Source organism: Chiloscyllium plagiosum, unplaced genomic scaffold (assembly GCF_037043375.1).
Source record: "Chiloscyllium plagiosum isolate Xiang-an unplaced genomic scaffold, Cpla_swu_hap1 HiC_scaffold_14, whole genome shotgun sequence".
NCBI classification, from domain to species: Eukaryota; Metazoa; Chordata; class Chondrichthyes; order Orectolobiformes; family Hemiscylliidae; genus Chiloscyllium; species Chiloscyllium plagiosum.
Window position 1 is genome coordinate 28,121,019 of NW_028270152.1, and position 133,906 is coordinate 28,254,924.

At 42.7% G+C, this 133,906-nt stretch overlaps 1 protein-coding gene across 2 annotated transcripts; it reads right to left on the reverse strand.

Moving 5' to 3' along the window:
- Nucleotides 1–32,705: 32,705 nt before the first annotated feature.
- On the reverse strand, nucleotides 32,706–111,346 carry shisa10.1 (shisa family member 10, tandem duplicate 1). 2 transcript variants are annotated; one of them, XM_043707920.2, is made up of 5 exons: nucleotides 111,102–111,346; nucleotides 91,008–91,062; nucleotides 47,616–47,734; nucleotides 37,574–37,792; nucleotides 32,706–34,490 (listed from the first exon to the last, which is right to left on the reverse strand). In XM_043707920.2, exons 1-5 carry the CDS (start codon nucleotides 111,163–111,165, stop codon nucleotides 34,345–34,347), a joined length of 603 nt encoding a protein of 200 aa, XP_043563855.1. In that variant the 5' UTR covers nucleotides 111,166–111,346; the 3' UTR covers nucleotides 32,706–34,344. The 2 variants fall into 2 exon arrangements, with proteins under 2 accessions (XP_043563855.1, XP_043563857.1); XM_043707922.2 differs by lacking the exons at nucleotides 91,008–91,062; nucleotides 111,102–111,346 and adding an exon at nucleotides 78,255–78,504.
- Between the last annotated feature and the right edge of the window lie 22,560 nt (nucleotides 111,347–133,906).

Consider the following 133,906-nt stretch of genomic DNA (forward strand, 5'->3'; position numbering starts at 1 on the left):
CAGCAATATGCCAGCTGCTTACACAGCAAACGCATTGCATGTGCTTTAACCATGTCTCAAAATCTAACTGGAGTGTAACCTAATCCTTGGTCAAATCAAGAAAGGTAACCTTCAGTCAGGAGGCACCAACAGAATCAGTAAAAGGCAGTATCTGATATTCAAGGGACTTGGACTTGGACATGTTTGGGATGGTCAGGGTCAGCAGATCCATATCACTACAAACTGGGGAATGAGCCACAGTCATTTCTGCAGATCTATTGCAATCTGTCTGGGGTTTCATGGTCAGTCAGTCAGGGAGCTGCACAGAAACAGGTCAGCCATCAGTCTGGGCTATCTGACCAAATTGTTCAGGGATATGGGCTGTGGTCCTTGGAGTCAGCTCAATGAAAGTCAAGGGGGTGTTACCAAGAGCCGCTGCTGTGCTGGGCCAGTGAGGAGAGCCAATTCTGGGCATTAGAGGCAACGTGCTAGGATGTAGAGGGGACAATAGTTGTGAAGGAGGTTACTGAACAAAATGGAGGGGTAACAATAGTCCATTAGAGGATATGAGCTATTGCAGGAGGGAGGTCATTGACAGTCACAACCATCCTGCCTTTGGCAAGGAACAGTGCAGCATGATGGGTGGCATTGCTAAGCTGTAGGGCTGGAGCACAGAGAGGTGAAGATGTAAATTACATGCGTGGATGCTCATTACTGGTGGGGTTGACATAGAGTACAATGAAGGAAGGAATATAGAGCTTTGGTTGGGGGGGTGGGGAGGGGGTTTGGGGGGTTAGTTGCTGGGTCTTCACTTGATGACCAGCCTTCACCTGAGACTCTCAGTGCCAAGCACAACTTTCAGCGGCTTCCCTTCTTAGGCAAAATGTAAACCTTCAATTGAAATGGAAAATAGTTCTGACCAGATCCAGAGTGGGCATAATGAGTGGTTTTATTCTGTCTGAATAGTCAGGCTATACTTGAGTGGTGTGAAGCTATTCAAAGGGCAAACACAGATTGAAGAAACCTGTGACCATAGTGTCCTGCAAGTGAACTACATGCAGTGTCTAACTGTGTGGGATACAAATCCTGATTACAAGCAATCTTCACCATTGCCATTGGTCATTGCTGATTGAAGAGTCATCTCCATGAAGCAGAAACAAGCACAGATGGCATTCACAGTGTCACTTAGGTTCACATTTCACAAGGAAAATCCAAGATCTTGTAAGTTGCTCAAGGGTCTGGAGCTGATTTCCTCTCACCTTGAAGCGCAAGTATTTGACAACTATCAGTTCTATGTAATTTCTTGGGTGATGTGGAGGGTGAGGGGCAAGGTATCAGTAATCATACAGCACTTACAATCTCTGACTGTTTGCTCGACATGGCATGTGCTACATTCACTGGAATAAAGGACACCACATCAAAGCTGCTGGTCAGAGTTTTCCATGTACCAATGTACGGTGGACTATTCCAAACCGGTATTTGTGAATGATGTGAATGTGACAGTTCACATTACTGAGGACCTGTTCTGTTTCTGATATTCCCAACAGAGATTCATTGCTAGAATGGTCGACTGCTCTAGCCACAGCTAGGGTCATGGTCACAGCAGCTGAGGCACAGTGAAACTGCAGAAGAAGTTGAGGAGGAACAGATGGGCCAGTAAGCTCAGGATCAGCAACAGCTCTCCACATGAGGAAGTCACAGCTGAAAGTCCCCTCAGAAGGTACCAGCGGCCCAGAGTCCATCTTCCTCAATGCCATTTTCTCCTGAATGTCACCACTGTTCTTGTTTTAACAATGTGAGAAACAGAGTGATAAAACAAGATCTTAATCAGAATATTGCTCACTATCTATTGAAGTTACTTGGAAAAGATAGCATTATAGAGCAATGTAAATTTTAAAACAACTCTTTTCTCTTTGTCAGTAACAATGAATATGGCTTTTATTATGCACATCTAATCTAATTAGGCAAATGAAGTATATGGCCATAAATAACTTAATCTGGTGAACATTAATGCAATTGTCTCAGAGTTTCCTTTACAGATTTGGGCCCGATTTTAACTCAGTCAAAACCAATTCCTTTACACAGTGATAAGAAAGGGAACTTAGTGAGGCACTGATGCAGAAAGTAACATGCAGAGAGATCTGCAAAAGCTGTCTCAGCATCTGGGTTGGTACAGTTGACTCCACAGCCCTGTAGAGTTGTACATTTTTTAAAATCAACATCTTGGAGGTTACCATTACATAGATCATAGAACATTACAGCGCAGTACTGGGCCTTCGGCCCTCGATGTTGTGCCGACCTGTCATACCAATCTGAAGCCCATCTAACCTACACTATTCCATGTACGTCCATATGCTTGTCCAATGACGACTTAAATGTACTCAAAGTTGGTGAATCTACTACTGTTGCAGGCAAAGCATTCCATACCCTTACTACTCTGAGTAAAGAATCTACCTCTGACATCTGTCCTATATCTATCACCCCTCAACTTAAAGCTATGCCCCCTCGTGCTCGCCGTCACCATTCTTGGAAAAAGGCTCTCCCTGTCCACCCTATCTAACCCTCTGATTATTTTATATGTCTCTATTAAGTCACCTCTCAACCTTCTTCTCTCTAACGAAAACAACCTCAAGTCCCTCAGCCTTTCCTTGTAAGACCTTCCCTCCATACCAGGCAACATCCTAGTAAATCTCCTCTGCACCCTTTCCAAAGCTTCCACATCCTTCTTGTAATGCGGTGGCCAGAACTGTACACAATACTCCAAGTGCGGCCGCACTAGAGTTTTGTACAGAAACAAAATTAGATCAGTCATATAAATACAGTGGCTTCAAGCGAAGGTCAAAGGCTAAGAATCCTGCGATAAGTAATCTACTTTCTGACAACCCAAAGGCTGTCCATCATCTACAAAGCACACAAGTGTGATGGGATATTTCCCACTTCGCTGGATGCTTCAACAACACTCAAAAATATTGACACCATCCAGGACAAAGCAACCCCCTTGACCCACATTCATAAACATTTACTCCAGTCACCACCAATGCTCACTAATAGCAGGGTGTATCATCTTCAAGATACACTATGGGGAAATCACCAAAGCTTTGTACACAGCACTTTCCATAATCACTACCATCTAGAAGGACAAGGTCAGCAGATACATGGCAACACCACAACCTGCAAGTGCCCCTCCAAGCCACTCACCATTCTGACTTGGAAATATATTGTCATTTCCTTTAATGCCATTGGGTCAAAATCCTAGAAATCCCTCCCCAACAGTATTGTAGATCAATCACCATGGACTGCAGCATCTCAAGAAAACAGCTCACCCCCATCTGCTCAAGGGCAACGAAGAACGGACAATAAATGCTAAGCAGGCAGCGACACCCCCCACATCCCATAAATAATTTTTTTTTAAAGCAAATTGCACACAGAGCCAAATTTTCCATTCCTTTAACAGCATGATCAGTGGCTAGAAAGTTGGAAAAATAATTCAAAAATGAAAAATAAATTCTCTATGTCAAGAAAAGAGTTTTCCCACATTCCCCTTAAAATTTAAACAGTGAGTTCAGAATCTTACTAATGATGGTGACTACCTCATTTCCATGGACTCACCTCTGATTATTGGCTAAATTTGCCTCCCTTCCCTGAAGCTCCCAACTGTCTGGATGAAACTCCATCTGCCATTTCTCTGCCTAACTTTCCAACTGATCTATATCTTGTTGCATCCTTTGATATTCTTCCTCACTATCCATTACTCCATCAAATTTTGTGTCATCTGCAAACTTACTTATCAGACCACCAACATTTTCATCCAAATAATTTATCTATATTACATACAACAGATGTCCCAGCATGGATCCTTGTGGAACGCCACTGGTCACAGACCTTCAGTTAGAAAACATTCCTCCACAACTACACTCTGTCTTCTACGGCCAAGCCAATATTGTGTTCAACGTGCCAACTCACCATGGATCCCATGTTGTTTGATCCCTGGACCAGCTCACCATGAGGGACAAAAACAGAAGCTGCTGGAAAAGCTCAGGAGGTCTGGCATCATCTGTGAAGAGAAATCAGAGTTAACATTTTGGGTCCAGTGACCGTTCATCAGAACTGGGGAATGACAGATCTTGTCAAATGCTTCAGGAAGATACATGTAGGCAACATCCATTGCCTTATCCTCATCAGGCACCATTCCTCAAAAATCTCCAATTTGAGAGACAAGACCGCCCCCAACACAAAGCCCAGCTGACTATCCCTGGTAAATCCATTCTTCAAATGCAAATATGTCCTGTCCCTAATAATATTCTCCAATAATTTCTCTACCATTGAAGTAAGGCTCACCAGCCTATAGTTTTCTGGATTATCCCTTTCACCGTCTTGAACAAAGGAACAACATTGTCTATTCTTCAGTCTTCTGGGACATCGTCTGCAGCTAAAGAGGATATCACGCTTACTCAAATGTTGGGTGTAAGTGTGGATACATTGTGCAGAGCAGGTCCCAGCACAATCCCTGTACATTGCTCGTAGATTCGGTGATGTCCACATATACATCCATGTACGTCTTGGTTGTAGTCATCGTCATCGCAATTCAAGCATCCCGAAAGTCAATGATATCTGCAGTCAAGGAGTTGGTTTATCCATGAGAAATCAGCAACACTTGGTCATTACAACTTCTTTCTTCCTCGGGCTATCTGTCGAGGCTGCTAAATGGGTGCGACTTCACTCGGATTAATACTAACAAAGACATAAGAGCCAACATTTGTAAATACAAATATGCTTATAAGAAGTACATGAAACATTATAACGATGTATCACTCATGCCACCCACCTATGTACTCTCAGTACATGTTTTTCATGCTTTCTCGCCCAATACATCAAACATCCACATCTGGGGTACATAGACCCTAATCTGTCATTGCCTCTCGTGGCTTGGAAGACTTGGCTAGTTGGCCCTAAAGGATCTGGGCCTGTTGAGAGTTTCCTGCCCAGGCGCAGGCTCCCCCCTTCTTTGCTTGGAACCTATTCAAGCTTTGGCATCACAAGTGGATGAGGTGGAGAAGCTGGGCATCTCTGGAGAGTCCTGAGAGAAAACTTCCAGAGGTCCCCGTGGATGGTTCCTCCTCCCCTCTGGGATCCTGTAGCAATACCCTGTCTCCCTGAGAGGCATCATGAGTGAGGTCATGGTTGTTTGTCCCCCTCTTGACTTGCCATTAATACTAAGCATCTATAGTTAGAGCCATGGAGGGCAGGTTCTGGTGCATTACTTATACTCTGCCAGCCCTGGAGATGCGTCAGTGATGAGTTCACCAGATTTTGCTCCCGAATATAGATAGAAAATCCGCTGAGCTGAAAGTCTCAGAACTGGTAGAGGACGGCTGGGTGCAGGTGAAAGCCTTGATGGTGCATTCTTTGGAGAATTCAGTAGCTTCCTCCTCAGAGGTAGAGGTAGAACTGATGGTCTATGCCATTGGTCACTTTAGACATAGGTTCTCTGGGTGAACTAGTGCCTGCATGAGAGAGGGAATTAATTATTAAAACATATAAGGGTTTACAGATAAAGAATGGGTTGGTATTTGGTGGTAATGGGAGACGGTGCAGCACAGCACAATGAAGATGAATGGGTTGGTTGCCTTTGTAATTCTCCACATCCCCACATGAGCAGTTTAACTCTCCTCCAGCCCATTGCAACACTTTTCTTCTCATGAGGCGAGAATCTTTGTATGTGCACACCAACGCGCCTGCTTCTTCAGAAGCCTAAGGAAATTTGCCATGTCCACGAGAACTCTTAGTAATTTTTATGGATACACCATCGAAAGCATCCTATCTGGATGCATCACAGTTAGGTATGACAACTACTCTGCCCAAGACTGCAAGAAATTATGGAGAGTTGTGAACGTAGCCCAGTCCATCATGAAAACCAGCCTTTCTTCCACTGACTTCGTCTACACCTCCCACTGCCACAGGAAAGTAACCAACGTCATCAATGACCCCTCCCACCCCAGTTATACCCTCTTCCATCAAGCTGATGATTCAACATTTGAAAACATGTACCAACAGAGTCAAGAACAGCTTCTTCCCCACTGTTATCAGACTTATGAATGGACCTCTCATATATTAGAGTTGATGTTTCACTGCACCTTCTCTGTAGCTATAATATTATACTCTACATTCTGTTCTATTAGCCTGATGTACTTATGCAAAGTACAATGTGTCTGGATAGCACACAAAACAATATTTTTGTTTTGGTATTTCAGTACATGTGACAATAATAAATCAAATCATCCTCAATACTAAGAGGAGTAGCCCATGAGCCTTGGTGACAGGTGGGTGCAGGGATAAAGTTAGAGTGTGTGGGATAGCTCTTACATTTAGTAGAGTGAAGATAATCATTCATATTCTTCCTGCATGATTGGGTGTTCCTTTTAATCCAGGACATAGCACTGACCTGGACTGCTACCTTTGTCCAAGCAGGCCCTGTCTGCTGGTGTAGTCTCCTTTGCTGGTCAGCAGGAGAAAGCAGTGTTCCCATATCAACCACCCCTGGTTTCTGTCAGTGAAGCAGAGTGATGGCTCTGCTTTCTAGGCCATGTACCCAATGAAGACAGTGGAGCACTGCAGTATGAAGGGCACTGTTCCCACTAATTATAGCTTTCTCCAAGATGCATGCAAAGCAACAGGTCCCAGAAACGGAACCCAATTTGTCAGCTTACCAATCAGCATACACGGAATCTCCCAGTGGCCACAGCTTAGGGGCAATTTTGGTGCCAGACAGTTCCTGAAGCTGAGGTCTAGATATGGCAAAGGATCCTGCAGATTCCCAGCAGAGTTAAACAGGGCTGCCTCTCCTACTGCATGGTCCCATGAGACCAGGCACCAGAGGCTAGTTTGCATAATTAATGGGATGAAGAGCAGAAGATTGCATGAGAAAAGTTGACATGGGCCATAGTGGACTGAACACCATGAATTTTATTTAAAGGACCATTTTGCCAAAAGAAATGGGTAAATTCAACTCATGATGTTCATTGTAGCTGCCCTACAGAACACCAGTAGATGGAGCAGTAAGACGCAGGATAAACCATGGAGTGATTGTTTGATGAAGGATCTATATTACTTTCTCATGCATTTAGAATCCCAGTTGCTTTTTTCCATTTATACATTCCAAGAAGCTGACAGATGGCCAGCAACTTGAGGTTCAAAGGGTGATACAAATATGAAGCTTAAGGGATTCTGGGGTTGTTTCTTTAATTTTGGTTAAAATGAAGAAATTAATGTGAGCTGAATTCTACTGACAACAAATGTGGGCAACATTGCTGATAAAGGTTAAAATAAAGTCCAAGGTATGGAGATTCAGCATACTGACACATGTAAACAATAACCAGACAGCTATGCTGACAGTTAGTCACTGCATCCCAGAGAGATGTTAGGAATGTCAAGTTTTAGGAACAGTGACACTTTACATATTATACTTAATTCAATGATATAATGGAGTTGGGAGTCTGTAGCATGGCTGCTTTGCATACCTGCCTGGATACGAAGTCCATATGATTGGCATTGCTGTAGAAATGGCCTTTGAGAGACAAAGCATCCATTGGAAGCCTTTATAAGATTAAGTTACATGTTTTACTAAAAACATCACTGGAACTCACACACGAAGTCAGCCTGCAAATAACTGAAAGGAAGAGAGAGAGGCAGTAAAGAAATAGAGGTAGCAAGTCTCAATAGTTCATCAAACTTGAATACAAACATGACAAAAGTCACTGCAGCTCTGGCTGAAGCACCAATGCAAGGCAAGGGATGGATGCTGCAAACATGCAGGTAGGTATTACATGACTGAGAGTTTAGAGAGTTTAAGGTATTCTGGGATTGTTTCTTTAATTTAGGTTAAAATGAAGAAATTAATGTGAGTTAACAGACCTGAGATGCAATGCTGGGAGCACTTACCTGAATACAAAGTGTGCTCTTTGCAGCCTTTTACCTGTGTACTCTGCAATGCAGGTCTGTGCTTCCTAAGTGTCCTGCCAGTAGATGGGAGAGGTGCCATGAGGATTGTGAGGTGTTGGCCAATGTGAGATGCCTGTGAACAAGTTGTGTCAGTGGCTGGTGGCCATGGAGCATGCTGTTTGGTGTTGAGCAACATGGAGACTCCTCCCAGCCAGTGGTGAGATGAACTCACTGAGCTCCGACTTCCATACTGAGATTTCTCAATTTTCAGCGCATTCCACAAGATACGAAGCTGACATTGATGAGGTGGGTTGTGCTGTTAATTAGCAATTTAACAAACAACAATTCTCCTTAATTGGCAACTTGTCACTGCCTAATGAGAAACTCTCCCCTCTCAACTCAACAACTACATCAAAGGTGCAGTGAAATGAGACAGGCCTCACTAGACTTCTCACACTAGTCTGCCACAAATCTCACTCTGACCAGCATTGTTCAGGTCCCTGCTAAGATTCCGTCCCAAGAATCAAAAGGCCTCCTCTACTGAACGATTTGGTAATTTTAAGTATTCCAGGCTCCAGCATTGGAGAGTGTCTTTTCTTATTTCTCGAGAAATGCAGGCACAAAAGCCATAATGTTTACAGGAAGGTTGAAAATGTCTAGGAAATTTGGAAAGACCAGGAAATTTTGCAGGACCTCATGATTATAAAGACTTTTTTTTTAGCCCATTGCCAGCCCAGCTCCCAGTTAGTTTAAGAGGGTGGTCAGCTGCCAGGTAAGAAAACCTAAGGCTCACAGGTCCAATGGAGGGAGAGTCACCATCTGACAAGAAAATCAGAGGAACCCTGATTGCAGTATGGATTCAATGCACAGGATGGAATGGGATTATTGGGAACAAAGTGTGGATCTCAGTGTTGGGAGCAACTGGCCTTTAGCAAGACATGGTAAACTGATTAGTCAGGTTAAATCACATGAAGGTTCCTGCCTGAAACGTTGACACTCCTGCTCTTCTGATGCCATTTGACCTGCTATGCTTTCTCCAGCCCCACATTTTATTGGCTCAGGGAGACCTAGACAAATGTATACAAAATTGGCTTGACAATAGGAGACAAAAGATGTTGGTAGAGGGTTGTTGTTCAAACTGAAGGCCTGTGACCAGCACTGTGCCACAAGGATCTGTGCTGGGTCCACTGTTCTTCATTATTTATATAAATGATTAGATAAGAATAAAGGAGGCATGATTACCAAGATTGTGGATGATACCAAAATTGGTGGTATAGTGGACAATGAGGAAGTTTATCTAAAGAACAACAGGATCTTGATCAACTGGGCTAGTGAATTTAGGAACAGTAGACTGAGTTTAATTTAGATAAATGCAGAGTGTTGCATTTTGATAACACAAACCAGGGCAGGGCTTACACAGTTAATATTAGGATCCAGCGGAGTGTCGTTGAACAGAGAGACCTAAGGGTTCAGGTACATAGCTCCTTGAACTACTCATAGATAGAGTAGTGAAGAAGGCATTTGGCACACCTGCCTTAATCAGTCAGTGCACTGAGTACACACAGGAGATGAGACATCATGTTATGGCTGCACAAGGCCACATTTGGAGTGCTTTACCAACACTCTCTTTGGAGTCATGAGGAGCAGGAGTGCTATTCCCCACAAACCCTGCAGACACCCTCACAACTTCCTTCCCTCCTCTGTGCTCTGAGTCATTAAATCACACAGCATGGAAGCAGACCCCACTTGTCCATGCCAACCAAGTTTCCTAAACTGGCCTAGTCCCATTTGCCCTGCTATTGAACTGTTACTAAACTGGAAATGTCGCAAAACAAAATTTACAAGGATGCTACCGAGACTGGAGGGGTTCAGTTATGAGGAGAGGCTGGATAGGCTGGGACATTTTTCATGGAGTTTAAGAGGTTGGGGAGTAACCTTAGAGAGGTTTATAAAACCATGAGGGCATAGATAAGGTGAATAACCAAGGATTTTTCCCCAGGATAGGGGAGTTCAAAACTAGGCCGCATAAATTTAAGGTGAGAGAGGAAACATTTAAAAGTGATTTTTAAGAGGGTCAACTTTGCCATGTATATGGAATGAACTGCCAGGGGAAGTGGTAATGAGTACAATTACAAGATTTAAAAGACAATTGGACAGGTACATTGATAAGAAAGGTTTAGAGGAATATGGGCCAAACGCAGGCAAATAGGACTTGTCCAGGATAGGAAATCTGGCCAGCATGGACAAGAAGGGTTTGTTTCTGTGCAGTGTGACTATGACTCAGAGCACAGTGGAGAGAAGCGGTCACATGGATGCCTGCCCCCTGTAGGTTTTGTGGGGAATAGTGCTCCTGCTCCTCATGACCCCAAAGAGGGCACTGGAAAAACACTGACCAACTAGATGCAGATGCTCCCAACTCCCTTTAGTTACTGCATTTTTTTTTATTTTGGGGAATCCCAAACCACAATTATTTATTTCAAATTGCTGACACGCAGCCTCATTTAAAAGATATGATTACCAACCCACTTCTGCAAAGTGGGTTACTCAGATGGCATCAAAATCTCCCATGATTAAACCAGAAGTAGGTGCCTTAGTTTTCAAGGAGGGTGTAGATATAGCTCTTCTGGTTAAAAGGATCAAGGGTTATGGGGGAAGGGTGGGATTAGGGACCTTGATGATCAGTAGTGATGATATTGAATGGCGGAGCAGGCTTAAGGGGCCAAGTGATCCCACTTCTTCGACGTTTCTATGGTACAGCAGGCTGGGGTCAAGTTTTCCACTTCTTTAAATGTAACTGCCCTTCCTGATCCAGCCCTCCATCAACCATCATGAAGAGTTCAAAATTACCCTGCAGATATCTCCTGTGCTTCTACTAGAAATGTTTATAACCGAAACTCATCACCTGTGAGGAAGTATAAGAATCCTGTCCATGAGCTGACAGAAAGATGTCTAGGGATTAGCAAAAAGAATGAGAGCCAAATAAATTTATAATAATGTTGAAGAGGGAGCCCTCCAGTGGTTATGCAATGCATTAACAACCAAACTGCAACCCAGAAAAAAGGCAGTGGCAATACATTAAAGAGCTTCACATCCTTCCTTAATAAAGACAGAAAAGGAATTTTCATTTCCTTAGGTTCAGAAGGGGACATAAATGGGTGGCTGAAAAGCAATGTATAACTAACTGCGTAGTTTAGATCTGCTATATTGTGTCTCATTTCTTCGTCTTTGCTATTTCAAGGAACTGTTTTTAGAGTCGTCATTTTATCTTCTTTAAATTGTCCAAAATTTCTACATCTTTGGGGTTGTGGTATAACACAGGATAACAAGACCATGCTTAGCAGAGGTCTTTCACTATTTCACAGACCTCTATTGTAAGTTCACTAACTTCGCAGTGAAGTTGATTTTGATGTTTCTCCATTCATGGCCTATTGCATGAACCTTCCAGCTCAGCGAGCAAACCTACACCCAAAACCTCAACCTGAGCTACAAATCTTCTCAAAACTCACTAACACCTATTGGCGCAAATGCTAAAAATGGCCCAAAATGGGAAACCAATGCCATTCAACAGAGTGCCATCCGCGAACAGCTGTACTTCCTGCACGAATGCCTAAGGAAACAGGTACTACCTAAATGCCTTAAATACAAACTTCCCCTTAACACTCCACTAGCCAAAAGAATAGCAGAGCAAAACGGCCGTAGAATGCTTAGAGAAATGATTACTGATGCCCACAAGAGACTCTGTAAATACAATAAGGAAATTTTGCACCAAAAAACTTGACTCATTCATGCAACAGACCATGAATGGACAGAGACAGTACAACAAGCCATAAATATTAGACAGTGACAAACACAGAAAATGAAAAAAACTAGACCTGCAGAAAAAAACTAGACAAACTTACACAAAGTAACAACACTGACAACACAGAAACATGGATAAAAAACTTATCTGTCCGATCCTTAACAGACGCTGCGGCACGGCAGCACAGTGGTTAGCACTGCTGCTTCACAGCGCCAGAGACCCGGGTTCAATTCCCGCCTCAGGCGACTCTCTGTGTGGAGTTTGCACATTCTCCCCGTGTCTGCATGGGTTTCCTCCGGGTGCTCCGGTTTCCTCCCACAATCCAAAAAAATGTGCAGGGGTTAGGTGAATTGGCCATGCTAAATTGCCCGTAGTGTTAGGTGAAGGGGTAAATGTAGGAGAATGGGTCTGGGTGGGTTACGCTTCGGCGGGTCGGTGTGGACTTGTTGGGCCGAAGGGCCTGTTTCCACACTGTAAGTAATCTAATCTAATCTAAAAAAAAAGCTGCCTTAGTAAGAGATTAAATTACAACTGCCAGGATGCAGACAAGAAAGATTTCTTAGCAGCATTCGAAACAACAGTAAAAGACAACCAACTCACAGAAGAAACCCAGCAAACCATCAGACGTGTAGTTGCACCAACATTAAGCAGAAAAAGGAAGGAAACACACTCAATACACTAGAAAGGAAAGCACTAGAAAGACTAAAAAAAGATAAAAACGTTGTTGTCCTACCTGCAGACAATGGACGCTTGACAGTCATTCTAAATTGAAGAGACTACATTGAAAAAGCGAACGCACAACTCTCAGATACCAACACTTACCAACAAATGGCGATAGACCCGACCCCACCACTAGAGAACCGAATCACAGCCATACTCAAAAAAACCTCAGAAACTTGGAGAAATAAATAAGACTGACTTCCAAAAAATGACACCAGACAGATCCAACACACCACACTTCTACGGATTACCCAAAATTCAAGAACCAGGAGCCCCACCTCAGACCCATAGTCTCGCAACCTGGAACACCAACTTACAGACTGACTAAGGAGCTACACCAAAGACTAAAACACTTAGTAGAAGGCTCACGCCACTCCATCTGCTCCACCCAAGAATTTCTGAAGACCAAAGACACTAAGATAGAAGAGGATGAAATAATGGTCTCCTTTGATGTAACAGCCCTGTTTACATCAATCAACATTAACCTGGCCAAGGAAACACTGACTATTAGTAGACCTAAAGACATATACAGCAAACACTACTAACTTCATCAACAAGGACAGTATTATCAAGCTAGTGGACCTATGCCTTACCACACACTTCACCTTCAATAACAAAACATACAGACAAACCAACGGAACACCCATTGGATCTCCGATATCAGGGTTCTTAGCAGAGGCAGTAATGCAGAGACTTGAACAAACAGCTCGGCCAACCATCCAACTTAAACTTTGGGTCCACTACGTGGATGACACCTTTGTCATCACTAAACAAAACAAATTAGAGGAAACCTTCAAGACCATCAATAATATCTTTACTGGCATAAAATTCACTGAAGAGGAGGAAAACAACAACAAACTGCCATTCCTAGATGTCACAGTAGAGCGATCAGACAATGGTGAACTTCAAACCAGCGTCTACAGAAAAACAACAGATACAGACCAAATATTGAACTACAGAAGCAATCATCCCAACATCCACAAACAAAGCTGCATCAGAACATTATTTTTAAGAGCCAACACACTGCAGCACAGAGGAACTACGCAGTGCAGAGGAAAGTCACCTATACTGTGTACCCAAGGAATGGGTACCCAATGAACACAGTCCACCAATTTCTCAGCAACAAACCCAAACAAGCAGACAAAACACATCCAGAAACACTAGCCCTAAATCAAAGACATCTTGGAAATGACTGCCAGACTACTCAGACCTCTTGGCATCATGGTAGCCCACAAACCCACCAACACACTAAAACAGCAGCTAAAGTACTTGGAAGAGTCCAGAACCAGAGAGCATAGGATTAGTGAGAGGGGAAAGATATAAAGGGACTGAAGGGGCAACATTTTCATGCAGAGGGAGGTGCATATATGGAATGAGCTGCCAGAGGAAGTGGTGGAATCCAGTGCAATTACGGCATTTAAAAAGCATCTGGATGGGTATGTGAATAGAAAAGGTTTAGAGGGATATGTGCTGGGTGCTGGCAAATGGCATTAGATTAGGTTGGGATATCTAGTCGGCATGGACGAGTTGGACCGAAGGGTCTGTTTCTGTGCTGTGCATCTCTATGACTCTTTGACCCTATACAAACAACAAGCAAAACTAATTTACAAAATACCATGCAAGGACTGTAACAAACACTACATTGGACAAACAGGCAGAAAACTAGCCACCAGGATACATGAACACCAATTAGCCACAAAAAGACATGACCCTCTCTCACTAGTATCCTCACATACGGATGAGGAAGGACACCACTTCGACTGGGACAATACATCTATCCTAGGACAAGCCAAACAAACTTACGCACAAGAATCCTAGAAGCATGGCATTCCAACCGGAACTCTATCAACAAGCATATTGAGTTAGACCCCATCCAGCACCCCTTGAGAAAAGAAACAGGAAGTGACTTCACCACAAGAAATAACATCAATACAGGAAATGACATCACCAACCCAAAGAATCCCAAACATATAAATAAAAAGCAGGAATTTTCAGCAGTGCTTTGCCTGAGGCCCACTGAAGATGTTACCCAGTAGGGTGATGAAATGTCTGGCAATGAACCTTCTAGCTCAGTGAGCAAACTTACATCCAGGGTCTTTTCCCAAGAATGGTGGAGTTCAAAACTAAGGGACATATTTTTAAGGGGAGAGGAGAAAGGTCTTGAAAGAAAATGAGGGGCAACAATTTATTCAGAGAGTGGTTTGTTTGTGAAATGAACTGTCAGAAAATTAGAGGTGTAGGGGACAGTGAAGAAGATTACCTTGGATACCAGAGGATCATGATCAGATGAGCCAATGTGCTGAGGAGTGGCAGATGGAGTTTAATTCAGATAAATGTGAGGTGCTGCATTTTGGGAAAGCAAACCCTAGTGTTGCTGAACAAAGATACCTTGGAGTGTAGGTTCATAGCTCCTTGAAAGTAGAGTCATAGGTAGATAGGATAGTGAAGAAGGTGTTTGGTATGCTTTCCTTTATTGGTCAGAGTATTGGGTACAGGAGTTGGGATGTCATGTTGTGGCTGTATAGAACACTGATTAGGCTACTGTTGGAATATTGTATGCAATTCTGGTCGCCTTTCTATTAGAAGGATGTTGTGAAACTTGAAAGGGTTCAGAAAAGATTTACATGTTGCCAGGGTTGGAGGATTTGAGCTATAGGGAGTGGTTGAATAGGCTGGGGCTGTTTTCCCTGGAGTGTTGGAGGTTGAGGGGTGACTTCATATAAAATCATGAGGGGCATGATTATCATGAGGAAAATAGACAAAAGTCTTTTCCCTGGGGTGGGGAAGTCCAGAACTAGAGGGCATAGGTTTAGGGTGAGAGGGGAAAGATATAAAAGAGACCTACGGGGCAACTTTTTCACGCAGAGGGTGTACGTGTATGGAATGAGCTGCTAGAAGGAGTGGTGGAGGTTGGTACAATTGTAACATTTAAAAGGCATTTGGATGGGTATATGAATAAGAAGGGTTTGGAGGGATATGGGCCGGGTGCTGGCAGGTGGGACTGGATTGGGTTGGGATATCTGGTCGGCATGGACGGGTTGGACCAAAGGGTCTGTTTCCATGCTGTACAGCTCTATGACTTGAACAAGTGGTATATGCAGGTACAGTTACAACATTGAAAAGACATTTGGATAAGTACATGAATGGGAAAGGTTTGGAGGGATGTGGGTCAAAGGCAGGCAAATGGGATTAGTTTGGTTTGGGAACATGGTCAGCATGGACTATTTGGACCGAAGCATCTGTTTCCGTGTTCAATGACTCTATGGCTCTCTGACTTTAACCTAATCTGGGCAGCATTCGATGGAAGATAGTTGCAGGTTTTTAAATATTAATCACCTCTGAAAAGCTGCTCTAATGCTAACAGCTTGTAGGCCAATTGGGCATTTCTGGCTGCTTTTGAAGTGAATCTGGAATTTATTTAAAGTTACGAAGTGAGTAACACTACTGCTTGAAATGTTCCATCAATGAATATCTGCAGTATCTGCATATGTTTGAGCACGTCATTTGGTCTTCTTCTGATGAAGCATCATGCAGACAGCAGCCAATAGCACAGCTCGGTTCTGTCATCTGTGTGGTGTCATTCTGAGAGTGGTCAAAGTGCAACAGCCATAGACTAATTATTTGGCTTTTGTAAACGAACATATCTCTGATCACAATGAGTAGAGGTTGCAAGGACAAAACTGCTTCTGCACTCAGTATATTCATTCTGGTTAAGTTAATTCTTTTAGCCACAATATCTGTTCTCCACTTCTCACTTCCTACTTTTCCTATTCCATGAAATGTTGAATATCAAGCCAACATTTCATGGGTAGTCATGGATTTCTGATCCTATGGAGATGTTCCACTTATGATTTCCAAATTCATAGTCTACCAATTCCAAACACTGTGCTTCTGTACTGCCTTCCAAAATCCACAAATAGACCTGTCCTGGTTATCCTATTGTTTCTATCTGTACCTACCCCACTGAATCTGTTTTCTTTCTCCTTGTCTAGCCTGACTTCCTATATCTGCAACTTTTATGATACCTTTCATGGATTCTTGTGTTGTAAACATCATGGTAAGTCCTGGGTACCTTAGGTAGAACACTTCTATCTTCCTTTATTAATCTAGGGGTTTTCCAGTAGTGTGCGATGAAGGATGAACCACAAAGAAATCTCAGCACAAAACGTTGATTTTCCAAACCAACTGATGCTTCAACCAGTAGCTGTGTTGCGTATCTGAATAAGTAGAGTTTCAGGTTTGTTCAAATTAACCCTTTCATTTCCAATATCGTATATCACACTCCTGTCACCTTCTCACCATGGTCATCCAATCTCTCCACATCCTCAATGTCACCAAGATGGTCCAAAGGCTCTTGACCTCTTCGATCACTGGAGATCTCACAAGTGTCCATGACCATCACCGTCACCCATCTCTGCCTGGTTGCAATTGTTCTCAGAGTGGACAATTTCTTCTTTGCCTCTAATCCCTTTTCAAATAGAAGATTTCCTAAGAGAACCCCCTACATGGACTTTTGCTATTTCTGTCTTTTCAGAGGATTGATGGAACATTTTGTTCTAGTCCAGTTTACTCCCCTTGTCTCAGCAATTTTTCTGCTATACTGACAATTGTATTGCTAATAGTCCTGAATTGGAAAATATCACCAACTTTATTTTCAAGTTCCTCCCTTCACATGTTTCATCTTTGGCTCTTCCCTTCCTTTGCTCTGGCGAGCCAATACATTATAAGCCTCTGACTCTCACAGCTGCCTTGATTGTACTTCCTTCCCCTTATTACTTGTAAGGACTATACACCTTTCTCCCAGTTTCTCCATCTCTGTTGCATCTAATCCAATGATGTCACTTTATTCCCAGTGCCTGTGATGTGGCTTTCTTTTTTCCTCAATTAAGGATCTTTATCAAACATGACCCTTTTCCCACAATTCGTCTCTCACCCCCATCCGGACTCTCCCAAAACAATGTTAGGGCTCCTTGATTCTCATCTTCCAGTCTACCAGCTTTCACACATAATGCATCGCTTCCACTATTTCCTTCAGCACAATGTCACTCCCAACATATCCCGTCCTCTTTTAGAATCCCAAAATCTTGATTTCCTTCCTGTGCTACAATCCTCAATCACCCCCAACTCAACTACCTACCTCACCTTTCTATACAAGTGCACACGCCCCCCCCCCCACCTTCACCTCATTCTTTCCCAGTCTTTTATCTTAAATGCTCACCCCTTGTTTTCATTTAATTTCTCCTCTCTCCAATCATTAACCTTTGCTATTTTCCTGTCCCCCTCTCTCCCAGTTTCTTGCCTCAGCACTTACTTAAACTTGTTACGGCTCTAACCCCTGCCAGTTCCAAACAGCCTGAAACATTGATATTGTTTCCCTCTCGACAGTTGCTACCAGACCTGCTAAAGATTTCTGCTTTTATTAACCATATTAATTTGTTGGGTGGGGAAGGGCAGGCATGCATTGGTGTTGCTGGACTGAAACAGGGCTGCAGAACCTTTACTATTGTGGGGTAAAGCTGACTAGTCTGGTTCGATCTCCTTATTGAGTAAAAAGTTACCTTTGGCAGGGCTTGTGCTTTTGGAGTGGCCAGCCACTACTACTGTGTACGTCAGGCTCCCAGAATATGTAGTGTTACTGACAACTCATTCAAAAGGGAACTAGAAAAGGTTAAGGAGTACTCTTCAGAGCTTGCAAAAATGTGAGAGTTTGACAGCCCACTTTCCCCCTCCCAAATCCTAGTTCCTTTTTCACTCCCAGAAGTTTGAAATGATCAAAATGAGAAACATTTTTGTTTAAGATGCGCCATGCTGCATTGTTGAACGGAACGGAACATGTACCGAGGCACAGTGAAAAGCTTTGTCTTGCGAGCAATACAGGCAGATCACCAAGCTAAGTAGGATAGGTAAGTAAATAACAGGTAAACAGTGGTAAAAACAAAAACCCAGGTACAGTTGAATGTTAAGAGTTTGAGTCCATTCAGTATTCTAGCAACAGTAGGGTAGAAACTGTTTCTAAAACCGGCTGGTGCGTGTGTTCAGGCTTCCGTACCTTCTCCCTGATGGTAGAGGTTATAGAAAAACATTGCCAGGGTGAGATGGATCTTTAAGGATGCTAGCGGCCTTTCCTTGACAGCGGGCCTGGTAGATAGATTCTACAGATGGGAGGTTGGCCTTTGTGATTGTCTGGGCCAAGTTCACCGCTCTCTGTAACCGTCTCCGATCTTGAATGGTACAGTTGCCATACCAGGTAGTGATACATCCAGACAGAATGCAAAATCTCCTCACCTGCCTGAGGAAGAACTGATGGTGGGCCTTTGTAACCAGTGAGTCCACATGAAGAGTCCAGGAAAACTTGTTGTGGAGGACCACTCCCAGGAGCTTGACACTCTCCACTCGTTCCATCACTGTGCTGGGGGGTTGGGGGGGCGGCACATAAATAACATCCCACTGAAATTCCTTCGTTTTGCTGGCATTGAGAGCTAGGTTGTTCTTAGTGCACCATTTACTTACATGATACATGCCTGTCAAGTGCAGCCATGAATGTGGTCTCCTGGGCCACCTGCATGTTCTAATTGGTTCCTAGTTGTTTAGTTCCTGACTGTTTACAGACAACACAATATGTAACAACCCAACTCCTAGGCTGGTCTCCAAACCCCTATGTTGGCCTATGATGTTCAATATTGTGCCAACATTGACCAAGCTGCTTTTTGAAGTTGAGGCCCTCATTTGGTGCCTGTTAATGTTTTTTTTTAACTATTCACTCCCAACGCAATAAACTATATGCCATGGATTAACCATTATTCCCTCTCAACTGAAATCTGATCGCTCACATGAAGTAATCCAGGATAGCATGCCCCAAGACAGAAATGAATCCTTTTATTGTCATTGGATAACTTGATGTGTCTCACTTCAGCAGGCAGGTGTTATCAGCCCTGCCAGACACTGTTGTAATGAGCTAAATTACTAAACAGGCTCAGTCCTGAATGGGTTTTCACAGATGTCAGAGTCTATGGGATATTCAAACAGATTAATTACAGCAACCTGGAAGTAGTCCAAAGAATTAAACAGGCAAACCAGTCAGAATTTTCACTTACCACATGCCCCTGCAAGTACCCTCTGTATTCACAACACAGGACTTTTCCTCATAGTGCACTCCCTGTGAGTCATCATTATTCAGTTACTGTGATTTTGCCCTTTGGCATTCTCAACCCAGTTTCCTCTGTACTGACTCCTTTCTTCAGGAAATCTTGCTGTTGCTGGGAATCTGAATACGTCGTGATGAAAGTTCTTGATCTGAAGCATAGGACAGAATTTTATATTCCTCTGTCCTTGAGCCCCATCCCTCCAACCACAACAAGGATAGAATCCTCTGGTCCCCACCTTCCACCCCACTAATCTCCGGATACAGCACATTAACCTCCGCCATTGCCGCCACCTACAGTCAGACCCCACCACCAGTGATATACAACCCCCCCCACTCCCCAGCCCAAATGCATTCCGCAGAGACCATTACCTCCGTGACTCCCTTGTTAGGTCCATGCCTCCGACCAACCTACCCTCCATTCCTGGCACCTTCCCTTGCTACCCTAAGAGGTGTAAAACCTGCACCCACAATACCCCCTTCACCTCCATCTAAGGCCCCAAAGGACCCTTTCACATCCAGCAGCAATTTTCCTGCACCTCCATCGACAGTGTCCGTTGCACCTGGTATGGTCTCCTCTACATTGGGGAGACAAACGCTAACTTTCAAAACATTTCAGGGAACATCTCCGGAACACAAGCACCAAACAACCCCACCACCCTGTGGCCGACAGCTTCAACTCCCTCTCCCACTCTGACAAGAACGTGCAAGTCCTGGGCGGCCTCCACTGCCAAATCCAAGCCACCCAACAACTGGAGAAAGCATGCCTCATCTTCCGCCCAGGGACCCTCCAACCACATGGCATCAACGTCGAATTCACTAGTTTTCTTATCTCCTCTTCTTCTCTCCCCCCACCCCTTCCCAGATCCAACCCTACAACCCAGCCCTCTTGAACTGTCCTACCTGTCCATCACCCTTCCCACCTCTCCTCTCCACTCCCCCCTCCTACCTATCACTATCATCCCCACCTGCATCAATCTATTGCCTTCCCTGCTATCTTCACCCATCCTCACACTCCACCCTCAAGTTTATCTGTCGGCCCCCTTCCTCTACTCCTCGGATGCTGCCTGACCAGCTGTGCTTTTCCATCAACATACTTTTTGACTTGCATTGCAGGGCACATCAGCAACTATTATATAATCACATGAAGTTGCTTCTAGATATTTTTAAATCAACCTGCTCAGAGATGCTGTTACAAATCTCTGGAGTAGCTGGGATTTGAACCTATGCATTCTGACTCAGAGGCAGGGAGACTATCACTGCACCATAACAGTCCCATGAGCTGCTTCTATTCCTTTTTATTCTCAAAAGTGCTATCACATACAACTGAGTGACATTGACACAACCAAAATCATTGACTTTTTTTGTTGTTTTCTTTCTTTAAACACGAATAAACACCAGTAAAACACCCATGTAGCCGATTAGATATTTCAATGCAAAGCCTATTAAGGGCAATTCAAACCATCAAATGTGAGTGGGGAAGGAAGGAGAGAGGGAAGAGACTAGATCAATGCAGTTGGAAGGGGGAAATAAAAACCGTATCCCTTATGCTGCTCTCGCCCTCTCTAAAGGCATCGAGGCATTTATGGACATTGTGTGCTCCTTCTCCAAGGATACCTGGGCACAAATGTAACCATGGAAGAGGGGTAGACTGTCAGCAGAGATGACCCTTTCCACAGCATGCTGCCTGGAGCTTTTTATACCCTGCCGGGACAGGCCCAGGTGCAGACCCACAGTGAGGTCTTCCTTTCTGCCCACTTCCCTTCTCACCAGATGTCCAAAGATTAAGAGCGTGGGGATGAAGGGCAACCAGAAACACACAAGATTCTTCATGTCGCTAAAAAAAAAGCACCATCATTCACAACCAATACACATATGGTTCAGAGACCCACAGAGTAACAAAATAAACAGTTGGGCTGGGAGTTGGTGAACCACTGACTGAGAGATTGTTGTCTTTACATCCACGCCACTAGCACTCAATCTATTTTCTCTTCTCTGTCTCATTGTTGCTTAAGATCTGGCCTACAATGGTGGTTTCATCTACAAACTTGTATATCGAGCTGTGGCAGAAATTGGCCACAGTCGTGAGTGTATAAGTATGGCAGGGGACTAAGTACACAACCTTGTAGGGTACTAGTGTTGAGGATTAAGGTGGAGGGGGTGTCACCCATTAGTACAATGGTGTATTGTTTCACATTCATAAATAATGCTGGTGACATTAAGGGCATTTTAAAGTAAGAAAAGTACAAAATTCAAAATGAGAAATTTGGCTCTTTAAACATGTTGGATTCAGAACCTCTACATGATTGCTTGATTGACAATTCCTATGCTAGGGACAGTACTGGCTTCTTTGATAGCTGTATTTACAGGAATTTGCTGCATTAAATACCCAGTCAGCAATAGACCAGAAAGAGTTGGTGTGGTGCATTGGTAAATGTCCCTCTCTCTGAGCCAGAATGTCTGGGTTCAAGTCTTACTGCTGCAAAAATTTGTCATGCCATGTTCAAAATATAGGGCAGCGCGATGACTCGGTGGTTAGCACTGCTACCTCACAGCACCAGGGACCTACGTTCGAAACCATCCTTGGGCAACTGTCTGTGTGGAGTTTGCACATTCTCCACGCGTCTGCAGTAAGGGTTTCCTCCAGGTGCTCTGGTTTCGTCCCACAGTCTAAAGATGTGCAGCTTAGGTGAATTGGCTATGCTAAGTTGCCCGTAGTGTTCCGGGATGTTTAGTTCAGGTCATCAGTCAGAGGTAAATGTAGAGTAATAAGGTTGGGGAACGGGTCTGGGTGAGTTACTCTTTGGAAGGTCGGTGGACTAGTTGGGCTGAAGGGCCTGTTTCAACACTATAGGGATTCCATTCTATTTACAATATGCCAGGAGATCCTATAGTGCAATAGATCACATGGCCATGTCTGTCCATGTCTGAGGCAGAATCTACTTACCGGGACTTGATGTCAAGAAAAGTGCAGCCAAACAGATTAAGAATCTCCTGGTAAATCCTTCCAATTTATACAGATACCAAATGTGGGGAGATTCCTGCTTGATCTAATTGGCAGAAAGAACATTGGATTCTCTATCATTTCTGACCACAATACACAAAACTGAAAATTACCATAGTAACGGCATATCAATTATTGAGAATTTAATTAACTCCATGACGCTGAACAGAGTGCAGTACACCTTTCGTTTCTATTCTGTAAAGGTGCATCCGAATTATTTGCATGATAAATGTTTGATGATTGTCCAATGACTCATTGAACACAGTGTGACATCACTGCCACCACACAACAGACCAACAGAGGGAGCAACAAACTGATCATTAACAAAATGAGAGGTTTGCACCACCCTTTGTGTTTTTCCATACAGTGCACTCTCCAGCGATTCAGTAAAGGTCAGATACAACACGTAGCGCATACTAAGTAGTTATAGTATGCAAAGTATTTTCCGATCGAGCCTCTGGGTAACATTACAGCTGGAAAAATTAAAACCAGATGCTGTCAATAGCTTCACTGGTGGCAGATAGCTTTTCTGAAGTTTATTGGTCAATAATTAAAGCAATCCAACGCTTCATCATAAAATCTGTCACCTAGGTGCTGCATTTTATTTTGTTTTGAAACTTACAAATATTTATGTTAAAGTTGCAAATTTCCTGATTGTATTCATCATTGTACTGTACATCATTGACACTGGATGCACTTCCTTTACACAAACAATGCTGAAAATTAAGAGTTCCTCAAAGTTAAAGGGTGAACCACCACATCTTCTTTCAGTACCCTGGCTCTGGAAATGGTCCCAGCACCAATTTTATTCCAGTTGTGTGTAATAGTTAACAGCAGCAACCCACATATGCAGTTACGTAGAGAGACAGAAGCTGATTCTCTTCAGAGCAACACATGATTCAATGCAGAGTGATGAAAATTGGTTACTTTTCTGTCAGGGAAGACCGAGCAGTCAGCGAGAAACAAAGGAGAAAGGTTTAAGATAATTGGTAAAAAAAAATGCAGTGATATCACAATCTGGAATGCACCACCGCAATTGGAAACAGATTCAGTGGCAAACTTTCAAAAGTGGTTTGCTATATATGAAGCAACAGGGCTCGAGAGAAAAGCTGCCAGAGGAAGTTGTGGAGGCTGGTACAATTGCAACATTTAAAAGGCATTTGGATAGATATATGAATAGGAAGGGTTTGGAGGTGCTGGCAGGGGGGACTAGATTGGGTTGGGATATCTGGTTGGCATGGATTGGTTGGACCGAAGGGTCTGTTTCTGTGCTGTACATCTCTATGACTCGATGATTCTATGAGTGGGACAATTTAAACATGGGCATGATGGACTGAATGGCATCCTTCTGTATTGTATGGTTCACTGATTAAAAATGCTCATCTGTAGCCTCTTAATGTCTTTTCTTGAGTGCTCATTTACCAATATGCAGTACTGCAACAAGTGTATCACAGTGGCTACATCTTGGGAGGAGGAGGCAGTACATTTCAGGTAACTATATTAAACCCTGAGAATTCAATAAAAAATCCAATCCCTCAAAATACATTCATCAGAATCTTTAGGCTTTGGAGCAGTGAGAGTGGAGGTAGACACATTCGAAATTTCAGTTTATTGCTCCATGCCGGAACATTTTGGACCACCATCCATTAGTAGTGGGTAGCCAATTAACAGCAGTAAAGACCTTTGTTGAAGATGGACTGGAATTACAGCACAGGTATGTGGAGCCAAACTTTCCTTTCCCTTAATTCTGCCTCTTCTTCCAAGTCTAATGGTTTCATAGAACCATAGAATGCCTACAGTGTGGGAGAGACCAATCGACCGATCAAGACCATACTGACCCTTGAAGAACATCCCATCTAGGCTCGCCCCCTTACTCTATCCATGTATCCTTGCATTTCACTTGGCTAATCCACCTGACCTGCATATCCCTGGACACTGGCCAATCCATCTAATCTGCACATCTTTGGACTGTGGGAGGAAACGCACACAGACACAGGAAGAATGCGCAAACTCCATACAGTCACCAAGGATGGATTTGAACCTGGAACCCTGGTGCTGAGACAGCAGTACTAACCACTGAGCCGCTATGCTGCCCTTTTGCTTGAATATTTATTGTATATTATTGATTATTTCAAAACAGGACATACATGGACCCACCAGAAGGACAATAAAAAAGACAGCTGGCCTCACAAATTAGAGAAACAAGAAGAGGGATTGTGGCATCAGTGGAGACAAAAGAGACACATTCACTTCCAAGAAAGTACATGATTTTAGTAAGGCATTTGATAAGATTCCCCATGGTAGGCTTATGCGGAAAGTCAGGAGGCATGGGATAGAGGGAAATTTGGCCAGTTGGATAGAAAACTGGCTAACCGGTCGAAGTCAGAGAGTGGTGGTAGATGGTAAATATTCAGCCTGGAGCCCAGTTACAAGTGGAGTTCCGCAGGGATCAGTTCTGGGTCCTCTGCTGTTTGTAATTTTTATTAATGACTTGGAAGAGGGAGTCGAAGGGTGGGTCAGTAAATTTGCAGACGATACGAAGATTGGTGGAGTTGTGGATAGTGAGAAGGGCTGTTGTCGACTGCAAAGGGACTTAGATATGATGCAGAGCTGGGCTGAGGAGTGGCAGATGGAGTTCAACCCTGCCAAGTGTGAGGTTGTCCGGTTAACGGTAGGGTTCTTAGTAAGGTGGAGGAGCAGAGGGATCTTGGGGTCTATGTTCATAGATCTTTGAAAGTTGCCACTCAGGTGGATAGAGCTTGTAAGAAGGCCCATGATGTATTAGCGTTCATTAGCAGAGGGATTGAATTCAAGAGTCGTGAAGTGATGTTGCAGCTGTACAGGACCTTGGTTAGGCCACATTTGGAGTACTGTGTGCAGTTCTGGTCACCTCACTTTAGGAAAGATGTGGAAGCTTTGGAGAGGGTGCAGAGAAGATTTACCAGGATGTTGCCTGGAATGGAGAATAGGTCGTATGAGAATAGGTTGAGAGTGCTAGGCCTTTTCTCAATAAACGGGGAAGGATGAGGGGTGACTTGATAGAGGTTTATAAGGGATAGCATTACAGCTGTACTGAGGGATGATACTCCTGGAAATACATCCAAGGAAGTTATTTGGTTGGAACTAAGAAATAAGAAAAGGGCAATCACCTTATTGGGATTGTATTATAGACTCCCTAATAGTCAGAGGGAAATTGAGAAACAAATTTGTAAGGAGATCTCAGCTATCTAAGAATAATAGAGTGGCTATGGTAGGGAATTTTAACTTTCCAAACATTGGCTGGGACTGCCATAGTGTTAAAGGTTTAGGTGGAGAGAAATTTAAGAGTGTACAGGAAAATTTTCTGATTCAGTATGTGGATGTACCTATGAGAGAAGGTGCAAAACTTGACCTACTCTTGGGAGATAAGGCAGGTCAGATGACAGAGGTGACAGTGGGGGAGCACTTTGGGGCCAGTGACCATAATTCTATTAGTTTTAAAACAGTGATGGAAAAGGAAGTTATAAATTGGAGAAAGGCCAAATTTGATGGTATTAGGCAAGAACTTTCAAAAGCTGATTGGGGGCAGATGTTCGCAGGTAAAGGTACAGCGGGAAAATGGGAAGCCTTCAGAAAAGAGATAACGAGAATCAAGAGAAAGTATATTCCTCTTAGGGTGAAAGGAAAGGCTGGTAGGTATAGGGAATGCTGGATGACTAAAGAAATTGAGGGTTTGATTAAGAAAAAGATGGAAGCATACGTCAGGTATAGACAGGATAGATCGAGTGAATCCTGAGAGTATAAAAGCAGTAGCAGTATACTTAGGAAGGAAATCAGGAGGGCAAAAAGGGGATAGGAGATAGATTTGGCAAATAGAATTAAGGAGAATCCAAAGGATTTTTACAAATACATTAAGGACAAAAGGGTAACTAGGGAGAGAATAGGGCCCCTTAAAGATCAGCAAGGCGGCCTTTGTGTGGAGCCGCAGAAAATGAGGGAGATACTAAATGAGTATTTCGCATCAGTATTTACTGCGGAAGAGGTCATGGAAGATATAGACTGTAGAGAACTAGATGGTGACACCTTGCAAAATGTCTATATTACAGAGGAAGAAGTGCTGGATGTCTTGAAATGCATAAAAGTGGATAAATCCCCAGGACCTGATCAGGTGTACCCGAGAACTCTGTGGGAAGCTAGAGAAGTGATTGCTGGGCCTCTTGCTGAGATATTTGTATCATTGATAGTCACAGGTGAGGTGCCGGAAGATTGGAGGTTGGCTAACATGGTGCCACTGTTTAAGGGTGGTAAGGACAAGCCAGGGAACTGTAGACTGGTGAGCCTGATGTCGGTGGTGGGCAAGTTGTTGGAGGGAATCCTGAGGGACATGTATTTGGATGTACATGTATTTGGAAAGACAAGGACTGATTAGGGATAGTCAACATGGCTTTGTGCGTGGGAAATCATGTCTCACAAACTTGATTGAGTTGTTTGAAGAAACAAAGAGGATTGATGAGGGCAGAGCGTTAGATGTGATCTATATAGACTTCAGTAAGGCGTTCGAGACCGGTTAGCAAGGTTAGATCTCACTGAATACACGGAGAACTAGCCATTTGGATGAAGAACTGGCTCAAAGGTAGAATACTGAGGGTGGTGGTGGAGGGTTGTTATTCAGACTGGAGGCCTGTGACCAGTGGAGTGCCACAAGAATCGGTGCTGGGTCCTTTACTTTTTATCATTTATATAAATGATTTGGATGCGAGCGTAAGAGGTATGGTTAGTAAGTTTACAGATGACCCCAAAATTGGAGGTGTAGTGGCCAGCAAAGAAGGTGACCTCAGATTACAACAGGATCTGGACCAGATGGACCAATGAGCTGAGGAGTAGCAAATGGAGTTTAATTTAGATAAATGTGAGGTGCTGTATTTTGGGAAAGCAAATCATAGCAGGACTGATACACTTCATGGTAAGGTCTTAGGGAGTGTTGCTGAACAAAGAGACCTTGGAGTGCAGGTTCATAGCTCCTTGAAAGTGGAGTCACGAGTAGATAGGATAGTGAAGGCGGTGTTTGGTACGCTTTCCTTTATTGGTCAGAGTATTGAGTACAAGTGTTGGGAGGTCATGTTGCAGCTGTACAGGACATTGGTTAGACCATTTTTAGAATATTGCATGCAATTCTGGTCTCCTTCCTATCAGAAAGATATTGTGAAACTTGAAAGGGTTCAGAAAAGATTTACAAGGATGTTGCCAGGGTTGGAGGATTTGAGCTATAGGGTGAGGCTGAACAGGCTGGGGCTGTTTTCCCTAGAGCATTGGAGGCTGAAGGGTTTGGAGGGATATGGGCCGGGTGCTGGCAGGTGGGACTAGATTGGGTTGGGATATCTGGTCGGCATGGATGGGTTGGACTGAAGGGTCTGTTTCAGTGCTGTACATCTCTATGACTCTAAACAGAACTGAACCAGGCACCTTAATACTCTCTTCACTGAGCTATTTCAGCTGGCCTGGAAATACTTTCCCAACTAAGTTTTGTGAACTTGGGGACCAAAATAGGTCAAGAAAAGGTGCTATAACAATGTAAATCTTTTCAAATCAGCCACTGAAATATACAAAAGGTCTGGTTAAAGGAAATTTGCAGGTAGATACAACAGATATTCGAATTTTTACTGTTCCTCTAATTATGCCTCTTTCACAACATTTAACTGTTGTCACTTGAGGTTTCTTATGCAAGAACTGAGAACAGTCGGTGCAGCAAAGGCTCAGCTAGGAAAGAACAGAGAAAAGGTCTGTGATGGCATGTTACAGGATTGATTAAACAAGAGAGGGAGAGCTTAGTATGAGGCAATAAGAGGGTTAATATAGAAATCATGGAATTGAAAATAAACGACAGAGATATACAGCACAGAAACGGACCCTTCAGTCCCGTCAGTATAAGTTGACAAGATATCCAATGTAAATCTTGTCGCATTTGCCAGCATTTGGCCCATATCCCTCTAAACTTTCAGTTCAGTACCAAGTCAGTTTTAATCTGGGTAAACATATGTGTATAATACCAGTATGTGGAGTAAAATGAGTGAAGCATAGTATGCTACAAAACTCAATGGACAGGATGTGACCAGAATTTCCAACAATCCTCCATAACTGCTGCCATGTCCGTACCTTATGGTTTAGCAATCTCCTGGGTCGATAATCTAATACAAGGCATGGTGGCTCAGTGGTTAGCACTGCTGCCTCAGAGCACCAGGGTCCCAGATTCGATTCCAGCCTCTGGTCTGTGTGGAGTTTGCACATTCTCCCAGTGTCTGCGTGGGATTCTCCCAGTGTCTGTGTGGGTTTCCCCCAGGTATTCCAGTTCCCTCCCACAGTCCAAAGATGTGCAGGTCAGGTGAATTGGCCATGCGAAATTGCCTATAGTGTTAGGTGCATTAGTCAGATGGAAATGGGTCTGGGTGGGTTATTCTTCGGGGGGTCGGTATGGACTGGTTGGGCTGAAGAGCCTGTTTCCACACTGTACATAATTTAATCTAAAAACTTAATCCAATCTAATCTACCGGAAAAAAATACTCTAAAATTCTCTTCAACCACTTCATGTAATTGAAATCAGTCCAAATACTATTCCTGCCCATCGAGAACCACTGCATACTCCTCTTATAGTGAAACAGGGTCAACATCTTCTATGGCAGTCAGTAACACATACCAGAACCCCTCTGATCTCTAAGCCACTTCCCAGTTTATTTCTATTTCATCTCCTCAATTTGGAATAAGCAATTGCTAAAAATAATGAATGCTACAATGTTAAAAGGAAGAGAATTCTTATTATCCAACTCGCAATTCCTATCTTATATCAAACATTATTCACTGTGGGCAGCACTGAAGCTGTATCAGCAGAGATGTGTTTCTGGGATCAGCTCTGCTCATCGAAAGGATACAGAGTCTAGCAAAAGAGATGCAGCATAGTGTCAGTCAGTTATGTTATAGATTGCTTTCTATTCTCAACAATTAAGGTCCAAGAACAGATAGATTCCTTCAACTGTATAAAGTAACGTTTTTACTCTGCTTGGGAGCAGAGTAATATATTTTGCCATGGTATAAACTCTGTCAACATCAGCTCAGAAGTAGCACACAGTATGTGCACTGCAAAGCTCTTCATTCCAAAAGCGCATTTTTACCACATTAGTTCTCTATTCTACCACTGTGACATTTAATATAAGCAAGTTATTGAGGGCAAAGCTATGGGGAGTTTAAAAGATCCATTATGTCTGCTGACAATGCACCAATTAGTGAATCAAATTACATCCAGACCAGGTGAACAGCACAAAGGTAAAATAAATGCTATGACTGATTACAATATTCCATTAAAAATCAGCAATTTACTGAACACACTTACCACCTTTTAATAATATCTTCACAATATTAATTATAATTAAGTTGGAGACAGTTACACCAATATTAATTTTCCTTTGGTTTCAATTAATTTGTTCGAGTTTAGTGATCAAGCAGGTACTAAATAAACAAATTAAAATCTATATTTCCCACAGTTCTGTTGGAGTAACATTAGTCTCAATGGATTTTTGCCAGGCTAAGGAAAGTAGGAAAGCATAGTGATTACATAATGTCCAAAATGATCAGTACTGTTATAATCAAACTGGTATCCCATTATGTGTTGTATGAATGAAGATTTATCAAGAAGTGATAAACTTATTGCTGCTAATTTGCAGCACATGGTAGAAAAACTAACAGCCAAAAATTGAAACGGATGTAGTTTGGTCCAATTTCCACAAGGAGTCTGAGTAAGACAACATTTCAAAAAGACTATTTGTAGATTTCAAATCAATGTTACAACTCGGAGGTGTGGAGGACCACAATTGATTGTGAACATGTAAACTTTACACACTTATACAGTAGAATATGTCTTTCACTTGACATAAATGAAAAAGACTCAACATTATCACAGAGACACCGGGCAGTGGTGAGTATGTGGCAAATTTTATTCCAAATTCAGACATCACTCTCTAAACCTTCCAGTTTGGATGAAATGCAAGAATTCATTAAATTATACTTTAGAAACAAATTTGAAAATCCAGATTAATTCTACTCCCAGGCGCACATGTTAATAATTTAAACAAATTCAAATCATTAAACCTTCATCTAAGTGAAAATATATTGTAAAAAATAAAAAGAGATGGGGAAGTTTAGGGAGCAAATTTCAGAGCTTGACATCGAGAAGTGGTTTCCAAAAACAGAATTGTTTGAAACTGTGGTATTACAAGACCCCAAAATTGGAGTTAAAAATCACCCAGATTATAAAAGGTGGAGGGGGGTTAATAAATGTGTATTTTGTTTTTACACTTATTCGATATTTGGTAACAAGCTGTTTTTTAATGCACTGCTTCATAGCCCAGAATCTCAGCAACTAGATTTGGCTCACCACATCAAGGTTCTGCACAGATCTCTGAACCCTACAGAAACTAAGTAGCCCCACCTATAATTTCACAGGAAATCTAACATGGCTAATCACTTATATCAGTAAAACATTTTCCAAATTCATCCACGGCCTCAACCTACCATACCCCTCCCCCAGTCCCATTACCTATGAACTCTGCACTCCTCCAATTTTGGGGTTTTGTAATACCTGGTTTTAAAATGGCTATTTTTAAGAGGCTTTACCTTCCAAACCTTGAACTCTGGAATTTGCTCCCTAAACGTCTCCTTCACACTTTTATCTTCTAGGGCATTCACTAAAACCTACTGTTGCAACCAAGCTTTGATCATTTGTTGTAATATTGCATTCTGTAGCTTGATGTCAGATTTAGTTTGATGAGATTCTGGTTTGTCACTCCAGCACCATAAAAATGGAACTTGTACACTGATTGTATATCCTATACTCATACTACTGGTATTGAACAACACTGAGGTCTATCAATTGTATTTGCTATCCAAAACATTACAAAATGACACTTCATTACTGCTAAACATTGCTAGATTATTTCTATTGAAGGAGGCTGGGTAAGACTTGTCAGTTGGAAAACCATTGTTTGATCTCTTGGAAGTCATTTCAGTATCCGATGCAGACTGACTGAATTAAAATGGTTTCTCAGACTTGTTTAAAGAATTTTGGGTAAACGGAGAATAATCCTACTGAAGAACGCAAGCACAACGAAGAACAGGTTTGTAGGTCATATGTTGGAGATTATGGATACTCTCCTAAATATCATGGCTAGTTGCTAGTACGGTTTGCAAGCACGGACTGCGACCTAGAGTGGTCTTAAGAAAAATTCCAGAGGATCATTTTTACCAGAGGTTTTCCTCTGGTTGTGGCTAACAGTTGAATCCATAATGGGAAGAATAGTGAACCAGCATCTTTTCTCACTCCAATGAAAGGTAATGCTTTTGAAACGTTGGCCATTTCTGAGCAGTTGCCTCTCTGCTCTGAGCATTTCCAGCCTATAGTATAATGCTCCAGTATCCATTATATTTTGTTTATATCATGCACTTAATGCTTTGTTTCCTGGTTAATCAGTCAGGGTGAGTATTTCTATCAAGGAGTGGGACAGATCCTCAGCAGGGAACTGAACGGGGTGGCATGGTGACTCAGTGGTTAGCACTGCTGTCTCTCAGCGCCAGCATCCTGGGTTTGATTCCAGCCTTGGGTAGTCCTGCGTGGAGTTTGCAATATTCTGTGTCTTTATGGGTTTCTTCTGGGTGCTCCAGTTTCCTCCCACAGTTCAAAGATGTACAGGCTAGGTGGATTAGCCATGGGAAATGCAGGGTTGGGTCTGGGTGGGATTGGATGCTCTTTGGAGAGTCAGTGTGGACTTAATGGGCTGAATGGCCTGCTTCCACACTGTAGGGATTCTATGACTACTTGACAGTATAGTTAGGAGAGGCTACAAGGAGGATGGTATAAGAACTCAAAAATAAAAGTTTGTGGTTGATGCAGGACATGGAATCACAGTGTTTTTACCTAGTTCTCAAAATCTGATATCCATTCTTGGAATATTTAACACTAATGAAATATAGAAAACGAACTGGGAAAGCCCATATTAAATGCTAATGGCCCCAGTTTAAAAGATACAAAAACAGGAGTTTTGTACAAATTTCCTACAGCTGATTCAATTATAGCTTTAAAACAATTGATAAACCCACAATACTTGGAAAGAACATGTTGACTTTATTGTACAATACAACCATTCTAATATTAACATTAAATGTAATGTATATTTTTCAAATGATACTGCAGCATCTGAATTAAACCAATTGCCCCTGATAAATGCAACAAAATCAAAATGTTTGAGTTTTTAAAAAACTCATTTGACAACAGTTACAAAATAATTATAAAGCAAATGACAGCAAAGTGCTCACTCTCAGTCTCAGAATGCTGGATGGAAGTACAGGAGGATGGAGGAGGAAGGTAATTTAAAGTTGTCGCGCAAATAGGAGGACAGTGTGGCTTTTGGCAGCACACATGCTGCACTCAGCTGATTTAAATTTGTATTTGGTGAATTCCACAATCTAATTGGTCGGGTGGGGGCTCAAAGCAGTTACCTTGATATGGTGTAGCTGCATATTAACACATCTCTTCAGTAAAATCTTCAAACATTCCTGTTTACAAGTCATAATGTTAAAAAAAACGTGAAAACAGTTCATGAGGTTATTGTCTTTATTCACTTGGAATGATTTTAATTCCTTCTTTCCTCTGCAGCTCATCATGCTCCCTTGGGTGAAAGGCTTTTCCGATGCTCCATTGCAGCACGTTGCTAGCAGTACTGCTGGTCTTTACATCATTGAGATTGCTTCTTTTACTTCCCTTCAGTTCTTGCATGGAAACAACTGGGATTCAGGAACTACATGACAGTGCGCTGGGTAAGGCAACAGACCTGATCCTCAGTCTGTTTTACTTTTTATAATGTACTGTATGTGCCCATTTGTCTTCACTTTCAGAAACTGCACCAACAACTGTTTGGATCCTTCTGCCTAGGAGGAGGGGGTGAAGAAAGACCCCCAAAAGCCCAAGATGTGAAAAAGCAGAGGAGAATTCTTACAAAAGATAACTGTTCTTTAGTTCAGTCACTGACTAAAGTTGTGCCAGATGGTTGAAGGCAAAATCAAAGTAGGTAATGAAAGGGAGGGCAGAGATAAAATAACAAAGGATAAAAGAAAACTATAAATACTTTCTTTCCCATTTCTTGAGTTTGAAAAAAAAAGTCATCAGATTCATGATATTTCAGGAGTAAAAGATTCATGACAATTGCTGGCATGATCAATAAAACACTTGGGATTTATCTCTGCATTCGGTTTATGGCCAAAAAACCCTTGAAGGACAGCTAACAAAATACAGCATATTTTTATTTCCTTTTCGAAAAAGGATCCAAAAAAACAGCCACACATGAAAAACATTTATTTAACTGCAAGCAAGGAAGTGGTAGCCTTCATAGAAGGGGAAATTAGGCAGATATCAAAACACCTATGTTCGCATTGAAAGGTAGCTTAAAGCAAATATTTTTGTTTTGTATATTCAAAAAGAAAGTTGTGCTCCACCTGTCGAAAAGAGTTGGAAAAAAAAAATGAAGATATCCAAGGTAAAATAGATTTCACATCTCCTCAGTCGAAGAACTGAAGTGGGGGTGGACAAAAAAAACTCTTTTAAAAGCAAGTAATTTACAGTTAACTGCTGAACATATCTGAAATTCTTACAAGTTAATTCCTTTCCAGCACTCATCTTGTACAAAATGGTAACAGGCTAAGATAGATCAGTTAACGTACTTGACAACAGACACGGCCACATGTTTATTAATGTGACTTCTCTGGAGTTCCATAGGCAGGATTGTATGGGGGCTGTACAGCGGGATTGTATGGAGGCTGTGCAGCGGGATTGTATGGTGGCTGTGCAGCGGGATTGTACGGTGGCTGTCCTGGATAAGGCGCATTTGCACTAGCTGAAATTAAAACAGAATAGATCATTAGTGTTGAATATAAAGACATTTACACATTTCTCTGTTAAAGTTACACAGGGATCCTGAACAAACAAACAGTGAAGCTGTCTATCCTCATCCCAACCCCATGTGTTCCCACAATCCTTTACTTCTTTTCCTTGCTTCTAACCGCTTAAAAAGGTAAGAACGGCTTGTATTTTAAGCACCAATTCCAGCAGACTCACTATTGTCCATCGTTGTTCCATCTGCTCTCAATCGAATTGTCCTCAACACCTTCCTCTACTTTTGAAGGTGGCATCACTGTCGAGTTGACTAGCAGTTACTCATTTCCATTCCTGGTAATTGAGCAACCCATCGCACTCCCCACTTTTATCAAATGCAGGAGGGATCACTGGTTTTGTAGCTGTAGACATGCCGCCTCCTTCCACAATCTCTGATTTTCATGAGCAGTCACATATCGTCATCCTGTGGGATTTTGTTTTAAATTAAAAAGCCTACAGATTCAACTGTCTTGAAAGATCTCACTCCATGAACACGCAGTGGGGAAACAGACTGCAAGAATTCAAGAGCGGGAATACCGAAAAATATTTAAACCCGGAATACTTTAAACTTTTTGGGAATTTACAGCGGTGAAGGTGAATTACACCAGAGACACACTGGTGTAAGAACAACAATCAAGCATTTGTTCCAGAACTAAGTAGGTGATTATGTCACTCAGGCAGTAATCCAAACTTTCTGACTACTAATCCAGTGAAAGTGAATTTAAGTCCTACAATAGCAGTTTGGAATTTGATTTCAGCTTAGATACAAATCTGCAACAGGTAAAGTAAAAGAGACAACATCATTATCGGACTGTCCAGAAAACTGGTTCACTAATGTCCTCTACAGATGGAAGTGAGCTCTGTATACCCAGTCCAGTCTATCAGAGGTTTGTCTCCTACACCAACTGCCCCCTGAAGTGGCAAAGCATGCCACTTATTATTCTTTTTAGCAATTAAATCAACAGACATTCATTCCTTCCCCCCCCCCCCCCCCCCAAGAAGGCAGCCCACTGCCACCTCCTTAAAGTTAATTATTGATGGTCAATACATCCTGAAACTAAATAAAATCCAAAAGAACCGTGGATGCTGTAAATCAGAGACAAAATTGGAAACTGCTGGAAAAGCTCAGCGGATCTGGCAGCATCGGTGGAGAAATCAGAGTTAACCTTTTGGGCTGTGGAAGTGAGGAAGGCTCACTCAATCCGAAATGTTAACTCTGATTTCTTTCAATATGCTGCCAATATCCTGAAACTACTGTCACAGGAATGAGAGCTCACAATACTAGAGTACTTCAATGTCCTGGGATCAACAAACAATGAGCTAAAACAGCTTTCTCCTGAGTATGTAACGGACTGTGTAAGTGAGCTTGAGGTAAGAATATCTTCAAGTTAAAGGAGGGAAATGGAAAGTGTAGAAGTGACTCAAACTCTGTCTATGATAGCCTAAAATATGTTAGCTTGGTCATTGGCTTTTTGGAAACTGAGACAATAATAACTGCACAGCAATTCAAGAAGGCAGGATACTAAACACTTGTGGTTAACTATTGATTGGACAGGAGTCCAAGCATATGCTTTTCTCGTCAAAGTTTTATTACAACATGCCAAGTTCACACTCCAATGACCCTCAGTTAACATATCACCATCAGCTATCCCTTGGTCCAATGTGGCCTCAGGACACCCTGCCAGGTGTGACTAGAAAATAAATTCCCTCTTTTAAAAAACATTTTAAAAGAAATTGATATGCTGAACAATAATCATGAAAAACAAGCAGAAATAAAAAAAGACAACATTGTGCAATATGACATTATATTCCTCTTTTTGCTGTACATTAAATTCCAAATGCCCTTTATCCAGTATTTCTAAAAGTTTCTCAAAATTTGCTCTTTCCTTTGTAAAGCAGTCAGATTGCACTATCCACCCACTTCAACTTGAAGATTTTCCTGTTCACAAGCCTGTTTTAAAACTGCAATATCAATTTGTCTACTTTCATTCATGCATTTTGTTGACTGTATATCATCCCATAGGGACTTTTGACCAATGTAGCACTCAATGGGTATTGCTACTGAATCCTTTTAGAATTTATTCCAATGTTTTCCATCAAAAACAATTATCACTATCACTTGAACAAAAAGCTTTCTGCCATTTGAAAAGGTATTTTTTTTTTAAAAAATCACTCTTCAAATCTTCTCAGCTTCTCAAGCTAAAAAGGACAACACTTACCAGTCTCTCTACTCTAAAAAGAAAAATTATAAACTCATCTACATTTGAGAATCCTTCACAGATTTGCAAAAGAAGGATAACTAAAAACTAAATAGGTTTCACATTCCTGTCACCTCTCAAATGACAAACTTCAGAACAAAATGCTCCATGTTAAGTTTCTTAATGTTTTGATTGTTCAAATCATATCTTCCACTTGGGGAGTTTTCATAATCGTACTCAATTCTAAGAACTTAAAACTGGCAATGCATCTTGTTTGGGTGCCTAGTCAATTCAGGTGTCTCATTCAATTTCACAATTTTTCCATTTCAGTTTTGGAAGCCGCTGCACAGACAGTCATGAGACCTTACTAGCTGCAATGGGGCTAATATTTTCTAAATATTTTCTCAAAGTTATGTTTGGTTTCTTGTTCTTGCCTTTAAGTTTACATGTTTCTACCAATTCATTGGCAACTCTTGCTTATTGAGCATACTGGAGCACTGCCTACAACATGTAATGAGCTGAAAATGTGTTGCTGGAAAAGCGCAGGTCAGGCAGCATCCAGGGAACAGGAGAATCAACGTTTCTGGCATAAGCCCTTCTTCAGGAAAGCCTTTCCTGAAGAAGGGCTTATGCCCGAAACGTCGATTCTCCTGTTCCCTGGATGCTGCCTGACCTGCTGCGCTTTTCCAGCAACACATTTTCAGCTCTGATCTCCAGCATCTGCAGACCTCACTTTCTCCTACAACATGTAATGACATTCCATTCCCAAGCTACAAACCAGTCTGTATATCACATTACTCATACTTAAGAAGTTTATTCCTGAAGTATGTTATAATAATCTACTTACTTGCCACAGTATCTTGATATGAAGGTGGTTGTCCAGAATATGGAGTTGGATATGGTGGTGGATAGGCACTACTTGGAGGATAGGGACCCATAGCTGGTGCTGGCTGCATTGGCATTGGAGAATATCCTTGGTATGGAACGAAACCTTGTGCTGGTACGTGTGGTTGCTGTGGGTATGCAGACTGTACCACTGTAGTTGTAGTTGAACTCGTAACCACAGCTAAAAGAGAATGACAGACAAATATCAATTCATTCATCAAAACTAATTCAGCTTTTATCATCAAATGTGTTAAAAAGGAAAGGGTCCTTGGAGAACGGTGACAAACAAAATTTGTAAAATTCTCCCCAACCAAAAACAGATTGGGGTATAGATTATATAGTCAAGGCAAAAATCACCTTTTAAATCTCCTGCATTAGAGGAAATATTGCAGCTGAAGTGAGCTTAAGGACAGCATACATTTCCCCCCTTTGTGTGGTGGCAAGGATTTGTTCGTTTGTCTTTCTCTCAGCTTTTATTGGTTGAAGTGGGGATTGGCATCTCCGATTCTGGATATCAACCCTCACCATGATTTAAGGGCTGAATTGACTCACGCATCTTTCGTTAACATGAGTTGGCTGTAATGCAATCGGGTGAATAGGGAACACTGTTCCTAAGGTGACAGTGAGGTCTGCAGATTTTAGAGATCAGAGTTGAGTGTGTATTGCTGGAAAAGCACAGCACATCAGGCAGAATCAGAGGAACAGTAAAGTCAATGTCTCGGGACGGGGCACTTCATCAGGAATGAGGCTGGGAGCCTCTGGGGTGAAGAGATAAATGGGATGGGGCCGGGGGGGGTGGTGCTGGGGAGAAGGTAGCTGAGAGTGCGATAGATGGGTGGGTAAAGGTGAAAGGTCAGAGAGGAGTGGATAGGTGGGAAGGAAGATTGACAGGTGGGACAGGTCATGAGAGTGGTGCTGAGCTGGAAGGTTTGAACTGGGGTAAGGTGGGGAGCTGAGGAGGGGAAATGAGATAACTGGTGAAGTCCACATTTTATGTCATGGGGTTGAAGGATTCCGAGGCGGAAGATAAGGTGTTCTTTCTCCAGGCGTTGGGTGGTGAGGGAGTGGTGATGGAGGAGGCCCAGGACCTGCATGTCCTCAGCAGAGTGGGAGGGGGAGTGGAAGTGTTAAGCCACGGGGTGGTGGGGGCGCTCTGCAAGAAGGTGTCCAGTCTCCCCAACATAGAGGAGACTGTATTGGGAGCAACTGATACAATAAGTTATACGTATGGAAGTGCAGATGAAACTTTGATGGATGTGGAAGGCTCCTTTGGAGGGAGGTGGTGTGGGCACAGGTTTTGCAATTCCTGCAGTCACAGGAGAAGGTACCAGGAGGCAAGGGTGGCTTATCAGGGGGCGTGGACCTGACCAGGTAGTCGCAGAGGGAACAGTCTTTGTGGAAAGTAGATAGGCGTGGGGAGGGAAATATATTCCTGGTGGTGGGGTCTATTTGTAGGTGGCTGAACTGTTGGCAGATGATGCGGTTTATGCGGAAGTTGGTGGGGTGGAAGAGGAGGACCGGGGGATTCTGTTGTTGTTGCAATTGGAGGGGTGGGGTTAGATGGTGGAGGTGCAGGACGTGGATGAGCTGCATTGGAGGGCATCTTCAACCATGTGGGAGGGGACATTGCGGTCTTTAAAGAAGGAGGCCATCTGGTGTGTTCTGTGGTGGAACTGGTCCTCCTGGGAGCAGATGCGGCTGAGGCGGAGGAATTGGGAATACAGGATAGCATTTTTGTAGGAGGTAGGGTGTGGGAGGTGTAATCCAGGTAGCTGTGGGAGTTGGTGGGTTTGTTAAAAATGTCAGTGTCGAGTCGGTCCTCGTGGATGGAGATAGAGAGGTCTAGGAATGGGAGGGAAGTGTCAGAGATAATCCAGGTGAATTTAAGGTTGGGGTGGAATGCCTTGGTGAAGCTGATGAATTGTTCCGTGGTGCCGATGCAGTCATCAATGTAGCGGAGGAAAAGGTGGAGTGTGGTGCCGGTGTAACTACTGAAGGCAGACTGTTCTATATAGCCACTTTCCTGCTCCTCAGATGCTGCCTGACCAGCTGTGCTTTTCCAGCAACACATTCTCAACACTGTTCCTAAAACAGGAAGTTTTAAAGTGTGCGTTGGCTATAATACGATTACATTGCCAACACTGTGTATTTGCACTGCCCAATTTTTGTATAGCATGGGGTCGCACAGGGACACAACTATCATATTCTGGAAGAAATAACTAAATATCATTTTCAATCATTATCCTAAACATCATGTAATTATTATTACTCCCCCACTGTCATTTCATTTACTTGGCCTACCTTCTTCCTGACAACCCACCCTGTCTCTTGTCGTTGGCTGGATACAATGCAATGCCAAACTCTCCCAAAGATAATCCAGAAATGCCTGCCCCTCTCACTATCAAGTCATTATAGGAGTAATTAAAATTGCCAATACCTACTCTCTGATGTTTAAAGCTCTTCATAAATTCCTTGCAGATTAATTTATCTATATTTGTCTCACGAGCTAATGGGTCTACAGATTACACCAAGCAACTTCATTGTACCCTTCTTATCCCTTAACTGTCACCAAACCAATTTCTTTCTCCAGTATTGCAATGCTCTCCTTAACCAAAAATGCCACTCTTCCTCCTATTTATTTCTTTTCCTATCTTTCCTGAACATTTTGACCTAGGAATATTTAGCATCTATACCTACCCTGGCTTGAACAAGATCTTTTATTGTTACAAAATCACAGTGCCACAAGATAGTCTGTCCCTGTAACTTTCAAACCTTGTTAACTATACGCCATGCAGTGAAACTCACCATTTCCTCCCTTATTTTGATTTCAGCTACATTTCTCTACTTTAGCACTGTCAGCCTCTCCCAGCATTTCATGCATCCTGTTTTTATTTGATAGTAGTTTCTCCTGGTTTCCAGTCCCCTGCTAAATTAGTTTAATTCCTCACTACCAAAACACCTTGCAACAAACTCAGACCAGCTCTGTTCAGATGCAGCCATTCCTGCTAGTGCCATCTCTGCTAGAGAGAGTCCCAGTATCCCAGGAAATTAAAGCCCCCCATTCCTCACCATCTTTCCAGCTATGAGTTCATCTATCTTACCTTCCAATTTCTGTACTCATGTTTTTGATGGCTTATCCTGCTTTCATCTTCAAAATGTTACGTGCCCCTCTCCCCATCTCACCTGACCATTTAAAGTCAGAGTCATACAGCAGAGAAAAAGACCCTTTGGTCCAACCAGTCCATGACCACCATAATCCCAAACTAAACTAGTCCCACCTGCCTGTGTTTGGCCCATATTCCCTCTTAATCATGTATAATCTAGACTTCTAAGCGTCCACCACTTCATTCCACACAAGGACCACACTGCGTAAAAACATTGCCCCACGTCTTTTTAAAAAACTTTCTCCTCTCACCTTAAAAAAAAATGCCCTCTAATCTTGAAATTGCTCATCGTAGTGAAAAGACACCTGCTTTTCACCTTATCTATACCCTCATGATTTTTTAAACCTCTATAAGCTCAACCTCCTCCGCTCCAGAGAGAAAGGTCCCGGCCTATCCAGCTTCTTCCCATAACTCAAACCCTCCATTCCTGGCAGCATCTTGGTAAATCTCTTTTGAACCATCTCCAGTTGAATAATATCCTTCCTGTAACAGGGTGACCAGAATTGGCCACTGTATGCCAGACGAGGCCTCAATGTTCTATACAACCTCAACATGACAGGCTTATTCATCTTCTAGTTGTGTGACCTCATGAAGTGGACAAAGACCACTGCATTACATTAGTTGGTAAAGTCAAAAGTACTTCTGAGAGACCACTAGATCAAATCCTTTCTTCATCAGCTCCCAAGAACAAGATTGTGGAAGTTGGTAGATACTGACAAAATGTGAAAGGATTCTGGTTTAACACAGATGTTGCAATTTTAATTAGTTTGACCAATAAAGGAAGAGCATGTGATTCAATTTTAGTTATGGATGTTACTATGAAGCACTATAATGTCTGAACTTCTTACTAGAAATGTTGTATTAGATTTGTTTTGATTAAATAAATAACAGATAAGTCAATGGAGGTGAAATGTTATTACTATGGCCATTTGAAAGGTTCTCTCAGGCTCCTGCTAAGTGAAATATTTCCAGTTTGGACTGTATGATGCTGCATGAGCAGATTCAGCTGAATGACTCAGTCAGGAAGCCAGCAGCTTGTGGTCAATTACAATCAGTGAGGGAAATCAAACTTTTTCCCCTCCATGCGCATTGCCCAGAATATTTTTAGATTCTGGAAGCTCAAGTTAAAAAGAAGTACAGCTTGGTTCTTAAACAAATAGTAAAACAGGGTTCCAGAGATTTTCCTGTTCCATTTCCTTAAATGCAAAGCACTGACGTCCTATTAATTTGAAATATTTACTATTAACCAAGGCCACACAAAGTTAAGTTCCAACCAGGTGACATGGGAAGTAACAACAGAGCCCTGTAACCCAACCCTCAAAGTCCTTTCACTGCACAAGCATGAAACCTATTGACACATACTTAGCATTGGAAACAGAAAGTTAGCACTTGGGAAGCCGACACTTTTACTCAAATATTATTGAGAAAACGTTGTTTTGGTTTTTTATGACGTCAGTGAGTGCCGTTTCCGTTGGCAATGGTCTAAAATGGAATCAATTTATTTCAGGATGTACAGCAAATGAGACAAAACATTATAAAAAGGCCCGTATTCAAAAATGACAGAGTCACACAGTCAGTGGTGCAAAATAGGGCAGTCAGCCCACCAGGACCAGAGTTTTAAAGAGTTACTGATACATCTCCAAGTTGCTGCTGGAAGGGAACCATGAGAATGGTTATGGGTGCACTTGAAAACAGAAACTGTAATTTTAATGTCAGAAATGGTCAAAGAAGATTAGAGTGGAGACCAAAGGCTGCTGGATTGAAGGGGAAAGGCAGGTGGCAGTAGCTGGTCATGTGACAGAGTGTCCATTCACCCGGAGCTAGCAACTCAAGTGAAAATGATTTCCACTTCACAGCAACGTATTAGTGACAGTACAATCCCACACAAGTGCTAAAATGTCCCTCATTACACCCATGGGTACTTGGGTAATAAAATGGGGAAGGTGACAGGGTAGTGGGTTGTAATATCTTTGGAGAGGATGAGCAAGCTCACCCACAGTCACCTGCATTTATTTGGAGCCAGTTATGGTAAAACAGATAAAACTCAGTTAGGAACAATTCTGTAGCTTCTACTCACAAAGCAACCCAAGAAACACTTAGAACAGTACAGCACAGGCCATTTGGCCCATGATGGTATGATGAACATGACGCTAAATTAATCTAATCCCTTCTACCTGCCATTGGTCCATTTACTTCATTTCTTGCATATTCACATGCTTATCTAAAAGTCCCTTAAATACCCCTATCATATCTGCTTCCACCATACCCCAGGCAGGGCGTTCCAGACTCCTACCACACTCGGTATAAAAACATGCACCTCAGATCGCCTTTTAACTTTTCTCCCGCTCTCACTTTAAATGCATCCGCCTACTATTAGACATTTCAACTCTGGGGAAAAAAGATAGGATTAACAGTCAAAATCCATTTACCACTAGCTTTGTGTACTTACACTGCACAACTTGCATTTGCCTGATAGTACTCATTCTCAGTTGGATGGCTTTCTTACTTTTACTCACCAGATTTCAATTTTCAGACATACATATTATTAGGAGATCCCCCACAATAGCTTAGATGGAGAATGATGAAAATGATGCAAATGCAAAATCCAAACACAGCGATTGTAACAATATAAAATTAAAAATGTCCATATGCAACAGATCAACTATACACAGCTGTCAAAGCAATCCATGTGGAGTGTGGTGAGCCCTCAGAGTCTTACAGTTACTTCAAATTCCAGAGGGTCACAGTCCTGACAAAATTGTTAAAATTTGCAGATGATGGCAGCCTAGAGAAGGTCAGTGAAAATTGGAAGAGGCAACTCAATTTACAAACTGTGTGGATAGGCCTGGAGCATCGGAGGCTAAGGGGTGACCTCATTAAGGTTTAAAATAATGAGGGACATGGGGGAATCCAGAACTAGAGGGACTAAGGGGCAACTTTTTCAAGCAGAGGGTGGTGCATGTATGGAATGAGCTGCCAGAGGAAGTGGTAGAGGTTGGTACAATTACAGCATTTAAAAAGGCACTTAGATAGATATATGAATAAGAATGATTTTAGAGGAATGGTGACCAAGTGCTGGCAAATGGAACTAGATTACTTAGTCTAGGATATCTGGTCAGCATGGACGAAGGGTCTGTTTCCATGCTGTACATCCCTATGACCTTATGTAAGTGGGCAGAACAGTGACATATGAAATTTAATGAAGACAAATGTAAAGTCCTAGCAGAACAGCATAGGAACTCAAGGGGTAAGAACAAGATTAGACATTTGAGCCCTCAACCCCGCTCTATCATTGGCACGGTGGCACAGCGGTTAGCACTGCTGCCTCACAGTGCCAGAGACCCGGGTTCAATTCCCGCCTCAGGCGACTCTGTGGAGTTTGCACATTCTCCCAGTGTCTGCGTGGGTTTCCTCCGGGTGCTCCAGTTCCCCTCCATGTAGGGGAATGGGTCTTGGTGGGTTGCACTTAGACGGGTCGGTGTGGACTTGTTGGGCCGAAGGGCCTGTTTCCACACTGTAAGCAAACTAAATAAAATCTAATCTAAGATCATGAACAAATCACTGGCTTCAAGTTGACTTGCATTCCTGCTTCCCATATCCCTCCATTCCCTGAGAAACAAAAACACTGTCTATATGTCTCAGTCTTAAACATATTCAACAATTCAAACCTCTGAAGTAGAGAATTGTTTCAGTGAAGACATTTCTCACCTATGTCTTAAAGAATTGGTCCCCTCATTCCCAGACCTTGTGTGTGTGTTCTGGACTTCCCTAGTCAGGGGAAACAATATCTCTGAAGCCCTCTCTTGTATGTTTCAGTGAAATCACCTCTCATTCTTCTAAAGTCCGATGAACATATGCCAAACTTACCCAGCCAATCATCACAGATCAACTCGGGAGTACACAGATAATTATAATAAACCTTCACTGTGCCACATACCATACAAATAGATCACTGCTATAACTATGAAAACTTTGCACAGTATTATAGATGGAGTCTCAAAGCAGGACACTTCTGCAGCAAGACTCCCTTACTCTTGCACTCTAAGCCCTTTCCAATAAAGGCTGGCGTGTGATTAGTCGTCCTGTTTGCTCACTGTATCTGCACGCAAATGTACTATGCTCTGTTAGAGGATACCCAAGTCCCTCTGAAGATCAACACTTATGAATTTAAAAAGAAGTTTATCTTTCTGTTCTTACACCAAAGTGAAAAGCTGACCATTTTCCCCCACATTATATTCCATCTTCCAATTTGTTGTCTACTCACTTAAGTGGTGAGAAGGACATAAGGAGGCTGCAAAAGGTTATAATCTCAGCCTGCACCTTATTCTGAGTAAGCAAGATAACTTGCTCCTTACTCTTCTTCAAACTGATCAATACAGAATGTTAACACCCGAAGCCCCAGCACTGATCCTCAGGACACTCCACTAGTTAGAACCTGCTAACCTGGAAACGCCTAATCCATCTCTCAACTTCTTGGTTAACAGGTAATCACCAGTCTACCTATCTATACTAACATATTACTCCCAACTCCATAAGCCCATCTCTCATTTACTGATTTGTATGGAATCTCATCAAATGCTTTTTGGAAATCCATGTCTTCTGGTTATTCTTAATTCACTAGTTACACCCTCTTATGACTCCTACTATTTGTCAAATGCAATCTCTCGTTTTGGAAAACCACATTGACCTTGCATGATCATACTTTGATTTTCTAAGTGCATTGTTAACACTTGTTTAATCACCTCCAATTGACGTCAGGCTAACATGTCGTTTGGATTCTCTTTTCTTCCCTTTCAATAGCAATGCCAGATTTGCTAACTTTTAATTCCAATCTGCTGTAACTGTTCCAGAATCTAGGGAATTTTGGAAAATCACATCTAGGACATTGGCTTTCTCTACAACTCTCTTTTAAAACCCTGGGATGTTGGCATTGGATGCTGGGGATTTTCTTAATTGTAGTCCTTTAAAAGGACAAAAGAACAGATGAATTACATACACTATGAATAAATGGGGGGGAGACAAACGCAGGAGAGAGAAGCAGAGACCATGTGACAGAGCGAGCGAGCATGCACGGGTCAGGTGGAGACAGGGAGAGACAGACACTCACTTAGCATTCTTGATTAAGAATTACAATTATTACATAATTATTGATTATGCTGCTCAATTTCTTGATCCACTGGAGGCAGTAGAGAAAAGTCTCTCAAATCTCCAAGAATCTGAGCAATGAAGTAGGACAGCAGAAGAATCCATACAATGATTTTATAGGCATGCTTAATGCTCGTTTGGAAAACATACACCTAGGATATGACTTTAAATTGAAGTAGAGGATGAAGTACCTTTTTTATTTTAAACCTAGCCAAGATCAGTACCCATGGAGACAGCCTCATGTCGGGCTACATGTGGCCCCACCATATCATTCTGTATCTGTTAAATCTTCCTTACTATCCTGTTTTGACACCATCATCTTGACAACTTGTTACGATCTTTCTACCTTAATTAGTTTGTACAGTTTTGGATTATCTGCTACTTGGTTAGATCCTTGGCACGTGACTCTTATGGGAGAAAGTGAAGACTGCAGATGCTGGAGATCAGAGCTGAAAAATGTGTTGCTGGAAAAGCACAGCAGGTCAGGCAGCATCCAAGGCGCAGGAGAGTCGACATTTTGGGCATAAGCCCTTCTTCAGGAATGAGGCTAAGATAAAAGTAGGCTAAGATAAAAGGTAGGGAGGAGGGACTTGGGGGGAGGGGTGTTGGGAATGCGATAGGTGGAAGGAGGTTAAGGTGAGAGTGATAGGTTGGAGAGGGGGTGGGTGCGGAGAGGTCGGGAAGATGATTGCAGGTCAAGAAAGCAGTGCTGAGTCAGAGGGGACTGAGATAAGGGGGGGAGGGTGAAAATGAGGAAGCTGGAGAAATCTGCATTCATCCCTTGTGGTTGGAGGGTTCCTAGGCGGAAGATGAGGTGCTCTTCCTCCAGGCGTCGTGTTGCCATGGTCTAGCAATGGAGGTGGCCAAGGACCTGCATGGCCTTGGAGGAGTGGGAGGGGGAGTTAAACTGTTCAGCCATGGGGCGGTTGGGTTGGTTGGTGCGGATGTCTATACCTATTATGTTATCCCAGTTATTTGGTTTGTCTCCAGCACCATTTGTTTTAAATTTTTTGTAATATCTCTGTGCCTCAATCAGATCATAGACCATCCCTTCACTTGCTATTCAGCTGCTGACACTTTACTCACACCATCTGATTCTACACCCGCAAAGACTTCTTATTCAGCCTGTGGATACTGCAATCACACCGTCTGTACTACTATCTTTTGATCTCTCCACCTGTAAATTCTGCACCTGTGTGTTTGCCTTCACTTCACCTAATGACGGAGCAGTGCTCCGAAAGCTTGTGATTTCAAATAAACCTGTTGGACTATAACCTGGTGTCGCCTGACTTCTGACCTAAACTTCCAAGGACAGATATGGAAAAGTTCTTCACCATATTAATGGAAAAAGCTTCCAAGTAGGGCAATAGAGGCAAAAGGTCAAAACCATATAGAAATAGTGAACACAGTTTGGCCGGAGTCTGGAATGGTTAGCAGATGTCTAGGTGAGTGAATTGGATGGACTGAAACAATTTTCCTAAACCATGATTAATTTATGCACACTTTTCATCCATGTGGAAGTATACTATCCTTTGGATAGTGGTACAAGAGACAATATGGTATGTCCAGGATTTCACTGCAACTCGGTATTTCTTATGTGCTTGTGCTTTTCACCAAAGAGATGTACAACCTGCTTACAAAAGAACAATCCAAGGTCAAGGAACTTGCTTAAAATGATAAATCTGGGCTACTCACGCTGACGTCCCCTTCGTGCCATCTTGTACAGAAGACAACAAGGGCAGCATAAACAGAGCACAAGCGAGAAGAGAAAAATCCCAAAGAAGCTCACTCCGATTGCAACAACAGAGCTAAAACTGAGGGAGAAACAAAACAAAGCAGGTTAGCAGAAGAACTGAGAGAGGAATGAGCTATAAAGCACAGCATTTTCGTACATAAATCACTCTCATCTACCCTTCATTAAAAGCTGTAACAAACAGGAGTAAAAATATTAAAATATTTACAGATTTAGAACATCAGGATGTAAAATAGTCATTTTAAAGGATGTGGACATTGCTGGCAAAGCAAGAATTTGTTGATTTGTGGTCCATCCCTTATTGCTGTTGAAGTGAATGGCTCACTTGGTTATGTCAGAGGGCATTTAAGAGGCAACCACATCACTGCAAGTCTGGTATCATAGATAAGCCAGACCTGTTAGGGACAGCAGATCTCCCCTTCCCCAAAAGCACTTTAATTAACTAGATTGACTTTTACAACAATCACAGTCACTATTATTGATACTAGCTTTCTAATTATAGCATTTTTAAAAATTGCTGAATTTAAATTTCACGTAGTTTGATATGAACATGGGCTGCCGATGCAATAGTCTGAGCAACTGGCTTATTAATCCAGTGACATTTACAGGGTGACGGTGCATCGTGATGTTAAAGCAGTTATATATGGTATAAGCAAATTGCAATTTTGTGCCAAACAAGATTATTGCTGAAAACACACTCAATCTGCCTTTACTTCCTGAAAAGATAAAATTACCACAGAATTTTTCGTCCAGAGAAAGCTTGAAATATTATTTTAAATTTTTATCATTTGCATTACACAGATGATATTCTTTTGCTCCCACTAGCAACATATACTATATTGCCACATGGGATACTGTACTGGCATTAGACACTCAACAATTTCCTCAAAGCAGTCAGTCAATCACCATATAAACCTTTTGTTTTAATGAATCTTGGCTTGACTTACTGACCACTCAATAGTGGAGGAGCAGAGATCTAATGAAATTATCACTTGCACCGATGGCTCAATTCTTCTCTCGATCATTAATTACTCCCAGAATTCAATGTTATTACAAAAAGTCATCTATCAGTGCACTAATATTCTAAATAAATCACCCAGTAAATTAATTGGACATACCAAGACAACTCATTTTATGTCAACTTGCCATCTCAAGATCCATTTTAAAAAAATAAATATTCAATAGATGATAATCTGAAAAAGGCAAATGTGGTTAACATACAGTTTTTAAAACGTATATTAGTTCCTTTCTTCAGGATGAATGGATTAAAGGACCTCCTGGTACATTCGATCCTGACTTTAGTTAAGGCTGCTATCCACAGGTCTAACATGAGCATGAGTTCAGACAGGGTTGCCTCTGCTTTCGGCTATAGTTAACATAAGGGTTGCCACAACTGCAATTAAATGGGTTTCCGGAGATTTCCTCTTAACACTTGCCCAATGCTGCAGCCATTAGTCCACAAAAACATTCTTCTCGGTGATGTGGGAGACAATGACGTATTGGTAACATCACTGACCTCTTAACACAGAACCCCAGGCTAGTGTTCTGGGGATATCATGTTGAAACCCCTAGTACCACCTGCCTGCACTTGGTCCATATCACTCCAAACATTTCTTATTCATATACTTATCCAAATGTCCTTTAAATGTTGTAATTGCACCCACATCCATCACTTCCTTCGGCAGTTCATTCCACTCACGAACTACCACATGACATTAAAGGGTATTCTAATTTGGTGTAAAAAAAAAAATGCCCCTCCTGTTCTTTTTAAAATCTTTCTTCTCTCACCTTCAAAAAAATACTAAGTCTTGAAATCCCTCATTTTAGGGGAGAGACGCCTGCCATTCACCTTACCATCATGATTTTATAAACCTCAGTCAAGGTAACCCCTCACCCTCCTATGCTCCAATGAAAAAGTCCCAGCTAATCCAGCCTCTCCTTAAAACTCAAGCCCTCCATTCCTGGCAACATCCTCATGATTTTTTTCTGATCCCTCTCCAGCTTAATCATATCCTTCCTGTAACAGGGTGACCGGAACTGGACACAGTATTCCAGAAAAGGCCTCACCAACATCCTGTATAACCTCAACATGACTTCCCAACTGCTATACCCAAAAGGACTGAGCAATAAAGGCAAGCATGCTAAACACCTTCTTAACCACCATGTCTAACCTGTGATGCAAACTTCAAAAAGAATATGCACCTGAAACCCTAGGTCTCTGTTCTACAACACTACCCAAGGCCCTCCTTTTATTTGTATAAATTCTGCCTTTGTTTGTTTTTCCAAACTGCAATACCTTTCATTTATCTAAATTAAAACTCCACTTATTACTTCTTAGCCAACTGATCAAATTGATCAAGATCCTGTTGTTCCCTTCGATAACCTCCTTCACTGTCCACTAAACCACTAATTTTGGTATCATCTGCAAATTTACTAACCATGCCCTCTATATTCCCATCCAAAGTAGTTTATATAAATGACAAACAACAGTGGACCCAGCACTGATTCCCATGGAACACACCTCCCAGTTGGTCTGCATGGGATCGGAGTACTTGGCCAGGGACTCCATCCTGCCAGTTGCTTTCCATTGGTTCACTCTCAATGGATCGCTGCTTTCCTAGATCAACTGGAAAGCAAAAAGACCCAATACCTAAGTAGCTGAGATTTGATATCCAAATAACCATCCCCCATGGAGAAGATTATCTTTTTACAACCATAATATGGTTTGTGGGAATTTGCATTGGGAAATTGATTGCCACATTTACAGCATTATAACTAACCGCACTTCAAAATTCTCTCTTTGATTACAAAGTGCTTTGAAATATCATAGACGTTGCAGATACTATGTAAATGCAATTCTTTGCTTTCATTATACAACTAGAGTCCAATTCACATCTTCCCTTATGGTGTATACACAAAGTGGTGCACTGAAATCATGGACTAATGTGGCAGTGACTGGGAGTCCCTCTGTTCTACCCCAGTCTATACTTGGGAAGAGGAGAAAGTGAGGTCTGCAGATGCTGGAGATCAAAGTTGAAACTTTATTGCTGGAACAGCACAGCAGGTCAGGCAGCATCCAGGGAACAGGAGATTCGACGTTTCGGGCACAGGCCCTTCTTCAGGAATGAGCAGAGAGTGTTCAGCAGGAGAAGATAAAAGGTAGGGAGGAGGGACTTGGAGGAGGGGCGTTGGAAATGTGATAGGTGGAAAGAGGTCAAGGTGAGGGTGATAGGTCGGAGTAGGATGGAGGCGGAGAGGTCAAGAAGAAGACTGCAGGTCAGGAAGGCGGTGCCGGGCTGGAGGGATTCGGCTGAGACAAGGTGGGGGGAGGGGGGATGAAGAAACTGGTGAAGTCCAAGTTCATCCCCTGCGGTTGGAGGGTTCCCAGTCGGAAGATAAGACGCTCCTCCTCCGACCGTCGCGTTGTTGTGGTTTGGCGGTGGATGAGTCCAATGACCTGCATATCCTCGGTGGAGTGGGAGGGGAAGTTGAAATGCTGTGCTACAGGGTGGTTGGGTTGGTTCGTCCGGGTGGCCCAGAGGTGCTCTCTGAATCGCTCCGCAAGTAGGCGGCCTGTCTCCTCAATATAGAGGAGGCCACACCGGCTGCAGTAGATGATGTGGGTGGAGGTGCAGGTGAATCTGTGGCGGATATGGAAGTTTCCTTTGGGGCCTTGGAGAGAAGTGAGGGGGGAGGTGTGGGCGCAAGTGTTGCACCTCCTGCGGTTGCAAGGGAAGGTGCCGGGAGTGGAGGTTGGGTCGGTGGGGGGTGTGGATCTGACAAGGGAGTCGCGGAGGGAGTGGTCTCTACGGAAAGCTGATAGGGGAGGGGAGGGAAATATATCCTTGGTGCTGGGGTCTGTTTGGAGGTGGCGGAAGTGACGGCGGATGATGCGCTGTACATGGAGATTGGTGGGGTGGTAGGTGAGGACCAGTGGGGTTCTGTCCTGGTGGCGGTTGGAGGGGCGGGGCTCAAGGGCGGAGGAGCGGGAAGTGGAGGAGATGCGGTGGAGGGCACCGTCGACCACGTCGGGGGGGAAATTGCGGTCCTTGAAGAAGGAGGCCATCTGTGTTGTACGTATTTTGAACTGGTCCTCCTGGGAGCAGATGCGGCGGAGACGAAGGAATTGGGAGAATGGGATGGCGTTTTTACAGGGGGCAGGATGGGAGGAGGTGTAGTCCAGGTAGCTGTGGGAGTCGGTTGGTTTGTAGTAGATGTCCGTGTTGATTCGGTCGCCTGAGATAGAAACAGAAAGGTCTAGGAAGGGGAGGGAGGAGTCCGAGACTGTCCAGGTGAATTTGAGGTCGGGGTGGAAGGTGTTAGTGTAGTGGATGAACTGTTCAACCTCCTCGTGGGAGCACGGGGTAGCGCCGATACAGTCATCAATGTAGCGAAGGAAAAGATGGGGGGTGGGGCCAGTGTAGTTGCGGAAGATGGATTGTTCCACATACCCTACGAAGAGGCAGGCATAACTGGGGCCCATGCGGGTGCCCATGGCTACTCCTTTTGTTTGGAGAAAGTGGGAGGATTGGAAAGAAAAGTTGTTCAGGGTGAGGACCAGTTCGGTCAGTCGAAGGAGGGTGTCGGTGGAAGGGTACTGGGTGGTACGGCGGGAAAGGAAGAAGCGGAGTGCTTTGAGTCCTTCGTGATGGGGGATGGAGGTGTACAGGGACTGGATGTCCATGGTGAAGATGAGGCGTTGGGGACCGGGGAAGCGGAAATCCTGGAGGAGGTGGAGGGCGTGGGTGGTGTCACGAACGTAGGTGGGGAGTTCTTGGACTAATGGGGACAGGACCGTGTCGAGGTATGCCGAGATGAGTTCGGTTGGGCAGGAGCAGGCTGAGACGATGGGTCGTCCGGGGCAGTCAGGTTTGTGGATTTTGGGCAGGAGGTAGAAACGGGCAGCGCGGGGTTGTGGGACTATGAGGTTGGAGGCGGTGGATGGGAGGTCCCCTGAGGTGATGAGGTTATGGATGGTCTGGGAGATGATGGTTTGGTGGTGGGGGGTGGGGTCATGGTCAAGGGGACGGTAGGAGGAGGTATCTGCGAGCTGGCGTTTGGCCTCAGCGGTGTAAAGGTCAGTGCGCCAAACTACTACTGCGCCTCCCTTGTCAGCTGGTTTGATGGTGAGGTTGGGGTTGGAACGGAGGGAGTGGAGGGCTGCGCGTTCCGAGGGTGAGAGGTTGGAGTGGGTGGGAGGGGTGTGGGAGTTCAGGTAGCGGTTAATATCGCGGCGGCAGTTTGCTATGAAGAGGTCGAGGGCAGGTAGGAGGCCAGCACGGGGTGTCCAGGTGGACGGGGTGTGTTGGAGGTGGGAGAAGGGGTCGTCAGAGGGTGGGCGAGAGTCTTGATTGAAGAAGGCGGCGCGGAGGCGAAGGCGGCGGAAGAATTGTTCGATGTCACTCCGTGTATTGAATTCATTGACCCGAGGACGTGTGGGAACGAAGGTGAGACCTCTGCTGAGGACTGATCTTTCATCCTCAGAGAGGGGCAAGTCTGGAGGGATGGTGAACACACGGCAGGGCGGGGAGCTAGGACCTGGTGTGGGACTGGAGCTGGATGTGGGGGCGGGGACAGAGGTCGGCGTGGGGGCGGAGTTGGACATAGTGATGGAGACCGGCGGGGGGGCGGGGTTAGGCGCGGTGACGGAACTCGGCCGGGGGGCGGAGTTAGGCGTGGTGGCGGAACGCGGCGTGGGGGTGGAGTTAAGCGCGGTGACGGAACGCAGCGGGGGGGCGGGGTTAGGCGTGGTGACGGAACGCGGCCGGGGGGCGGGGTTAGGCGTGGTGACGGAACGCGGCCGGGGGGGGCGGGGTTAGGCGTGGTGACGGAACGCGGCCGGGGGCGGAGACACATGCGGCGATGTGGTCCAAATGTAGGTTGCTGACGTCACTGGGGGCGGAAGTAGCTGCAGCGACCACGGAGACAGAGTTCTTCCCCATAGCCGCGGAGGTCGCCAATCTGTTGGCGATTGTCTTCATGACGATCGCAGAGCAGGTTGTCTGTGCGGCGATCCCGGAGGCGGTTGTTTGGGCTGCGATCATGAAGGTTGCGAGGTCGGTGGGGGCGGAAGTGACGTCATCATCGGCGGCGTCTGCGGCTATTGCCGCGGGTGCTGTAGCGGCCACGTGTGTAATGGCGCCGGACTGGTTTCGGAGGCCGATGGAAGTTTCTGGAACGGTTGAGGAATCCGGAGTTTGGGGGTAAGTGCATGAAAGTTTTTGGTACTTACTGCCTTTAATTTCCGACATGGCTAGAAAGAACTGTTTGTTCAGTCTATGGATTCTTCTGTAAATGAAGAACAGTAGAGGTCCTTTACAGGTCTGTGAGAGAGTTGTCCTGAGCTGGGGTAGGTCGAGTTGCAGGGAATGTAGGTACCGGCGCATGGCTGCAAGCGTGGAGTGGAGGATCCGGAGGGAGGTCCGTTGCTGGAGGCTGCGGATTTGTTGCAGGTACTGGTAGTCCTGGTTGGGTCCAAATTGTGTTGGTCGGAAGGTGATCTGGAGTCCATGGGGGATCAGTCGGTTCCGTAGGCAGGTGCTGAGAAAGGAGATATGGCTGTGGTAACGAGTCTGCTTCAGAATGTGGCTGAAGAGCTTCTGTGCAGAGGAGATGACCTGGGGTGTGCAGTGAGAGAGGGACTCACTGAAATCTTTGTAGAGAGGCGCAGAGAGCTTCTTCAAGGAAGGCATCCTTGTAAGAGGATTCGCAGTAGGTTGAAATCTTCGAGGAGAAAGTGAGGTCTGCAGATGCTGGAGATCAAAGTTGAAACTTTATTGCTGGAACAGCACAGCAGGTCAGGCAGCATCCAGGGAACAGGAGATTCGACGTTTCGGGCACAGGCCCTTCTTCAGGAATGAGCAGAGAGTGTTCAGCAGGAGAAGATAAAAGGTAGGGAGGAGGGACTTGGAGGAGGGGAGTTGGAAATGCCCTCCAGCCCGGCACCGCCTCCAGCCCGGCACCGCCTTCAGCCCGGCACCGCCTTCCTGACCTGCAGTCTTCTTCTTGACCTCTCCGCCTCCACCCTACTCCGACCTATCACCCTCACCTTGACCTCTTTCCACCTATCACATTTCCAACGCCCCTCCTCCAAGTCCCTCCTCCCTACTTTTTATCTTCTCCTGCTGAACACTCTCTGCTCATTCCTGAAGAAGGGCCTGTGCCCGAAACGTCGAATCTCCTGTTCCCTGGATGCTGCCTGACCTGCTGTGCTGTTCCAGCAGTAAAGTTTCAACTATACTTGGGAAGACTCCAGACAGCATCAAGCACAAAAATGGGGATAAGATGATGATGACACAATCCAATGCTTTCTAAATCATTACAGTAATTTGGACTCTGCACAAAGTTGGGGTAAGGCAGCATTTATGTCTAACCCCAGTGTTTCTTGCATCTACTGCCATTTGAAGCACCCAATCTATTGGAGCTGTTACAATCTAGGTACATACACAGTACAGCTTCAGTGTTCGCCTGGTCAATAGCGTAAACTGTAGTGTAAGTATGACTTGTCTTAACTCTGTCCAGATTCCCAATCGAAGTCACTCTTTGTTATTTAAATCATAATGCTGCAGCGTAAACTTAGACAATGACAGAACTATATATATGAAGGATCTTTCATAATTAGAATACCTAGTCACCAGCATGAACCAACCAGGTCATGATCATTCTCAAAAACATAGTGACACCATGTTTACGCAGACACAACAGATTTTGACAATTTGTTTACATTTTGTTGATGACAGAAGTAGTGGTTGATGCAAATAAAGTTACAACATTTAAAAGACATTAGGGTAAATTCATGATACCAGTTCCAAAAACGCACATCCCAGATGGCCTCCTTCTTCAAGGACCGCAATTTCCTCCCCGATGTGGTCGACGATGCCCTCCACCGCATCTCTTCCACTTCCCGCTCCTCCGCCCTCGAACCCCGCCCCTCCAACCGCCACCAGGACAGAACCCCACTGGTCCTCACCTACCACCCCACCAGTCTCCATGTACAGCGCATCATCCGCCGTCATTTCCGCCACCTCCAAACGGACCCCACCACCAAGGATATATTTCCCTCCCCTCCCCTATCAGCATTCCGTAAAGACCACTCCCTCCGTGACTCCCTCGTCAGATCCACACCCCCCACCAACCCAACCTCCACTCCCTGCACCTTCCCCTGCAACCGCAGGAGGTGCAAGACTTGCGCCCATACCTCCCCCCTCACCTCCCTCCAAGGCCCCAAAGGAAACTTCCATATCCGCCACAGATTCACCTGTACCTCCACACATATCATCTATTGCATCCTCTGCACCCGATGTGGCCTCCTCTATATCGGGGAGACAGGCCGCCTACTTGCGGAGCGTTTCAGAGAACACCGCTGGGACACCCGGACCAACCAACCCAACCACCCTGTAGCTCAACATTTCAATTCCCCCTCCCACTCCACCAAGGATATGCAGGTGTTTGGACTCCTCCATCGTCAGACCACAGCAAAACGACGGTTGGAGGAAGAACGCCTCATCTTCCGGCTAGGAACCCTCCAACCACAAGGGATGAACTCGGATTTCACCAGTTTTCTCATTTCCCCTCCCCCCAGCCTGTCTCAGTCAAATCCATCAAATTCAGCACCGCCTTCCTAACCTGCAATCTTCTTCCCGACCTCTCCGCCCCCACCCCAGTCTGACCTATCACCCTCACCTTGACCTCTTTCCACCTATCACATTTCCGACGCCCCTCCCCCAAGTCCCTCCTCCCTATCTTTTATCTTAGCCTGCTGGACAAACTGTCCTCATTCCTGAAGGGCTAATGCCCGAAACGTCGATTCTCCTGTTCCCTGGATGCTGCCTGACCTGCTGCGCTTTTCCAGCAACACATTTCCAGCTCTGATCTCCAGCATCTGCAGACCTCACTTTCTCCCTAAATTCATGATAGGCAAGGCTTAGAGGGATATAGGCTAAACAAGTGGGATTGGTTTAGTTTGGGATATATGGGCAGGAGGTTGGAAGAACACAGCAGGTCAGGCAGCATCAGGAGGTACAGAAGTCGATGTTTCGGGTATAACCCTTCTTCAGGGCTGGGGATTGGTGTAGGGGGAGCTGCAGATTGGTCAATAGGAGGAATGAATCTGATTGGTGGCAGGGAGCAGTGGAAGGTAGGCAGAGGGGTTGGGAAGGGAGTTGAGGATGGGGAAGAGATGTTATTTGAAATAGGAGAACTCAAATGTCGAGTCCTCTGGGCTGTAGGCTGCCCAGGCAGAATATGAGGTCATGGTTGGCGTAGACTGGTTGGACCGAAGGGTCTATTTCCATGTTGTATGGAAACAAAGACAAAATGTCAGAAAAAATATTTTTGGATGCACAGGAGCAGGGCCTCCCTGGGACATGGGGATATCCAGATTTTCAGCCCTTCCACCTCACCCCACCAGCCAGGGACTCCAGCAGCACTAACTGCAGTAGTGTATTAACTTTCAGTCTTCTCGCAGAGTTATACACTACTATAACTGTTATTGAGTCAATTTGCAGAAATATGGATTTTCTGACCATAACAGTCATCACGCATGTGAATGATCTGAGTTAAAACAATGCAGCTGCCATTAGCATTAGTAACTTGGAACATTGCACAACGCTTAGGATCACCACAGCAACTTTACAAACACATTTGTTTTCTCTGCCAACTGTGTCTGACTGTCAGCTGAACAGGATGGGGAGGTCTCCAAATCATGATAAAAGAAGGAACCTTCATTTCATTGTGCTCCATGTCTCATGACCTCACTAATCTCCTAACAGCTGAATCACGCTATTGGACTGACGGTGAGAATTTACTGTTAGCTTGTCACTCCTTCCCAAATACATCAGGGTGCACAAAAATGACTAGAAACTGAAATAGCAAGGAACTAACAAAAAAAAACCCTGAAGATTTGTAAAATCAATTGTAAAATCAAATTAATGATGCAGTGATTTGTAATTTTCATAATGAATTAAAAAAAGAGATGTTATCGAGCTCCATTTAACAATTTTATTTCCCAGACACACAACATTCACGATGTAAGTTCAAAGTCTGTTTACAGATCATTTTTATGGAGAAATAGTAGATAATAACCAAATCTCAATTTTGAACAGGAAATCCCAATATTTTGGTGATATCACAGAACCGCTAGTGTAGAAGCAGGCCATTTGGCCAAATGAGTACACACTGACCCTCGAACAGCAGTCCACCCAGACACACCCTCCCACCCTTATCCCTGTAACCCAATGGCCAATGCACCTAACCTACACATCCCTGGACACTAGGGGCAATTTAGTATCAATCCACCTAACCTGCACATTTTTGGACTGTGGGAAGAAACCGGAACACCCAGAGGAAACCCACGCAGACGTGGGGAGAATGTCTGTGTGGGGTTTGCACAGTTGCCCGAAAGCTTGTGATTTCAAATAAACCTGTTGGACTATTACTGGGTGTTGTCGGTTTCTGACCTTGCCACCTCATTCCAACACGAGCACCTCCGCAAGATAGCATAAATTTGGTTTTGAATATCTTTGCTATGTAAATCTTAACACACAGCCTATTACTGTGCATTTACATGTGTGGCAATGCAAGAACTATTTGTCTGATGACTCTTCGTTGTAGTCAAACCCATTTGTGCCACATGATTATACAAGGTGGGGGACTTTCCCTGATGTAGAAGTGACAGAACAGGAGCAGGACAATCTGAAAGACCATGAGATAATCCACTTTCAATTCTCTCTGGGCAATTTACAGCATTAAGAGCAAAGCTTTGAAATTTATTTCTATTACTGAACAAAAGTATTATTAAAAATTGATAGTTATCGTGCAGGATTGATTTTGAAAGAACTTTGTTGGTATGCTTGCTGCACATCCACCTTCCACTCTCTTATTTCACTCTACCAGTGAATCTCAAGTTTCAGTAGCAATTAAGGTTCCTAATGCATAATTATTAGGAAAGTTGAGTTTGAGAATGAACAGAATTATATACAGCATTACATCTGATTAGCATTCTATGGGTTAAATCAAGTTTTGGTTTCATTTTGAGTTCAGAGAGTGGTGAAGGATCTCTGGAAAGTTGGAACTTTTGAGCAGAGTAGTTCGGTGCTTTATAGTGAAGGGCAAATAATTGGGGAAGGTGTCTGAGGAGGAGACGGAAAATAAAAGTTATTTGAAAAAGAGAACCAACCAGAAGATTTCATGCTGTTCTCGAGGAGGGTCACTGGACCCGAAACAGATGCTGCCAGACCTGCTAAGGTTTTCCAGAAATTCCTGTTTTTTTCCCCCCTGACTTTCAGCATCTATAGATCTTTGTTTTTTTTTTCCCCAGGAGATGATGAGAGCGTGTAGGTTTCTTTCAGAGAGAGAAGCACATTACTCGGAGAGGAAAAAAAGCCTGCACCAGTATCAGAGAAGATCAGCAGTCTCCAAAACAGTCAGGGCAGAAGAAAATACTTAGAGTGATTTAATGTCAGTAAGAGTAAAGGTCCAGAACCAGAATGCATGGCAGAGTAAATTAATTAATGATTGTGAGCTGCGTTTGATGTTTCACAGCCTTAGGAAGTGACAGTAGCTAAAGAAATAACATTCAATGAATGGAGAAATTTATCAAAAAGAAAACAATTTATTCATGCCAACTGTGCATAAAAGTGTGGAAATGTTATAATATTTCAAATAATTCCTTTGTAGTGCGAAATAATTCTACCCCGTCCCCCACCAACGTTTGGTGCGCAATAAACTTTTAAAAGTATATTGACAGCCTCTTGTCTCAATGTTCAGTGACTAGCCATCCTGGCAAACAAATTGCTAGGATTTCCAAGCATTCCTATCAATACTACATAATTCTCTGATAAAAATATGCATGCGGATCCAATCCTCAATAGGAGGATTAAAACTGACAAAGCTGTTCCATGTAATTGAATAGTTAAGTAAACTTCTCTGAAGTTCACATATGAGATAAGAGATTGGACAGACTGCTGTCCCCTCTCGGTGCTTACTGCGGCAAGAGTAAGGGAAAAAAAAGATAAATCATCTTTGGTGGGGATGAGGAAGCAATAGTCGCCTTGAAAAAGGAGGATCTTAAAAAGTAATGAAAAAAAACAAAAACAGCAAGCAACAGCCAGCAAAATCTTCCAATTTAAAAATTTGAAAACAGGAGCAGTTTCCTTTCCTTGCTCAAGTATCTTTGATAAATTTGAAAGTTCACTAGGCTATGGAAGGTCAGTAAAGGTGAACAAAATGCACGTCACACTGCATCAAGTGCTTCCAGATCAGGTATGGCGAGCTAAATAAATTTCCTGTCACACTGCCACAACCTCCTCAACCACAGATCATATTTTCCATTTCCCACACCAGTTATCCTCATGGGTTCATGTAAACGAGGCTGCCAAGTTGTACAACTTGAAGTAATTATGGACATTTTTATATTGTGGACTCACCCAGTCACAGAAATTTGGCTCTATTCCCTCAACTATTTCATCAGTGGCTCGTGCATAAAGTTTTTTATCAGGAAAAACTGTGACGAAATCAGGAATGCATTTTGTTTAATAGAGGGAGAGGTTTTCAAAACCAAGAGATTTTCAGCATATGGCTGATGCAGCATTGCAAAGTGGAAATTTAAATCCAGAAACTCAGGTTCAAATGCTACTACAGCTGATGGTGGAATTTGAATTTGATAAAATAATGGAATTAAGAGTCTAATAATGACTATGAATCCTTTGCAGATTGTCAGGAAAAACCTATCTGGTTCACTACTTGGCTTACACGCGACTCCAGACCCACAGCAACGTGACTATCAACTGCCCTCTGGGCAAATAGGGATGAATAATAAATGCTGGCAACGCCCTCATCCTGTGAATGAATTCAAGTATTGTATACAGGGAAACATGAGAAATAAACTTTTTACTTCTCGGTTTTAACAAATTACAGTAGAATCTAAGTAATTAGACATCAGATTCATGAACACTTCATGACAAAGCTGTTCATTTGTAAACAATAGTTCCACCTGGATTTAGGCAGATAGAATCAAAACCTTAAAGCAAAACTAGTTAAGGCATAGGATGTTATACCTTGGGCATACTTTCACACAATGCAAAACGCTTTAGCTGTTCTCATATACTTAGCTATCTTAGTTAAAACAAAATCACACAACGTCAGGATTGTGGGGCTGGAAAAGCACAGCAGGTCAAGCAGCATCCGAGGAGCAGAAGAATCGATGTATCAGGCATAAGCCCTTCATCAGAAAAATCACACGACACCAGGTTATAGCCCAACGAGTTTATTTGGAGGCACTAGCTTTCGAAGCGCTGCTTAGTGGTTGTGAAGCAGGACCATAATTCAGAATTTATAGCAAAAGTTTACATGCAGCTGAAGTGATATATTGAACAAACCCATCTTAGTTGTTTCTATTATGAGTGAACGGGTATATGGTTTACCATACAGCAATTAGAAACTCCCACTGCACATCAGGCACAGGCAGGTGTAAAGCAGATTCAATACAGTAAGATATTACTAAAAACAAGAGAATGTACATTTACATCTTGTTCTGTCCTTCAAGTCATAGAGATGTACAGCATGGAAACAGACTCTTCGGTCCAACTCATCCATGCCTACCTGGCCCATATCCCTCCAAACCCTTCCTATTCAAATACCCATCCAAATGCCTTTTAAATGTTGCAATTGTACCAGCCTCCACCAATTCCTCTGGCAGCTCATTCCATACATGTACCACCCTCTGCATGAAAAAGTTGCCCCTTAGATCTCTTTTATATCTTTCCCCTCTCCCCTCTAGTTCTGGACTCCCCCACGTTAGGGAGAAGACCTTGTCTATTTATCTGATCCATGCCCCTCATGATTTTACAAACCTCTATAAGGTCACCCCTCCGCCTCCGACGCTCCAGGGAAAACAGTCCTAGCCTATTCAATCTCTCCCCATAGCTCAAACCCTCCAACCCTGGCAACAATCGGTCATCGCAAAGTGCCTCACAAATAATTTGTTTTAAAGCACAGAACTGCTATTATGAAGGCAAATACAGCAGACAATTTACACATAGAAAGCAAATAGGTTGCAATATCAGATTTTCTGTTCCTAAGTGCACTATGCAAAAACACGGTCAGTTGTACAAACAGGAAAACACCATTCTATTATCTGAAAATGCTGTGAGACATTTTAAAACTGCTCGACACTGGCAAAAAAAGGCATCCTGAATATACAAAGATTGCATCTATGTTAACATGTCATGCCACAGCAACCTGATTATAAAGCAGTTTATACTGTATGCAGTGAACGTCTACAGAGATCATTAAAGCTAGGATGCTGCTTGAAATTTATATTCCTTTAAATTTCCTTATCAATTTCTCCAGATTTATCACACTTTAGGTGATTAGATTGCTGCTGAAAATGTGTTGCTGGAACAGCGCAGGAGGAGGTCAGGCAGCATCCAGGGAACAGGAGAATCGACGTTTCGGGCATAAGCCCTTCTTCAGGAATTCCTGAAGAAGGGCTTATGCCCGAAACGTCGATTCTCCTGTTCCCTGGATGCTGCCTGACCTGCTGCGCTGTTCCAGCAACACATTTTCAGCTCTGATCTTCAGCATCTGCAGACCTCACATTCTCCCCTGATTAGATTGCTGTACCAGTTCAAAGTGATTGGAGAGAGGAAGGCTTACCTAACTAACAGTTACACTGTAAAGGATTATTCAAAAAGAGTTGTTTTCACCTATTCATTTGACCTCAGATGTGTTAAGCATTATTTTTCTTATGACCTTTGAACATTGTTTTATTTTGGAAGAAAAGCTTACACTTTTGACATTTTCCTTCTGTACAAAGACAATTAGTTATGTCACAAACACATTTCCTTCCTCATATGAAACAGCCACTTGCAGAGAAGCAGAACAATGCCACTGAATTCAGGAACCAGATGAAACCCAAATGAGGAAAGTGACTCAATTCATCACACAACCATTACAGTAAGTCACTATTTCACACAGCCAAGTTGACAGACGTAACATAGGGTCACAAACAAGCTACAGATCTCTGATTTGTAGTCAGTGGAGACAAAAAAAAATCACATGATCCTTTAATAGAATAACTGATAGGAAGCTGAGAGAGAACACAGCACTGGATGAAAGACAGTAGTTTTGCAGTGGAGGGAATTTGTCATCTTGAGCTCCTTTTTAACACTTTTTTTAAAAAAAAATGGACAACTCAAAAGCTTTTGCAAAACTCTGCGAACTAGCCTCATATCTGCCCTGTCTGTCAGAGGTTAGAAATTAAGAACAGATCGTGGAAGCAGAAGACAGGTAAATACAATTTAGAAGCACAGACTGCAATCATTATTAAACAATTACGATTATTTCAATTGCATAACAGCAACAGGTAGAAAACATTATAATCATGTTAGAGTGTTGGCCCTTTAGATCTGCAAGATTTCAATCTAAGAAAGAATCCTAAAGAGCTACTTAAACACTGCATCATAATTGCTAAATAAATTCAGTGGTTTATTTTTAAATACAGAATCCATCCTAAATGGTCTTTGCTGTTTTCTTTTATCGACTGAAGAATTGACCAGGCTTTTGTTAGTGTTGTCAAACAGCTGTCCCTCTCAACAACCATGGCAACTAAAGCTTGCTGATACAGCTATGTAACTGTCAGCTTTGTTTTAGCATGTTAACAAAGTTTATTTCATCTGCCACTTTAGGACCACAACATCCAGATACGATAGAATCATAGAGATGTAAGGCATGGAAACAGATCTTTCAGTCCATGTCGACCAGATATTCTAAATTAACCTAGTCCCATTTGTCAGCATTTGGCCCACATCCCTCTAAACCTTTCCTATGCATATACCCATCCAGATGCCTTTTAAATATCATAATTGTTCCAGCCTCCACCACTTCCTCTGACAGCTCATTCCATACACACAGCACCTTGTGTCTGAAAAAGTTGCCCCTTTGGACTCTTAAATCTTTTCCCTCTCGCCTTAGAACTATGCCCTCTAGTTGTGGACTCTCCTACCCTGGGGAAAAGACCTTAGCTATTCACCCTATGCCCCTCACGGTTTTATAAATCTCTATAAGGTCAGCCCTCAGCCTCTGACACTGAAGGGAAACCAGCCCCAGCCTATTCAGCCTCTCCCTATACCTCAAATTCTCCAACCCTGGCAACATTCACTATAAATGTGGTCTGAATCCTTTCAAGTTTCACAACATCTTTCTTATAGCAGGGAGACCAGAATTGTATGCAGTATCCCAATGGTAATCAAACCAACATCCTGTACAGCCACAGCATGAAATCCTAACTCCTATACTCAATGCACTGATCAATAAAGGCAAGTGTACCAAATGTCTTCTTCACTACCCTGTTCACCTGCAACTCCACTTTCAAGGAATTAACGTTGCTTAAATAAATGACACTCATGCAATTATTGACGTTTGAAAGCCTGTAATGCTAACTGATCAAGTTCTGTAGTTTGAAACAACAACAACCTTGAAGCAGGGGAGTATTAAAGATAGCCATTACAGTTTTGCCTGTGGGAGAAACATATTTCAATTTAAAGTCAGTATGCAGCTGCACTATACATCTGCTTCGAAACAGCTAGGCAAGAGTGCATCCATCATGGCCCTGCATTCTTGAACTTGTTTTACAACTCCTTCTGCTTTGCTGTTTTGCACTCCATTTTCAAATGATTTCTAAGAACTCAACATTTTTTTTTTAAAAAAATGCCTCAGTGTTATCTTCATCTCTTCCACCTATCCATTTTTGAACTGATTTGGGTGCTTCTTTACATTTAATAAAGATGTAAATTGGGAAGAATGTGATGGCTCTTCTGCGAAACCTATCATGTATGAAAACTTAAAATCACAGGAAGAGAGTCAGTCAGAATGATTCCATCTTTAAGCAAGGGTCAGAGACCTAATCCTGATAACTATTACCTTGCTATATTGATGATTATGGCAATTTCTTGGAAGAGATTGTGAAAGAACATCAAGGAAGAATCAGTGTGATTAACCTTAAGCAACAGTGGTGCGAAAGTCTGAGATGTGGTCTGTTTATAGTCTCAAAATTACATTCTCATACCCGATGTAACACTGAAGACAAAGGATTCAGCACAAAACTACAATAATGAGCAGCTTCCAAAATGAAAGCATGAGAATGTTAATTAGGTCAAGTAGACCAGCAATTTGGAAATCAAAACCACTAATTTACAATCAAAAAAACAGGTTGAAATTCACAGGTTCACAGAGAAATCCATTTGTAACGGTAATCTAGCTCACAAGTAGGTTTTGAAAACATTGTCTCCTGGGTAATTTATTTAACAAATGACCTCAGCAACATAATGTAGGATGTGGACAACCCATTTGGATCGGGCAAAGACATGAGTGACAACTGCACTCAACGTGAAAAGAATACAAATCAAGTTAACACTGAGAATAAAGACAACATACTGAGGAATGAGAGATTATACAAGGTGGATCCAGTCTTACTGGATGACCAAACAGGTTAAGTGCTAAAGTAAATTGCAGCAAGTGTCAAAACAAACTACAATAGGATGTACTTGCAGGACTCCAAAATGGAGGCCCTGAGGAAAAATCCTAGCAGAGAGATAGGGAAGGCACCATGTTTGACAAACTGGAGCATCATATGTTGGCCTTATCGTCTGGTTAAGAGTCAATAATCAACCTGCTGGGTGACTTTCAGGGATAGGTTTTCAAAGAAGGATGAAAGCAGCAGGATGTGGAGCAAGGAAACAAACAAGTGTGCCAAGATTGATGATGAGTGATTAAAATAAAGCTTTTATGGCAAGGTAGAACCTGTGGGCAAAGCTTCTATTTTGGTAAACTGTTTCCCTTTTCAAAAGGGGCTTAAGTGTCTACATTACCAAGTTCAATTGTTAAGGAAACCAAGGCTGAAACAGAGATTGGAACCCATGGCCTTGAACACTGCTGGATCACACTACATCAAAGCATCAACTGCTGCTTGCCCCAAAAGCAACTTCGGCACCCAAATGGGGGACATTAGGTACAAAGTGGAATCTCAGCACAGAAATGATCAACATCATACTGGGGCCAACAGGCACGGCTAGAGATGGCCATGGAGTCCAGCAACTTCCGGTTGCTCTCGGATCCAAACACCTCTCAAAATCCAGTCCATCAGCCCCTCTGCTGATAACCCTACGTCAATGCACGAGCAACTGAGTTTGGTGGAGGCTGGTACAATTGCAACATTTAAGAGGCATTTGGATGGGTATATGAATAGGAAAGGTTTGGAGGGATATAGCCCAGGTGCTGGCAGGTGGGACTAGATTGAGTTGGGATATCTGGACGGGTTGGACTGAAGTGTCTGTTTCCATGCTGTACATCTCTCTGACTCTAAGTACTTAGGGTTTGGAAGGCACTTCCAGGACGTGAGATAGAGACAGCTTCAATTGAGGCATTCAAGAAAGGCATTGCATAATTATTTAAATAGGAACAATGTTGAGAGTTATCAGGAAAGGCAGGAGAAGGAATCTAAATCACACTGCTCAGTGCAAGGCCCATGCAGACACAATGGGTTGAACAGCTTCCTTCTGCATGATAACAATTCTGGAAATTGTACTGAAGGAGTAATGTTAAAGTGTTGTTATTCTCTGGTTTTCTCATTTCCAGAGTCTGGTCCAGAAGATAAATGGAAAGTAGTTGTCCAGGCCTCAAGATCCAGACTGCCAGGGCTTATGGACTAAATATGGCCAGTCTACAGTTGAGTGCTGCAACTGCGGTTTTGAATACCCTGGTTATATAACTTCCCCTACCTTTTAATCAAGCAAGGCATTTAATTCTATAAATCACAAGTGTAACATCAAATCGCTAAACCAAATGAACTCAACCAAAATTTAGCAACTATCAATCCAAATTTTCCCACCAGCAACACAGCGGTGGTTTCCCCTGGTATGTCTGAAGTTTTATATCCATTTTGTATGGAAGGATCGACCTTTGCACAAGTTCGAGACCTCTTGTAATTAATCAATCTGAACTCTGTCTAACAACAACTCCCTGGCTGAATAGCAGCAGATGAGCTAGTTTTTCCAGTCACATTATTACATGGAAACCTGATGGACAGATATGGAAAGCCATGATGTGGAGGTGCTGGTATTGGACTGGATTGGACAAGCTGAAAAATCACATGACACTAGGTTAGAGTCCAATGGGTTTATCTGAAATCACTAGCTTTAAAATGCTGCTCTTTCGTCAGGTGCTAGTGAGGAAGCAGGACCTTAGTCACAGAATTTAGAAGGAAAAGATCAAGCGAACAAATTGAGCACACCTTAGATGGCTCTTAAATCACTAATCAGTTAGAATCGAGGTTTAAATTGATTAATATGCAAACACCAGAATTTCTTTCAAGATATGGAAAGCACCAAGACACTGCAAAAAACACCAATATCCACAGAGCTCTCTGCATTGATATCCCAATAAGACGGGGCATTTACTGGGCACTCGTGTTTGAGTACAGTTCTGCTGGTGTCCCAGTCTATAACTACATGGCCAGGCATGTTCCCTACTCTACCATTACTATAAAGGTAGGCATCAATCCTGATTCAATGAAGAGTACAGAAGGACAACCTAGCAGCAGCAGGCATACCTAAAAACGAGGGGTCAACTTGTAGCTATAACACAGGACTACTTGTAACTTGCCAATCTGTAGAGACCCTAAGTTTCGCAGTACTGGGACATCCATTTTGATGGTGGACAATTAAACAACTCAGTGGAGGAGGCAGCTTCACAAATATCCTGATTGTCAAATGCTGGGGAAGCCCAGCTCATCAGTACAAGTGACAAGGCTCAAGCATTTGCAACAATCTTCAGCCAGAAGTGGCAAGTGGACGATCCATCTTAGCCTCCCCTGAATGTCCACAGCAAAACAATGCTAGCACCTTTAATCACTTTGATTTGCTCAATGTGAGATCAAGAAATAGTTGGAGGTACTGGATACTGCAAAAGCTAGATTCTGACAAATTCCAGCAATAGTACTGAAGACTATTGCTCCAGCACTTGCAATCCTATGTCAAACTGTTCCACACATTGGCAAAGTGGAAGATTCCCTGGTATGTCCTGTGCACAAAATGCAGGGAAAAAAAAAATCAAAGATGACCAATTACTGTCTCATCAGTGTACTCTCAATCTTCGAAAGTGATGGAAGGTGTCATCAGAAATGCCATCAGGCAGGACTTCCTTAGCAATTACCTGCTCACTGGTACACATTATGAGTCTTGTTTGGGTCATTCAGCTCCAGAACTCATTAGAATCTTAGTCTAAAGATGTAAGAGTGAGACGAATTTGAGATGAAAGGTAAAAGTGACTGTACTTGATATCAATGCTGCATTTGACTAAGTGTGACATCAAGGCGGCCTCACAAATCTAGAGTCAATGGGAATTAGAGGAGTATGCTCCACTGGCTGGAGTCATACCTGGCACATAGGAAGATGGGTGTGGTTGTTTGGGGGTCAGTCATCTCACGTCCACAACATCTCTGCAGGAGTTCCTCAGGGTAGTGTCCCAGGCCCAACCACATTCTGTTGCTTCAAACAACCTTCCCATCAACAAATCAAAACACCACCAACCTCAACAGCAACTGTGAGTGAGCAACAGATGCTGGTCCAGCAAGTAAAGTGCACATTAACATATTCTATTAATGAATTTTAAGAATTCGATAGAATCAATAACTGAGCTCACAGGCCTCTCTCAGGTACACAAGTGGGTACTGGATGGTGCAGAACATAACCACATTTATCAGTCCATTTATCAACACGCAGGGAAACAATAAAATGATGTCATCCTGGAAATCATCAGAATATTGGCAACCAGGTTCCCATGAGAGAGACTGAACCCAAGCCTTCAGCTTACATTCACACTTTTGCTCTTCTTCATAATAAACGAAAGAGTTTAGAATTGAAAGGGTTATCACAATCTATAGGCATATGTTGTGCATTCTGTGCCAAAAGAAACTAATAATGGTGAAGAAATAACATTTTTTAAAAACCAAATCACACTTATCTGTTGCTATCATTCTTAAGCTATGCATTAATAGGATTTCTCTTAATGATCATAATGGGAAAACCTTCCATTATCTCAGCTATTTCTACTCATCTCAACCTAATTCTGCATTAGATGTACTGCACTTCAAAAGCACTTCAGTGGCTTCAAAGCACTTTGGGATTTTCCAAGGTCACAGAAGCCATTATATAAATGCAAGTCATTTTTATAAAAAAAAAACTTCCCTCAAGCATAAATAGCAAATCTCAATTGTAAAACATTCTTTACATGCAAAGCATCTGGAGAACTCCTTTAGTTAAGAAATAATAGAAAATATTTGCATATTACACCTTCACACCTATAATGCCCACAGATCTTTCCATTTTGGTGTCCAGTCACTTTAATGCAATTTGTGCGTAAATGAGTACTCTTTTGGTGCAAATCATTAGCCGAGATAATGAGAGGAACCCGACACACTGACAACATCATCTCATCTGAAAGACAGTACCTTTCACAATACAGGAATACCTCAGTACTAATGATTACTGTGGAATACACAGCCAAGTGGAAATTGGGAAACAGAACACACACAATTCAATGTCCTTTAAAGATACGTGTGTATAAGGCCCTACGGCAATCTTAAATGTGACCACACCAAGTAAGAAACTGGTCATGCACACAAAGAGAAGTTGGAAGGACAAAAAAAAGGGCAATTTAGCTTGAGCATGTAATACTGAAACTTGAACCTAAGCTTCTCACAGAGTGCAGCTACAGTGAAGCCCACTCTAATTATCATATTTAATGATACGAAGACTACAATTTGTCCCATATTTGTAACCAAGGAGTCAGTTCAGTTGGTTGGATGGCTGATTTGTTATGCCGAGTGATGCCAATAGCACAAATTCAATTCCCATAATCGGCTTAGGTTATCATGAAGGCCCCGCCTCTCAACCTCTTCCACTCATCTGAAGCATGGTGACCCTCAGGTTAAACCACCATTAGTCATCTCTCAGAGAGCAGCCCTATGGTGCTCTGGGACAACAGCGATTTTACTATAAAATAGCAGGGGAAATAGAAAAAAAGAAAAAGGAGTAAGAGCAGCTGAATTTCCCCTTAAATCTCTTTCACAGTTAAAAAAGAAATTGGCAGAATTCTGTATTAACTCTAATTTTCCATTCAAACCCTGATTCCATTGATACTCAAAAAAATCTTGCCGTTATCTCAAATATACTCATGACGTAGCTCTCAGAGTAGAGAATGCCAAAGATTAACAACCAAGTGAAGAAATTTATGCACATCTCAGCCTTAAACGGCCAACCCCATACCCTGAGATAATGGGGAGAAACATCTGTGCCGAAGTCTGACTTGCCTCAATTCTCTAGAGCTTTTGATTTGATTGGATTTATTCTTGTCACACATGCCTAGGTACAGTGAAAGGTTTTGTTTTGTGTGTAGTACAGGCAGATCATATCATACATAGTGCATTCGGGTAATAGAACAGGGTGAGGAGTACAAGGTTATGGCTGCAGAGAAGGTGCACAAAGAGCGAGATCAACATCTCAATTTCAAAATTCAGAAGTCCATTCAGAAGTCAGATTGTGGGAAAGATGCTGTTCTTGAATCCGTTGGTACATGTGCTTAAGCTTTTGTACCTTCTGCCCAAAGGAAGAGGTTGGAAGAGACTATAACCAGGGCGGGAGGGGAGTTTGATTATGTTCGCTGCTCTCCTGAGGCAGCAAGTATAGATGGAGTCAATGGATGGAAGATTGGCTCGTGTGATGGACTGGGCTGTGTAGTGAGGCTGACAACTTCTCAGATAAGACCGCCCCTCACAGCTATACAGCATTGCCTGCCCCTGGAATCAACACTGGCCTGTGGCTCCACTAGAAACATTGCTGAACATTTTTCCCATCCATAACTCCTAGTTCTAGATTGTCTATAAAGGGAAAACAGCCTCTCAGCATTTTCTTTGTCAAGTCCAATGGAGAGATTCAGTGCATAAATCAAACTCCCATAGTTGCATAGGAACGCATGTTCTGAGACTTAAACACTAAGACTACTACAAGTGGAAGAAAAGTAAAGCAAATTACATGGATTGCCTTCAAAGCTGTCCCAAGAAAAGTACTTACAATCCCTCAGAAACATTTTTAAAATCTATAATTACATTACTATTTCTTCAGAAATGCTTTTCGAGTTAGTTAATTAGTAATGGAGTTACTGATTATGGAGAACTGACAGGAAAGTTGAGTTGAAGCTGAGATGAGATCAGCCATGATCGTATCAAATGGTGAAGCAGGGGCTGGATCATTTATTCCTCCTCCTCCTCCTCCTCTTCTGTCCTAAAGCTATTTGTTAAAAAATGTATGCTAACTTGGGTTTAGGGAAGGAGGCTACATCAATAGCATACTGTTCCCAACATCCTTAAATAATAACAATAGTGTCTTTATATAGTGTCTTTCTTTATTTGGCAAACTCTGCCTTTTGTTTCATATCCTGGTCTAGTCTCCAGTAAAAAAAATCATTTGTATTCACAGAGGAGTCAATGTTACTGTAATTAAATGTTCTCTATTTACTGTACTGGGTAAGGGGAGTCTGCACTTTCTCCTGGTCTCATAACACTATCATGTGGTTTGGGTTTTTATGGAATTAACAACTCCTTGCAGTTCTTTATAAATGATGCAAAGGGCTCAGAGATGGAAATCACCTGGATTTCTGACAGATCTAGTTCTTTCTAGTAGGAGTTGAGAGGTTGAAGGATAACAACCTGCCATATGGGAGTCACAAATGGTTGAAATCAAGGTAAACATTTTTGAAGGACAGATATGGCATCATGACGGTGTCAAAGATCCTGTTTAGTTTATATCTCCAGGTTTTTAAAACTGAAAAGAAAAGGAATGCTGTTTAAAAAAGACTTCTATTAATCTTTGATTGACAGGCCATCTGCTGCAGGTTAGAAAGCAAATAGCATCAAGTCATGTAACTTCAAATGGTCTTGTTTATAGTGAATACCACCCCCACGTAGATCACTGAGGGCATACATTGGGCACACAGCCCAGCAAGAACACCTGGGACACTGCATTATGGGCAGATAACATCACTGGTCCCATTCGTGCATGCACATTGGCAGCCATTCAAGAACCTGAACCCGAAGGTGGATGATTCCTTCTTCAACATTGACAGCACTGAGGAGTCACAGGAGTTGTATGGAGAGGTGGGGTGCAAAAAAAGGGTGTTTGAAGAGACGAATGGAGGAAGTGGGCATAACTCCAGCCATAGCCCCCAGGAACACCCACCCAGCTCTAGGACCTCTCCCTGGAAATCATGCTGGTTGGAGAAGGCCAGGTGCTGAGGCAGAAGCAGGGTCACTGGGGGGTAGAGCAACAGCTGTGGCCTGCAGAGAGACAGCAGGCCGGGAGGCCAGCATTTCTTTACAATTAACTCGAAAGGGGTTTGGAATTCACAGTTCGACAATTTAAAGGAGAGTCTATATTGGAGTGGTGCTGGTCACCTTTCTCCATTTCGAGAAATTCCCTTCAACTACTATTCTCTGTCTCCTGTTGCTCAACCAATTCTTTATCCACTTAACTAGAACACCCTGCACACCATATGACTTCACTTTCTCCATTAGTCTACCGTGGGGAACCTTATCAAACCCCATTACTAAAGTCCATGTATATGACATCAACAGGAAGGGCTGGTGAAGGGCTTTTCCCCCAAAACGTTGATTTTCCAGCTCCTCGGATACTGCCTGACCTGCTGTGCTTTTCCAGCACCACTCTAATCTAGACTCTGGTTTCCAGTATCTGCAGTCCTCACTTTTACCTAATTTAAGGGGAGTCTAATAAACAATTACCTCATCTGAGTAGAAGCTGGTTTGTTTTCGAGCAGGATTAACCACTTGTGAACAAAAAGGTTTGAATAGATGCTACAAGTACAGGTGAAGTGCCGGAGGACTGGAGGGTTCTCATGTTGTTCCCCTGTACAAGAAGGGTAGTAGTGACATTCTGGGTAAATACAGATCAGTGAGCCTGACATCGGTGGTGGGAAAGTTGCTGGAGAGGGTACTGAGGGATAGGATCTATTTATATTTAGAAAAGAATGGGCTTAGCAGTGATAGGCAACATGGTTTTGTGCGGGGGAGATCGAACCTTACCAACGTAATAGAATTCTTCAAGGAAGTGACCAAGTTGATAGATGAAGGAAGGGCTGTTGATGTCATATACATGTACTTTAGTAATGGGGTTTGACAAGGTTCCCCATGGTAGACTAATGGAGAAAGAGAAGTCATATGGTGTGCAGGGTGTTATAGCTAGATGGATAAAGAACTGGTTGAGCAACAGGAGACAGAGTAGTAGTTGAAGGGAGTTTCTCGAAATGGAGAAAGGTGACCAGTGGTGTTCCACAGGGGTCAGTGTTGGGGCCACTGCTGTTTGTAATGTACATAAATGATCTAGAAGAGGGTGCTGTTGGTATGATCAGCAAGTTTGCAGATGACACACAGATTGGTGGAGTAGCAGAAAGCATAAGGGACTGTCAGAGAATACAGGAGGATATAGATAGACTGGAGAGTTGGGCGGAAAAGTGGCAGATGGATTTCAATCCAGACAAATGTGAGGTTTAGGCAAGTCTAATTCTCGAGCGAATTATAAATGAATGGAAGAGCCTTGGGAAAGGTTGATGGGCAGAGAGATCTGGGAGTGCAGGTCTATTGTACCCTGAAGGTTGCTGCACAGGTGGATAGAGTGGTCAAGAAGGCATATAGTATGCTTGCCTTCATTAGATGGGGTATTGAGTATAAGAGCTGGCAAGTCATTTTAACCTTGTACAAGACATTGGTTCGGCCGCATTTAGAATATTGTGTACAGTTCTGGTCACCACATTACCAAAAGGATGTGGATGCTTTGAAGAGGGTGCAGAGATGGTTTGCGAGGATGGAAGGTGCTAGCTATGAAGAAAGGTTGAGGAGGTTAGGTTTATTTTTATTAGAAAAAAGGAGATTGAAGGGGGACCTGATTGAGATTTATAAAATCATGAAGGGTATAGACAGGGTGGATAGAAGCAAACTTTTTCCCAGGGTGAAGGATTCAATAACTAGAGGTCACGCTTTCAAGATGAGAGGTGGAAAATTTAAGGGGGATACACGCGGCAAATACTTCACACAGACAGTGGTGGGCGTTTGGAATGCGTTGCCAGCAGAGGTGGTAGAGGCAGACATGGTAGATTCATTGAAGATGCGTCTGGATAAATGCATGAGTAGGTGGGGAGTAGAGGGATACTGATGCTCAGGAACAGGTTTAGACAGTACATTTGGATCGGCTCAGGCTTGGAGGGCCGAATGCTCTCCTGGGCTGTAAAGTTTCTTTGTTCTAAATGGGAGTTGGTTGTAAAACCATTACTGTGTATGAGAGAACAGGCTGTGTTGCTCAGTTTCTTTTCTAGCTCCACGTAGCTCCAGATGTCCAACCGTGGTGACTACTGGTGAGTGGTTACCAAGTCGAGATGTAGTCTGTGAGAGGCTATTAGGAGTGGTTGGAGAATGGCTGGCAAGGAGGGAATGTGTGCTAAGAGGATTGTGGATGGTCTGAACAGTTAGTAAAACAACCAAGATGAGCTCCTAGAGACCGGAAAAGGGCCTTCTCACCTTGGAGATCACCCATCTCTGTTCTGCCTCCAGAGGTTGCGCTGCCCGACTCTACTCCACAGCCACTTCCCTGGAGGAGTGGCAAGTGTAGGCTTTTACTCAGATGGTCCAACAATTTGGAAAAATTCCCGGTTTCAGCTTCCAACACAGTAGCCAAAATATGGCTTAGAAGTATCCAAACACAGCAGAGAGATTTACTGGAGCATCAACAAATTTTTAACAAAATAATCAATACCCTGGCTTTAGTGAAGCCTTTTATGTGGATTAGGGGAAGACAGACACAAAAGGCACACTGTAATCTGAAAAAACTACCAGTTAAAATTCAATGGCAACAAGGATTACCATCTAAAGTCAGTGGTCTACAAATGTTACACAAGCTTTGCTTATTCAACACGTTTCAATCATTAGACCAATCAACCCCCCCTCAACTTTTTTTAAAAAATCTCTCTTTTCTTTCATGTCATTCTCTTTAATAATGCTTGTGGTGACTGTTTCACTTTAGATTCCTATTGCCTCACAATTTCCCAAATCAAAGGATAAACAGACCTCAAAGGGTGACAGACTCCAAGGTTTCCTGGTTTTCCCTGAAGAAGTACTACCTCCTGTTTTATCCCTACTGAAAAATATGGGTCTCAAAAACATTTTCACAGTCAAGATTTTTATTTTTGGTGTGGGGGAGAACTCTGCTGGCTTACTGAGCTCTCCAGCAATTTGTTTGTGGTGCAGCATTAACATTTAAAGACTGATATGCCTCTATTGACTAACATTGACCATTGAGAATGTTAGGGTGCAACCATACCCTAACCTCGAGAGAAACTAAAGAATGTTATCCAAGCTTACAAAAATATCTTAATCAGCTGGACCAATGGGTTGAGGCGTGACAGATGGAGTTTAATCTAGATATCTGAGAGGTATTGCATTTTGGTAAAACAAACAAGGGCAGGACTATACAATCAATGGTAGGGCCCTGGGTAGTGTTGTAGGAAAGAGACCAAGGAGTTTGGGTACATAATTCTTTGAAGTTTGCTTTACATGTAGACAGGGTGGTTAAGAAGGCATTTAACACACTTGCCTTCATTGCTCAGACCTTTCAGCATAGGAGTTAGGAAGCCAGTTTGAGGCTGTACAGGATGTTGGCGAGGCCTCTCCTGGAGTATGGTGTCCAATTCTGGTCACCCTGCTACAGGTGGGGTGTTAAGCCGGAGAGAGATCAGAAAAGATTTACAAGGATGTTATCAGGAATGGAAAGTTTGAATTAATAAGTAGAGGCTGGAACTTCTTTTTTCACTGGAGCATAGGACGTCTAGGGGTTCATAGAATCCCTACAGTTTGGAAACAGGCCCGTTGGCCCACCAAGTCCACACCGACCCAAGAGTAACCCACCCCAGACCCATTCCCTTACCTTATTATCCTCTATCGACCCCTGACTAATGCAGCTAACCTCCACATCCCTGAACACTATGGGCAATTTAGCACAGCCAATTCACCTAACCCACAAACTTTGGATTGCAGGAGGAAACTGGCATACCCTGAGGATACCCATGCAGACACAGGGAGAATGTGCAAACTCCACACAGACAGTCATCAGAGGCTGGAATCCAACACAGGTTCCTGGTGCCATGAGGAAGCAGTGCTAACCACTGAGCTACTGTGCCACCTTATAGAGGATTATAAAATCATGAAGGGTATAGATAAGGTGAATATCAGGTATCTGTTCATTAGAGTGGACAATTTCCAGATTAGGGAGCACATTTTTAAGCAGAGAAGAGACAGATTAAAAAACTTGGGGCAATTGTTTTTTTTGTTACACAAAGTGGTTCGTGTGTGGAATGAATTTCTAGAGGAAGTGGTAGTTGCGGGTACAGTTACAACATTTCAAAGACACTTGGACAAAGTACTTGAATTAAGAGTGTTTTGGAGGGATATGGGCCAAGCACGGGCAGGTGGGACTAGTTTAGTTTGGGATGTCGGGTCAGCCTGAACTGGTTGGACCGAAGGGTCTGTTTCCCTGCTGTATGATTCTATGACTCCGATATTTGAAGTGTGTAATGAGTTAGAAGATGCTTCTTCAAAAAGATGACTTGTGTAGCCAAGTTGTTAAAAGGACCACATTACCATGGCCATTGGCAGGTGGGGGTCATTTATATTCATGGATATAGTTAAACACATCAGCCCACTAAATTTCTTCCCAGTAAAACTATCTAAATTCACATCCCATCCCTGTGTAGTGGGAAGAGAAACTAACATTAGCAGTACAACAGCCAGTAATCACTCTTATTTGATCTTTGTTTTGGCTCCAGAAATGATGCATGAGAATACTGCACAAAATTAGCAACATACAAATTTTTAAAGTTGAAAGGATTCTTAACATTAATTAATAATATATAAATTGAAAAAAAAATGACAGAATAAGCCCATCATATACCTCCTAAATACGTTAGATACAAACATGTCATAGAATCCCTTCAGTGTAGAAACAGGCTCTTTGACCCAACAAGTCCACCTAAGTGACCCTCCTAAGAGTTACTGACCCAGACCCATTCACCTATCCTATTACTCCTGACTAATGCACCTAATCCACACATCCCTGAACATTATGGGCAATTTAGAATGGCCAATTCACCTAACCTGCATATCTCTGGATTGTGGGGGGATCCAGAGGAAAGTGGAGAACGAGCGAACTCCACACAGACAGTTGCCTGAGGCTGTAATCGAACCCAGGTCCCTGGTTTGTGAGGCAGCAGTGTTAATCACTGAACCACCAGGTCTATCAGTTACCCTGATGATAAAAACAATCTCATGGAAGAAACAGAAATTACCACCTAATTGGAAAACTCTGGAAAATTCCTCTCCAATGCCTAAAAAAATTCAGAAAAGTTTGAGGAGACCACTATAATCCAGTCCTCAGCATTATCCCAGATAATGTGCAGAACTATAACTGGCAATGACCTTCTTACTCTAACGAATTAATAAAGAATGAAATTACACTTGCATAACAAATTATACCTTTCAGAATAATCTAAGATCAATGAAGAATCATTTTTAAATTGCCCATACTGTCCCACACAAAAAAATAACTAGTTAGTCTGGCTTTAGTGACCCTGGTTTGTGGAAGAATTATGGGCCAATAAACAAAATACCCATCCTGGTCTCATTATCTACTTCATCAGTAGAACTGGCAAAACATAAAAGTTTGGTTCAACAGCTTACTTGAATGATAGCCAGAATCTTATCTCCTTAGTTTTGGTGGGCAAATGGCCTGTGGCAAAACAGTGACACTTTGGTACCCTAGCTCTGAAGGGACAGGAGAAAATTATAGTGGGCCTTGCCAACCTCCACCCATCACTAAATTTGGCCTCAGTCAGGGCCTACCCACTATGTAGTTCAGTAAGAACCACTTTTCCCATTGACAAGCACCGAATATGACTCTATACTGATCCCTACAGGGGACTGTTTGCCAGCTGCTCCTAGTCTCACTCTCCCTCAGCAAAACCAGTGAACAGCAGCAATGGAAACTAGGGATGCAAAAACAGTAGACAGGACTGTTCCCCTTCAATGTTGCTCTTTGAATCCCAGAGGGAAGGGACAATGAATTTTACTTCTCTTACGTCCATACGTAAATGTGTTGTTATGGAGGCTGTGGGTGGGTATAAAGTTCATCTAATCTAACCTAACCACTGAGAGCTCCACCCAAAGCGTTGAAAATTGAGAAACCCCCAATTAGGGAGTAAACAAAAAGTGTTAACACGTGCAGATTCCAAGCATACTTCCTGAAATAAAAAAGGTTCAGCCACTACAAACGCCGTCTTTTACTGCAGGAAGTCACACAATGCATTGTTCTTCGTCCTTCGCTTGTCCACCTTAATCTTAAATCAGATCACTTTTGATACACTGCTGCAAATTATACCCAGGGCACAAAGGAACAGACAAAGTTAAAACTTACCTAAAACTCATTTTGAATTAAATTCAAAAAAAGAAGCCAAGCACGGTATCCGAAATCTTGTGTGTGTGCAGCAGATGCTCAGAACTCGATAAAATGTAGCACCATCCGTAACTCAAACCCAGCAGCTCCTTGCTGGGAAGGGGGAAAAAAAAATATCATCCAGGCTCTACGCCCTAAAGATAATGAGCGTTCATGATGTCGTTAAGCATGAACAAGATTGAAAGCAGCAGAGACACAAACTAGACTGCTACGTTGGCAGCAGATAAATAACCAGGTTCAGCCACGCCCGCTTAGGCTGCATCACACTTGGGTATCAGCCAGTTAAAGTCAAGCAGTCTTCACACAAAAAAAAATGCTTGGGACTTGGAACCGTGCCGCAAGCAGCTCTGAGGTGCCACTTCATCTCCTTACCGCCTGCTAAAGCTAAATATGGGATGTTTAAAAAAATCTTCAGTTCAGAGGCAGGAATGAAAAGTCCTGTCGTGTACAAATCTTCCAATTCCTTTTTTCAGCATGCAAGAGTTTCCCAAGCTGCAGTGGAACAGTCTGAGAGTAACGCATCTATCTTCTAGGCGAATAATTTTTGAAGAAAATATAATCACTTTGAATGAACTGTGCAAACACTCCCGGCGTGTTTCTGCTCTTTTACCAACTACAGCAACAGTACATAGGAGCATTCCTTCGAGCCGGAAGGTGTAGAGGGAATGAGAATGGGAGAAGGTGCCTTTCATTCAGTGATTCATTTTCCACGTCAGATGTAATATTAAAAAGGGACCGATGAGCTCATTTTATTGTCTGGCTATTCATTGTTTTTTTTTTGTCGCAAAAATATCGTTTCAATAATAACCGCCAAAGCAACTGGTCAAATGAGCCTGGCACATCCCAGTGCAACTGGTGGGTAACGGAAACTTAATCCAATTTGCTTTCTATCGGCACAGGATACTAATGTTCACATCCAGACATGTCCATGCAAGCCTTAGGGATGGGCAGACAGCACCAGCATTCCTCAAAGCTACAGAGTCTATCATAATGATTCATTATGCTGTCATGACATCAAATACAAAACCAACCACACAACACAGATCCGCTCTATTGTTAAACGTGAGAAGGCGTTCTCTTGTGAACCCAGTCCAGAGATAATCCTGACGTGCCAGAAAGCAGTTTCTTGCGTTATACCTCATAGAGGTGCACAGCACAGAAGAAAAGCCCTTTGGTCAAAAGCACCTATATAACTTAATAAAAACTGCAAGAACTGTGGATGCTGTAAATTAGAAACAAAAGCAGAAATTGCCAGAAAAGCTGAACAGGTCTTGCAGCACCTGTGGACAGAAATCAGTTAATGGTTCTGGTCAAGGGACCCTTCCTCAGAACTATAAAACTTCATTACTCAGCCCTATGAATTTGGACTTGGGACATTATGTTGAGGTCATACAGGGCATTGATGAGGCCTCTTCTGGAATACTGTGTCCAGTTCTGGTCTCCCTGTTGTAGGAAGGATATTATTAAGCTGGAGAGGGTTCAGAAGAGATTTACCAAGATGTTGCCAGGAATGGAAGGTTTGAGTCATAAGGAGAGGCTGGATAGGCTCTTCACTGCTATGTAGGAGATTAAGAGGTGACCTGAAAGAGGTTTATAAAATCATGAGGGTCATAGATAAGGTGAATAGCAGGTGGGCAATTTCAAGATGAAGGAGCTTAATAAGGCAAGAGGAGAAAGATTTAAAAAAAGATGAGGAGCTATTGTTATTTACACAGGGAGAGGTTCGTGAGGAAGAGGTGGATATGAGTTCAGTTACAACTGTACATCTCCATGACTATTTAAAAGCCATTTGAAGAAGTTCATGAATAATAAATGTTTGGATGTATATACATCAAGCGCAGGTAGGTGGGACTAGTTTAGTTTGGGATTATGGTCGAACCAAAGGATCTGTTTCTGTGCTGTATGATTCTGTGACTCTATTACTATTCCAATCCCATTTTCCAGCACTTGGACCCTCGCCTTATACATGAGCCTTGGAGGGATTACTATATAGATTTACAAGAATGACATCTGAACCTTGGGAGTTAAGTTACAAGGTGAAATTATGCAAATTAAACCTATTTTCTCTTGAATTTAGGTAGTTAAGGGGCGATCTGACTGAAATCTTCAGGTTATTAACAGGAAAAGACACGTACATAAAGATAAACTATTTCCACTGGTTGGAAGGTCTAGAACTAGGGGGCATAGACTCAATTTAGGGCCAGACTGTCCAGGAGTGATTTGAGGAAGCAGATCTACAGGTAAAAGGTAGTAAAATTTTAGAACTCTATTCCACCAGTGGATACAGGATCTGTTGTTAATTTTAAATAGGAGATAGATAAATTGTTGTTAGCCAAGGTAGTAAGGATGTATGGGCCAAAGACAGGTATATGGAGCTCAGCCACCAAATGAGCTCCTTGAACAGCAGAACGGGCTTGAGGGGCTGAATAACTCTAGTTGCTTTAAAAAAAAAGTTGTGTGCCTCCACATTGAGGCACCTTCTCAGTTACCTACTCTCTTTACTACAATAAGCTTCTCCTCTCAACTCAGGAGGCCTCTCATGGACACAGAGCAAGAGTAGATCATATGGTTTTGATTGGATTTGATTTATTATTGTCACATGTCCCGAGGTACAGTGAAAAATATTGCTTTGCATGCTAACTGGACAAATCATACCTCACATAAGTACAGTACATCAGGTAATAGAGCAGAATGCAATATAGTATTACAGCTACAGAGAAGTGATTTGAAGAAGGTGGTGTTGTACTGGGGTGGACAAAGTTATAAATCACACAACACCAGATTATAGTCCAACAGGTTTATTTGGAAGCACTAGCTTTTGAAGTGCTGCTCTTTCATCAGGTGTTTGTGAAGTAGGGACATAAGACAGAATTTATAGCACTTCAGCAGTCAGGGACATTCGACCTTGGATCTTCGGGTGACCATACTCCAAGGCGGACTTCAGGACAGGCAACAAAGTAGAGTGGCTGAGCAGAGGCTGATAGCCAAGGTTGGCACCCATGGGGATGGCCTCAACCGGGACCTTTGGTTCATGTCACAATACAAGTGACCCCGCTGCACTATAAACTCTTTCTCACACACTCATGCAGACCCTCTCTCATACACAAGCTCTCTCTCTCTCATAAGCAGATATACACCTCCCACACATACATCCACGCATGCACCCTCTCACAGGCTTATGCCCCATCACACTCACACTTTGCCAAACCTGTACACACGCAAACACACACTCTCTCACGCGCACTCACATGCACACACTCATTCTGTCTGTCTCTCTCTCCTACTCGCTCACACCCATATTTATGGGGTGAATATGTATTTGCAGATACATTCTACTTTACTCAAAAATGGAGAACCTGCAAGTAGTCAATGCAGACAGTGGATCCATATAATATTTATAAATTCCACTTTGAAAATAGAACCAATCTGACTCAAGATTGATTTGACTCATATGTTTAAGGCATCGTCTGAGCGGAGACATTATCTTTTGTTAAAAAACCTTCAATTATCTTGAGAAGGTTACTTAATAGTTGTTCTGCGATTTACATATTAAAGAACCAAAACTAGCAAATCCATTCTAAAAGATGAAAGAATTAACAATCTAGGTTTGTTCAATGTGTCTTGTATCACTGTCATCTTTTGCTATAAATTCTGTGTCTTATGGCCCTTCTTCACAACCATCTGATGAAGGAGCAGCACTTCGAAAGCTACCGCTTCCAAATAAACTTGTCAGACTATAACCTGGTGTTGTGTGATTTTTAGTTACAGAGAAGGTGCAGAGAAAGATCAACTCTAATATATGAGAGATGTATTCGTAAGTCTGGTAACAGCAAGGAAGAAGCTGTTCTTAAATCTGTTGATATGTGTTCTCAAATGTTTGTATCTTCTGCCCAATGGCAGATGGTAAAGGAAAGTACAACCGAGGTACTGTCACACATTCTCCACCATTCAATAGATTCAAGTCTCAACTTTAGCTTCAATTCCAGTTTCACTTTCTTTCTCCCTCCACCCAACCCTGCTCTGTCTCATGATTCTTAGAAGTTTGAAATAATCACACTGTTTGACAGAGATATTGCAGCTGACAGCAAACATTCTCAGATCTCACTACATGCTTCAAGAATTATACTTTTTTTGTTTAGTACAGCGTGCAGTGCAGTGAGTACTGTGGCATCCTGATGAACTGATGAGCATAACTATACAGCTTCAAACATTTTTCAAATAAGAGAACAATATATCATTCTTTTATAAACATAATGCCTTTATATATCAATGACTGTATCAATCATTAACAATTCTGACATATTAGATCAAAACTAAAGATGATTAACAATTGGCTTTTATTATTGAATTTAACACCTCAGGTTAAGTTATGGAACCAGTTATTATTTCAGAAATGACTATTGACTACTGGGTTGAAACCCTGGGATAAGTCTGAAAGGTCTGACAACAGCATCATAGGAAACTTAAACAGCAGCTCTTAAGACAGCCATAACCTTTATATAACTTCACTTTATAAATTACAGAGCCATCAGAAAGGAACCAGACTGGCTGAAAGTATGCTGACACCAATCAGTTTAAATGAGTACAAATTGGCCATTCCCTGAACTATTCACAATCATCCAGAGATAATCTGTTTATTCAGGTGGATGCAGACCAAGCCATGAAATGCACTTTGGACAATTGAGCCTGGCTGAGAAGGGGATTCCACTGGCCATGTAATCCAAAACCCTTTAAACAACAGCCCTGCAATAACTGGGTTTCCAGGTAACGGTGACTATATTTGGTAAACAGCCAGTTTGTGGAGAGAGGTCATGTGACAGCAAGAAAACACTTTGTATTTGAAGGGACTGCTTTTCCAGGGTCAGGAGGACCATGAGAAGAACAGCAAGAAGACTCATGATCTCATTCCCTTGTTTCCAGCCATTCTGTAATTGTATTCCCTGCCTGTATTCTGACATATAGGCAACATCTTCACTGTAAATCAAACAACTGCCGAATTCAGAGCCAAAATACTGCACTTGCTGGAAACAAAGGTAGAGAAGGAGGAGACTGGAAGAAAACAGCAAACCCGGCAGCATAGAGAGATGGAGAAGTCAACGTTTCGAGTGTAACCCTTCTTCAAGGCTGCGGGTGGGTGGAAAGGAAGTTGCAGATAAAGGGAGGGGGCAGGTTTGCGGGAGGTGGTGAGGTTGGGAGAGGCGAACACCAGATAGAGGGTACAATCTGGTTGGTCGACAGGAGGAATGAATCCGGTTGGTAATTGGAAGAAAGGTTCGATCAGAGGAAGTGGGGGGGGGTTATTTGAAATTGAAGAACTCAATGTTGAGTCCTCCGGGCTGTAAGCTGCCCAGGTGGAAGATGAGGTGGTGTTCCTCCAATTTGCGGTTCGATTCACTGTGGCAATGGAGGAGGCTAAGGATTGTCATGTCAGAAAGGGATTGGGAAGAATAATTAAAATGGGCAGTAACTAGTAGGTCAAGTCAGCCTGGCTGAGGCGCTCAGTGAAATGAGCCGAGTTTACATTTGGTCTCCCCGATGTAGAGAAGGCCAAGTCGGGAGCACTGGATACAGTAAATTAGGTTGGAGGAGAGGCAGGTGACCCTCTGTCTCACCTGGAAGGACTATTTGGGCCCTGGATGGAGATAAGGGGCATGGTGTCCTGCAGGTTTTGCATCTTTTCCGGTTGCATGGAAAGGTGCTGGGGGTGGGGTTTTGTGGGGGTTGGTGGGGAAAGTGGCACGAACCAATGAGTGACAAAGGGAGTGGTCCTTGCGGAAGATGGAGAGGGGAGGGAAAGATATTCTTGGTGGTGGGGTCAGCAAAGGACAAGAGATTAATCGGTCAACATTTTAAATCATCTTGATGTAGAATCAAGAAAGATTTTTAAGTGCTGCCTGTAACCATCCAAGTCATCAGACTACAGGATCAGTATATGACTGACTCTCTTTTCTGGCTCACAAACAACCTAACTTGCCCTACCACATTGTAACTTGCATCCGCATGTGCTGTATGTGAACCTCTTGAAAGCATAACTGAGTGAGGGTTGGAGTCTTTTTCTAAATCATTTTTACATACTGAGTGTTAAATGCATAAATCAGTGAGTCACCAGAGGCTCACAGATGATGTTACCTAGTATGGTGATGAAACATCTGAAAATGAACCTTCCAGCTCAGCGAGCAAATGTACACCCAGAACCTCAACCTGAGCTACAAATCTTCTCCAAACTCGCGAATGCATAAATACTATATACTTTCATTTTAACACTTACAAGAAACCTGTGTGGGTCTGTTAGTCACAGCATATAAACAGTTACAACTCTAGTTTTGCTTTTATATAAAAAAAACTTTTCATGGTATCACATGCGTGACAGAAAGATGTGGCTTTTCTTCTGTTCGAAAGTCCGATATGACAGCACATGGGAGAGGCTGGAAGGTTCATCTCTGGATGAGCTGACCAAGGCCCTCAAGTCCTTAGAAAAGAATAAAACTCCAGGAAGCAGCGACTGTGGGACTTGAGGAGGAGTTTACCTTCCTGGCAGCCCCTTGGTCCTCACTCTCACCACTCTTCCTGCTACTGCAAAAACAGGAGTTTTTTTAAAAAATGAACAAAGGACATTTTTGCAATGGAACCATTTTCTTCAGATCTAAAGCTGCAGATTGCGGTCAGTCTTTGGCCTGGCAAAGTCCCCTCAAACTCTGTCATGAAGCTGCAGCTTATGTTTCAGTTCAAATCACCCTTCTGCCTGTTTGTTGGTATTTTACAGCTTCCTGCTGTGCCCACTTTGCTTGGCTTCTTGCACTGCAGCTTTCCTCTTTCAAACCCTCCTGCACTCTTGCTGTCTGTTATTAGTCTCCAATAAATCATTCTCCAACTGTGTTAGTGTTAAGCATTTCACTGCTTTGATGTCAGAACTTGGCACTAGCTTTCTTTTCTTTTTCAATTCTTCTATTTGAAGCACATGAAGTGCCCAACAAAACTGTAATCCAATGCCCTGAAACATGGGTGCCCAGTGTCCAACATTGAGGTCCTTCAGAGGCAGCAGTGAGCTGAAGTCACCAGGTGTTTTGCCATATTGAGATTTCTCCATGTTTCACATACCGATTAAGCTGGATATTAATGAGGTGAGTTGTCCCATTAATAAGATGTTTGCCCAATTATAATCTCATTAATAGGTAACTCGCATTTGCCATGTCACCCGGCAAAAGCATAAAAGGTGCAGCAAGGTGATCGTGAAATTGACTTCCCGTCTGATTCTTCATATGAGATGGTGATGGCTGGCTAGTATCATCGCTGAGCGGTTAATCCAGACAGCCAGGTTCTGACAATCTGGGTTCTGCCATGGCAGATGCTGGAATTTGAATTCAATAAAAATCTGGAATTAGGAGTCCAATGATGACCATGAATCAATTGCTGATTGCCAGAAAAACCCATCTGGTTCACTAATATCCTTTATGGAAGAAAACTGCCATCCTTACTTGGTCTGGCCTACATGTGGCTCCAGAGCCACAGCAACATGGTTGACTCTAAACGGCTCTCTGGGCAATATGAGAGGGTCAATAAATGCTAGCCTAGCCAGCGACACCCTTCTCTCATAATAAATAAAACAAATTTTGTCAAAAATCACACCATTAAACGTGTCACCCAAACCGCTGTAAGATTTCAGCCAAAGAATTAGCTACAAGCTCAAAACTAAATACAGATCTGTTCCTATTCCAGAACAAAGCATTAGCTTGAAGCTGTTTTCCCATTGGTTACTGGCATCTCGTTCTTGATCCACTGGTCTCATATGAACTGGGTCTTTCTGACTGCTGATGGAGTCCTGAGACTAGCAAACATGTGAGTGGCAGCAACAGTATAACTTTATCACACAAACACACTGCAATCAAGTCTCCACTGTCACAATATCACTAAATCTACACAAGTGAATAGACCAGGTTACAGTCTGCGAAGGCTGGCTACAATTTGCAAATGACCGAATAACAGACTGTGTAATGGTTAACACACTCTCCCTACACAAGGGAATATGAAAGAAGCTTTTGAAGAACAACTAGTACAAAATACTTATTACTGCAAAGTTAAAAGCCTAGATGAATATTCACTTCCCAACAAACATGTTTAAACTACATTAAGAATATTCAATATGCACTGAATTAATTAGTATGAATGCACAAGCCATAATGATGGCTGTTATACAAATTAATTATCCAGCGATTTCCCTATCCTGACCGGATTATGAAGGTAAATGTCATTTTGATTATGATAATTTCTTAACTTGTTTGTAGAAGGTGGGTATAGGTTAGATTTACAATAGTTACTGACTACAATGAACAAGGGGCTGAAATGGCATCAGCAAGCCTGTTAATTTAAAATGACAATGCAAACAGTGGGAAAACCTTCATACTTCCTCAACGTTTTAGGAGAGGAATGCTGGGCCCTTCCTGTACACACTGTTCTTCAATGTTTATACATTAGCCCTTGCTCAACTCTCAGTTGCTCCCTTAGAAGGCTAATTTAGTATGCATGGAATTTCTCAAGGCGAACATAAAAAATTGGATCATAGAGAGCATATTCCCCTTTTGCTCTGCACATAAAAGGAAACATCACAATTCTATTCCAAAAACACGGATTAAATTAGGAACTGACATAAGGACCGGTGATCAAATGTTCTTTCAAGCATTAAAAACTGCTTATACCTAAAGTCAAATCCCCATGACTTCAGATGGTATTTATTGTTGGAGTTCTAACATAACTATTGGAATGGTTTGTCTCTTCTAATTCTACTTTTCTTTCTCTCTCTCAATGCCACCTTTCTTTCCTACTCTTTATTTCACTTTCTGTCTAGGATTTTAGACTGAATTGATGTTTTAACTTACCCTTCCTGTTTTAGGCTCTGCACGCCTTAAGAAGGCTACTTTAATCTGAGACACAAACTGTTGTCCAATTTGCACAGATTCCCTGCAGAGCATGCTGCAAAGCTTTCGGTACTGTTTGGTGGCTATTGTCCACAATATTGAGGTCTTTTTCCCAAATCTGTTTGTAACAGTGGGGAGGATCAAAGCTACCAGACTCAATTCATTCAATTGCAAAGCAAAGGAGAACAGTTAGAGCATCTTTATGAGTCATTCTTGTGAAAAAAACACATTCATATTTCATTTTGAAAGTATTTGAAAATATTATGAAACCTGCTATTTGTTGCCATTTTTAGGTTTTGGTATGGACCAGGTCAGACCACTCAAAACATTCTTAAGCAGGCAGCCCAGACCATAACTTTGCAATTTGTTTTGGTAAATGCAGAGTGAAAATGACCTGGAGTAAGTTAGCTAGGTTGACTACAGACAAAAATTTATTCACAAAATTACACAATGAAACACAAACAACAGAATAAAGAACCCCTACAGAACTCAGTCTATCTAACCTAGGCTTAATTAAGCTGTTCTGAATATACCCAATAAGTAAACCCCTGAAACACAGTAAAAATGAAACAAGTGCTTACAGGTTGAAGTTAGAAGAGCAGAAGAGGAGAGAGTCTAGTAGCCTGTTTCCACACAGCTGAACTCTTAAGTAGGCCTGGACTGAACTGCTCAGCTAGAGAGCTGACTGCTTCCCTTTCATAATACAGGTCACTTCTAAAACATGATCACTTTGGCCAGAAGTCTCATCTGTTTACATATAAATAAAAGGCCTCTCAAAATGCTTTTTCATCTCTGTACCAAAATAGCCACCTCGGAGCCAGGAACTGTTGACCCATAAGAGGTACAGTTAGTAAGTTTGCAGATGACACCAAAATTGGAGGTGTAGTGGACAGTGAAGAGGGATACCTCAGATTACAACAGGATCTTGACCAGATGAGCCAATGAGCTGACAAGTGGCAGATGGAGTTTAATTTAGATAAATGTGAGGTGCTGCATTTTGGGAAAGCAAATTTTAGCAGGACTTGTACACTTAATGGTAAGGTCTGAGGGAGTGTTGCTGAACAAAGAGACCTTGGAGTGCAGGTTCATAGCTCCTTGAAAGTGGAGTCACAGGTAGCTAGGATAGTGAAGAAGGCATTTGGTATGCTTTCTTTTATTGGTCAGAGTATTGAGTACAGGGGTTGGGAGGTCATGTTGCGGCTGTACAGGACATTGGTTAGGCCACTGTTGGAATACTGTGTGCAATTCTGGTCTCCTTCCTATTGGAAATATGTTGTGAAACTTTAAAGGGTTCAGAGAAGGATTTACAAGGATATTGTCAGGGTTGGAGGATTTGAGCTATAGGGAGATGCTGAACAGGCTGGGGCTGTTTTCCCTGGAGCTTCGGAGGCTGAGGGGTGACCTTATAGAGGTTATGAGGGGCATGGATAGAGTAAATAGACAATGTCTTTTCCCTGGGTTCGAGGAGTCCAGAACTAGAGGGCATAGGTTTAGGGTGAGAGGGGAAAGATATAAAAGAGACCTAAGAGGCGATGTTTTCACACAGACTGAAAATCCACCCTCCACACCACCCTCTGTCTTCTACCTTTGAGCCAGTCTGTATCCAAATGGCCAGTTCTCTCTGCATTCCATGAGATCTAACCTTGCTAAACATTTTCTCATGGGGAACCTTGTCGAACGCCTTACTGATGTCCATATAGATCACATCCACCGCTCTGCCCTCATCAATCCCTTTTGTTACTTCTTCCAAAAACTCAATCAAATTCATGAGACATGATTTCCCACACTTTTGAGAAAAGGAATAGCTTTTTAGGAAAAAAGGACCAGCTTTGTGACATTTGTTTTGTAAGAATGCACAGATGCACCATTCTGTAAACAGCATTTTGTAAAACAGATTCTAAAGCACCAGTTAAATCAAAGCCACACCTCAAGAAAAAAAATGACTTGTCCAAACATCCTATTAAATCAATTGCTTGACAGCATTCAAAATTCACTGCTAAAATCATAAATGATGTTTACTCGACTGTCAACACTGTACCAGCTTGGAAGCTCAGAGTAACTTTGTGAGGGCAAGCAGTAATTTTTCCCAGGAAGTGAAGCCAGACAACTCATCATTCCTTTCATCTTCGACCAGTAGGTTTAATGACTAATTCTGGCATCAACCTTCATTGCAGATTTCACATCACCAAAAAGCCAATCATACCCTGTTGATGTAACGATCATAGTAAGGCATTGCAAAAAAGACATTCACTGCATTGGGCATTTGGCTTCTAGAATCTGGATTTGATTCCAGATCAGATTACTAGAATGATCTCTGTTGCAATGGCCTGAAAATGTAAGCGATTTTGAATAACATCATTTCAGTTCCACTGTACAAAACTATCAATGAAACTCCACACATTGTTATGATATTGTTGGGGTAGAACATAATGCTCGATTGTGTGTTGGTTATGGTACTCAGGAAGCATGGGACATTCTTTACCTTCATAACTGCACACACATTTCTCCTTGATCATCTCCAACTAACCACTTCAGTCTCCAAACATAAGATGATTGGATGTGACCTTCTAACCAGTCCTCCTCAATGTTTACCCATCCCCAGGCTGCCTCTGTTCCAGTTCTGGGGTTGAAGGACCTAGTTCTGTGTTGCACCCACCTCCACAGAGATAAATTGGATCTAACAGGCCTCTTTGAATCAAGGTGGTTCAGCTGAATCAGGAAATTTGCCAACTTGAGCTACTTATGATCTTATTGAATGGTTAAAGGGTATTTATGACCCGTTAAACTGATTTCCAATTACAAATGACTGCATATCTTAAGGGACATGAGAGGGCAAAGGCTGAGAAGCTATTTTTCCCCTCACGGCAGAGTCTAGCACCAGGGGGTATAGTCTCAAAACAAAGATGCGCCCATTTAAAATTGAGAGGAGAAGGAATTCTTTCCCTCAAAAGGGTTGAGAATCTTCGAACTCCTTGTGATACAGACTTGTCGGGCAGACTCCTTGTGTATATTTAAGGCTGAGATAGAGAGATTCTTGATCAGTAGGAAAGACCAGGATTATGGGGAAAAAGGGCAAGAAAGTGGAAGTGAAGAATATCAGATCAGCCACAATCCTACTGATTAGCAGAGCAGGCTCAAGGCACTGAACGGCCTACTGTTATTCCTATTTTTTTTTAACGTTCTCATGGTCTTGCATCACCTTGGGCTTGAATTCCTCCCTTAAGGCAAATTTATTATGAAATCAGATTCTCAAAGTGACATCCAGATTCCAGCAATTTTCTTACAAGATTGTAATGGAGACCAAGTGACAGTTTCCTAAATTTTGTTGGGAATTTCACTTCTCAACCTCACTTCATTGTCGCACTACTCCTCCCACTCTCTGACTCTACTCACTCCTGTTGCCACTCAGACCACAGGTTTGACACTGTATTATTGCTTTGAAACTGTATGTTTTAGGAGAGGGTATTGCTTTAGGATGCACTGACCAGCCAAGTACCAGTATAAAAATGTGACCAGCTGCCATGTGTAGTCCAGCAGAAGAATGTCAGAATCAGGTTGCATACCTAGTTATCTGTAAATGTAAGCTGTAGTCTGAGCTATTAAGTAAACCAGTAAACTGAAGCCATGCTACTTAACCATTGGTGACTAATAACACATTCAACAGTGACCAGCAAACCAAAACTACAAGCTCAACGATTAAATGCTGGTTAATTTGGATAACTCTTTCTAAAGCAAATGCCCAGAATGAAAAAAAAAATCAAATTCTGCCTTACAATTATTAAAATTAAATGGAAATACTTACTGGTTTTGGTGGCGACAGAATGGCGAATCATCGTCATCACAAGTGCCTGCCGAAACTGGGGGATGACAAATAGACAAAAATCTAGATCAAAATGGAGATTTCTGAAAGTGGGAAAAAGTGTAGCTATCAAAATGTTACAGGCAAGTGAAATTTTCATTTTATAAGATAAAAAAGTAGAAACCTATCAATCTGCAATTAAACTGGAAGTTAAAGTTTATTTCAATTTCAACAATTCAAAAGACTTCAAATCATGATTATCCCCACAGCCAGTTCAGTTTCACACAGTAGAAGTCTAAGCTGTTAGATCTGGTGACTTAATTTATTCTCATTCGTAATGCCAAGTACTTTGCTCAACTCTGAACTTGCTCTCTCTAAACAGAATACAGGGACACATGTTTTAGTGCGCAGTTATCCAGTTACGCAAAGTTTCAGCATTAAGGGTAATGTACGAACTGTGAACTAATGCTAACCTGTTAAATTCAGAATTTGCCCTAACTCAATAACTGACTGAGTTGGAAGTTTGAGCAGTTGACTCCTCTCTAACACTAATCCTCGTTTTGATTGTGTTCTATTCCTTACCTCCTAAAGGTCATGATTCTTACAGGCATTCAGTGCTACGAGTATGAGAAGCTTCATTACTATGTGTGGGACTTTGCTGTACATGAATTGTCCCCTGCAGTAACTATATTTCTTTGACTGTAAAACACCTTGAGAAGTCATAAGGTCCTGAAAGCCTCTACATGAAGTAGACACCTTATTTCATGCAAATCAGCATCCAAACAATGACCAGAACGTAATGGGGAAATCACAGAATAAGCCAATTTAATTCTCCCACGTTACACATTTGTAGTGCGTCAGTGGAAGAAACCCTTTTTTAAAATTCATCCACAGCAGATGGGCATCTCTAGCTTGGTCAGCACTTATTGCCCATAGTTAGCCAAATGTTGTGGGAGGTCTGGAGTCACATAAGGGCCAGACCAGATAAGGATGAAAGTTTCCTTCCTTTAAAAAAGACATTAGTGAACCGAACGGGTTTTTCTGACAATCAATAATGGATTCATGGTTATCATCAGACTTTTAATTCCAGATTTTTATTGATTTTTAATTCCGCTATCTTCTGTAGCAGAATTTGAATCTGGCCCCCAGGATATTATCTGGATCACATCTGGATTAACAGTTCAGCAACAATACAATGGGCCCGTCACCTCCCCAACCTACCGGATAGTTCTACCTCCCTAGCCCCTTGATATCATAGTCTATTGTAACAGCTCCACTCCAGCCCAGACTAAAACAGCAGATTGAAAAGGCATCTTGTGGTGCAGTAGTAGTATCCATATCTCTGAATAAGGAGGCCCAGGTTCAAACTGCACTTGCTTTAGAGCTGTGTCATAACATGTCTGAAGAGGTTTATTATATAGAACACAGAAATGTCAATTGACTCAGTAGCAGAGCTGGAATAGTTTGTATTGATTGGGCTCACATCTACTTAAGTTATTGCAAACTACCATTACATCTTCAACTCCTTTTCAAAGACAGCTCACATTGGACTTAAAACATTAACACTGTTTCTCAGTCTGCAGATGCTGCCAGAGCTTCTCCAAGAACCTTCTATCGTTATCCTAACCACTCCTTTTCTCCCTGAAATACTTAAAAGAGATGGTGTCAGCCAAATCCAATTAACTTTTGCAAACATCTTCAGTCAGAAATGCTGAACTGGCAATCCATCTCAGCCTTTTCCCAGCATCACAGGTGCCCATCTTCAGCCAATTCAATTTACTTTGCTTAATATCAACAACTGAAGGAAGTGGATAATGCGAAGGCAATGGGCCCTGACAACCTTCATAGCTCTGTTCCCAAAGCAGGCTTCCAGTTTTCCTGTAACCGCCATGTCCAGGGCAGATCTCACTAATTGTGCAGGGCAGCTCTGGAATGACAGTGGGTGACTGGGTGCACAAGGGCCTTTTAAAAATGGTGTCAGGATGTTCAGACAGTGGAGAGTGACTCCAGCCAAAACGAAAGGGAGATCAAGCTCCATCTGATGAGCAGGGCAGTCTGGGGATGTGGTATGTAGCTAATGAGGTGAATTTAGATCCGAAATATGAGGAAACCACCAAGAAACCCTCCATGAAACCTGTCTAAGATACCCAATTTCTGATAAAATTAAGCCCAACGCCTCTCGAACAAGGTGAGATCCAAATCTTTATGGGAACAAATTTCAATGCATCTGATCAAGCATACAAAATCATAGCTGCTCAATGACAGGATAAGCACATGTGCAGACACAGCCATGCTTGTTCAGCATGGTTTTCATCATTTACAATTTTTCCAGACAGCTTGGAGAATTTTTGCAAGATTTAACCTGCCCGGTGGCAAAGCCATGATCTTATTTTATCGTAATGTTTCAAATAAATGCTTAAATGCTAGTGGCTTTTTGAGAGTGTCATTATTAATATATGAAATTCTTTATTCAGATGGATTTTGCCATTTCAAGTTTGCTTTTGTTTCCCATCCTTTTCTCGGCTACACATACTACCACCATCCCCCTCCCAAGAATGTTCCAGAAGTTTAGTATTAAGTAGATGCAAACATGTTTACATTTGTTTGGGTCCAATATTCTCAAAGATAGTTACACTTTGGGAACTCTTAAGCTTTTTGCGCAACAATAGGAATTTCAAACCTCATCTCTCCTACCCTGGATGTCTTTCACTCCCTTGCTTATAAAGCATCCATTACCTCTGCCTTAAAAGCTTTGAAAAGGGTTGTTCCCCCTCTTCTTATGGAAGAGAGAGTTCCAATGACACATGACCCTCAAAGTAACATTTTCTCCTTATCTCTATTTTAAATGGGTGATATCCCAGCTTTTGAACATTGACTCCTCGTTCTAACTTTGACAAGAGAGGCTCCAAAATGTCCAACTTCTTCTTCAATGTCCTCAGATGAGTCCGACGCACCTTCTGCATTTCGGCCCTCACCCCTCTCTTCCCTCCCGCAACACCATTCGGGTCTCTCTTGTCTTCACCCACCATCCCATCACAGTTCTGAGAAATGTTAACTCTGATTTCTGTCCATAGATGCTGAGTTTTTCTAGCAATTTCTGTTTCTTTTTTACTCCTAGTTCTAGATTCCCCCAGGATAGGAAACATCCTTTTTCATATCTATCCTGTCAAAACGTCCTCAGAATTTACTATGGATCAATCAAGTATTCGGAGAGGGGTAGATGAAGTGAGAGATCTTGGCATGCCCACGTCCCTAAATGTAGCAGTGCATGTAGAGAAGGTTGTAAAGGCGGCATATGAAATACTTTCCTTGATTGATAGAGGCATAGAAAAAGTAGGGACAGATGCGGTGGATTTCAGGACTGTCTCCTTGCCTTACACATGGTGGAAGCCTGATCTGCCGGTGAGATCTGCCTTTGAATAATAAAATACTTCTTATTGAGCATTTTTGTGTATTGGTAGACCATAGATGTAAGATCAAAACTCATGGACTCGGGATTATCCATCAATTTTCATTCACCGTTGAAGGTGTTATGATCCCAGCTGATGGTAATACCGAACCAGACTAACTCCAGACTGAAACCTAACTTGGTAAGCCGCAAGCCGAATAAATGTTTTGTTTACCATGAAAGTCAGTCACGGAACATATTCACCAAGAGGCTCTTGATATACTTTTAACAAAAGGACACAAAAGTTTATTATACAAAAGATAGAACAGAAACTATATTACATTATACAAGCTCAGCTGGTAAAATCTCACTGTAAACATCTGAAAAAAGAGATTCAACCCTTTTATTCCAGCAATAGTGTTACAGAGCTGAACCCTCAGTGAAACGTCACCTCTATCTCTACACAAGAGCTTGTTGCTCAGTTGGCACAACTGTAATTGGTTTTCTTTTGGCAGATTTCAGTGTATTCGCTCAATCCTATTTTTATCAGTCAATGAATTTTCCCAAGATACTGAAGGAAGTTGCTAAAATGGAATACAGGGAAACCTAGCTACTTGCATTCAGAACTGGCTCGAAGACAGAAGATAGAGAGCGGTTGTGGGGGGTTGCTTTTCAGACTGTAGGCCTGTGACCAGCGGCGTGCCACAAGCATCAGTGTTGGGTGTATTGCTTTTTGTCATTGATATAAATGATTTAGATGTGAACATAGGTTAGTAAGTTTGTAGATGCAGAAAATTGGAGCTGTCGTTAACACAAAGTGAGGTTACCTCAAAGTACGATGGGATCTTGATCAAATGGCCAATGGGCTGAGGAGTGGCAGATAGAGTTTATTTTAGATCAATGTGAGGTGCTGCATTTAGAAAGGCAAATCAGGACAGGATTTACACACTTAATGGTAAGGTCCTGGAGAGTAATGCTGAACAAACAGACCTTCACGTGCAGGTTTGTAGCTTCTTGAAAGTGGAGTCACAGGGAGATAGGGTAGTGAAGGTGGCATTTGGTATGCTTTCCTTTATTAGTCAGTGCATTGTGTATAGGAGTTGAGAGTTCATGTTGCAACTGTACAAGACATTTGTTCGATCACTTTTGGAGTATTGTGTTCAATTCAGGTCTCCCAGCTATAGGGAGGATGCAGTGAAACTTGAAAGGGTTCAAAAAAGATTTATGAGTATGCTGCCAGTGTTGGAGGGCTTCAACTATTTGGAGCGACTGAATAGGCTGGGGCTATTTTCTCTGGAACCTCAGAGACTGAGGGGTGACCTTATAGAGGTTTATAAAATCATGAGGGGCATGGTTAGGGTAAATAGACAAGGTCTTTTCTCTGGGGTGGGAGAGTCCAAAATTAGAGGGCATAGGTTTAAGGTGAGGGGGAAAGACTTAAAAGGAACCTAAGGGGCATTTTTTCCACGCAGAGGATGATGAGGTTATGGAATGAGCTGCCAGGGGAAGTGGTGGAGGCTGATACAATTACAACATGGGTACATGAATAGGGAGGGTTTAAAAGGGACCAAACACTGGTAAATGGGACTAGATTTATTTAGGATACCTGATCGGCATGGACAAGTTGGACTAACTGGTCTGATTCCGTGCTGTATATCTCTAAGAGTCTATAACTCAACTCACTTATTAATTAACTCACTGTTCAAAATTACTTTTTCACCTGTAAGATAAACAAGTCAGACTTCCACAAAACTGAAAACTAAAATCTATTTTTCCTTCACTTTACAACCCAAGTTCTCAAATAGCAACAATATATTGTGAACATTCATTACGATGGACAGGGGTTAGGGGCTTCTTATGTGGCCAACCCACTAGCGTTGGAATACAGCAGAGAAGTGCAAATAGAGAAAAAAAGAACAAAACTATCCAGGATTTCAAATACAGAGTGTTCTTTAATATAAGCCTTCATGTCTAATGAGATCAGAGCCAGATTAATCACATTTGGTCAAAAGATCCACTCCACAGGAATTACTGAAAATGTTGAAATCTGCGATAACGTCACCATATTAATCTCAGCTCCTATTACAAATGTTGGATTAAAAGATAGATTAACATCAAGTTTAATAATACAATAGTAACGCTAGGTTTGTTTAGTTAGGTATTTGTATTGAATGCGCTCCAAAATGTCAGATTGGGGATAAGAGATGATTGAACCTGTGAAGAGCTAGGCTTTCCCCGAAGTGCTATTGTGAAGTGGAGTCAACACCTAGAAGATGGGAGAACAATCTAACAGCAAGTTATTAAAGGATGAAATTGTGCATCTGGCAGTATAGTTCATTCCAGGACAAGTCTTTATTACACTCCATGACATCTCCATCCAAATTCAATTGCAGGGTTTTACATCAGTCCATGCAGGAAGATGACATTGTTGTCCCTTTTCTAACCTACAATTGCAGGCAATTTTTTGGCTAATGAAATTCTGAAAGTAATTTTGAATCAACCCACTTCCTGTATTTTGCAAGCTGCAGAATCAGAACTCAGATTCAATAATCGTAATTAAAGAATCGAAATATAAAATGGTAAATACAAATTTAAGAAGGTTTCCAATATGTCACATTAAAATCATAAAATTTTATTCACTCATAAATGGCATGGTGGGGGTGGGGTGAAGTAGAAAACATCTTTCTTACATGTTAAGTCAGTCTCCCTTCTCTTCCTTTTCCAATCCTGGAATTTCCCCAATTCCTTCACCTACCACCCAGGATATTATGGATTGATTGTGTTTTAAAATGGCAAGGACTTCCATGGGCCTAATTGAGCATGCTATTAATTTTGTTCAGTATTTTTAATTGATAACTGCTCCCACAAGTAGAGGGTAAGTATAGACGAGAGATTCTGGAAGATGACATTGTTGTCCCTTTCTAACCTACAATTGCATCTTATCAAGGTATCAGAGGTGCAATAACATGGAATTCTGGTTCTGTAATAGAACATAACAGTGCAGTACAGGCCCTTCGGCCCTCGATGTTGCATGAACCTGTGGAACCAATCTGAAGGTACACTATTCCAATTTCATCCATATGTTTATCCAATGACTATTTAAATGCCCTTAAAGTTGGTGAATCTATTACTGTTGCAGGCAGTACTGTTGCGTTCCACACCCCTACTACTCTCCGAGTAAAGAAATTCCAGTGCTTCACCGGAGGCTCACTAATGATGTTAACTAGTATCGTGACGAAACATCTGAAAACGAACTCCAAAGTTACCCCCAAAGAAACTACCTCTGACATCTGTCCTATATTTATCACCCCTCAATTTAAAGCTATGTCTCCTCGTGCTAACCATCACCACCTGAGGAGCAAGGCTCTCACTGTCTACCCTACTTAATCCTCTGATTATCTTATATGTCTCAATTAGTCACCTCTCAACCTTCTTCTAATGAAAACAGCCTCAAGTCCCTCAGCCTTTCCTCATACGACCTTCCCCCCATACCAGGCAAAATGCTAGTAAATCTCCTCTGCACCCTTTCCAAAGCTTCCATATCTTTCTTATAATGCGGTGAGCAGGACTGTATAAATACTCCAAGTGCAGCCGCACCAGAGAGTTTTGTACAGCTGCAGAATGACCTTGTGGCTCCGAAACTCAATCCCTCTTCCAATAAAAGCTAACACATCGTATGCCTTCTTAATAACCTTATCAATCTCGGTGGCAACTTTTAGGGATCTATGTACACGGATACCAAGATCTCTTTGCTCATCTACGTGACCACAAATCTCACCATTAGCCCAGCACTCTTTATTCTTTTGCTTCTTCCAAAGGGAACCACCTCACACTTTTCCGCATTTAACTCCATTTATCTATGTCCCTCTGAAACCTGCAACATCCTTCAGCACTATCCACAACTCCATCAACCTTACTGTAATCGTAAACGTACTAATCCATCCTTCTATGCCCTCATCCAGGTCACAGCAGTGGCCTCAAAATAGATCCTTGCTGTACACCACTTGTAGCTGAACTCCAGGATGAACATTTCCTATCAACCACCACCCTCTGTCTTCTTTTAACTAACCAACTTCTGATCCAAACTGCTAAATCACCCTCAATCCCATGCCTCTGTATTTTGTGCGATGGCTTACGTGGGGAACCTTATGAAATGTCTTACTGAAATCCATAATAATCTGATAATACACCAAACCAAGCTTTCTTTTTAAAATGGACACTTGGAAGATTTTGGAGTTCTAGGAATTATTTTTTACGCTATTAGATAATTTAATTTTAAACATATAGACTCCTAGATTCATACAACACAGAAAAAACCCTTAGGCCCATTGAGTCTGCACCGACCGAACTACCACTAAAATGGGCAAATCCCAATTATTTTGTTAATCCCATATACTTGAATGTTATGATATTTGAAGTATCCATCCAAATATCTTTTAAAGGTTGTAAGATTTCCAGGTTCCACCACCTCCCCAGGTAGTGCATTCCAGAATCCCACCACCCGCTGAGTGAAAACGTCTTTTCTCCAAATCCCCTATAAATCTCTGGCCCCCTACCCTAAAATTATGCCCTCTCATGATTTACCCCTCAACCAAGGGGAGCAGCTGCTCTCTATTCACCCTGTCCATATCTCTCTCAATTTTATTCACCTCAATCACATCTTCGCACAGTCATCATTGCTCTAAAGAAAACAATCCAAGCCTATCTAGTTTCTCCTTAGATCTCAATTTCACCATCCCAGAAAACATTGTGGTGAACCTCCTCCATACCCCATCTAGTATGATCACATCCTTCCTTTAGTAAGGTGACCAGAACTGCAGCAGACATCCTATTATTAAGCCAGTACTGCACACAGTACTTCAGTTGTGGTCTGACCAACACTCTGTACAACTTCAACATGCATGGGCTTCCTCTGGGTGCTCCGGTTTCCTCCCACAGTCCAAAGACGTGCATGTTTGGTGAACTGGCCATGGTAAATTGCCCGTAGTGTTAGGTGCATTAGTCATGGGTGAATGTAGTGGAATGGGTCTGGGTGGGTTTTATTACATTCCCTACAGCGTGGAAACAGGCCCTTTGGCCCAACCAGTCCACATCGACCCTCCGAAGAGTAACCCGCCCAGACCCATTTTCCCTCTGACTAATGCACCTAACACTACGGGCAATTTAGAATGGCCAATTCACCTGACCTGCACATCTTTGGATTGTGGGAAGAAACCAGAGCACCCAGAGGAAACCCACGCAGACACGAGGAGAATGTGCAAACTCCACACAGACAGTTGCCCAAGGCTGGAATTGAACATGGGACCCTCGTGCTATGAGGCAGCAGCGCTAACCACTGTGCCACCGTGCCGCCACGGGTTGCTCTTTGGAGGGTCGGTGTGGACTTGTTGGGCCGAAGGGCCTGTTTCCACACTGTAGGGAATCTAATCTAATCTAATTACCTCCATGCTCTTATACTCTATGCCACGACTGTTGAAAGCAAGTGTCCCATATGCCTTCTTAAATATCCTACTCACATGCTTTGATGAAGGGCTTATGCCTGAAATGTTGACTCTCCTGCTCCTTTGATGCTGCCTGACATACAGTGGTTTTCCAGCACCACACGTTTTGACTCTGACTTTCCAGTATCTGGTCAGTTTCTCCTACTCACACGCTCTGCCGACTTCAGAAATCTGTGAGGAATTACCCCAAGATCCCTCTGTTTCTCTAAGCTACCCAGTGTCCTGCCATTCAGTAAATATTCCCTCTTCTTGTTTCTTCTTCCAAAGTGCATCACCTTGCACTTAGAGTTAAATACCAACTGCCACTGGTCTACCCATCTGACCAACCCATTTATGTCTTCCTGTAACCTACAACCATTTCTTTGCTATTAACCATGCTATCAATCTTAGTGTCATCTGCAAATTTGCTTGATATTGCTCCTACATTTTCAACAATATAAATTTATTATCATAAACAATTAGGGTTCCAGTACTGTTCATTGAGGTACACAGCTGGACAAAGGCCTCCAGTCACTTAAATAGCCTTCTACCACTACCCTTTGTGGCCTATTATGAAGCCAGTTTCTGATCCATTTTACCACATTTCCCTCAATTCCATGTTCTTTAACCTTTTCAACAGTCTCCCATGCAGAACCTTTGTTAAAATTTGCATAAACCACATCAACTGAACTTCCCTCATTCACCCACTTCATCACATTTTCAAAAAATCGTTTGTTAGACATGACTCCCCTCTGACAAAACTGTGTTGACTATCCCTAATTAACCCAAGCCTTTCCAAGTGGGTATTAATTCATTCCTTCAGAATAGCTCCAATAGTTTCCCTACCACTAATTTGAGACTCACTGGTCTATAAATTCCTGGTTATCTCTACCACCCCTCATAGAAAGTGAAACTACATTAGCTGTCCTCCAGTCCTCTAGCACCTTCCCTGTGGCCAGAGGGGAAGTAAAAAAACATGTCAGAGCTCCTGCAATTTCCTGTCTCGCCTCCCAAAGCAGCCTGGGATGCATCTGGGCCGGGGACTTGTCTGCTTTTAAGCCTCACAAAGCCTCAAATACCTCCCCATTTTCTATGTCAAACTGTGCAAATTCCTCACAATCCCTTGTCCTAAATTCTATACCTATCTTCTCCTTTTCCAGAATGAAGACTGAAAGGAAATACTCATTCAACATGCCTCTAATCTCTCGTGGTTTCACAGACAGTTTGCCCCCTTGGTCCCTCATGGGCCTTACTCTTTCCCTAGTTAACACTTCCCTTTAATGTATTTATAAATATCTTAGGATTCTCCCCAATCCAGTTTGTAAGTACTTTCTTCATGCCCCCTTTCTAATTGCTTTCTTAAGTGCCTTCCTGCACTCTCTATATTCCTCTAGGGCTGCAGCGGAATTGCTCTCTTTGGACTTGCTAAGAGCCTTCCTCTTCTTCAGCTAGTCCTGAATTGTCATTGATGTCTAGGGTTCTCTGAACTTATTGCTCCTACATTTGCCTCTGATGGGTACATGTTAGACCTGTGCTCTCCCCAGCTCCTTTCTGAACGCCCCCCCCTTGCTCTGCTGTAGACTTACCCACAAGGAGCTATTGCTAGTCAACTGTTGGCTCATGCTGCTTTAATAAAATCAGCCTTTCTTCACTCCAAAGTCATATTTTGCAGACCATCTTTTTACTTGAGACACAAATTAGAACCATGCAGTTTTTGTGGTAACAATCTGCAAAATGCTCCCCCACTGCCACATTGAACACTTGTCCGGCTTCTTTCCCCAGGACCAGATCCAGCACTGCGCTTTCCCTCGTTGGGCCTTCTATTGATACAAAACACTCTCCTGAATACATTTCAAGAAATCTGTTCCCTCTAAATTCTTAACACTACAACTATCACAATTTAAGTTGTGAAAATTGAAATTCCTTAGTGTAATTAGCCAATTATTACACTTACACACTTCTGTGAACTGTCTATACATTTACTCCTCCATTTCCCACTGACTCTTTGGGGGCCAATAATACACTCCCAGTCAAGCAGTTGCTCCCTTAACATTTCTAAGTTCTACCCACGAGGTTTTGTTTGAGGATCCTTCCAAGGTATCATCTCTCCTTATTGCAGTAATTTACTCCTTAATCATTACTGCTACACCACTACCCTTTTTATACCCTCTTCTGTCTCACCTAAAGATTTTTTACCCTGGAATGTTGGGTTGTCAGTCCAGCCCTTCCCTCAAATCATGTCACTACTTTAATTATGATCAAAATTAAAATATAGCTCCCAAACATTCTCAGCTGAATCAGAACTCCTATGGGCTCGGCTTTGCCACTCTGACTAGATTCCCACAAGTCCAAGGAGTCATCATTGTGAGACACAGACGTAGTTCCAGATCAGCCTAGAGTTATTAATTGAGAGAGATTCCACTCCACCAATAATCAGATTTCTGTAATCAGCAAAAGATTATGATATTCTGGATTTCCCTTCCCATGTGGTTAAAGATGCCCTCCAACACATCTCGTCTACATCCTGCACCTCTGCCCTTAGATCCCACCCCTCCAACCATAACAAGGACAGAACCCCCCCGGTGCTCACCTTCCACCTTACCAACCTTCGCATAAACCAAATCATCCAATGACATTTCTGCCACCTCCAAACGGACCCCACCACCAGGGATATATTTCCCTCCCCACCCCTTTCTGCCTTCCTCAAAGACCGTTCCCTCCGTGACTACATGGTCAGGTTCACGCCCCCCAACAACTCACCCTCCCGTCCTGGCACCTTCCCCTGCCACCACAGGAATTACAAAACCTGTGCCCACACCTCCTTCCTCACCTCCATCCAACGCCCCAAAGGAGCCTTCCACATCCATCAAAGTTTTACCTTGTATCCGTTGCTCCCGATGCGGTCTCCTCTACACCGGGGAGACTGGATGCCTCCTAGCAGAGCGCTTTAGAGAAGATCTCTGGGACACCCACACCAATCAACCCCACCGCCCTGTGGCCCAACATTTCAACTCCCCCTCAGCCGAGGACATGCAGGTCCTGGGCCTCCTTCACCGCTGCTCCCTCACCACCCGATGCCTAGAGGAAGAACGCCTCATCTTCCGCCTCAGAACACTTCAACCCCAGGGCTTCACCAATTTCCTCATTTCCCCTTCCCCCACCTCACCCCAGTTCCAAACTTCCAGCTCAGCACTGTCCCCATGACTTGTCTTACCTGCCTATCTTCTTTTCCACCTATCCACTCCACCCTCCTTCCTGACCTATTACCTTCATTCCCACCCCCCACTCACCTATTGTACTCTATGCTACTTTCTCCCCACCCTCACCCTCCTCTCACTTATCTCTCCACCCTTCAGGCACTCTGCCTGTATTCCTGATGAAGGGTTTTTGCCCAAAACATCGATTTTCCTCCTCCTCGGATGCTGCCTGAACTGTTGTGCTTTTCCGGCACCACTCTAATCCAGAATCTGGTTTCCAGCATCTGCAGTCATTGTTTTTATCTCAAAGGTTATGAAATGTGTGGTGCAAAGTTCTCAAAGCTATCATGATGTGTAAATTCTATCCCAATTAAAGCTCCTAGGTATTCAATGTCGAGCTGAGTTTCAGGATAGTGCCCTGCAGACTTTTTTTATTAGATTAGATTACTTACAGTGTGGAAACAGGCCCTTCGGCCCAACAAGTCCACACCGACCCGCCGAAGCGTAACCCACCCATACCCCTACATTTACCCCATACCTAACACTACGGGCAATTTAGCATGGCCAATTCACCTGACCTGCACATTTTTGGACTGTGGGAGGAAACCGGAGCACCCGGAGGAAACCCACGCAGACACGAGGAGAATGTGCAAACTCCACACAGACAGTCGCCTGAGGCAGGAATTGAACCCGGGTCTCTGGCGCTGTGAGGCAGCAGTGCTAACCACTGTGCCACCATGCCACCCACAACATTCGTTTCAATTGTGTTATTGCTCCCTGAAGATGTGGCTGATGAATCCTGCAAGGATCTCTATCACAGACAGCTAGAAATGGTACAACTCACATGACCAACAAAACATACCATCAGATGTTGGAGATGCAGTTCAAGTGTCTGGGCAGATCTTGGGTGGTAGTATGTAAAAGCCAGGGTATCCAGAGTGATAATTGTCTGCTACTGCCTCACACAGCTATATGGACAGAAGCTTCAAAATGAGGAAACTGCTGAAGCATTGAAACGAATGTTGTGGTGGATAAACAACGCTGTGACAACCAAAGTCCAGTAGGGAGAATAAATTCTTCTTTTTCACTTGAGTTTGATGTAACAGAGTTGATTTTTTAAAACAACATGTACTTTTTCAAATTCAGTATTCAAGTGAGCAAGTAAAAAATTAAAACCCTCACTCTGTTAAAAGTACAAACATTATCAAAAGGTGAAACCCATACTGAATCTTGTGACACATTAGCATGCAACACAGAACAGGTTGGAGAATGGAGGAATGGAGTTGAAAAAAAAAGTTAAAAATCCATTTGTATAAGAATTACATGTTCCTTTAGTGGTCATGGGATTGCAGCTCTTTAAATTGGGGTTATTAAGGAGACAGTCTCTTTTAAATTGAAAGCTGTCCTTTTCTGGGATGTATTCCAACTTGTGACAGAGATTGGGTCAAAAACTGTTAACAGGAAACTGCGATCCATTTCATCATACAGGCCATCTTGCTGTTGCTAAAGATAAGCTTATAATGCAAGCTCTTCCCAGATCTTGTGACAATTGGCTATTGGCACACAGTTAAGGCAATCTACATGAACATGGGAGCTTTGATCTCTCATTCTATAAACTGTACAGATGTCATTGAAACAGACAGGGGGGTTCAGCCTCGACTCTGCATAATGATTTTCAGTAGACTTTCTGTGTGTCTGGCCATTTCTACAGATGAGAGGTCTGTTCCGTATTGTCCGTTTCAACTTTCTTAATACAAGTCAGTTCCTTTGCAATTTGTTTAAACATCAATTTCATAATTCCTTGCAGAACGTATCCAGTGAGCAGGTCAGACAGCGTCTGTTGTATTTTAAAATAGTGTCCTGACTAATCTAGGAGAGGTGACTACTGTTGGTAGTGGTTACCAAAACCCCTAGGCCACAGGTGAAGGAAGGCAGGATGTTTCATGGGAGAGGTACAGAAGGAAAATTTAGGGAAAGACACTCTCAGCATGGAACTGAACTCCCAATTCCAGGTCCCTCAATGAGGCAGTAAATACCTTTGAAAGAGGGATTCCCAAGCCCAACTCCCTCAGAGAGGTTGAAAGGGACCCTGGATTCTTTATTCCAGGAGGCAACCACATCTCAGAGTTGGATTTGATTTGGTCAGTGTTCACGCATGGGGGAGTATGACAAATGAGGCAGATAAGCAGATTCAGAAGGTAGGAGCCTCAGCCTTTAAAATTGTCCAATAAGCTGAATGTTCTTTCAGATTGTCTGAGTGAGAGGACTGCAAGGTGGGGATGACATAACAGACGACTGCATTATAGCAAAAGGAGTCACTCAAATAGGAAAGAGTAAGGAGGAATTAGTGGTCTTAGGGATGTGTATAGTGAGGAGGTTTGACACTGTTCTCTGCAGCAAAGAACATGAGTCCTGAAGGCTGCGTGGCCTGCCCAGAGCCAGGGCTCGGGTCATCTGCCGAGGAACCTGTAGTGGGTTGAGGACGGGCCAGATGTTGTGGTTCATGTAGGTACTGATGACATAGGTTCTGCAGAGTCAGTACAAGGAGCTAGGGGCCAAAGTAAGCAGAATCTCAAAATGTCATAATTGCTGCTTTTTACCTGAGCCATATGCAAATTGGAATAGGAAAATTAGTTTAGGGAGAGGAATGCGTAGTTCAATGACTGGTGTGAGAGAAACGGGTTCTGGTTCGTGGGGCACAGGCACCAGTTCAGCCTCTGCCTGAACCATAGTAAGGCCACTGTTCTTGCAAACTGCATAACTTGGAAAATAGAGAGGAGGCAACGGATTAAATTTGGGGAGATGTGAGGAATCAAAGTGTAGAGTCAAGACCAAAGGGAAAGGAATTAACATGAGAAATAAACTGTAACAGAAAGTTATGAAGAGTATGAATCTGTCAACCTTCAGATAAGAATTGATTTTACAAACAGGGTAAAAGTGATACAACTAAATACACTGCATCTGAATCAATGTAGCATTCAGAACAAAACAGATGAACAGAGTGTTTGAGAAACAGATTTATGCTGATACTTCCAGGGCTAAGGACTTGCTCACCTGAAGGCATGGTCACCACTGAGGGGTGAAGGAAATAGAGGATGCTTATGAGGTCAGAGTGGCCAGCTACAGGGGAAACACACTGTTTTGCCAAAATGAAATGCTATTCCATTCTGCAGTCCTAATGTTGTACCAAACTTTGAGTAAGCTGTAAACTCATAGCGACTAAAGTTCCTTTCATATCAAATCTTGCAGTGACAAGAAGAAAATGATATTATGATAACACATAATATTTAACCTCAAGCCCCACTGGCAGAAAGTTCATTTTCACAATTATACAAGATGCCCATCCAATTGAAGTTCGTAAGATAGACTGAATATAGGGGACTTCCAATGTTGCATGGAAGACTGCACATTATTTTCTCATTTTATGTAGGTTACATTGTTCTGTGCATAATAATGGCAAAATAGAAAAGTGTATTTCCGAGCAGGAAGAAATAAACAGAAAACTGGCAAGTCAGGAACTTGACATAGAAAATAAGTAGGTCAAAGGTTTATAGTTGAATACATTCATCTACCACAACATCATTGGAACATAGAACATAGAACAATACAGCACAGAACAGGCCCTTCGGCCCACGATGTTGTGCCGAACATTTGTCCTAGCTTAAGCACCCATCCATGTACCTATCCAATTGCTGCTTAAAGGTCACCAATGATTCTGACTCTGCCACTCCCACAGGCCCCCACCACTCTCTGGGTAAAGAACCTATCCCTGACATCCCCACTATACCTTCCACCCTTCACCTTAAATTTAATGTCCCCTTGTAACACTCTGTTGTACCCGGGGAAAAAGTCTCTGACTGTCTGCTCTATCTATTCCCCTGATCATCTTATAAACCTCTATCAAGTCACCCCTCATCCTTCGCCGTTCCAATGAGAAAAGGCCTAGCACTCTCAACCTATCCTCGTACGACCTATTCTCCATTCCAGGCAACATCCTGGTAAATCTCCTCTGCACCCTCTCCAAAGCTTCCACATCTTTCCTAAACTGCAGAACTGCACACAGTACTCCAAATGTGGCCTTACCAAGGTCCTATACAGCTGCAACATCACCTCACGATTCTTGAATTCAATCCCTCTGTTAATGAAGGCTAATACACCATAGGCCTTCTTACAAGCTCTATCCACCTGAGTGGCAACTTTCAAAGATCTATGAACATAGACCCCAAGATCCCTCTGCTCCTCCACCTTACAAAGAACCCTACCGTTAACCCTGTATTCCGCATTCTTATTTGTCCTTCCAAAATGGACAACCTCACACTTGACAGGGTTGAACTCCATCTGCCACTCCTCAGCCCAGCTCTGCATCATATCTAAGTCCCTTTGCAGCCGACAACAGCTCTCCTCACTATCCACAACTCCACCAATCTTCGTATCGTCTGCAAATTTACTGACCGACCCTTCGACTCCCTCTTCCAAGTCATTAATAAAAATTACAAACAGCAGAGGACCCAGAACTGATCCCTGCTGAACTCCACTTGTAACTGGGCTCCAGGCTGAATATTTACCATCTACCACTACTCTCTGACTTCGACCGGTTAGCCAGTTCTCTATCCAACTGGCCAAACTTCCCTCTATCCCATGCCTCCTGACTTTCCGCATAAGCCTACCATGGGGAACCTTATCAAAGGCCTTACTAAAATCCATGTACACTACATGCACTGCTCTACGCTCATCCACATGCTTGGTCACCTCCTCAAAGAATTCAATAAGACTTGTAACGCAAGACCTACTCCTCACAAATCCGTGCTGGCTGTCCCTAATCAAGCAGTGTCTTTCCAGATACTCATAAATCCTATCCCTCAGTACCCTTTCCATTACTTTGCCTACCACCGAAGTAAGACTAACTGGCCTGTAATTCCTGGGGTTATCCCTATTCCCTTTTTTGAACAGGGGCACAACATTCGCCACTGTCCAGTCCCCTGGCACCACCCCCATTGATGAAAAGATCATTGCCAACGGTTCTGTAATTTCCTCTCTTGCTTCCCACATAATCCTAGGATATATCCCATCAGGCCTGGGGGACTTCTCTATCCTCAAGTTTTTCAAAATGCCCAACATATCTTCCTTCCTAACAAGTATCTCCTCTAGCTTACCAGTCCGTTTCATACACTCCTCTTCAACAATACGGTCCCTCTCGTTTGTAAATACTGAAGAAAAGTATTCATTCAAGACCTCTCCTATCTCTTCCGACTCAATACAGAGTCTCCCACTACTATCCTTAATCGGACCTACCCTCGTTCTCGTCATTCTCGTGTTTCTCACATATGCATAAAAGGCCTTGGGGTTATCCTTGATCCTACCTGCCAAAGATTTTTCATGCCCTCTCTTAGCTCTCCTAATCCCTTTCTTCAGCTCCCTCCTGGCTATCCTGTATCCCTCCAATGCTCTGTCTGAACCTTGTTTCCTCAACCTTATGTAAGCCTCCTTCTTCCTCCTTACAAGACATTCAACCTCCCTCATCAACCAAGGTTTCCTCACACGACCATCTCTCTCTTGCCTGACAGGTACATACATATCAAGGACACGTCGTATCTGTTCCTTGAAAAAGTTCCACATTTCAACGACATCCTTCCCTGACAGCCTATGCTCCCAATTTATGCTCCTGAGATCCTGTCTTGCAGCATCGTATTTACCCTTCCCCCAATTGTAAAACCTGCCCTGGTGCACGCACCTATCTCTCTCCATAACCAAGGTGAAAATCACAGAATTGTGGTCACCATCACCAAAATGCTCACCCACTAACAAGCCCATCACTTGTCCCGGTTCGTTACCGAGTACCAAATCCAATATGGCCTCCCCTCTGGTCGGACAATCTACATACTGAGTTAGAAAAGCTTCCTGGACACACTGCACAAACACCACCCCATCCAATCTACTTGATCTAAAGAGCTTCCAATCAATATTTGGGAAGTTGAAATCGCCCATGACTACTACCCTGTGGCTTCTCCACCTTTCCAAAATCTGTTTCCCAATCTGTGTCTCTATATCTCTGCTGCTATTGGGGGGCCTACAGTAAACACACAATAAGGTGACTGCTCCTTTCCTATTTCTGACTTCTGCCCATACTACCTCCAAAGGCAGATACCCCTCGAAATGCCTTTCTGCAGCCGTTATACCATTTCTAATTAGCAACGCCAGCCCCCCTTCTTTTTTACCACCCCCCCTTATCTTAGTGAAACATCTGTAACCAGGAACCTCCAACAACTATTCCTGTCCCTCTTCTATCCACGTTTCCATGATGGCCACAACGTCATAGTCCCAAGTAACGATCGAGGCCTCAAGTTCACCCACCTTATTTCTGATACTCCTTGCGTTGAAGTATACACACTTGAGCACATCTCTGTGTCCGCAAGTATTCCCTGTCAGTGCTTCTCCACAGCCTCCCTACATTCTTGGACATCCTGAAAAACAGGTAACCTACTTGCTGGACTACAAGTCCAGATCCCATCCCCCTGCCAAATTAGCTTAAACCCCCCCGAAGAGTGCTAGCAAACCTACCCCCCAGGATATTGGTGCCCTTCTGGTTCAGGTGCAACCCGTCCTGCTTGTACAGGTCTCATCTTGCCCAGAATGCAGTCCAATTGTCCAAATACCTGAAGCCCTCCCTCCTACACCATCCTTGCAGCCACGTGTTCAACTGCACTCTCTCCCTATTCCTTGCCTCACTGTCACGTGGAACCGGCAACAACCCAGAGATGACGACTCTGTCCATCTTAGCTTTTAGCTTCCAGCCTAACTCCCTGAGCTCCTGAATGACCTCCCCACCCCTCTTCCTACCTATGTCGTTGGTGCCAATGTGCACCACGACTTCTGGCTGCACACCCTCCCCCTTAAGGATTCTGAAGACACGGTCCGAGACGTCTCGGACCCTGGCACCCGGGAGGCAACAAACCATCCGAGAGTCTCGCCCATGTCCACAGAACCGCCTGTCTGTCCCTCTAACTATAGAGTCTCCTATAACTAGCACTCTCCTCCTCTCCCCCTTTCTCTTCTGGGCCTCAGAGCCGGACCTCGTGCCAGAGACCCGGTCACTGCAGCTTACCCCTGCTAGGCCGTCCCCCCCCAAAGTATCCAAAGCGGTATACTTATTGTTGAGGGGAACAACCACAGGGAATCCCTGCACTGCCTGCTTCCTCCCCTTCCCACCTCTAACTGTTACCCAGCAACTTATCAAAAAGCGATATCAATGTTTACTTGTGTGCTCAAGGAAGAAAAGCCACATGGTAATAAAGCACATATTCATGCCTAGCCAACTCAGCAATTTATTGAGGGTCAGGGAAGTAGACAATTCAAGTGTCACATTCAATGCAGCCAATAGATTTCACTGGTGGGTCAGCAGCTTAGTCCATGTTTTATGTGATCCATGGTTTGTATTAGTGTGGCCACATCCATCACTACAGAAAATGCAGAGCTGCTTCACTTGGCTCCTGAGCAAAGGGCATTCCTTACTTGTTGCCAAGGCTGACATAACTGCTGGATGGATAGTCACCTCCATCCAATTTAAGCTGATTTTGACCCTTTTTTAAAAATGATGTATGCCTCTCTCGCAAGTTGAGAGGTTCAGCAATTGGTCCAAGTGGTCAGTTCTTCGAATGGAGGAGGCTTGACATGACCAAGTTGACTATTTGACTACAAAGGGCATCATGGCTCATACTAATTCCGGCCGATTTCCCCCTCCTCTGGCCCTAATCAACAGGCACACCAGATGAGATCCCATTCCTTCCCGTCTTGAGTTATTTTGGGTACAAACTTTGAAAATATATTTTCTAATGAGTGCTGGATTCAAGAAAATCTGGGAGAAGTAGTGTGGGAAAAAACACGAAACCTATTTATTAAAGGCGGCTGCATAGAAAGGGAGAGTTAAACAACATCTTAACCAAAGTCCCATACAACTCCGGCTCTTAAGAGTGGATAAAGAATCTGCAACAAACAAATAATTACAAACGGATGTTTTAGATATTTAAAAACTCACCGACAGGCAAAAGTATCACCGTGCACCACAGGACATTAGCAGTGAACGAGCACGTAGACGCCATTTAGTAAGACAAATAGACCCTTTAACTGCTCAACTGCAACTCCCAAAGGACACACACTTGGAAAGTTCAACAGACAACAGCCGCAGCCAAGTTGCTACTCAGCGGACACGAACCCCCGTCTGCCTTCTAATGGGAGAGTGGGGGCGAACCGCGGATATTCCGCACACACAGGCATTCGCCAACTATCGCTTCCAGTCATGAGAGCGACCGTCAGTGAGTCATCTCTGAGGGGGATGTCCATAAATATCTCAAAACTTCATACACTGCCTCTCACAGCTCACACATAAGAATTACAGCATATTAGTTCCCATGCACCAGCTGCCCCCTGTTTTGGAGGTTGCAGATCTAGAAGGCCGTGTTAGAGACGGCTTGCTGGCCAGCCAAACCACAACGTCTGTTTATAGCATTAGCTGCCACAATCTGGTAAATCTTCGTTCAGTAACACGATGAAAAGTTTTCTTATATTCAGACAGTTTTTAGAGTGAGGAGAGTGAATAAGAAGCTGATGCAATCATGCAGAAGAGGCTAGAGTTGGGAGAAACAGATGTTGCTACTTGTGAGATTTGAAAGCTTTGCAGTAGACTGTAGATAGTTTACCATTGTCCAAAAGCAGAGGGATAAATCAGGAAACTACATTGCCAGGTAGCTCACATCAGTGATAGAGACGTACAGCACAGAAACAGACCCTTGGGTCCAACTCATTCATGCTGACCAGATATCCCAACCTAATCTAGTCCCATTTGCCAGCACCCGGCCCATATCTCTCTAAACCCTTCCGGTTGTTATACCCATCCAGATGCCTTTTAAATGTTGCAATTGTACCAGCCTCCAACACTTCCTCTGACAGCTCATTCCACACACATACCACCCACTGCATGAAAAAGTTGGCGCTTAGGTCCCTTTTGTATCTTTCCCCTCTAACCCTAAGCCTATGCCCTCTAGTTCTGGACACCCCACCCAGGGAAAAGATTGTCTATTTGCCCTATCGATGCCCCTCATGATTTTATAATCCTCTATCAGGTCACCCCTCAGCCTCCGACGCTCCAGGGAAAATAGCCCCAGCCTATTCAGCCTCTCCCTATTGCTCAAATCCTCCAATCCTGGCAACATTGTGGTAAATCTTTTCTGAACCCTTTCAAGTTTCACAACATCCTTCCGATAGGAAGGAGACCAGAATTGCACGTAATATTCCAAAAGTGGCCTATCCAGCCGCAACATGACCTCCCAACTCCTATACTCAATACTCTGACCAATAAAGTTACAAATCACACAACACCAGGTTATAGTCCAACAGGTTTAATTGGAAGCACTAGCTTTCAGAGCGCCGCTCCTTCATCAGGTGCTTGTGGAGTGCACAATTGTAAGACACAGCATTTATAGCAAAAGTTTACAATGTGATGTAACTGAAATTATACATTGAAAAATACCTTGATTGTTTGTTAAGTCTCTCATCTGTTGGAATGACCATGATAGTTTCACTTCTTTCATATGAAAATCACAAAACTTTTTTTTAAGGTTACATTCTCAGGATAACGGTAGCAATTGGTGTCAGCGCAGATAAGATGTTGAGATGTTGAAGGTGTTAGCCCCTTGTGTTCCCTGTCTGTGCCATAATGTTTAGATTGATTCTAATCTAACAAGTGAGTTAACAGAGTCTTATATGGATTCATGCAGTTTTTGAGCAAAGTACAATGTAATTCTGCAAGTGCAAATACACCCCACAAACATATATAGGTATATGTGCATGTGGGTTTTTATGTGTGTGAGCGTGTGTGTGTGTGTCTGGGGGTTTGTGAGTGTCTGTGGGAGAGAGTGTATATGTGTGTGTATGTGTGAGTGTAAAGGGGTCTAAGTCTGTGTGAGGGTGCATGTGTGAGTGTGGGAGTGTGTGTGTCTGTAGGAGTGTGTGTGTGTGTCTGGGGTGGGGGGTTGTGGGTGTCTGTGAGAGAGAGTGTATATATATGTGTGAGTGTAAAGTGTCTAAGTCTGAGAGAGGATGCATGTGTGAGTGTGGGAGTGTATGTGTCTGTGGGAGTGTATGTGTCTTTAGGAGTGTGTGTGTGTGTGTCTGTGAGAGAGAGTGTATATGTGTGTGTGAGTGTAAAGTGGTCTAACCCTGTGAGAGGGTGCATGTGTGAGTGTGGGAGTGTGTGTGAGTGTCTGTGTGCATGTCTGTGTATAGGAGATCTGTGTGTGTATGTGTGTGTGCGCAGGAGTGTCTGTGTGTGTGTATAGTGCACACCTGTAGTGTGACATGAACCCAAGGTCCCAGTTGAGGCCCTCCCAATGGGTATGGAACTTAGCTATCAGCCTCTGCCCGGCCACTTTTCGCTGCTGCCTGTCCCAAAGTCCACCTTGGAGGATGGTCACCCAGAATGTCCTGGACTGCTGAAGTGTTCCCCAACTGGGAAGGAACACTCCTGTCTGTTGATTGTTATACGGTGCCCATTCATCCGTTGCTGTAGCCTTTGCTCAGTTTCACCAATGTACCATGCCTCAGGGCATCCTTGCCTGCAGCGTATGAGATAGACAATGTTGGCTGAGTCGCATGAGTACCTGCCACGTCTTGCAGCGCCTACCATGACAGGGTTGTATGGAGTTGTCCTGAAAACCGGGCAGTTTGCTATGAACAATGATCTGTTTGAGGTTTGGTGGTTGTTTAAAAGCGAGCAGTGGAGGTGTGGGGAAGGTCTTGGCGAGGTGCTCATCCTCATTGATAATGTATTGCAGGTCACGAAGAACATGGCATAGTTTTTTGGCTCCTGTGTCAGAGTGTGGACATGAATACCATCATTAAGCGTGGGGACACCTCCCACCCTGTACATGGCAGGTACTCATGCGACTCAGCCAATGTTGTCCATCTCATACGCTGCAGGCAAGGATGCCCTGAGGCATGGTACTTTGGTGAAACTGAGCAAAGGCTACGGCAACGGATGAATGGGCACCGCACAACAATCAACAGACAGGAGTGTTCCTTCCCAGTTGGGGAACACTTCAGCGGTCCAGGACATTCAACCTTGGACCTTCGGGTGACCATCCTCCAAGGCGGACTTCGGGACAGGCAGCAGCGAAAAGTGGCCGAGCAGAGGCTGATAGTTAATTTTGGTACCTATAGGGAGGGCCTCAACCGGGACTTTGGGTTCATGTCACACTACAGGTGACCACCATTACACTATACACACACACAGACACTCCTAGGCATGCGTGCGCGTGCACACACACACACCCCTATACACAGACACACACACACTCCCACACTCACACATGCACCCTCTCACAGACTTAGACCCCTTTACACTCACACACACATATATACATTCTCTCTCACAGACACTTACAAACCCCCAGACACACACTCACACACATACAAAAACCCACATGCACACAGGGCTGTTACATCAAAGGAGACCATTATTTCATCCTCTTCTATCTTGGTGCCTTTGATGGTGTTCAGGAATTCTTGGATGGAGTGGATGGAGTGGTCTGAGTCTTCTACTAAGTGTTTTAGTCAATGGTGTAGCTCCTTGGCTAATTTGTATGTTGGTGTTCCAGGTTGTGAGACTATGGGTCTGAGGAGGGCTCCTGGTCTGTGAATTTTGGGTCATCCATAGAAGCATGGTGTATTGGATCCTTCTGGTTTCATTTTTTTGAAAATCTGTCTTATTTAATTTTCCAGATTCCTGAAGTGTTTTGAGTAAGGCTGTGATTCGGTTCTCTAGCTGTTTGTTTGGGTCTATCGCCACCTTTTGGTAAGTGTTAGTATCTGCAAGCAGTGCATTCGCTTTCTCAATGTCATCTCTTCAGTTTAAAATGACTGTCAAATGTCCTTTGTCTGCAGGTAGGATAACAATGTTTTGATCTTGTTTGTGTCCTTCTAGTGATCTCCTTTCTTGTTTATTGAGTTTGTTTTCTTCCTTTTTCCTGCTTAGTGTTGGTGCGACTGTCTGTCTAATGGTTTGCTGGGTTTCTTCTGTGAGTTTGTTGTCTTTCAGTGTTGTTTTTAATACTGCTAAGAAATTTTCCTTGTCTGCATCCTGGAAGTTGTAATTTAATCCTCTTACTAAGACGGCTTTTCAGAGTCTGTTAAGAGTTGGTCAGGTAATTTTTTTTAATCCATGCTTCTGTGTTGTCTGTGATGTTATTTTGAGTGGGTTTGTCTAGTTTTTTCTGCAGGTCTAGTATTTTCATCTTCTGTGTTTGCCACTGTCTAATGTCAGTGGATTTTTATACTGTGTCTGTCCATTCGCGGTAGTGAGTAAAGTTTTTGACACAAAATTTCCTGGTTCTACTAATGAAGTCTGCTGTGGCATCATTAATCATTTCTTTAAGCATTCTGTGGCCATTTTGCTCTGTTATTCTTTTGGCTAGTGGGTTGTTAAGGTGAGGTTTATATTCAAGACATTTTGGTAGTACCTGTTTCCTTAGGCATTTGTGCAGGAAGTACAGCTGTTTGCAGGTGGCGCTGTGTTGGATGGCATTGGTTTCTCATTTTCAGGCCAGTTTTAGCGTATTGCGCCAATAGGTGTTAGCGAGTTTTGAGAAGATTTGTAGCTCAGGTTCAGGTTCTGTATGTAAGTTTGCTCGCTGAGCTAGAAAGTTCAGTTTTAGACATTTCGTCACGATACCAGGTAATATCATCAGTGGAAAAACAGGCAGAAAACTAGCCTCTCGGATACATGAACATCAACTAGGCACAAAAAGATATACCCACTCTCACTAGTATCCCTACATACAGATGAGGAACTACACCACTTCAACTGGGACAACACATCCATCCTAGGCCAAGCCAAACGCACATGAATTCCTAGAAGCATGACATTCCAACCGGAACTCTATCAACAAACATATCGAGTTGCACACCAGTTACCACCCTCTGAGAAAAGAACAGGAAATGACATCACCACAGGAAATGACATCACTGACCCAAGGAAACCTAAACACATAAATAGAAAGCAGGTCACTAACACTAGAGCTTCACTGGAGGCTCATTGATGATGTTACCTACTACAGTGACAAAATGTCTGAAAATGAACTTTCCAGCTCAGTGAGCAAACTTACATGCAATAATGAAGGGTATAGATAGAGTTAATGGTAGTTGTCTTTTCCCTAGGATGGGGTATTTCAAGACTGGGGGAACTTTTTTAAGATGAGAGGAGAAAGATTTTAAAAAGACATGACAAACAAATTCTTTAGGGTGTTTCATATGTGGAATAAAGTTCCTGAGGAAATGATGAATTTGAGTACAGTTACAATGTTTGAAAGACATTTGGCTGAGTACATGAATCGGAAGGGTTTGGAGGAATATGGGCCAGGACCAGGCAGGTGGGACTAGTTAGTTTGAGATTATGTTCCGCATGGACTGGTTGGACCAAAGGGTCTGTTACTGTGCTGTATGGCTCTATGACCCTCTAAGTATGTACTAACTTCGGCTTTATCTCACTTTGTATGTGATGTCTCTTTAATGATTGTGTTAAGCCTACTGACAAGTATGATAATTTTACAAACTAGCAGAAAATATAAGAAATTGAAATTGCTTTGCGAGAAAAAGGAAATGTTATTCTATGATAGAATAAAGAAGGAGAAAGGGGAAGATTGTATGGTTGTAAAAAATCAGCCAGTACATAGTATTTGTGGCTATTAATCTGGTCCAAACAGGGAGCCTTGGTTGACGGGTATAAACAGGAGATTTAGAATTTCCTCATTTTAGGGGACTGACTCTGTACTGACTGGGCTGCAGTTAGTGTGTTGCTTTCTGTTTTTATTTGGGGGAATCCTGATTCTTGAACTGGCTGAATTATATAGCCAGTTTGTTAACTGGTATACCTTTTTTAGTGAGGACTGATGTCTAAACTGTCTGATCCACACAGTCAATGTGTTTCATATATAGAACATGGAAGATTACAGTGCAGTACAAGCCCTTCAGCCCTTGATGTTGTGCTGCCAAGTGAAACCAATCTGAAGCTAGTCTAACCTATACAATTCCATTCTCATCTATACGCCTATCCAATGTTCAGGTGTAACTCAGTTCTCATTAGGGAGCTGCTGTTTCACTGGCTGCCTGTTGGTTACTCTTTTCTTTTACTTTGAGAGAAGGACTATTCTGATTTTGTGGCAGGGCTCAGCCTTTGCACTCTAGTTTTCTTTCTTTTGAATGTGTTTTCACTTTTTTGGTGTTTGGACTGAGCCCTTGTGAGGAAAATACATCTAGTCCTATATAGGTAGGCCTGGCCCTTTGTGGGTGACTAGGCCTCTGTGAAGACTGAACACCTGTGTGTGTGCTGGGAGGTGAGCAATTGCTGCATCCTGGAGTGGACCAAATCCCTGAGAGTTAACTGCAACTTTACAATGAACTGTGTTTCTGTGAGTAGGCCTGGTCTTTTGGATAGACCAGACATCTAAAGACTGAACACCTGTGTGTGTGGCGTGGACTCTGCCTTTGGGAGTGGACGCTGCCTTCAGGAGTGGACCAAACCCCCCTGTGAGTTAACTGCAGCTTCACAATGTACTGGGTTCCTGAGACTGGGCCTGGTTCTCCCTTGAAGGTTCAGGCCTCTATGGAGACTGAACACCTGTGTATTGCTGAGAGGTTAGCATTTGCAACATCCTGGAGTTCAGGCATGGACTCTGCCTTCGTGCATGGATTCTGTCCTTGAACTGGAAACTGTATTGAGGATTTTGTGAATTCTGTTACTGTATGTGGGTTTTGTAATGACTTATGTTTGAGTGCAGGCCAGGGTGGGCTAGTCAGTACTTGGGGTGACAAGGAGCTGGAGGGTCAATGACTGGCCTGGGGAAAAGCAGGCCAGGAGCAAGGGGTCTGCTAGTATGCAGGATGGCTGGGGGCTAGGCAGCCGACAGTGTGCTCGTAGGAAAGCTGCTCAAGGGACGGGCAGCCAGTACGCGGGATAGCTGGGGCCAGATGTTTGAAGATTGGCCTGGAGGAAAGCAGGTCAGGAGGAGCCTGTCATTGGGCAGAGCCAGGCAACTGATAGCATCCTCCAGGAAAGCTGGATTAGGGCAGGCTGGTCAGTATGCACGGAGGCTGAGCCAAGCGGCTGACGGCAGCCCGACGGGAGTGGGGAGTGGGGGGGAACCGCTCAGTACTCAGGGAGGCTGGGATCCGGACAGCTGATGGCCGGCCCATAGGAAAGCTGGCTGGGGGAGAGGGTCAGTCAGTACGTGAGGCCGACAGCCCGACTGTAGGAAAGCAGGTCGGCGATGGTTTGGTTAGTACACAGGATGACCGGGAGCAGGTGGCCGACGTCCGTCCTGGAGGAAAGTGGGCTGGGGTAGTCCAGTCAGTACGCCCGGCGACTGGGAGCTGGGTGGTCGATTACCAGTCTGGAGGAAAGCAGGCCTGTGGAAAGTCAGTCCGTATGCAGGGTGGCCAGAGACTGGAAGGCCGACGACTGTCCTGCAGGAAGGCTAGCCAAGGGTGGTCTGATCAGTATGTGGTGTGGGCGGGTCTCGTGTGTCTTTTTTATAGCTATATTGGGTCTGTGCTCAATGCCCTGTTTCTCATTTGATTGCACTGTTTTGTCTGTGTTTGTTACTGTTATCTTTGTGATGAATGGAAGTGGGATTTGAGGTTTGTCCTCATCTCCCTGAAAACTAGTTGAATGGTGGGGTTTGGCTTTGTTGCCCTTTCCACTGTATATAGTGGGTTTTTTTGTGAAGTGCTGCTTTCTGTTTATTGTAAACTGTATTTTGTACTGTTTAATGAAATTTTTTTAAAAACTAGGAAAAAGATAAACAGCAGTGTCAGAGGTTCTGTTTGCTCTGAGAGCTGGCTCTGAGGGAGCTGGGTCAGTGTGTGGTGAAGGACTCTCCATTTATGTCAGGGAGGGGACTGACTCTGAGCTGGCTGCCCACATCCTGTGTGTACTGCTACAGTTGGTTTCTGATTGTTTTTGGAGGAAACCTGATTCCTAAACTGGCTTAATTATATAACTAGTTTGTTAACTGGTATTCTTTATTGAGGACTGATTTTTAAACTGCCTGATCTACACAGTCAATGCATTTGCGATGTAACTCCATTTTCATTAGGGAACTGTTGTTTCACTGGCTGGTTACAGCCTGTGTGTTACTCTTTTCACTTTTACTTTGAGAAAAGGGCCATGTTGATTTTGTGGCAGGGCTTAGCCCTTGCATTCTGGTTTTCTTTGCTTTTTCCACATGTTTGGACTGAGCCCTTGTCAGAAAATACATCTTTCCAGATGAGTTGTTCCTGTATGGGTAGCCCTGGCCCTTTGTTCGTGGACTAGGCTTCTGTAAAGACTGAACACCTGTGTGTGTGCTGGGAGGTGAGCATTTGCTGCATCCTGGGGTTTGGGAGTAGACTCTGCCTTTGGGAGCGAACAAAACCCTGTGAGTTAACTGCAGCTTCGCAATGAGTGGGCCTGGTTTGCCATGGATGGTCAGGTCTCTATGGGGTGGGGTGTGCATTCGCTCTCTTCAGGACTGGACTCTGCCCCCGGTTGTGTTCTCTGTTTTTGGCAATGGACTCTGCACATTGGAGTAGACTCTATTTCTGTCAATGCACTTTGTACACTGGAGTGAACTTTGATCTTGGGAACGGACTCTACATTTTGAAGAGAACTGTTTATGAGAATGGACTCTGTGTACCAGAAGGGACTCTGTTTGCGGATAATTGATTCTATCTTGTTTGTTTAGGTTTATCACCTGCACTGTCTTGTGTGTCCCAGGGTCTGGCGGACCTTACTGTGAGCTGGGAGGCTCATAGGTCGTTCCTGAAAGCTGTCACCCCAAGAGCCGGAGGGTGGTTGGACATCCTGTGAGCCTGAAGGTTGGTAGGCACCCTGATCACGGTCGCCCCGAGAGTTGGAAGGTGGGTGGGCGGTTCCGAGTGCTGTCGTCCCAAGAAGGGGTAGTCGGAACGGGCTGTCCTAGAGGTGGTCGGAAGGTGTGTCAGAGCGGCTGAGATCCGGAAGGCTGCCCTGTGCACTGTCATCCCAAGTAAGGGGACGGGGTATCCTAGAGGTGGCTGGAAGGTGTGTCGGGGCAGTTCACAGGCCGGATGGTGCATCAGGGTGGGCGAGAGCCCGATGGTATGTAGGGGCAGACTGAGAGCCGGAAGGCAGGTAGGCCGTCCTCTGTGCTGTCACCCCAGGCAGGTATTGGGGCAGGCTGTCCTAGAGGTGGCCAGAAAGTGCAAAGGGCGGTTAGGGAAGCCAGAAGGTGGGTAGACCGTCCTGATTGCTGTTTTCCTAGGGAGGCTGGGAAGCAGGATGGGCTGTCCTAGAGGTGGCCAGAAGGTGTCCCAGTGTGGACCGAGAGCTGGAAGAGGGCTAAGGGCAGGCTGCCTTAGAATGGCCAGAAGGTGGGAAGGATGGGTGGCTTGCTGGGTTGTTGGGGGTGGGGGGCACCTGTATTCCATGCACTGTTTCTTATCTAATTGGACTGTTTTGTATGTATTTGTTACTGCTATATTTGTGATGACTAAAAGTGGGATTTTAGGTTTGTCCTCATTTCCCTGAAAACTGGTTGAACAGTAGGGTTTGGGGTCTGGCTTTGCTGCTCCTCTCCCTTGTAAATTGCTATCTCTCTGTATACAGCTGTTAATGCTAATTGCTTGTAAAATGTAATGTTTAATTTAAAAAAGTGTCAAAAATTCTGTTTATTCTGAGAGCTGGCTCTAATGGAGCTGGATCAGTGGTGAAGGACTTTCCACATGTAAATAAAAGGGGGGTTTGGTAACAGGATCTGTGGAGAGTTTTTAAAGTTTGACTCTGATTGATCAGCTTCCAATATACATACAGTCTTTAATTGGTTGTCAGCATAATTCCTCTCACATTTAGAAATATTCACCAATATTGTCCAATTGTAGAATCACATCCAACGTTCGGCACCATGTTGCGAATTTAGTAAGAGTGGGCTGTTTTGGTACAGTCAGTAGATTGCTTGTTGCAAACAGTTAAGCATACACTGTTTAGTATGACCCACAAGGTCTTTGGGATGTATGGCACACAAACCTGGCTGACTTCATTACAATCACTACATCTCTCCCCCTCTCCATCTGAGGACATGGGCTGGGTTTTTTTTTTGCAGCTGCTCCCGGGGCATTTTAGCACTAGGTTATGTTCCTCCGACTCTGCCTCTGATACAGGCAGCATGTGATGCATATTAGCTTGCCTCTTGCACCCAGAGCATCTCCAAAAGAAATTCATTCCTCTCTTCAGGTAGCAAAGACTTCGAGGCAGCAACCTGCAACATGTCCATCCTAGATTCTGAGGTATCTTCAACACTTAATGGAGAGGGGGAACCCACAGGTTTCGGAAAAGTTGAGGAGCCAGAAATGTATTGCTCCTGCACCATTTGCGAGTTTGCAGCATTCATAAAGTCCACGTGTCTGTTCAGGATTGTAGCACATACCCGAACGTTATACATCACTGGGCCTGACCTCGTGTTAACCATGCCTCTTACCTCTGCAGGATCATTCCCATGATCCTACACCAAACTTCATTCCCTGAAATAAACTGCTTCTCTCACTTTGCGGAGTCTTGTGTTCAGCAATGGGGTTTCTGATGCCCTTTCAAAGATTTAGTCCCATTTTTATTGTTTACAAGCTGTTTTTGATGTTGTTTATGTAATGTCTCTTTAAAATATCTGCACAGATATTTCAATGTCACTGTTGACTTTGCCCTCCTCAATGTGTAAGCATGTTAGAAAGATTTTGTTTAGTTGTGTCAGCACTACTTTTCTTCTGCTATAATTAACTTTAATATAAAGGTTTTGGAAAAAGAACAAAATTAAAGACCATATAATTTACTGGAACACATGCTGCTTTGATCATTTTAATTATTTTGTGTTATGTTATTTAAAATATTGCTGAATTAAATTCAAATCATTGAGTTAAACAGCTATTAAATTGTGAAAAATATCTTTTATCCAGATATTGTGAAATTAGACCATAAGACTATAAGATAAGACTCTAAATTAGACCATGAGACCATAAATTCTTGTAAATTAACTTAAGGTTTCCAATTCTGAAAATGAGATTATTCCTTATAAAGAGTGACAGTTCAAATTTCTTAAATGTGTCATAATTTAAGTCGGTAATGAGTTGATATTCAATATAATTAATGTGTTTGCATGTGGGTTAATGTCAGCAGAGGATAAATATTGCTAAAACTATAGATGATGTGAATTGAATTCTCCTGTTTAATAATCTTTTCCCACAAAAGTTGATAATGGTTAGCTAATCAACTCGATCAATTTGTTTGTTTGGTTGTTTGTAGTCAATTAAAAAGTGATGGAAGGAATGAAAAAGAAAGTTTACAGTAACAATTTTTAGTTTAATCTGACAAGATTCTTTTCTGACAATGTAATTAGAAATAATCCACAGATTAATTTTATCTGTGTCTTTGTACAAACAAAATAGTAAACAAAAAATATAAATTGGAGTTTGGTTATTTTACTCTTTCATTAAAGGTGTTTGAAAATTACATAATGAGAAATTACATAATGCGTGTCTGACATTATCCCATTTCATGATTTTATAAACATGCAATGAAGCCAACCTTTAAGCTGACAGCTATTCATCATTCCCAAAGGAACAATCTTTGCATTGCTAAATGTTAATATGTAGGGTATTAAGTTTTGCATTTGTTAATTTTAGTGAATATTTTCCCACAGTCACACTAGAAAATTATGTGCAAACAATTAACTCCATGAATTCTCAAGCATCATGGAAGTTTCATGTTTTGAGTTGGAAGCTAGAGGCTGAAGCTTTTTTTTATAAAATATGAGATATGTTAAGTTTTGTGAAGACATTATGAGAAGGACCTGAGAATTTCTGATTGCACCTTGCTCGCGCACACACGCGCACACACACTGCAACTACCCCCACTTTCCATCAATAACCTCATTATTATCACGGCTTCATGCAATGTCTTCCCTCATTTTGGGGCACACAATAGTGAGCACCTCAATGTGACAGTCAGGCTATCTTCATAGATTGGTGGTTGCCATAGAGAGCCAGGATCCAGCATATAGACTGTAGGGAAATAGATGATGACATCTTGCAAAATGTCCATATTACAGAGGAGGAAGTGCTGGATGTCTTGAAACGGGTAAAGGTGGATAAATTCCCAGGACCAGATCAGGTGTACCTGAGAACTCTGCGGGAAGCTAGAGAAGTGATTGCTGGGCCTTTTGCTGAGATATTTGTATCATCGATAGTCACAGGTGAGGTGCCGGAAGACTGGAGGTTGGCCAACATGGTGCCACTGTTTAAGAAGAGTGGCAAGGGCAAGCCAGGGAACTATAGACCAGTGAGCCTGACGTCGGTGGTGGGCAAGTTGTTGGAGGGAATCCTGAGGAACAGGATGTACATGTATTTGGAAAGGCAAGCACTGATTAGGGATAGTCAACATGGCTTTGTGCGTGGGAAATCATGTCTCACAAACTTGATTGAGTTTTTTTTTTGAGGAAGTAACAAAGAGGATTGATGAGGGCAGAGCTGTAGATGTGATCTATATGGACTTCAGTAAGGCATTCGACAAGGTTCCCCAATGGAGACTGGTTAGCAAGGTTAGATCTCATGGAATACAGGGAGAACTAGCCATTTGGATAGCAGAACTCACTCAAAGGTAGAAGACAGAGGGTAGTGGTGGAGAGTTGTTTTTCAGACTGGAGGCCTGTGACCAGTGGAGTGCCACAAGGATCAGTGGTCAGTCCTCTGATTTTGGTCATTTACATAAATGATTTGGATGCGAGCATGAGAGGTACAGTTATTAAGTTTGCAGTTGACACCAAAATTGGAGGTGTAGTGGATAGCGAAGAGGGTTACCTCAGATTAAAACAGGATCTTGACCAGATGGGCCAATGGGCTGAGAAGTGGCGGATGGAGTTTAATCTAGATAAATGCGAGGTGCTGCATTTTGGGAAAGCAAATCTTAGCAGGACTTATACACTCAATGGTAAGGTCCTCTGGAGTGTTGCTGAACAAAGAGACCTTGGAGTGCAGGTTCATAGCTCCTTGAAAGTGGAATCGCAGGTAGATAGGATAGTGAAGAAGGTGTTTGGTATGCTTTCCTTCATTGGTCAGAGTATTGAGTACAGGAATTGGGAGGTCATATTGCGGCTGTACAGGACATTGATTAGGCACTCTTGGAATATTGTGTGCAATTCTAGTCTCCTTCCTATCGGAAAGATGTTGTGAAACTTGAAAGGGTTCAGAAAAGATTTACAAGGATGTTGCCAGGGTTGGAGGATTTGAGCTATAGGAAGGTGCTGAACAGGCTGGGGCTGTTTTCCCTGGAGCTTCAGAGGCTGAGGGGTGACCTTATAGAGGTTTACAAAATTATGAGGGGCATAGATAGGGTAAATAAGCAACGTCTTTTCCTTGGGGTTGGGAGTCCAGAACTAGAGGGCATAGGTTAGGTTGAGAGAGGAAAGATATAAAAGAGACGGGGCAACTTTTTAACACAGAGGGTGGTATGTGTATGGAATGAGCTGCCAGAGGATGTGGTGGAGGCTGGTACAATTGCAACATTTTAAAAGGCATTTGGATGGGTATATGAATAGGAAGGGTTTGGAGGGATATGGGCTGGGTGCTGGCAGGTGGGACTAGATTGGATTGGGATATCTGGTTGGCATGGACGGGTTGGACCGAAGGGTCTGTTTCTATGCTGTACATCTCTATGACTCTATCTACATTCCATTGCCACAGGCTCCGGATCGAAGGCATGGTGACAGGGGCTCAGGAGCCTTGCTCACACTCCAGGTTCCCCTTCCTGAATGGAAACTGAGTGGTGACAGGAGGCAGAGGTAGCTAGACCTTCCACCTGCACCCTATTTGCCCTGAACAAGAAGATCTTCAGCATATCTGAGCCATCCAAACACAACCACTCCTGGGGTCACCTGACCTAACCTCCATGGTCACCGGGCTGTGGAACCAGGGACTACACTGAGATCCAGTGGGAGGGATAGAAAGAAGATAACTTCTTGGAGACACTTCGGTGGCACGAGTGATAATGTAAAGTGAATCATTTATTACGTCTACAAATTGCACCTTATATCTGAATGTTTGATTCTCTCTGTCGTCCCAAATGGAATTGTGCCAGCATGATTCCTAACTTCATGTCCACACAGGAAGTACAATGGAATGATGAGTTTGTTGAGAGGCTGCAGCTGTATGTGGAAGCATATTAATCATGGTCTACATAGGGAAATTAGTTCTCCTTGTCTTGCAACATTCCTATTCTTTCCCCACAAGAAGTGCACACCGACCCTCGAGGAATAACCCGCCCAGACTCATATTCCTCTGACTAACACACCTAGCACAATGGGTAATTTTAGCATGGCCAATCCACCTGACCTGCACATCTTTGGATTGTGGAAGGAAACAGGAGCACCTGGAGGAAACCCATGCAGACATGGGGAGAATGTGCAAACTCCACACAGACAGTCGCCCGAGGCTGGAATCGAACCCAGGTTCCTGGCAGTGTGAGGCTGTAATGCTAACCAGTGAGCCACCGTGCCGCATAGCTGAAGGTTGCTCCTACAGCTGGACTTGGTCAATGGAACAGATTCATGGAATGACTGAAGCTCCTTTGTTTCACTTTTATGGCTGTACATCGTAGGTCTTGCTAGCCTGGTTTGGTACAGCAATCTTTTGTGTTTTTTTCCTACCCTGGATGCCCTCTCCTGTCTTCCCTGTCATAAGTAGTTTTCGTATCAAAATCTTTATCTTATGATCGTCAGCTGATTCTCAATAAGTGACTATTCTCAGCAGCTCTCATTATATAGTTAAAACTCAAAATGGCTGCTATCCCAAATTGTTGAATTGTGCTTCCATTTTGCACATTGGTTTAGCCGAAACACAGCCCCATTCATTGTCTTTGGCCCGAGGTAATTAACCTTTTAGCTGTCTCAGTCATTAACTTGAATAATCCAACTCTTCCATATTTGGTGACATTGGACGAGCTATTACCACCTCTTAGGAAGACAATGCCAATGAGTTTCTGTTCACCCTTGTGGAGATGCTCACTGAATTTCAGATATCTCTTCTGAACCTTTTTGAAGTAACTAGTCCAGTTTCAAATGCAGTTGAATCAATAAAAGGGTTAAAAAATCTTCTGAAAGTGATGCCTATTATTAAAAGGAGATTACAGTCTGTTACAAAATCTATAACATTACAACTATATGTTTGTGATACCAACAATGATTGCTGCTCTGTAGGAGATCCGGACTGATGCATTAAGAGAAGCATAAAGCCAAATTGAGTTAGAATGTGCTTGGAGTGTAATTGGGTGCACTATGCATTTCAATGTGGCCAAATGTAATCCATTCACCACCACCTTCCCACAGGCAACTAGAGATAGGTAATAAATATTGGTCAGTCAGCAATGGTCACATCCCATGAGTGAATAAAAGAAGTTTGCACTTCCCTTCATTTGCTATGATACTGTATATGTATAATCTTTGTATTTTAACTCTATTTGTTGAATTGTAGCTGTTTTGTTAAGCTAGGATAAAACGTGTATCTTTTTTACAATTCTCCCGCTTCAATTTCTTATGTTTTTTATGAAGCATTTGCTTTTGTCCCACAGATGCCAAAAGATTGATGCACTCATGTAGCCCACAGGGCTAAGGTCATGTAAACTGTGAAACATTGCTAATTACCAGTTAATATGTGTCAATCCAATAAATCAGTTCTCCAAAAGCTGATTACAAGTAAGATATCTTAAGAGTTAGGAATCTGTAACCTCAAATGGTGATCACTACTAGAGTTAATACTCAGCATCCAGTAATCCTAGTGGAGAGATATATCAAATTGTGTCTAACCTCAGCCATTCATTTTTAAGTTTTTTGGTTTTTCACTACTGGGTGACCAACTACATTTACTCACATCTTTTAGATGCTCATATACCTAACTTTAAATTGCAATTTTCTAATGTATATGTACTCACAAATTAGTACACTTCTTTAATGATTTTGCAAGAAGAGTTAATTTACTAATTTTGTGGTATCTTATGGCTTGAAACTAAAACTTAAAATTACTCTGAATTTGTTGAAGTATTTTGAGATGAATCAGGCATCACGCATGTGGTTAAAATTGATTGTAAAAACATCATAAAGCCTACATGGTAATGAGATGATATAAGGTTTTGTCCAGTTCTATTATTGAATCTCTATCTATAGATGCAGGTTGCATGTGGCTTGTGGTCATCATCTCTGAGTTTTCCTGTTGCCCGTGTGTATCCTCTACCACTCCCAACAACCTCAGTATGCAAGGTGCATGTGCCTAAGGCCCTCTGTGTTCAGCATAATGGATGTGAGTGGAATATTGTAAGTAAATATTACAACTTGAAATTAATGTTTCAAAATGCAAAATATTATAATGAAGAAGGCTCACACGTATGTAGGCTAATTACGATAATATTTTGAATTACAACTTCTGAATTATAAGACAACTCCTTGTTAATTTAAGTAAAAACAATATATACTGTACATGATTAACCATGTACCATTAAACAGGATGTAATCCCATACCTTCAGAAAGTAAAGGATTAGAGAACAATTAATTCACAATTAAAAGTAAGCTGTGATACTCTCCCCATTGAGGTGCTGGACTAAGAATTTGCATTTATGATTTGTTGTGGAGTGAGTCCAACTTTAGCAAAAGATGCAAATTCTACAAGTCAAACTTTATTTTATCATGTACCTCCTTGCAATTGGTTAATGAAGGGCATGAATGGAGTCTCTGAAGTAGGTTTCCAGGTTATCTATCTTAGTTAAGAAATATGATTCATAACTTGAAAAGAGGTACAAAGCGAGAAGAAGAAAACAGTTTTTAGATAAAATAAAGGAAAAATTTAAAAATTAAACTAAGAAACAAAACAACTGTAGCGATCTTATTCATTGGTATGTATATGTATGCATATAAAGAGAGAACGATATAGATTGTGGAACATTAATTTGACTTCTTTTTCATGGTGACACCTCTAATGCGCTTTAAATGATTATTATGAAAATGAAGTATTTTATTGGTTGGCTAACGTGGTGCCACTGTTTAAGAAGGGTGGTAAGGACAAGCCAGGGAATTTCAGACCATCGAACCTGACGTTAGTGGTGAGCAAGTTGTTGGAGGGAATCCTGAGGTACAGGATGTACATGTATTTGGAAAGGCAAGGACTGATTAGGGATAGTCAACATGGCTTTGTGCGTGGGAAATCATGTCTCACAAACTGATTGTTACTTCTTCAAAAAACTCAGAGGATTGAGGGCAGAGCAGTAGATGTGATCTATATAGACTTCAGTACGGCGTTCGATAAGGTTCCCCATGGGAGACTGGTTAGCAAGGTTGATCTCACGGAATACAGGGAGAACTAGCCATTTGGATACAGAACTGGCTCAAAGGTAGAAGATAGTGGGTGGTGGTGGAGGGTTGTTTTTCAGACTGGAGGCCTATGACCAGTGGAGTGCCACAAGGATCGGTGCTCAGTCCTCTACTTTTTGTCATTTATATAAATGATTTGGATGCGAGCATAAGAGGTACAGTTATTAAGTTTGCAGATGACACCAAAATTGGAGGTGTAGTGGACAACAAAGAGGGTTACCTCAGATTACAACAGGATCTGGACCAAATGGGCCAATGGGCTGTGAAGTGGCAGATGGAGTTTAACGTGAGGTGCTGCATTTTGGGAAAGCAAATCTTAGCAGGACTTCTACACTTAATGGTAAGGTCCTCGGGAGTGTTGCTGAACAAAGAGACCTTGGAGTGCAGGTTCATAGCTCCTTGAAAGTGAAGTCACAGGTAAATAGGATAGTGAAGAAGGTGTTTGGTATGCTTTCCTTTATTGGTTAGAGTATTGAGTACAGGAGTTGGGAGGTCATGTTATGGCTGTACAGGACATTGGTTAGGCCACTGTTGCAATATTGCATGCATTTCTGGTCTCCTTCCTTTTGGAAAAATGTTGTAAAACTTGAAAGGGTTCAGAAAAGATTTACAAGGATGTTGCCAGGGTTGGAGGATTTGGGGAGGCTGAACAGGCTGGGGCTGTTTTCTCTGGAGCATCAGAAGTTGAGAGGTAACCTTATAGAGGTTTACAAAATTATATGAGGCATGGATAGGGTGAATAGGCAAAGTCTTTTCCCTGGGGTCAGGGAGTCCAGAACTGTGGGGCATAGGTTCAGGGTGAGAGGGGAAAGATATAAAAGAGACCTATGGAGCAACGTTTTCACACAGAGGGTGGTACGTGTATGGAATGAGCTGCCAGAAGAAGTGGTGGAGCCTGGTACAATTGCGACATTTGGATGGGTATATGAATAGGAAGGGTTTGGAGGGATATGGGCCGGGACTACATTGGGTTGGGATATCTGGTCAGCATGGACAGGTTGGACCGAAGGGTCTGTTTCCCTGCTGTACATCTCTATGACTTTATGACTCTGTTTCCTTTGTTTGTACACTTCATGTTGTGTCTTGTCTCATGGTCAGCATATTAGCATACTTTAAGGAGACATAGTATGTCCCTCTTTCCTTTTAAGATACATCCTTATTATATTGTCTATGTATCATAGAATGTAATCTGAGGGTATTATTCTGGGGATCACATGAAGCATGTTTTTCAGTTGTAGTCTAATTTTTTTAACATTAGGATAGACATTGATGTGGCTGTGATAATAAGCTGGTTGTAAAACATGACTGATAGATCCTTCAGTACAACTACATCATTTATGATGGATAAAATAATTAGTGACACATCACTTTTTGGGAAGCAGTGGCCACATCACCTAGTCCTTTGCTCCTCTTGAAGGGGACAAAGTTAGAAATCACACAACACCAGGTTATAGTCCGACAGGTTTATTTGGAAGTACAAGCTTTTGGAGCACTGCTCCTTCGTATCTGATGAAGGAGTAATGCTTCCAAATACATCTGCTGGACTATAATGTGGTGTTGTGTGATTTTTAACTTTTTCCACTCTAGTCCAACAACGGCATCTCCACATCCTCGAGAAGGGAATATCTATACCTTTTGTTTGAAAGCAACGGGCAACTTTATGCATCTTTTTTCAGTAATTCTATTAAGAAAATGGAAATTTTTATAATGGGCCCAGAGTAAATGCTTTTTCATGAGCTTTCAACTTATTGTAAATATTTTTAATCAACATGCTATGACACATCTGGGATGTGTGGAATTTGAACCCAGGGCTTCTGATCCAGAGGCAGGGACACTGAAACAGAAACCCACTGCACCCATTGTATAATTAAACATTGTGTCTTGTTAGTTAAACTAGTTGCTTAATTTCAATTAGCAATTCAAAATCTTAAATAGGCAGAAAAGGCTTGAGGTACATGTAAGAGAAAAAAAGGTAAGTTGATTGGTAGCTATTTATTGGAGAGGTGGGTGATTGGTATAGGAAATCCAGAGACACAGGATAATGCTCTGGGGATGTGGGGACAAATAATGTAGCTGGTGGCATTTTAATTTAAGTAGGGATGAGCATACAAGTAACTGGCTGGGTTTGATTCCTGGCCATTTATGGTCTTTGACTTTTAAAAGTGCTCAAGACAGAACCCCAAGTGTGTAAGTGAATTTAATTTAAGTTGTTAGGGGATCTTATGTTAAGAGAGACCATTTGCTTTCTCCTATTTCCCAACACAATATGTTCACATACTTGACCTTGCATTCATTGTCTTAATAAAAAAAAATTAGCTACAAATAATGATCAATACATTAAGAATGTATTCCAAAATGGTGTATAGTAGAGACTTAATCCCATATTTTAAAAGTATATGGAAATTAATCTAAATTAATTTGAACTCTACATGAGTAACTGTATTGGAATAGCATTTATTTGCAATGCTGTTTAGTCCTCCAAATCAAGCTAAACTATTCAAAACACACTAAGTCTTGTATCAGAAAGGCAAGCTTATGACATGACTTCACCTTTTGTCACATCAAATACTGCCTGATTTGTTCAGAATTTTTAGTTTTTGTTGCTGAGATCTTGTTAGATTCAAGATCATGTTTTTTTTTAAAAAAGAGTGGACAGTGTTATGGACCAAGCCAAACCCCCTCAAAATATTTTAAGATAGCCTAGACTGTAACTTTTTCTTATTTTAAAGGTAGATTTGTAGTGGATGTTCCAGGTGTGATGTAATGGATCAACCCATTTGGCTTTAAGCAAAACAATTTATTTAAACACTACAGTTAAAACACAAAAGAAAGGGGAATTTATAATAATGTAACTATTGGAAAACTTAACTGAATAGCTGATGTAGTAACTCAAATGTTCCAATGTAGTAAATCCCATAAACACACCCTTGGCAAAAAAAATAAATTTAAACACAAATTCTTATATGGAGGAAGGAACAACATCCAAAGAGATTTCAGAGAAAGTCAGTAAGGATTCATTTACTGAAGCTTGCAACCCTTCTGGTACTCAAAACATCTTGTGACTGCTACAGCTAAAACAAAATTAGAAAAACCTGAATTGGGAGAACTGGCCAATCCCTTTCCACCATTTAATTTGTTAAAAATCTAGCCCTTTGGTACCTCTGCCTTTACAACCTCTCTTCAAAAAAAAACACCCAGAATAATATAACCTTTTTTTAAAGAGACAGCATTATCACAAAGATTGTCTAAGACTGGTGGAAGATTGGATGTTGTTTATTACAAGGCAAGTGAAATACAAGTAGGAATGTTATGCTACAAATGTACAGAACTTCAGTGAGACAATGTTCAGAATGTTGTGTATGATTTTGGCCTAGAAGAAAACAGTTTTGGAAACTGTTTGGTACATTTGATTGATCTGACACATGATAGTGGGGGGTTGAAAGTAGGGAGAAGTTGTTTACTTGAATCATGTTGGACAGACTGGCCTGCATAGATTGAAGTCTCAAAGGACGAGACTATAGAATTCAGATGGGACTTGAAAAGGTTAATGTTGAGAGGATCTTTCATCAATGTAGGAGGGACCAGGATGAACGGATAATTTATATTTGAGGTTTCCCTTTGAAGGCAAAGCTATGTTTTTTTCTCAAAAGAGCTGTGAGTTTTTGAAGAAAAAAAACATTTGTGGGATATGGATGTGCTGGTTGGAACAGCGTTTGTTTCCCAACCATAAAGGAATTAATTTATTGCATATCCATGTAGGGCATTCTTTCCTGTTGAGTGGTGGTGCTAGAGTCAGAGTTTTTTTAAAAAAAAGATGAGGTCAGAATCTTGATTGACACGAAAAATCAGAGGATATAGAAAATAGAAAGGAAAGCTGAGTTTCTGCCTCAGTCAGATCAGCCATGATCTTTTTGAAAAGTTTCTTTGTGTGTGTGTGTGTGTATAAATGTAAGATTTCTATTTTACCTTTTGAGGAAAAGGTGTGTTGTTTTTTGGACACTTGCAGCATTGACTTCATCTTTTTAATAAGAAATAAGAAGGAAATAATTCAGTAGCTAGTGGCTGCTGTAGATGTATATATAGAATTATAATTGATTTAATAACTATTGCTTATTTAATTTGATCATTGAGAGGGGTTGTATCAATGCTTTTCCTTTGCATTGTTCAATTTAACACAAGAATTAAACTAAATGGGCCTGATAATTCAATGGAAGATAATGCATCTGGAGAAAAAAAATGTCAGAATGCAAATTGATTCCTGATAATGAAATGAAGAATATATATTCAAGGGAAAGAAAGTTAGTATGAATTTGCAAATATTTCTAATTTGTGGAAGAAGACTTAATCAATGTAATTGTTTTCTAAAAGCAGTGATCTGTAGTTTGTTATTTGAAACGCTAAGTGTACTGCTGTATTAATTAGACAATCAGGCTGAAGCACATTGTTGACTAGTTGATCAATGGATACATGTTTAAAGATAATGCAAAAAGGTACATATCATGAGTAGGTATATTAGAATTTAACTTTTTAAAATCTGCTTGTAAAAGAATGATGATACTTATACACATCACTGTCCAGTTACTTATCTCGCTTCCAATGTCTCTTTGTTTTGCTTTGGTAAAATTCCGTATTTCAAATGAATATTTGCCAATAATTAGCCTTTATAGTAAAGGTTATAAAATGTAACTTGCACACAGAATTTGATTCACTTGTGAATATCAGTGAAGCTAGCTGTCAATGTGAAAATAAATATTGATGTTTTTGTGAACTATTGCTGGAGTGCATTTTTAAAAGGGTGGAGAAATTGAATAAAATAAACATCTTTTTTGTTTTGAGAAAAAATACGTAAATCAAGAGTGCTGGGAAACACAGGTATGGCACCAAATTTGGAACTTGTTCTGACGAAGGGTCTCTGGATGCAAAACATGAATTCTATTATCTATCTACAGATTGCTGTCTGGTCTGCTGCTTTTGTTTTTATTTCAAATTTCCAGCATGTGCAGTTTGAAAAATGGGTTAGTACACGGTTCTGTTTTACTTTCATTTTGCAGAAGCAAATTGAAGTTTTCTTTCAGGAAATATGATATTTTGTTACAAATTGCTTGTTTTGGGTTAGGAATGGAATTAGGTTTGGTGTGTAATATTCTCAGAATTAAGACTGGAGGTGCGGTTTGTGAGCATAATTGGATAAACTATCAGAATTGTTTTCACGGATTTCAAAGTTCAGCAATGTCTTGCTATGATACTAAGTCTAGTGAAAACATTCTCAAAAGTTTAGTTAGCTGGAATTTGGCAATGATATAAGTCAAAAATTCAATAGAGTAGAAAGCCTATACAAAATTAACTGGATGTTTTATGTGTGGCAAAGTTAAGAGG

Bases quoted from the DNA above. Each gene is read 5' to 3' on its own strand.
- shisa10.1 (XM_043707920.2), bottom strand. From the start codon at position 111,165: ATGGCGTCTACGTGCTCGTTCACTGCTAATGTCCTGTGGTGCACGGTG. The intron at 91,063-111,101 runs GTGAGTTTTTAA...GTCATCCCCCAG, and splicing joins GGTGATACTTTTGCCTGTCG to TTTCGGCAGGCACTTGTGAT. The intron at 34,491-37,573 runs GTAAGTAGATTA...TTTTAATTTCAG, and splicing joins ATATCAAGATACTGTGGCAA to CTAGTGCAAATGCGCCTTAT.